The sequence below is a fragment of the Maylandia zebra genome, linkage group LG1 (genome assembly GCF_041146795.1).
Source record: "Maylandia zebra isolate NMK-2024a linkage group LG1, Mzebra_GT3a, whole genome shotgun sequence".
NCBI lineage: Eukaryota > Metazoa > Chordata > Actinopteri > Cichliformes > Cichlidae > Maylandia > Maylandia zebra.
This window is the reverse complement of record NC_135167.1, coordinates 38,991,899-39,113,794: the sequence shown is the minus strand read 5'-3', so window position 1 is coordinate 39,113,794 and position 121,896 is coordinate 38,991,899. Positions and strand designations below refer to the sequence as shown.

The following is a 121,896-nucleotide window of genomic DNA, read 5'->3' as shown; positions in this document are numbered from 1 at the left end:
AAGCCCTAATAGTGTACTGACACCATAGAGGGAATATAACAAAAATATTTATTATAAAGTTGCTGATCAAGTTTATTTCAAATGTTTGAAGTTTAAGTTTGGCATGTTTGCTGAAAATATTTCTTTAACTCTTGACATGAACTGAACATAAACTTGTGGCTCCTCTCATGTCACTGCTACCTTTTCTGCAGGTGTTACCTTATACATCATATTTTTTATGCTCACCTTTCTCACAACCGAGAGCATAAAGAGGAGGTGCTATTGGTAACAGGTTTGGCCAGCTCTTGGTTTCCTCTTTCCAGTGTACTGCTTACTTGATCAGACTTGTTTGCTTTTCAAACGGAGGTGTTTAAGTTTTTGTTCTTCACTAACAGGTAAGTCTTTCATGTTTGATTCAGCTTGTAATTCAGACTAATTAAGAGTTGTGTATTTATGTAAAAAATGTGGTTTAATCTAATCGTTGTTCATTTATCTCCATGTTGTAAGTTTTAACAACATCAGAAAACACATCAAGTTGAAACTGATTTTATGATTTCTGGAAGACAAAAATACAACTTATACAGTAAGAAGTCTAATAATAAATATAAAATATAGTACATATATTTATCGATTGGTACAGGGGTTTCGGGTTATGGGTGGAAAACAACACAAAAACATGACTTCTTTGTTCCTTGAACAAGAGCGTGCAGTAAATAAAGCTGGGGCATAGTGCTGACATCACTATGTGCTGCACATTTATCTGCTAAAACTGTGGATTTAACTACATTTCTGGAGTTTTTGAAATGTGTTGCATTAAATAGAAAAGGTTTCTTTTATTTAGCTTTGTTGATATAAATGTGGCAACGATTATTGAGAAAGAGATTTTTCATGTAACAACTGAGGGAGGAAGTAGAAACAATTCAGCAGAAATGAAAGATTAAAAAATTTATAATGACAACTTTTTGTCATGTGAGGCAGAGGCAGGCAGGAAGGGGATGCAAACACAGGACTCTAGTTTTAGTTCTAGAAAACTAGAACTAAAACTCCAAACCAGAAACACAGGGAGACTTACACACATGAGGAGGTACAACAGGACAAAAGGCAAAGGAACACACAGGGTTTAAATATACAAGGGAATAATGAGGGAATGGGATGTAGGAGGGAAACACAGCTGGGATTAATTAGACATAACAAGACAAGGGGAAGAAAAATTAGACACACTGACATTGGACATGGGACTGTCAAAGTAAAACAGGAAATAACACAAACATCGAACCAGGAAAATAAGACACAACAGAAGGAACACAAGGGAGGCACAGAGACAAAACCTAAAGGAAATCACAGCAGTGCTAAAGAAAAACTAAGGAACAGAAAATACAAAAAACCAAATCATGAAAAACCCAGAACATTGAATAAACAAAAACCGAAACATGGAGTCACCCTACTACAGACCATCACACTTTTATTATGAATATAATTGTTATTATTATTATGCCAGAAATTATCTATAGAGACCAAAGTCATTTTTGTAGCACACGACAAACTTTTTTCTGCTGTGAAGTGAAAATTTTAACATAGAAGTTTATGACACGTGACCTGCTGTTGTAGCTGACACAGTAAAGGGACTGGGTACATCACTGCGGGATTCCATTTTCAGCACCTGGAGGTTGCCTTTCCATGTAAAACATTCTTGTAAACTAGTATCAGCACAGTGTTATCCATATGAAGAACCCGTGTCACCTGTTAAAGCCAACTTGAGAGCGTGCAGTGATGTGACAGCCTCCCAGCATCAAGTCGGTTTAATTAATTAAAAGATTACTTTTAAAATTCTGTTTAAAGCTCCTTTGGTGGAAAGTGAAGGGAAGTGAGGTGTGTGGGTTTAATTGTTTTTCCACTAAGACTTTAATCTGATTCTTATTTCAGTTTTTTCTTGTCTCTCAGTCTCCAGGATCTCAAGACAGGATGTCAGTGACTGTGTCCAAGGCTGATGGGGTCACTGTACTCACTCTGACCACTGACCCCCAAAGTCCTTGGCCTCCTCTGTGTCAGATCTTCAAGAACCTTTGCTACATTCCAGTGTGCTGCACTGTGTCTCAGCACCTGAGAAGTCTCAACAGAGCTTCTCAGACAGTGCTGGGGGTGAGCTACAACCATCTACACATCACATTTTATATTATGCCTATTTTTTAATTTGTAGTTTTTTCTTAAAGTGCACAATGTTCACTGTTCATACTGTACTTCATTTTTCACAGACGCTGCAGATAATGATCGGGCTGCTCAACATTGGATTTGGACTTATACTCTATAACGCTTGGAACTCCCTTTACTTAAACTACTTAGGCTTTCCATTTTGGTTGGGTGCATTGGTAAGGAAATAATGATGGAATGAATGAATATATATATATATATATATATATATATATATATATATATATATATATATACATACATTAGGGGTGCAATGATACACAAAATTCACGGTTCGGTTCGGTTCGATACTTTGGTGTCACAGTTCGATATTTTTTCGATACAAAAAAAATGTTCATGCCTTTTTAATTTGTCATTTATTAAAATTATAAATATATATTTTAACTCAAAAGTACAGTTTTTAAATTTAACCCTAACCCTTGTGCGTGTTTTTTATTTTGACAGCGAATACGCACCTGCGGACCACTTATGTGCAGCCCTGTTTATTTATCTGATCATATTGCAGCCACAGAAATTCTTTTGTCCATGAAACCATAAAGCTGCACTTTATTTTTGCCTTATAGTCTGATTTGTCATAACTTCTCCGTTTTGTGGTAAGCTTTTCTTTGGCTGTCACTTCTTCACCCTGACCTGTCTTATTTGGCTCAGCAGAACTAAAATATATATCTGTCTGTGAAGGTTCTCAGTCATCCAGGTCATAGTCAAATATATATCCTGCTGCTTTTACACGCGCACTCACATAAGCTCAGCGATTCTCTGCGCGATCAACCTCTCACATGTTTAAGCTTGCTGCGGGAGATTTCACTTGTCATGTTTGCATAGTAAGCTAACAATTAATAAGATGATGTCAGAGGAATTGGTGCACAAATTATCATCACTCACAGATCAGTGCTGTCGCTCTCTATACACAGTTCGCGCCATTGCAAAGTGAAAGCAAAAAAACAAGCGCAAATTCAAACGCGACTTCAATATGTCACATATTGACAGTGGCTCACCGATGCCAATGACATAATTACCCAGCTACATTTCCGAAAGAATGCAAAAGCATTGACATATATTTTTCCTTCCTACAATAGCCCGACGGGCAGGGAAGAGAAAGATTTTGGTAGCCCGACTGAAAAAATCGCTAGCTTCGGGACGTCGGGCTAGCGATATTGCAAGCCCTGTATCTGATTGAGGAATCACTCATCTTTGGAAAAGAGAGTTTATTACAGAGAAATGTCTCTTTCCAAAATAAAAGCTATACTATCCGCTTCTTCCGGGCTATATTCTCAGCAGCATATTAAACAGCTGTCTAAATGACTCGGCTAAAGTTAGTAGCATGCTTGCTTGTTTTTTTTCTGCTTCCACTTGTCTTTGCACTAGGATGATGTCGGCGTAAATGTGCAGTCATATTCGTCGTGTTCCCACTAGTGCTGTCAGGTTAATCTCGTTGAAATGACCTTAACGCCACAACACGGCAAATCTCCGTTAACGAGCTACCGCCGATCGCCCCGTGCATGGGGCTAGACGGCCAACACGTTAACGAGCTAACTGCGCTAACACACTAGTTCTCACCCATGTAATTCAGCATTGCATGGCACATCCAACATACTGTTTTACTTTAGTCCATGACTCGCTTACCTTCAGGGTCATACGTCACATTAAAACCAAAATAATTCCAAACGCCAGATCTGAATGAGGGTGGGGGAGGTCCATGTTGTAAGGAGAGCTTAACTTCTGTCTCGCTAGCTTGCCCTGCGCTCTTCCTTCTGACGATGCTGTCTGTGTTGAGCGCTCAGTGAATCTGCGTTCGACTACTCCGCCTAGGCTGCACTGTCGACCCTAGGCGGAGTAGTCGAACGCAGATTCACTGAGCGCTCAACACAGACAGCATCGTCAGAAGGAAAGTTGATAAAATAAATTACAAATTTTGTATTGTTCGATACATATGCGTACCGAACTGAAAGCACTGTATCGAACGGTTCAATATCGATACGAATATCGTTGCAACGATATTCGTATTGATATTGAACCGTATATATATATGTGCATACATACATTGTCTAATAAGCAGCACAGTGGTTGTTATTGTTGCCTGATAGCAACAAGGTTCTGGACTGGGTGTCAGTTGTGTGCGAGTTATTTCTGGGTGATCCGGTTTCCTCCACAGCCCAAAGATGTGTTTCATGTTAACTTGTAATTCTAAATTGTCCTTAGGAGTGGAGATGAGAGTCTGTGGTTGTCTGTTTGTCATAAATGGGTGACCTGTGTTGCTCCCTTGTTAGTGAGATTTGGTTACGAAAAAAAAGATGACCAGATTTGTTTTTCCATTTCACATCAGGTCATACTGGATACACAAGATGAGAAATGAAATGCCAAAAAAGAGCCATGTAAACCAAACCTGTCACAGTAATGGAATAGGAATCAACTGAGTAATCTTTACGAGAAGATCATTTTGGGGGTCAAACATATCTTTCCTAAATATGTGACAGAAAGCTTAATTGCCAAGTTTTGTCCAAGATCTATCTAAGTGTGATGACACCAGTGCACATTTACACGCACCAGTTCATAGTGGCTCAAGAGTTGGGAGTTCGCCTTGTAATCGGAAGGTTGCCGGTTCGAGCCCCGGCTTGGACAGTCTCGGTCGTTGTGTCCTTGGGCAAGACACTTCACCCGTTGTCTACTGGTGGTGGTCAGAGGGCCCGGTGGCGCCAGTGTCCGGCAGCCTCGCCTCTGTCAGTGCGCCCCAGGGTGGCTGTGGCTACAATGTAGCTGCCATCACCAGTGTGTGAATGGGTGGATGACTGGTTGTGTAAAGCGCTTTAGGGTCCTCAGGGACTAGTAAGGCACTATACAAATACAGGTCATTTACCATAGTTTTGCTAGGTTACATAAAAATTGGTTATAGTTCAAAATACCAGTTTACACAAACAAACCATACAATTTGTTTTTGTAAACAAACAAATTATATAGTCTTTCCAACCTCCTTAAACTGTACAATTGTTCTCTCATGGCGAAAAGTTTATTTACAACATATCCTGAGGGGATAAAATGTCCATAAAGACCCCTCTGTTTTCTCTGTTGCACTCAGTAAAAAGATGGATGTGAACTTTATTTATGTATTTATTTATTTTGTCTTTTGTCTAGTTCATCATCTTCGGTATTATGTGCATTTTGTCTGAGAAGTATCCAAGTCCATGTTTGGTGAGTATTTCAGCTGTAAAACATTTTCATATGATCTCTAAAGGACTTTTTGTTGTCATGTCTTATTCTTATTTGCATTCATGATAAATATATTAAACATGTACAGTATGTCCTACAGCATACACACACTTACATAAATACTGGAGGGAAGTTTGCGGAGAGAGGGCTTAACACCCCTCTAGTCTACATATAATTGCTAAATTATTTTTAGCAAATAAAATACTTTGATAAAAATGATTTCCCACTCCTGACCCCACCTCCAACTTTTCGCACTGCATCTTGAAACAGTTTATATTACAAACAACAATCAGGATGTTACATCCTCATCATGGAAAGATTGTCCACTGGCCTGTAGGTGTGAATAGACTGCAGAGTCCTGGCCTGATGAGGTAGCTCTTCTGTGTGGTGCCATCCATTTCTCCAAAGGTTGTTTGGTTTCCCTGATTCCCCAATTTTTGGCGGAGCATGTTCAGGGTTTTAAAAGCCACAGAGACGCGGTGTTTAGAAAAAATGAGTCTTAATTGTTCCGATGCTCATGACACATACAGGAACACAAAGGGTTTTCACTTAGGCAGCACTTGTCCTTCCCTCCTGGATCAGTTGGAGCTTTCTTTAGGAGCCTTCCCAGCTTTGACAAATTGTTATGACCCGGCTCTGCTAGGCGACAGCGGATGTAACATAAATGAGCCCAGAGACCAGGAGGTTAGATAAAAAGAAACACACGAGGTTTATTAACACAACTGAAAACCGTTAGTGAGAGGCACAGAAAAGAAGACCAGACACCAGCGAAGGAGGATAAGAAGGACAGACGCAACAACATTGTCATCCCCTATGTAGCCGGTGTATCAGAAAAACTCAGGAGAGTTTTCTCCAAGCATGACATCCCAGTGTATTTCAGACCCAGCAACACACTCAGACAGAAACTGGTTCACCCGAAAGACAAAACGCCAAAACACAAACTTAACAACGTGGTGTATGCTGTACAGTGCAGCGAGGAATGCTCAGACCTCTACATTGGAGAGACCAAACAGCCACTTCACAAGCGCATGGCACAACACAGAAGAGCCACCTCCACAGGACAAGACTCAGCAGTCCATCTGCATCTTAAGGATAAAGGACACTCTTTCGAGGATGCCAATGTTCACATTTTGGACAGAGAGGACAGATGGTTTGAAAGAGGAGTGAAAGAAGCCATCTATGTCCACTGTGAGCGACCATCTTTGAACAGAGGCGGGGTTTACGACACCAACTCTCTGCCATCTATAATCCAGTTTTGAGATCCCTTCCCAGACGCCTTAACGCCCACTCACATCCTGGGCCATCTGACCTCAGGAATTCGCATGACAAGGTGGGGCCAGGTTTCACAATGAACACACCCGAAACTCTGGCTGATTGGGACCCACACCCAGTTTCACACCTTGGCTCAGGTGATTAGAGGATCATCAGGAGGTCCTTTTGTCCCTCTGTGGGGGTCACTCCCACTAGGTTTATATCTGGGACTCTCCACCATTTGACCTTAGAACTGAAGAAGCTTCTCGGATGAGAGGTGAAACGTCTTCAAGTAACTTAAAGAAGTCCAGACGCTTTTCTTTGCAAGCTCCTTTGACCCGTTAGTGAAACAGCTCACTAGGCAATAGAGGGATTTTAGACAAACATAACAAACAACTCAAGTAACACTACTAACACCAGTAGAACACTATTCATCTAAACATCTCACGGGAGGCAACTCAAAACAAAGGCTCAAATGAAGGCAAAAGGAGGGACAATCTACACAGCCTGTTCGAGTCAACAAGTCCCTCTTCGAATGAAGAATCCTCAGCCTTTTATATTCTCAGGTAATTGCAGGCAGCTGTGTCATAATTGCAAGCAGCTGTGTCATTGGTCTGTCGTACTCAAGGCTCCTGCAGCAGCCAATGGTGTGAGTGGTCTGACACGCTCTGATCTGCATGAAGTTGGGGCGAGCATAGGTCCGGGCCAGCCAATCCCCCGTGAGTCCTGGAGCACTTTGATTTCCATAGAGGAAGGCGGGGCCACCTGAGGCCAGAGGCCGTAACACCCCTCCCCTTAAAATACCAACTATGTTGGGCAGAAGCAGACATTACAGAGTGTGAACAACAACAAAGAACAAACACAGTAAAACATGTTTACAAGCGGGACAGACCATCAGCTAAAACATTTTCAGACCCCTTTTTATGGTGAATACTTAAGTTGTATTCCTGCAACAACAGAACCCAGCGCATAAGGCGCTGGTTATGATTAAACATGCGAGCAAGGAACACGAGTGGGTTGTGGTCGGTGTACACAACAAGAGGTAACATACTGGATCCCAGGTATACGTGAAAGTGCTGAAGAGCCAACAACAAAGCCAGGGTCTCCTTTTCAATGGTGGAGTAGTTTAACTGATTTTTTATTGAACTTGCGGGAAAAGTAACAAACGGGGTGGTTTAATCCCTGCAAGTCTTCTTGCAACAGCACTGCCCCAGCCCCAACAGCACTGGCATCAACCTCAAGTTTGAATGGCCGCGTCAAATCAGGTGCAGCTAACACAGGGGTGTGGCAGAGGAGGGCTTTTGCACTCTCAAAAGCATCTTGACATTCACTTGACCATATAAACTCAACCTTTGGGCTGAGTAGGTCAGTCAATGGCTTCACTACAGTGGAGAAATTTTTACAAAAGTTTCTGTAGTAGCCCACCATCCCCAGAAACCTACGCAACTCACGCCTAAGTACGTCACTGTAGCTTTGGCAAACTCACACTTAGCTAAGTTGAGAGTTAGAGTAGCTTGAGCCAAACGGTGAAATACCTGGTGTAACGTTTCCAAATGATCTTGCCATGTTTCAGTGTAAACTACTAGATCATCTAGGTAGGCACTGCAGTTGGACAGGCCATGGAGGACTTTATTTACTAGCCTCTGGAAGGTGGCAGGAGCGTTAAACATGCCGAAAGCCATGACTGTGTATTGTAGAAAATCATCAGGTGTAACAAAGGTAGAGATGTTAGAGGCACGTTCAGTTAAAGGGACCTGCCAGTAACCTTTAAGAAGATCTAATTTCGTGACATACTGAGCAGTCACAATACTGTCCACACAATCCTCAACTCTTGGGAGAGGATGTGAGTTAGCTACAGTCACAGAGTTCACCTTCCGGAAGTCTGTAATAAAGCGGGGCGAGCCATCTGGCTTAGATTCCACTATACAAGGCGAGCTCCAGGGGCTTTGACTGGGCTTCGCTAAGCCATGTTGCAGCAGATAGTCAGCCTCCTGTTTCATGAGCAAGCGCTTATGGGGGCTGGCTCGATAAGGATGCTGCTTAATAGGTTTAGCTCCCTGGACATCAATGTCATGCTCTTGCACCGTAGTGCAAGTTGGCACATCCCCGAATAAACAGGGGTGTTCCCTAATCAAGGCAGTTATGTCTTCTTGCTGCTCCGAAGACAGATGCTCAAGCCAACTCGGCAATGCATTCAGCATTTCTGAGTTAGACAGACGGGGTCTAGAACAGGTGGGATAACTTATGTTTAAACCATCAACCTCGTCCACCCCTCCTTCCTCTAGGTGGCTTGAGGCTACAATAGGAGCACAGAACCCAGCAGGCTCTGGCGTTGACCGAGGATGGTACAGTTTCAACATGTTTATGTGACAGACGCGTGTTTTGCGTCTGCGGTCGGGAGTGCAAATTACATAATCTGTCTCCCCTCTCCATTCACAAACTTTAAAGGGGCCGCTATACCTAGCAGACAAGGCTGAGCCTGGAACAGGCAAGAGCACAAGAACTTGGTCACCCACCTGAAAGGTTCTTTTAACAGAAGCCTTATCATAATGGCGTTTCATCTTTCCCTGTGAAACGGCAAGGTGCTGTTTAGCCAGAGCGTTGGCTTGATTCAAACGCTCACAGAAGTGCTTTACATAACTGCTGACATTTACTTCGAAAACTCCATGTGGGCTCAAAAATGCCTCTTTCAGAGCTTTGAGGGGTCCCCGTGGCCTATGGCCAAATACCAGTTCAGAAGGACTAAAACCAAGTGACTCCTGCACAGCGTCACGGGCAGCAAATAACACAAATGGAACACCCTCATCCCAGCTCTTTTCAGACTTCAGGCAGTATTGGCGTAGCATCGTCTTTAAGGTCTGGTTCCACCGCTCTAATGCACCTTGCGATTCAGGATGATAAGCAGAGGACACGACATGCTTGACACCTAGAGTGCTAGCCACTTGTTTGAACAACTTAGATTGAAAGTTTGAGCCCTGGTCAGTCTGTATGACCTTTGGCAAGCCAAACACTGAAAAGAATGTTGTCAACGCCTTAACAACAGATTTTGCTGTAACCTTATGTAACGGGACAGCCTCGGGGAAACGGGTAGCTGCACACACGATCGTGAGAAGGTATTGCTTTCCTGATTTTGTTCTAGGTAGTGGACCCACACAGTCTACTATGACATGGTCAAATGGCTGATCCACTACAGGAATGGGACACAACGGAGCCGGGGGTATGACCTGATTAGGTTTACCTGCAATCTGACATACATGGCAACTGTTGCAAAATTTAGAAACATCATGCTTCATACCAGGCCAAAAGAAATGTTTTAATAGTAGCTGGTATGTTTTCGTGATGCCCAAGTGTCCCGACCACTGGCTTTCATTGGCAAGGGCCAGGATTTTCTGTCGGTACACAGAGGGCACGACAATCTGCACCTGGTGGAGACCACTGAAGCAGTAGAACATCATGTTCTACAAAATAGGCTTGTTGCTCTTTTTGCAAGTAACACTACTAGCACCAGTAGAACACTATTCATCTAAACATCTCACTGGAGGCAACTCAAAACAAAGGCTCAAATGGAGGCAGGAGGCAAAAGGCGAGACAATCTTCACAGTCTGTTCGAGTCAACAAGTCCCTCTTCGAATGGAGCATCCTCAGCCTTTTATATTCTCAGGTAATTGCAGGCAGCTGTGTTATAATTGCAAGCAGCTGTGTCATTGGTCTGTCGTACTCAAGACTCCTGCAGCAGCCAATGGTGTGAGTGGTCTGACACGCTCTGATCTGCATGAAGTTGGGGCGAGCATAGGTCTAGGCCAGCCAATCCCCCGTGAGTCCTGGAGCACTTTGATTTCCATAGAGGAAGGCCAGAGGCCGTAACACAAATGTCCAGCTGGGATAACCACATTTACTCAGGGCCTTCTTGAGGTGATGTTTTTCTGCTTCCCTGACCACTTTGTCTGTGGGGATGGTGTTCATTCTGTGTTGTAGCGCACTGGTAACACCCAGATTGTGCTCCACTGGATGGTGAGAGTCAAACCTTAAATACTGATCTGTATGCGTGGTTTTACGGTACACATCAATATTTAAATGTCTCTCGTTACTGATGGAAATCTTACAGTCTAAGAAGGCTAACCTGCAACTTTTCATATTCAATGGTACTCATGGCCACTGATCAATGGTCTTTGATCAGTAGTTGTAGATCAGAGGTCGTGACAATTTGCATACTAATGGTCAAGAAACTGACCTCACAGCCCATTGTTCATCAGTGGTGCTAGTTTCAGTAAGTATGCAAATGAGACTGAAGAGGATGGATGAGTGACCAAACGTTTCTCCCACTGAACCAGCTTTCTGGGATTTCCTTACCTGGATGATTGAGCATTCATGAAGACAACAGTCACAATAGATTTCCTGAGAGATTACACTGAATAGGGGATGTGATCCAGAACTCGTTCTGTTTCTATATTTCATTATGTCAAGAAGAATAAAGGAAGAGGAAAATGAAAAAGAGGCAGATTAGCTGGCTAAGGTTAAAAAACTGCTGCCTAAGTTTAAACGTAACTTCTGTACAATTATAATTCACGTCGAAGAAGCTCTCATTTTTTAGAAATCTGGCCAAATTAGTGAACCCTCCTCCACAAATGTGATTATCTAGACTTGGGACCAGGAAGCAGAGTTGCAGTTTTATTATGTGTCTCTGCAGCTTCTCTCCTCCTGTCACCCCCCTTAAAATGAAAAATCCCATCCTCTGAGAGACTGTGTCAGCTGCCAGACAAAAAAAAAAGAACAAACAATCCAAAAACATTTAAAAAAAATCACAAAGAATAACAGCAAAGTCCACAACTATCCACAACTGCACCAAAGCGTTTTGAAAGCGCTCTCGAAATCGCATATATTTCCAAACAGAGCTGTCCCATTGCAGTGTGGATGTTTGAAAACGCAGACTTTCTAAAACGATGATGCATTTTAGTCATGTGATGCAGTCATGTGACCAATTAAACAAAGATAGCGGAGTGCATTATTCAGCAGCTGTTTTGATTTGTCTCAATTTTGACAGCCCTAAAAAAAGATTAACATCAGTTTGTACGTGCTCCAGATAGCTTTTATTCAAATTCTTTAATTTGCGCAAATTCACTCGCTTTTGCGCAGGACTGGAGCGTAAGCGTTTTGGGCCGTTTCAATGTGGACGCACAATTCTGTGAAAATGACTGAAAGCGCTAGTGTGGACGCAGAGAGTTTTCAGATGAAAACGCCATTTTCAAATCTATCCGGGCTAGTGTGGATGTAGCCTAAGGGGAGACAATGCTAGGGACACAGACATGAGACAAGGGACCGTCAAAGTAAAAAGACATGAACACAAGGGAGCACAGTGAACACCTAAACACTGGAAGAAAATAACAAAAAAATCAGAAAACTAAAAATTGATAAACACAAAACATAAACATGGACTCACCAGATTCCGGACCATGACATCTACGACAGAGATTCCAAATCTGAAGAATCATCAGAATCAGATACTTCATTAATCTGAAGTGAAGAATAACATTAACAAACCAAAAACAGAAACCCCAAACCCAAATTCACAACCATCATATCCTAAAGCAGCAACTAGACAGAAACCAACATTTAGATTAATGAAGAATCCAGACATGACTATGAAAACATGCGTACTCACAGAGGCTATGATACTTTAGTCTAAGAATGCACTAAGTGTCATTTATGGTTTGGATATTTTCTTGTACATTAACTGGTCATTTTTGTTTTTCAGGTCATCCTTACTGTGATTCTGAATCTGGCTGGAGGTGCTTTTGCCATGACAGGCAGTGCATTGTACGGCGTTTATTTAGAAGACATTGGCTTTCGTTGGAACTATGATTGCTACAATGGCTACAATGGCTACAATGGCTACAATGGTTACAATGATTACGGGTATGGAAGGAAAACAATAAGGTCTCCATCTTTGGAGGAAAAACTCCTTCAGGAGAAATGCTTGGAGGGCCAAGCAGTGCTGGTGGTAAGTTAGGGAAAGCAGAAAGAAAAATCGCACATATACACTATATGATACTATCTTATATACTGCAGTATATAACATTTTGAGACTTTAGATGAAACACTGTTGTTTGTGTCCCATCAGATGCTCCTGAGAAGCATCAGTGCTGTGATGATCACCTTGTCTGTTCTGGAGCTCTGTGTTGTGATAAGCTCTGCTGTCCTGGGAATCGAGGCTCTGAGTAACAAAGAAAAAGGACAAAACAAGGTAGATAATGGACAACACAATGGTTCAAGCACATTCTGATAAACATGTTAAATAGTAGAAGATGTTGGCTGAACACATGAAGTGTTCTTGCAGGAATTCTGTTTGTTTTGTCTGAATATCAGTGAAACCAGGTAACAGTGAGTCTGTGCAGTGTTCTCATGCTCTCTACCAGTTTGAGTGAGTCAGTTAAAGTTTATATCTGATGTACAGACAGAGAGCAGGATGACAACATAAAACAAAACAACAGCCCATCATGACTTTAAGGCATGAAGCTCAGTCAGTCCCACGTCTGGCTCCCACATGGACCGGCCCAGGACAGCAAGTCCAGAGTTCAGGCTGCAGATTTTAGGGAGAGACTGTGTGAATCAGAGCTTGGTGGTGGAACTGCTGCAGAGAGAGAGAGAGATCCATGAGGAAGAAGAACTGTTGGGACTAATAAAAAGATAGACCAGAGGAAGTTTGAACAGCTGTGCCCAACTTTATGTTAGTTTGAAAAACAACAGCTTACCAAAATTTGTTTTAATAAGATCCATCCATCCATTCATCTTCATCCGCTTTATCCGAGGCCGTGTCGCAGGGGCTGCAGCCTAAGCAGAGAGACCCAGATCTCCCTCTCCCCAGCCACCTCCTCCACCCAGCCACCTCCTCCAGCTTATCCGGGGGAACACCAAGGCGTTACAAGGCCAGCTGAGAGATATAATCTATCCAGCATTTCCTGGGTCTGCCCCGGGGCCTCCTCCTGGTGGGACATGCCTGAAACACCTCACCCAGGAGGCACCCAGGAGGCATCCTTGTCAGATGCCCGAACCACCTCAGCTGGCTCCTTTCGATGTGGAGCAGCAGCGGCTCTACTCTGGATGGCCGAACGTCTCACCCTATCTCTAAGGGAGAGACCAGCCACCCTTCGGAGGAAGCTCATTTCTGCCGCTTGTATCCGCGATCTCGTTCTTTCGGTCACTGCCCACAGCTCGTGGCCATAGGTGAGGGTAGGGACGTAGATCGACTGGTAAATTGAGAGCTTCGCTTTTACACTCAGCTCCCTCTTCACCACGACGGACCGGTGCAGCATCCGCATCACTGCAGCCGCAGCCCCAATCCGTCTGTCGATCTCCGGCTCCCTTCTCCCATCACTCGCGAACAAGACCCCGAGATACTTGAACTCCTCCATTTGGGGCAGGAACTCATCCCCGACCTGGAGTGGGCACGCCACCCTTTCCCGGCTGAGAACCATAGCCTCAGATTTGGAGGTGCTGCTCCTCATTCCCGCTGCTTCACACTTGGCTGCGAAGCGTTCCAGTGCGAGCTGGAGGCCCTCACCCGATGAAGCCAACAGAACCACATCATCCGCAAAAATCAGAGATGAGTGAAAGCCCTCCGCCACTTGGCTGCGCCTAGAAATTCTGTCCATAAAAATTATGAACAGAACCGGAGACAAAGGGCAGCCCTGGCGGAGCCCATCACCCACCGAGAACGAGTCCGACTTATTGCCGGCAATGCGAACCAAGCTCTTGCAACGGTTGTATAGGGATCGAATGGCCCGTAACAATGGGCCAGACACCCCATACTCCCGCAACACCTCCCACAGAACACCCCGAGGGACATGGTCGAATGCCTTCTCCAAGTCCACAAAACACATGTAGACTGGTTGGGCAAACTCCCATGCACCCTCAAGTATCCTCGAGAGGATAAAGAGCTGGTCCAGTGTTCCGCGACCAGGACGAAAACCACATTGTTCCTCTTGTATCTGAGGTTCGACTAGCGGACGAACTCTCCTTTCCAGCACCCTGGCATAGACTTTCCCAGGGAGGCTGAGGAGCGTGATCCCCCTGTAGTTGGAACACACTCTCCGGTCTCCCTTCTTAAAGATGGGGACCATCACCCCGGTCTGCCAGTCCAGGGGTACTGCCCCTGATCTCCACACAACATTGTAGAGGCGTGTCAACCAGGACAGCCCTACAACGTCCAGAGCCTTCAGGAACTCGGGGCGGACCTCATCAACACCAGGGGCTCTGCCACCAAGGAGCTGTTTAACTGCCTCAGTGACCTCGCCCCCGGAGAGTGGCGGGTCATTCCCCTCATCCCCAGACTCTGCTCCCTCCTCGGAAGCTGTGTCAGTGGGATTAAAGAGGTCCTCGAAGTATTCCTTCCACCGCCTGACAATTTTCTCAGTCGACGTCAGCAGCGCTCTGCCAGCACTATACACAGTGCAGGTAGAGCACCGCTTTCCCCTCCTGAGACGCCTGACGGTTTGCCAGAATCTCTTCGAGGCAGTCCGAAAGTCTTTTTCCATGGCCTCTCCGAACTCCTCCAACACCCGAGTTTTTGCTTCAGCCACTGCCCGATCCGCATTCCGCTTCGCCTGTCGATACCTGTCGGCTGACTCCGGAGCTATAGTTTTAATAACAATAAAATAAATTGTAATTGCACTTTATTTTTAATGTCACCTTAAATGTTGATTCCTTTGTGTATTCCTGCATGAAAATGTCATCAAAGTGTGCACAGTCGTGTTTGTGACTGGAGGGAGTTTACACTTCACAAATATTATTTTTCTCTTTTAGAGCACTGACGACCCAGAGCTCTACAAACCTATGCTGGAGGAAGTCACTGTACAGCCTGTGGCATTAACAGCCTGACTCTGTTCACGAAATATCAGCGATTTACACACATTCTTACTAATAACTTACTGATAATATACGAATTATTACTGTGTTTTGATGTAGTGATGTATATCTTATGTTTAGTTAGATCCCAGCACCTGCGTATGTAAAAAATAATTGTTACAAGTCTTTTCTTTTCTTTCTTTTTTTACAGAAGTGTTTAAACAGGGAATGTCAGGTGGAGGTTGTTACTTTTAAATGAGGTTTGAAATTTTAAGAAACTCAAATTTTTACTTTTCTCAGCCTGTGCTGTAAAGGATTTCTTGGTATGTTCAATAAAACATGAAAAGTTCAGCTGTTGTGCGTTTTTTTTTTAAAATTCAGATTGTTTGCCTGTAATTGTGAATCAGATCGAGACCAAAACACATTCTCATTGCATTTGGAAGAAAAACAATAAAAGGTGAATCAAATAGACCATTACGGTAAGGCTGGGATGGTCAATGTGGTAAAGTAAATCCGTTGGGCATCTTCCCTCGTCTTTAGACAATAATTCTGATGGAAAAAGAGCCAAACGGGACAGGCAAAAAAAAAAAGAGAAAAAAAAAAAGGATGTAAATCCTTAGGTGACGGCCAAGCAAAAAACAAGGTCATAGTCCCCCCGTGAGAGGGGCCAGCGTGTAAGAGTTTGTGGAATGTTCTTTGTCTGTGTCTCTGTATATAAGATGTAAGGGCGATGGCCACAATTTAGAGATGGTCCTGGTGTTTCACTGGGATGCTCTCTCCACATTGCAATGTGTTTATTAAACCCACTTCAACTCAAGCTCACTGGGTGTGTTGAAGGTTATTGTTAAAATTTCCATAACACAAGAAAGGTGTGGTTTGTGTCTATGAACAGTGAACACCCGTGTGTACACCTGTGTGCACACCTGTATGGATGAGCGTGTTATTATTCAAATGGTTTCTCCATATAATCATCTTCTAGGGGGTATGGGGAGCCATAGCCCCGTCCCCCAGGTCATGAAGCAGGCATTGAGGAGATCAGGCCCGAGACATCCAGAGGCCCCAAGAGCCCAAGGAGGACCATCGGAGGGGCATCCTTGCCACCCTCCTGGGAATAACTGAGTAGAGCCCCAGACAAGAGGCCAACCAGCAGCCATGGAGCAGAAACCAGAGGGGGCTGCAGTGGCGTTCCCGCCAGCTGTGCCCAAGTGAACCAAACCGTAGGCCCAGAGGCCTGAGGGCCCTCCATCCCCCGGAGGAGACCTGACCAAGCCCGGCCCCTCCAAGGAGCCACCAGGAGTGAACTGGTACATACCTGAGTGCCCAGCCCAAAAACCACCAACCGACACCTGAGGGCATCAGCAACCAGCAGGGAGTGTAGTGAGAGGAGATAGGCTTCCATACTCTGGAGGGCCTGAGATGTTCCCAGACGTGGAGTCTAAGACCCGACCTGACATATAGACACAGACACAAACATGCATTCCCCCCCCCCCCCCCCCCCCCCTCCCCCCCATGGACGCATATACAAATACTCAGCACTCACCCAATGTAAAGGCAGACACTAATGGACACTGTACACACAATCATACTCCCCAAACATACTCTATACCCCATGTCCAGGTAAACTCACCCCCCGAGGGTGAAACCACACATAGACCCAGGAGATGTTGCCCTCTCCTTTCGGGTGGAGGCAAGCAGACATCCCAGACCCCAGTCGGACAGCCAATATCTCCTCCCAGCCCCTCCGCCCCGATGGCTAACAGAGAACGGGAGTGTGTGAAGACCCCATACCTCCCTCCTCCCGCTCATGTGTAGTGTGCTGCGTGTTGTTCTAAAGTGCATTTAAAACACGGGAGGGCATGGTGCTTCCTGCCAGAGAGCAGCAGGTGTAGCACGAGCCCTCCTCAGAACCCTCAATGTCTACATGCATTTAAAATTGAGAGGAGGTATAGTGCTGGCGGAGCGCTGCTGACGTTGACTGAGAAAATTGTCAGGCGGTGGAAGGAATACTTCGAGGACCTCCTTAATCCCACTGACACGTCTTCCGAGGAGGAAGCAGAGTCTGGGGATGAGGGGAATGACCCGCCAATTTCCGGCGAGGCGAGGCGAGGCTGCCATATCGCCCCTCTGGCCATCACCAGTAGGCAGCAGGTGAAGAGTCTTGACCACGGACACAATACCGAGAGTGTCCGAGCCGGGGCTCGAACCGGCAATCTTCTGATCACAAGCGAACTGCCTACTCTTGAACCACGATCGCCCTAAACAGCAATGATAATAATACTTATGTGAAGTAACACAAGCTTATAGGAATCGTGTTATATACTTTTCCATAGCATTACATTTGAATTCAACAGTTCAATCTTTCAAATAACGGACAGATATTTGTGAAATCACGATACATTTGTGAATGTATTTTAACAATCTAAATATGCATATGTACAGACAGATACATTTAATAATCATGAAAATTATGTTTTATTACATTACAGTGATTTAACGTTAATTTACATTTGAAATGTGGAATCACAGTCTATTTACGTAACTTTAATGATATTCTAGAAGAACAGAACAAAACTGTAAAATGAACAATAAAATACTTTCATATTAGGATTTTTTCCCACAGTGCAGCCATACCCGCGACCTTGTGGTTGTTAGTTCACATCCATTGGCCAATGCTTAGCTTCATGTTATTATGTGTCCCAACATCCAATGGCATGTCACATTGTTTTCATGGCCACACCCTCACCCCAGGTGCAGAGGCCTATTTCTGGTCAGGAATGTTGTGAATACTTTGAGATTTATATTAATTGCAATTCCTACCTCTACATTTATTTTTTTAAATATATAATTAGCACATCATGGCCGTGCAATGTTTTATATGGGTTTTTTTTTGTTTTTATTCCTATTAATTATATTTTTAACTTGTCTCTGAATTATTGAATCAGACCAAGATGACATGAAATTTTCAGCAAAATTAGAATTCAAATATTTTGAGTAGCACAACATTAATCATCTCCGTCCTTTTCTCACCCCACATGTCGCTGCCATTCTTGTCCATAGCCTTGTTACTTCCCGGATTGATTATTGTAATTCACTTCTTTTTGGTCTTACTCAAAAATCCACCCACAAGCTCCAACGTGTCCAGGACTCTGCTGCCCGTATTATCACCAGGACCCCTTCTGTCCACCACATCACTCCTGTCCTGCAGCAGCTTCATTGGCTCCTGGTCAAATATCGCATCAATTTCAAAATACTCTTGCACAAATTTAAGGCTATTCATCATCTCTCTCCTCCATATCTCTCTGATCTGGTTCAGATCACCGCCCCATCTCGGTGTCTTAGATCTTCTTCTTCCCTTTCTCTCTCTGTCCCCTCCCCCCGTCTTGCCACCACGGGTAGCAGGGCTTTCAGCTACTCTGCTCCTCGACTCTGGGATTCCCTTCCTCCTGATTTAAGAAATATCTCTTCCTTCTCTCTCTTTAAGTCATAACTCAAAACTCATTTGTTCAAAATAGCTTATCAAACATAGCTTCTCCACTCGGCTATTTTCAATTTGATTTATGTCTTATGCTTTTATGATTGTGTAAACTGCTTGCTTTTATGTTGCTGTTATTATTCTACCGTGTACAGTGTCCTTGAGTGTTCTGAAAGGTGCGTTCAAATAAAATGTATTATTATTATTTTTCCACCAATACAAAAGGGCTGTTTTTTGTTTTGTTTTTATTTTTTGCTCATAAGCAGAGAGTGCTTGCTAGCGCTGTCTTTAGACAGTAAATGTGACGAAACTATTCAGGAAAAAACGCTGCGTATATATTGTTTATCATGACTCTGGGTTTACGTGGCCTATCAACACCATTTAAAAACTGGTATATATCACCTTGTTGCTTTGTCATCTTGAAGTGGTCATGTGATTGGCTTACCACGACTACTTTATTCTTCCTCAGTCAAACAGCAGCACTCGTGCAATTGTTTTGCCCCCCCCTGAGCTCCAGGTGTTGTGCCAAAAAGTGATCATCTGGTAGAAAGTGATTGCTGTCTGCGGGAGCGCGCGCAGCTGCTTAAAGCTGTAGCGCCCAGATTACTTACATAGAGAGCTAAGTCTGTGCAACTGATGTAAGGTGCAGTAAGCTGAAGACAGCTTCAACCGTTGTTGAAAAATTGTAACGCGACCGCCCCGCATTTTCTTGTTGGTAACGGTAACGACATTGTAACGATAGAAATAGTAATTAGTGTTGAATATCAACACTTCACTGAGTTCTTTTGATTTCTCATAGGCATCCGATGGAAGACAAAACCCTGCTCAGTACACCATTTCACACTTTATTCTGTTACACAATTACTTCTCGAAGGGAGATGCGTCCTGCATGACACGGTGCCGCGGTTCTCAAAATGGTTGTGTGCCCCTAACAGTTTTATTACAGAAGCAGAACGCTGTTATTCATCACTGGTTGCCTGTGGAGAAGTGGACACGGCTCATAACCTTTTTCTTGTAATTGTACAATAAAGGTGTAGTAAGAGTGTTGCTGTGACCACCAGAGAGTGCTGTTGTATTTCTTTCCTGTTTACTTTTTCCAAACTGTGCAGCAAACGCACCAAGTTTGTTAACAGGTGATTCTTTTAATTATGTTTGACTGATTGTCCCAATTAATTGTCAAAGGAGCTTGCAAAGAAAAGCGTCTGGACTTCTTTAAGTTGCTTTCAAGCAACTTAATTAAAGAAGTCCAGACGCTTTTCTTTGCAAGCTCCTTTGACTACGATGACCTGGATGACTGAGAACCTTCACAGACATACGTCCCAATTAATTAATTGTAATAAAAATCTTTATTATAAAGTTGCTGATCAAGTTTATTTGATGAATGTTTGAAGTTTAAGTTTGGCATGTTTGCTGAAAATATTTCTTTAACTCTTGACATGAACTGAACATAAACTTGTGGCTCCTCTCATGTCACTGCTACCTTTTCTGCAGGTGTTACCTTATACATCATATTTTTTATGCTCACCTTTCTCACAACCGAGAGCATAAAGAGGAGGTGCTATTGGTAACAGGTTTGGCCAGCTCTTGGTTTCCTCTTTCCAGTGTACCGCTTACTCGATCAGACTTGTTTGCTTTTCAAACGGAGGTGTTTAAGTTTTTGTTCTTCACTAACAGGTAAGTCTTTCATGTTTGATTCAGCTTGTAATTCAGACTAATTAAGAGTTGTGTATTTATGTAAAAAATGTGGTTTAATCTAATCGTTGTTCATTTATCTCCATGTTGTAAGTTTTAACAACATCAGAAAACACATCAAGTTGAAACTGATTTTATGATTTCTGGAAGACAAAAATACAACTTATACAGTAAGAAGTCTAATAATAAATATAAAATATAGTACATATATTTATTGATTGGTACAGGGGTTTCGGGTTATGGGTGGAAAACAACACAAAAACATGACTTCCTTGTTCCTTGAACAAGAGCGTGCAGTAAATAAAGCTGGGGCATGGTGCTGACATCACTATGTGCTGCACATTTATCTGCTAAAACTGTGGATTTAACTACATTTCTGGAGTTTTTGAAATGTGTTGCATTAAATAGAAAAGGTTTCTTTTATTTAGCTTTGTTGATATAAATGTGGCAACGATTATTGAGAAAGAGATTTTTCATGTAACAACTGAGGGAGGAAGTAGAAACAATTCAGCAGAAATGAAAGATTAAAAAATTTATAATGACAACTTTTTGTCATGTGAGGCAGAGGCAGGCAGGAAGGGGATGCAAACACAGGACTCTAGTTTTAGTTCTAGAAAACTAGAACTAAAACTCCAAACCAGAAACACAGGGAGACTTACACACATGAGGAGGTACAACAGGACAAAAGGCAAAGGAACACACAGGGTTTAAATATACAAGGGAATAATGAGGGAATGGGATGTAGGAGGGAAACACAGCTGGGATTAATTAGACATAACAAGACAAGGGGAAGAAAATTAGACACACTGACATTGGACATGGGACTGTCAAAGTAAAACAGGAAATAACACAAACATCGAACCAGGAAAATAAGACACAACAGAAGGAACACAAGGGAGGCACAGAGACAAAACCTAAAGGAAATCACAGCAGTGCTAAAGAAAAACTAAGGAACAGAAAATACAAAAAACCAAATCATGAAAAACCCAGAACATTGAATAAACAAAAACCGAAACATGGAGTCACCCTACTACAGACCATCACACTTTTATTATGAATATAATTGTTATTATTATTATGCCAGAAATTATCTATAGAGACCAAAGTCATTTTTGTAGCACACGACAAACTTTTTTCTGCTGTGAAGTGAAAATTTTAACATAGAAGTTTATGACAAGTTTGAATTTGAATTTATTTATTTAAAAGGGACAGTGCAGTTTAACATAGTTCAAGTGCAAGACATGAGACTGATGTACTGCACATAGGTTTATAGCTACTGCTAATTTTCAACAATTGTCCCTTGTTGGGCTTACAATCTAAATAAATACATATTACAATAAAACATACAACATACAGTGACCTGCTGTTGTAGCCGACACAGTAAAGGGACTGGGTACATCACTGCGGGATTCCATTTTCAGCACCTGGAGGTTGCCTTTCCATGTAAAACATTCTTGTAAACTAGTATCAGCACAGTGTTATCCATATGAAGAACCAGTGTCACCTGTTAAAGCCAACTTGAGAGCGTGCAGTGATGTGACAGCCTCCCAGCATCAAGTCGGTTTAATTAAATTAACAAATTACTTTTAAAATTCTGTTTAAAGCTCCTTTGGTGGAAAGTGAAGGGAAGTGAGGTGTGTGGATCAAATTGTTTTTGCTGCTAAGACTTTAATCTGATTCTTATTTCAGTTTTTTCTTGTCTCTCAGTCTCCAGGATCTCAAGACAGGATGTCAGTGACTGTGTCCAAGGCTGATGGGGTCACTGTACTCACTCTGACCACTGACCCCCAAAGTCCTTGGCCTCCTCTGTGTCAGATCTTCAAGAACCTTTGCTACAGTCCAGTGTGCTGCACTGTGTCTCAGCACCTGAGAAGTCTCAACAGAGCTTCTCAGACAGTGCTGGGGGTGAGCTACAACCATCTACACATCACATTTTATATTATGCCTATTTTTTAATTTGTAGTTTTTTCTTAAACTGCACAATGTTCACTGTTCATACTGTACTTCATTTTTCACAGACGCTGCAGATAATGATCGGGCTTCTCAACATTGGATTGGGATCTATACTCTATAGCACTTGGAACTCCCTTTACTTAAACTACTTAGGCTTTCCATTTTGGTTGGGTGCATTGGTAAGTAAATAATGATGGAGATATATCTATAATCTATAGATATATAGATATATATAGATATATCTATATATATATATATATATATATATATATATATAGATATATCTATATAGATATATAGATATATCTATATATCTATATATATATATATCTATATATATATCTATATCTATCTATCTATCTATATATATATATATATATATATACACATTGTCTAATAAGCAGCACAGTGGTTGTTATTGTTGCCTGATAGCAACAAGGTTCTGGACTGGGTGTCAGTTGTGTGCGAGTTATTTCTGGGTGATCCGGTTTCCTCCACAGCCCAAAGATGTGTTTCATGTTAACTTGTAATTCTAAATTGTCCTTAGGAGTGGAAATGAGAGTGTGTGGTTGTCTGTTTGTCATAAATTGGTCACCTGTGTTGCTCCCTTGTTAGTGAGATTTGGTTACGAAAAAAAGATGACCAGATTTGTTTTTCCATTTCACATCAGGTCATACTGGATACACAAGATGAGAAATGAAATGCCAAAAAAGAGCCATGTAAACCAAACCTGTCACAGTAATGGAATAGGAATCAACTGAGTAATCTTTACGAGAAGATCATTTTGGGGGTCAAACATATCTTTCCACAGTTAAATATGTGACAGAAAGCTTAATTGCCAAGTTTTGTCCAAGATCTTTTTAAGTGTGATGACACCAGTGCACATTTACAAACACAGATTCATAGTTTTGCTAGGTTACATTAAAAATTAGCTATAGTTCAAAATAGCAGTTCACACAAACAAACAATTGCTCTCTCATGGTGAAAAGTTTTATTTACAACATATCCTGCAAGAAGAGGGGATAAAATGTCCATAAAGACCCCTCTGTTTTCTCTGTTGCACTCAGTAAAAAGATGGACGTGAACTTTATTTATGTATTTATTTATTTTGTCTTTTGTCTAGTTCATCATGTTCGGCACTGTGTGCGTTTTGTCTGAGAAGTATCCAAGTCCATGTTTGGTGAGTATTTCAGCTGTAAAACATTTTCATATGATCTCTAAAGGACTTTTTGTTGTCATGTCTTATTCTTATTTGCATTCATGATAAATATACTAAACATGTACAGTATGTCCTACAGCATACACACACTTGCATAAATACTGGAGGGAAGTTTGCTGAAGGAGGACTTAACACCCCTCTAGTCTACATATAATTGTTAAATTATTTTTAGCAAATAAAATACTTTGATAAAAATTATTTCCCACTCCTGACCCCACCTCCAACTTTTCGCACTGCATCTTGAAACAGTTTATATTACAAACAACAATCAGGATGTTACATCCTCATCATGGAAAGATTGTCCACTGGCCTGTAGGTGTGATTAGTCCTGACCGGATGAGGTAGCTCTTCTGTGTTGTGCCATCCGGCGCAACACAGAAGAGCGGCACATGTTCAGGGTTTTAAAAGCCACAGAGACACGGTGTTCAGAAAAAATGAGTCTTAATTGTTCCGATGCTCATGACACATACAGGATCACAAAGGGTTTTCACTTAGGCAGCACTTGTCCTTCTCTCCTGGATCAGTTGGAGCTTTCTTTAGGAGCCTTCCCAGCTTTGACAAACATCCAGCTGGGATAACCACATTAACTCAGGGCCTTCTTGATGTGATGTTCTTCTGCTTCCCTGACCACTTTGTCTGTGGGGATGGTGTTCATTCTGTGTTGTAGCGCACTGGTGATACCCAGATTGTGCTCCACTGGATGGTGAGAGTCAAACCTTAAATACTGATCTGTATGCGTGGTTTTACGGTACACATCAACATTTAAATGTCTCTCGTTACTGATGGAAATCTTACAGTCTAAGAAGGCTAACCTGCAACTTTTCATATTCAATGGTACTCATGGCCACTGATCAATGGTCTTTGATCAGTAGTTGTAGATCAGCGGTCGTGACAATTTGCATACTAATGGTCAAGAAACTGACCTCACAGCCCATTGTTCATCAGTGGTGCTAGTTTCAGTAAGTATGCAAATGAGACTGAAGAGGATGGATGAGTGACCAAACGTTTCTCCCACTGAACCAGCTTTCTGGGATTTCCTTGCCTGGATGATTGAGCATGCATGAAGACAACAGTCACAATAGATTTCCTGAGAGATTACACTGAATAGGGGATGTGATCCAGAACTTGTTCTGTTTCTATATTTCATTATGTCAAGAAGAATAAAGGAAGAGGAAAATGAAAAAGAGGCAGATTAGCTGGCTAAGGTTAAAAAACTGCTGCCTAAGTTTAAACGTAACTTCCGTAAAATTATAATTCACGTTGAAGAAGCTCAAATTTTTAGAAATCTGGCCAAATTAATGAACCCTCCTCCACAAATGTGATTATCTAGACTTGGGACCAGGAAGCAGAGTTGCAGTTTTATTATGTGTCTCTGCAGCTTCTCTCCTCCTGTCACCCCCCTTAAAATGAAAAATCCCATCCTCTGAGAGACTGTGTCAGCTGCCAGACAAAAAAACAAAACAATCAAAAAACATTAGAAAAAAAAAAATCACAAAGAATAACAGCAAAGTCCACAACTATCCACAACTGCACCAAAGCATTTTGAAAGCGCTCTCGAAATCGCATATATTTCCAAACAGAGCTGTCCCATTGCAGTGTGGATGTTTGAAAACGCAGACTTTCTAAAACGATGATGCATTTTAGTCATGTGATGCAGTCATGTGACCAATTAAACAAAGATAGCGGAGTGCATTATACAGCAGTTGTTTTGATTGCTGTATAAATTTTGACAGCCCTAAAAAAAGATTAACATCAGTTTGTACGTGCTCCAGATAGCTTTTATTTAAGTTCTTTAATTCTCACTCGCTTTTGCGCAGGACTGGAGCGTAAGCGTTTTGGGCCGTTTCAATGTAGACGCACAATTCTGTGAAAATGACTGAAAGCGCTAGTGTGGACGCAGAGAGTTTTCAGATGAAAACGCCATTTTCAAATCTATCCGGGCTAGTGTGGATGTAGCCTAAGGGGAGACAATGCTAGGGACACAGACATGAGACAAGGGACCGTCAAAGTAAAAAGACATGAACACAAGGGAGCACAGTGAACACCTAAACACTGGAAGAAAATAACAAAAAAATCAGAAAACTAAAAATTGATAAACACAAAACATAAACATGGACTCACCAGATTCCGGACCATGACATCTACGACAGAGATTCCAAATCTGAAGAATCATCAGAATCAGATACTTCATTAATCTGAAGTGAAGAATAACATTAACAAACCAAAAACAGAAACCCCAAACTTAACATGAAAATAACAACCATCATATCCTAAAGCAGCAACTAGACAGAAACCAACGTTTAGATTAATGAAGAATCCAGACATGACTATGAAAACATGCGTACTCACAGAGGCTATGATACTTTAGTCTAAGAATGCACTAAGTGTCATTTATGGTTTGGATATTTTCTTGTACATTAACTGGTCATTTTTGTTTTTCAGGTCATCCTTACCGTGATTCTGAATCTGGCTGGAGGTGCTTTTGCCATTACAGCCATTGCACTGTACAGCATTAATTTAGGAGACATTCGTTCTTGGTGGAACTGTTATGAATACTACAATGGCTACAATGGCTACAATGGCTACAATGGTTACGGGTATGGCAGGGAAACAATAAGGCCTCCATCTTTGGAGGAAAAACTCCTTCAGGAGAAATGCTACGAGGGCCGAGCAGTGCTGGTGGTAAGTTAGGGAAAGCAGAAAGAAAAATGGCACATATACACTATATGATACTATCTTATATACTGCAGTATATAACATTTTGAGACTTTAGATGAAACACTGTTGTTTGCGTCCCATCAGATGCTCCTGAGAAGCATCAGTGCTGTGATGATCACCTTGTCTGTTCTGGAGCTCTGTGTTGTGATAAGCTCTGCTGTCCTGGGAATCAAGGCTCTGAGGAACAAAGAAAAAGGACAAAACAAGGTAGATAATGGACAACACAATGGTTCAAACACATTCTGATAAACATGTTAAATAGTAGAAGATGTTGGCTGAACACATGAAGTGTTCTTGCAGGAATTCTGTTTGTTTTGTCTGAATATCAGTGAAACCAGGTAACAGTGAGTCTGTGCAGTGTTCTCATGCTCTCTACCAGTTTGAGTGAGTCAGTTAAAGTTTATATCTGATGTACAGACAGAGAGCAGGATGACAACATAAAACAAAACAACAGCCCATCATGACTTTAAGGCATGAAGCTCAGTCAGTCCCACGTCTGGCTCCCACATGGACCGGCCCAGGACAGCAAGTCCAGAGTTCAGGCTGCAGATTTTAGGGAGAGACTGTGTGAATCAGAGCTTCATGGTGGAACTGCTGCAGAGAGAGAGAGAGATCCATGAGGAAGAAGAGCTGTTGGGACTAATAAAAAAATAGACCAGAGGAAGTTTGAACAGCTGTGCCCAACTTTCTGTTAGTGTGGACAACAACAGCTTACCACAGTTTGTTTTAATAACAATAAAATAAATTGTAATTGCACTTTATTTTTAATGCTGACTTACATTAAATATTTCATTAAACATTGATTCCTTTTTGTATTCCTGCATGAAATTGTCATCAAAGTGTGCGCAGTCATGGTTGTTTGATTGGAGGGAGTCGACACTTCACAAATATTTTTTTCTCTTTTAGAGCACTGACGACCCAGAGCTCCACAAACCTCTGCTGGAGGAAGTCACTGCACAGCCTGTGGCATAAACATCTTGGCTCTGTGATTGGAAATGTCTGCGATTTACACACATTCTTACTAACAGCTAACTGATAATATACAAATGATGACTGTGTGTTAATGTAGTGACATATATCTTATATTTAGTTAGATCCCAGCACCGGGTTGGTAAAAAGTGATTGATAAACAACAAAATTATTGTTATAAGTCAGAGTCCTGAGCTCAGACGCTGTGCAATAACCTGAAGTTTATTCAGTCAAAATACAAACTGGTAACTCTTTTCTTTTCTTTCTTTTTTAATGTGTAAACAGGGAATGTCAGGTGGAGGTTTTTACTTTTAAATGAGGTTTGAAATGTTAAGAAACTCAAGAATTTACTTTTCCCAGCCTGTGCTGTAAATGCTTTCGCTTCAGTCGCACCTAACCTCTGGAACAACCTCCTTCATGCTATTCACGCATCTGACTCAATCCAGACCTTCAAGGCTCGATTGAAATCCCACCTTTTTAGTTTAGCCTTCCCAGCTTCCTAAAGCATGCCTTTTAAGTGTACTTCCTTGCCCTCCCCATTTTCCTCTGTTTTGCTTATATTGTTTTATCAGTTTTATTTTCAAGTCTTACTTGCTTATCTGCGTACTTGTACACTTGGTTAATCAATGCCTCCCACTTGCTAGCGTATCTGCTTTTGTATTTTGCTACTGTTTTAATGGATTTTGTGAAGCACTTTGGTGTATCTCTGGTTTTAAATGTGCTATACAAATAAAGTTGTATTGTATTGTATTTCTTGGCATGTTGAATAAAACATGAAAGGTTCAGCTGTTGTGCGTTGTGTGTTTATTCAGATTTTGTAATTGTGAATCAGATGGAGACCAAACCACATTCTCACTTCTGCCAAATACGAGGAAGAACTAATTGTAACAGGTCTGCATTTAGTTCCTGGTTTCTGTTTTCCAAACTGCACAGCAAGCAACCAGTCTGAGTTTAGGTTTAGTTTAGGACCTTTTTATTAAAAGTTACATGCTGTGTTTAAAGTTCAAACTCATTAGAAGATTCATGGAAACATACAATGTCAGTCAACTGAGATAGTGAGAGGTTCATATTCAGTGGATAGAAACCATTTAAATTTCACTCACATAATTATTTTAATATTTAAATAGTTAACAGCAAAAATTGTGAAATGGAAAAAGCAGGAATGATTAGGTGGATCTCTGATTCTATGCATCAGCTGTGACTGTCCTGCTCACTGTCTGCTCAGTTTAAAACACCACACTTAGTCAGTCTGTGCAGTAGTCGCAGTAGTTAGAGCAGTGGTCACTGCTGTTGTTCATGGTTTGAATGTGTCAGCACCTTTTCATGCACTTTACCCATGCTGTTTTTCACTTTCAGAGTACTGATGATCGACAGCGCTACAAAGACCTGCTGGAGAAAGTCACTGCACAGCTTATAGCCTAAATGTGTTGCCTCTGTCCTTTAACATCACTGAGTTATACAAAGTTTTCTTCTTGAAGTGCTGCTTAAAGACTGCATTCCTGCTGTGTGCTTGTATTTTTCAAACCTTGCATTTACTGATTCTGACAGTCAGTTTTCCACCATTGTTGGTGTTCTTCTTTATTGCTACCAGTGAGGGTTTTTTTTGTTTGTTTATTAAAAATAATTTAATTTTGGAACATGTAGAACAAAAATGATGCCATCTATACATGGCGTTACATGGCGTTATTGTTTGTAAGTATACTGGATAAGTGGTTAAGAAGGAAGAAAACTGAAGTTTGGATTTGATGCTTTTGCACAATTTCTCCACCAAGCAGCACAGATATTCATCCTTTCACTCATCTTAAGTGTGATCAGGGGAATTTAGAAATCAGAACCAAAAAGAAGGTAGGAACGGGTAGAAGACACGGATCTGTGTGGAACTGCCCTAAAATAAAAAACCCTCTATATCACATTCAAAAACTTTTAATGAATTCGTTTCAGTTTATAAAACTATCGTCCAAAACAAAATTATGTTTAAACTCTTCTGAAGCATATTGTGCACAATATTCAGGTTAAATCTTCTGATTTCCTGCCCCTTAAAACAATTTCCCTCAATCAATCAATCAACCTCCCACTTTCACATGGACTGTGGACCACATTTAGACAAGTCCAACTCCAAACATTCCTCCTACATGTAGCTGCCAAGTGGGAGGAGGCACTTCTGCAGCGAAATTGAATAATCTCTGGAACAATTTCAAGGAATCGAAATCCTCAAGTGAAAAAATAAAGTGGTTATATGGAATTTAATCTGCCCTATCCTTGGTTACTGACATGTAGCTCAGACTGGAGCGTGGCGCTGGGCAGAATACCGAGAGCCAGACCTAAAGGGTACACTACGAACCAAGCTCAACACAGCCGGCTTTCTTTGGCTCAGCTGGCTCACTATAGGGAAAAAGGGCTGGTTGGAAGCGCGACCCTCTGCTCCAGGATCCGTTCACGGTCACATAAAAAGGGGCGTTTTATGGGTCATGTGACTCCTCTTCCACATACTCAATTCAGAGGCGTAAAATAATAAAATGGAGATTACAAAACCTGTCTGTACATAACATAAATGATAAAGATCACTTTCACACAAAGTTGTTTCCGTTCTCTGTTGCTGATATAAAAGTGGGCCCATGGATCCAATGACATCCTCCTACTGGAGGATAAATGAATACAGAAAGAACTATTAACTGACTAATAAACAAGCAACATGTGAATATGAAACGATTTAATAAACATTTGGAAGCATGAATTTCATTTGTGTTGGACAGATTTATTTCTAAACAATATCTAAATAAACAGATATTGTTTATTTCTAAACAATATTGCCACATACTTTTCTCCAGCTAACATCCTGCCCTGACTTTTTATGCTCACTTTTAATCAGTGTTTACTCTGTGTTAAGCAAAGGGTAAAGGTCTTTGTATGCTCTGAATGGGAGGAGGCACCTTTGCTAAGAGGTTTGTTTGTACTTCGTGCTTCCTCTAAAGGCTTGTTTCCCGACTTCGCAGCCAATATTCAGACTGATTTTTTTCTCAAGAGGATTTGTTTACATTTTTCTTCTTCTCAGAGAGGTACTTTCAAATGATTCAGTTTATACAGCCTAATTAAATATGAGATATTCATTATGTAACTACAGATTAGGCGATTTAGTACCATGATGTCCATTTTATGATGAATATTCTACGCTTATGCTAAAGTGATTTGCAGAAAGATATGTGAGAAAATAAAAGGTAAAGGTGAAAAGTTTATTTTAAATGTACATGAACCTTGGGTATGACAAATAAATTACATGACAAATGAACTTTCATATTTTTTGGAATGCACTTACATATTAAGCCAGCATAATAAGCTGTAGCTCTTTTGTACACATCTGTTCAAATCTCCATATTTTGTCTCCTTTTCTGTCTTCAGCTATTTATTTGTACTATTTGTATTTATATGTTCTATTACTATTGTATATATTAATCAGCATCTGTGGGTAGACAGCAAAGAAAGAATTTCATTGCACAAAGAAATGCCTTTTCTCTTGTGACACATGACAATAAACACTTTGAATCTTGAGATACACTAGTATACATCATTTGTATTTGCTTTGAGTTTCCTCATGTTTTTGCACTTTGAACACATGTCCAGATAAAATTGACTGTTTTATGTTATTCAGCCTTTACTTCATTCACTCTGACAGCAAAAGGTCACTTTAGATTGCTTCACTTGCTGCAGTAAATACAGTGAGTTAAACCTCAGGATGAATCCAGTTTGGAATGGTATTTGTTTGATTCTTGGAAAACAGAATTCACCTAATTATGAGCTATAACAGTTTATTACTGCTCTGTAGCCTCACCTTGGACATTTTGGAAGCTATCACAACATTCAACTGGATATGAAAACATGTTAATGATCCAGTGATTGAGACCCAGAGATGGGCAGTAATGCGTAATCCGATTACTTTTTTCAAGTAATGAGTAAAGTAAGGGATTACTATTGCAAAAAAGGTAATTAGATTACTGTTACTTTCCCGCAAGCATGCTGCGCTACTGCGTTACTAAAACCGTGAATTTTTTTGCGAGAGCGTCTCATGACAATGACGTAAGCGAGTGCAACAATCATGGCAACAGCTGTGTGCAGATCAACAATGCGGGAGAGAGTATGAGCGTGCAGCATTTAAAGCGTGGAAGTACTGACCTTAGTTTGAGTTTGATGCTGTAAAAAATGACGAAAACGTTAGCGTCCGCTGTTCACTGCGTGGGAAGAAAACTTCTTTTTACAGTGAAAAAAAAAAAGCCCTCTGAATCTCAGCTAAAATGTCACATAAACCATTTCTACAACCACCAAACACACCGAAAACAAGCCATGGTTAAATAAGCAGTTATGTAAATGCACAGAAGACCGCTAAACAAACCAAATGGAACAAGAACTTCTTCAAACTTCATGTAACCGGCTAAAGACAGGCTGGTTAGCTTCCAGAGCTATTACTGACTCCAAACACCAAGTTTCACCACATTCTGACCAAAATTCACTGAATGAGCCGCAAAAGAAGACCCCAAAAACACATAGCAGCGCAGATGCGCTACTGATTACTTTTTTCAAGTAGCTTGACCAACACTGTTGAGACCTATGAAGTCAACATCTGGGTGAGCAAATGTAACCTAAACAACAAAGGTTGCATTTATTTGAATTGTTGAAACAATGTGGAAGTAACTACACACTGTCATGATTCGGCTGTGTGGCAGGCAGGAGAGGACCCAAACGCAAACTCACAGAGACAAAAGGTAAACTCAAAAAACACAGCTTTATTGCTGGCGTGAAGTGGGACACGAAAAACAATACAAAATAAACTAAACTGGGAAAACTAAAGCACAAGGAGCCACAGGGAAAAAAAAATCACACAGCTATGATGGAGACTACGACACTGACAAAGAGAAACACAGAGCTTAAATACACAGAGGGATAAAGAGGGAATGAGACACAGAAGGGGAGCACAGCTGGGAGTAATCAGGCTGGACGAGACAGAGACGCAAAACTAGAAACACTCACATGAGGCATGGACCTACAAAGTAAAACAGGAAACACACTGACTGAATTCTAAACATGCAAACTTAACAGCAACAGGGGAGACATAACATGGAACACAGGGAAGCCATATGACAAAGCCAAAGAGCAAAACCTAAGATAACAATAACTGAGATCTAGGGAAACACGAAACAGTACCACAAAGGACTCAAAACATAATCCATAATATAAAAACACGAGATCTCTCCAAAATGAAACAGGAAACATGAGAGGCAGACATGACAACATAAGACAACAGACATGAAACACACGAAGGGCAAGGGAGACTTCACAGGGGTTGAAAACACAAGGGGGAACTAATAAGCAAATGAACATAGGAGACCTGATGAGCTTAACATACTATAAACATCAAAATGAACTAAAACTCAAAACACTGGGTCCTAAGACCCAGGATCGTGACACACACTGGATAATTCTGGATGGAAAAATGGAGAAATGAGGAATAAATACAGAAATGCAGGAATAAGATCATATTAATTACTTAGTAGTTTGGTTTGTTAATGCATGTGTATATATGACAGCAGCTTTTCTGTGTGAAGTTTGCATGTTCCTTGTCTGTGTGAGTTCTCTCTCTGGCTTCCTCTCACAGTCAAAAGACTGTGGTGTTGGCTTAGCTTAGACTGTTAGTTAGATGAACCTAACCCTCGATGTGAAAGGATGATTGGGTCCAGAATTTCATTTTAATTTCATGCATTCTGTTCTGTCTTTCAGTCTACAGACAGGATGTCTGTCACTGTGTCCAAGGCTGATGGGGTCACTGTATTCACCTTGACCTCTGACCCTGATAGCTCTTGGCCTCCTCTGTGCCAGATCCTCAAGAACCTTTGCTACAGCCCAGTGTGCTGCACTGTGTCTCAGCGCCTGAGGAGCCTCAACAGAACTTCTCAGACAGTGCTGGGGGTGAGCTACAACATTCAAAGATAGAAGATAGATCAAAGATAGAACAGATAGTTTCCATATAATTACTAATACATTAATATACGTATTAGATTTTTTTCAGAACTCTAAACCTAAACTTTGAGTTAATCATTTCTGCTGATGAAATAATTAGTGATTTTTTTTCATATTGCTGTCACTCCTCATGGATGTAATCGCTTCAGGTGTTTATTTAGAAAAGCAAAAAGGCAAAGTGGTCCACTGTACAGCATCACTGCACCACAGATGTTTATCACCAATACTGTCCTTCCTTTTTCACAGACTCTGCAGATTATGATTGGACTGTGCTGTTGGAAAGGTACTATGCAAGTAATCCTAGTGGAAGGGGTTACATAAAAAGGATGAGGGACCTGTGGAATCTTCAATATCAGGGATCCAGACTGACGGCAAAACAAGTAGTGGGGATGTACACCAGCTGAGAATGGGCCTGAAACATTTCTTACAAGACTAACAGAGTTGTAGCTGCCGAAAAATTGCAAAGTCAGTTTTGTTGTGACAGAATGTGAAAAGGTAAAGTTGTATTGTATGTAGGTTATATTCAGAGATATTTTTTTGGTTGTACATCAAGTGATATGTTTCCTATTTCAGCTCATCCTCACTGTGACTCTAAATGTTGCCGGGGTTGCTTTTGCAATCACAGCCATTGTGCTCTACAGCATCCATTTAGCAAACATATACCTGTGGTGGGGATCGCAGTGTGATAATGACTACAATCCATACTGGTACCGGATGCGTACAACAACCGCAGTTGTTCCATCTCCTGAGGAGATGATCATTAAGGAAAGATGCTTAGAGGGCCAAGCAGTGGTGAAGGTAAGTTTGAAAAAGGCCAACAGTTAAAAGGTTTTTTTTCCAACTGTTGGTTGGACAAAACAAGCAGGGAGTCATTCGTTATAGCAAAGAAGATGAATTTGAACTTAATAACCAAATGAACTATTTGGTTGGACCAAATAAGCAAACAAAAAACGTGTAAATATGACATCTAAGAAGACAATTTAAATCATGAAGAACAAATTCTTCATTAAATCGATACAAAGATAAACTATTTTCAGAAGTTTTTGAGGTGACATTGTTGTTTTGAAATGCAGCATTGATGTTTGTCTCACCAGATGCTCTTGAGAAGCATCAGTGTTGTCCTTATTGTCCTGTCAGTCCTCGAGCTCTGCATCACCATCGGCTCTTCCATCCTGGGGATCAAATCTCTGAGGAGGAAGGACAAGGGAAAAAATGAGGTACAAGATATATAGTATGAACTAACACAGTCTGATAAACATCTTAATTAATCTGTAAATGTTGAGTAGACAGTAGTTTTATATGAGTTCTTAAAAGATTACTTTTAAGAATGTGTCATAGTTTTGATTCTGTCTTCATGTAATGAGTAGTGGTGTCCAAACATTTGTCTGGTAACATAAAGGTTTTCTTTTCTTTTCTTTTTTTTCTTTTCTTCTCAAATCGTCAATTTAAATCTCTCTCTCTTTTTTTTTCTTGAAAATGTTGTGTTTCCCCTTTGTGTTATATACATCCAACTCTGATGGTGGATGTTCAATTCAATTCAACTTTATTTATGTAGCGCCAAATCACAACAAAAGTCGCCTCGAAGCGCTTCATAGGTACAGAGAAAAACCCAACAATCATATGACCCCCTATGAGCAAGCACTTTGGCGACAGTGGGAAGGAAAAACTCCCTTTTAACAGGAAGAAACCTCCGACAGAACCAGGCTCAGGGAGGGGCGGCCATCTGCTGGTTGGGGTGAGAGAAGGAAGACAGGATAAAGACATGCTGTGGAAGAGAGACAGAGGTTAATAACAGATATGATTCAATGCAGAGAGGTCTGTTAACACATAGTGAGTGAGAAAGGTGACTGGAAAGGAAAAACTCAATGCATCATGGGAATCCCCCGGCAGCCTACGTCTATTGCAGCATAACTAAGGGAGGATTCAGGGTCACCTGGTCCAGCCCTAACTATATGCTTTAGCAAAAAGGAAAGTTTTAAGTCTAATCTTAAAAGTAGAGATAGTGTCTGTCTCCATGTCCCCATGTTCATATTAGACATGGTTTTAAAACAAATCTCATAATTTCAAACAGAGATTCATATAATGTTTGCTGTTGTTAAAGTAATCCCTGTTGGTCAATAGGTCTGCAAACGGCTCTAAACCTTTTGTTTCATACAGTTTATTTTTCAACTCTTGGCTATTTGTAATGTCATGGAGAGGATACCCTTAGTGACCTAAGTTGTCCCAGGAAAACAGCTTAGTCTAAGAACACTGGACCCACCCACATGCTGTTCAAATCGTCTGCTTATAACAGGCATTCAATTGAATTTAACTTAACTGAGTTCAATTCAGTCAATCAGATTCAATTAAATCAAATTAAATTTGTCTTTAATGATAAGAGGCTAAAACAGCCGGTTCAGACAGGGAATGAACTCAGGGACTGCACCGTGGCACAGTATAACAGAAAGAAGGATTCTTTTGAACTTTTGTTGATGCAAAGTCTGACAGTGTTGAGGCTCATAATTTACCCGAAAAGAAAAGAGTGGTTACAGAAGCGCAGACTAAAACTCCCCGCACGAAGCACAAAAGCACAAAAGCACAGTTCATTCAGTTTTGTGTAATCGTCAGCACATTTCACGTACTTTCCCATTTCTTTCTTCTTCTTGTAGAGCACTGATGACTCAGAGTTGACCAAACCACTGCTGGAGGAAGTCACTGCACAGGCTGTAGCCTAAATGTCTTTGTTCTATCAGTTACCAGGAATCATGTTCCTTTATGACCTACAACTAACTTGATGTCTTGATGATTTATAATAATTAAGACTTTGTCTTCCTAAGTGCTTCTTGAAAGGAAGACATTATACTAAATTGAATCGATTGATAATTTCATTGTTGTGCTAATGATTAAAATTTAAGTTGAGAAAAGTGCCTTAAACTCAATTATGTTTGTTGGTAAAAATGTGTTTATTCTTGTGAAATATGGGGTTATTTTCTTTGCTATTCCACAATGTATGATGACAATATTAAAAAAGTTAGAAAAGAATAAAAATAAAGATAAATACTGACACATACAGTTAAAACCAGATATTACACTTTAAAAACAACAAAAAATTCTTACCATTAAACATCAAATCAGAGTAAACCTTTCTTTTAGATCAATAAATATTAACATATTTTTTGTAGGCTATTTGTGAAATGTCAGAGTAAAGAGAGAACTGTTACGTATTTTTATGGCTTTTATTAAAGTCAGAAGCATACATACACTTCCTTAGTATTTGGTAGAATTGCCCCGACACTGTTTCACTTGGGCCAAATGTTTCAGGTATCCTTCCACCAGCTTTCTACAGTAGTTGATGGGCATCACGGACCAGTCCTCTTGACAGAACTGGTGTACCTGGGTCAGGCTTGCAGGCCTTCTTGCTCCCACTCACCTTTTAGTGCCACCCACATGTTTTCTATCAGATTGAGATCAGGCCTTTGTGATTGAGATCACTCCAATACCTTGACTTTGTTGTATTTAAGCCACTTTGTAAATAATTTGTAAATTCATTTGGAAGAGCCATTTGGGCCCAAGCTTCAATTTCCTGGCTGATGCCTTCAGATGCTGCTTCAATATATCCACATAATTTTCTTTTCTCATGATGTCATCTATTTTGTGAAGTGCATCAGTCCCTCCTGCGGTAAAACAGCCCCACAACATGATGCTGTTACCCCCATACTTCACAGTTGGGATGGTGCTCTGAGGCTTCAAAGCTTCCACCTTTTTCCTCCAAATATACGGTTTATCATGGCCCAACAGTTCAGTTGTTTCGTCAGACCACACGACATGTCTCCAGAAATAGAGATTTTTGTCCCCATGTGCAGTTGTAAACTGTAGTCCAGCTTATTGAGGTTTTAAAGTAATGGCTTTCTCCTCCAGAGTACCCTGTGAGGTCATGGTGCTACAGGACTCATTTTTACTGTGAATAGTCACACTGTCTTACCAGCATCTTCACAAGATCTTATGCTGTTGTCCTTGTTGGTTGATTTACACATTTTACACCAAAAAACATTCCTCTCTGGGGATCTGTCTCCTTCCTGAGCGGCATGATGGTTGCACATCCCCATGTTTTTTATACTTGCATATTGTTGTCTGAATGTGGGACCTTCAGGCATCTGGAAATTGCACCTAAGGATGAGCCACACTTGTGTAGGTCCACAATTCTTTTCCTGATGCCTTCATTGATTTCTTTTGATTTTCTCATGATGTCAAAGAAAGAGGCCCTCCTCCTCCTCCTTCTTCATATTGTTTATTGGCAGTTGGCAAACAACAAATTGGTGCATTACCGCCACCAACTAATGTGGAGTGTAGAAAGAGTCTCTGTGTTTGGGGTGTGCCTTTATTAGCATTCACAGGTGTGCCACCAATTAACTCAAATGGACTCAATTAACCTATAAGAAGCTTCTTAGGCTCAGCATAAAATCGTATGAAGGTTTCTTTTTGTTTAAAGACACAATAAACTTAGTGTATGTATACTTCTGACTTTGATGAAAGTGTTTCACAAATACAAAAAATATGTTAATATTTATTGATCTAAAACCAAAAAGTTTACTCTGATTTGATGTTTGACGAAAAAGAGAAAAAAAGGTATTCGTGTCTTTTTGTATGTAAATATCTGGTTTTAACTGTATGTGTTTTATCGCACGTGTGTCTTCTTATGTATCTGTGTAGGCTACTTTAAATGTAGTTTATAACACTGAAACTCAGTTGTGCTGATTTCAAAGCTAAAGATTTATTCACTGACCAAACACATTATAATAACATCTCAGTTGATGACTCAGTCTACTTTGTCTCCTCCCTGTTTTGGAACAGCCCAGGAGCGGCTGCACTTCCTCCAAGTCCTGAGGAAGAATAAACTGGACCAGAAGCTGCTGCTCCCACACCTCCAGACTCACCGTTCAGACAGCTCTGACGGTGGTGATGGCTGTAGCTCAGGAGGCAGAGCAGGTCGCTTACTTATCAGAAAGTTGGTGGTTCAATCTCTGGCTTTCACAGTCCGCATGCTAAATTTTCTTGGGCAAGTTGCATCCATCAGAGAATCAATTTGTGTGAATGTTTAAATAGAAAGTACTTAAGCAGCATAGAAGAAAATTAATGTAGTATGTTGTCTTAAGTGCTTTGAGTGCTTCAGGAGAGTAGAGAAGCACTATATAAGAATCAGTCCATTTGCAAATAAACACCATTTGTTTGTATAAATTTCTCTTGTTTTCTATATTTCCGTCTTGATTGTATAAACTTGTCCTGTTTGTCATTTATTCCTGCTGTCTACTGTTTATATTTTATTCCGGCAAGGTTGGTCATTGTACAGGGAAAATGATAATAAATGGCTATTCTATTCTATCCTATTCTATTCAGTGACAACAGCAGATAATCAAAGATCCCAATCAGCCATTGATTATTGATTAGAGTTCTCGACAGCTGCACATTACAAAGTGTTCTGCAGTGAATTAGCCCCACACTTTTTCCACAGATTTTACCACACAATTTTTACTTCTCAATTACCTTTGAAAACATTTTTTAAAGGACCTCAAATGCTGATGAAATGTGCAACAGATTTCTTTATTTTTATGTATCATGGCCCAATATTGTCAAAAAAAAAAAAAAAAAAAAAAAAAAAAAAAAAAAGAAAGAAAGAAAGAAAGAAAGAAAAGCAACAACAAAGCATACAAAGCATGTGGCATACTATCTGGAGGAAGGCACACTGAAGAGAAAAAGTAGAGATTTAGAAATACATTCAATTTGCAGTATATAAAAGTGCAAGAGAAGTGCATGATAATGTTGCAGTACAGGGTGAAAGCTATGAAGGCACATGGTTACAATTCCTCACAGCACAATTACATTCAGACTGTAGGCTTAGTGGTCCTCTAGAAGTGGTGTGTAGAGCTCTGGGTCATCAGTGCTCTAAAAAAGAAAAGATTGGTAAAGTAAAATGACACTGAATAAATCGGTTTGGCTTTTGAGCAAGTCACCAAATATTCATAAACTTCCACATAAGAACTCACACAAAACAAAAACAAAAGAAAAAACCCTAAACATATTCGGCCAACATTTTCTGCTTAAGTAACAGTTTCACCTTGAAGCGACGCTAGTCTGTTACCTTGGTTTGTCCCTTTTCTTTGCTCTTCAGACTCTTGATCCCCAAGACGACTGAGCTGATGGTGACGCAGAGCTCCAGGACTGACAGCACAATTAGCACAGCAATGATGCTTCTGTAGAGCATCTGTTGGGATACAAACAACAGTGCTCAATTTTATTGCAGTAATAAAAGGATCAGAGGCTCAGACCCTTTGACCGGAGAGTGGGCGGAGACTTCTGTACAGACGTGACTGTGATCGCAAGATCAAAAACCTATATATAGTGGTCCCTCGTTTATCATGGGAGTAACGTTCTGAAAATGCTCTCAAAGTTCAAACCTTTGTAGAAAAATAATTTCAGCATTATAGAATGAAACCAAAGATCAAACACTGTTTTCAGGTCCAGAACATGAGAATAGAGAAGCTGCCAGAAAATCCAACATCAATGAATCAATGGTGTAGAAATAAAGGAAGCAAGAAGAAGTTGAGTAAAGTTTGACTTATCTGACTGTTTCTGTAAATTCTATGGTAGTGGTACCACAATAGTGGTAATTAACTACGTTAACATCTACCTTCCTTTAGCATGTCCAGAAGTCCAAGTTTTTGTGCAATGGTTAGCATCTTCCTCTGCCTTTTGGGTGCTAGCGCAGGTTCCTTTGATGGTGCCAAACGTTTCATTGACATTGTTGTGTCAGTTGGAGAGAAAACTTACAAACATATAGTACAGCACTTCAGAGTTACACTGCTAGCGATCAAAGATTTATGTAAATTTGACGTTCTGTACAGGAGTCAAATTTTTTTTCTGAAGAGCATGCAAAATTGCACAAAAAAAAATCTGCGGAAAAGTGAGACCACGAAAGGTGAACCGCATTTTAGCGAGGGACCACTGTATACTATTATCTGATTACCAGCTGCAAATCCATAGATTTCAGAAGCAAAAACCTGTGATTATATCTACAAAACAATTTAATAATTATTCGACTTTAAACAGTTATTTTCCACTTGTCAGTTAGGTAATTTAACTTGTATGTAAACTGCTGAACTAACGCTTACCTTAATTAAAGCTTTGGCCTCCAAGCATCTCTCCTGTAGTATCATCTGTTCAGGAGACGAACTTGGTGTTGTATGATGGCCATACCAGTAGTCGGGCTCCCCACAAATGTTCCACAAATATAGATTAAATACACTGATGCTATACAGCACAATGGCTGCAATGGCAAAAGCAACGCCAGTCAGATTCAGAATCACATTGACGATAACCTGAAATACAAGATGGGTCAGTTAGTGTAAAATAAAATTTTAGACATTAGAAGGCTGGTCGGTTAAAAGTTTTACAGTCAGTCAGTGCCGGAAAGCTTGCAATGGTTGGTATTAAAGCTCTGCAGCTCCATCCTACATAAATACATATACATAGATGTGCATACATGAGACCTGGTGTAAACTTGTATATTGAAATAGAATAGTATACTTCTACTTTCATATCTTCAACTTAAACAACAAAATTCAAGTCATCTTTCTAGGATATATCTGGACTACTCACCAGACATGGACTTGGATACTTGTCAGACAAAATGCTGACGATTCCAAACATGATGAACTACACAAGACAAAAAAACAAAGACATTAAAGTTTAATTCCTTCCCATGTGTAATTTAACTGAATGAGGAGACACATCATGTGTTTAAGGTGACAATAAGAAACAGCAGCTTATCAATAAAACCACAGAAGTAAGGGATTAAGATTTCAATTGATAAAACACATTTGATTTCATAAGATTCTCCAGCTTTGTCTTAAGCGCCAACTCTGATACTCTACATACTCTGAACTACAGGCTCAATTCTGAAGAGTTGAAATGGGTTTAAAATGTAAATGAAAACAGAATGCGATGATTGGTAAACTTCATATGCCCTTATGTATTTATTTATTTATTTTACAGTAAAACTGAGAAAATTTGCAATTACAAAAAAGAAAAAGGAGAATTTTTTTTATCTGATGTTGACTACTGTGTAGCTCCCCTCTTTTAACAACAGCCCAAAACATTTGGGAACTGTAGAGAGCAGCCGATGGACTTTTGGAAGAGGAATGTTGTCCCTTTCTTTTCCGACTCAGAGGATTCTAGTTGAGGAAAAAGCTGCTTCGCTTGCTTACCAACCCTCCCATCCAAAAAGGGTAGCCGGTTTCACGTATGGTCCATAATCCAACATATCGGCTTACAAGGATTGTTCCGAGTCCAACACTGAGAAGCCCAATCATAATCTGCAGAGTCTGACAAAGAAGAAGCACAGAATTAACAACTGGTGATGTAGATGTTTAACACCAGTCATAGGATATGCTGTATACTGGAGCACTTTCTCTAAGTCTTTTTCTGTAGTGTGATAAGAAAACTCTTAAACTATCCATCCATTCTCTTCTGCTTATTCAGGGTTGTGGGGGCCTGGAGCCTATCCCAGCTGTCTGAGGGCGAGATGTAGGGTACTCCCTAGACAGATCGCCAGTCTGTCACAGGGCAAACACATCGAGACAGACAAACATTCACAACCACATACACACCTTAGAGCGATTTTAGAGTTACCAATTAACCTGACCTAACCTAACCCCACTAACCGCATGCCTTTGGACTGTGGGAGGAAGCCGAAGAGGACATCGCTAACCATTGTGCTGCCCTGTTTTAAACCACAGTGGATAACTTTTTACTTTTCTTCACTTTTAAGTCCAATAAATTTGTCAGTGAGAGAGTTAGACTCACGTGAGAGTTAGACTCACGTGGGGTAAGGAAACATGACACTGATACAAAGCCGGTGGCATCCCTGACACATAAAATTTACCTTTACTCTGTCTTCTTGGAAGGCTATCTGACATTAATAGGAGGCAACAATAGTTCTGACAGTGTTTTATCTCCTGAATGTTTAAAATGATTTGAATTACTCGACACACACACGCGCACGCGCACACACACACACACACACGCGTAAAGGGGAGTACACAAACTATATTCTGTGTTATAAAAGCTATATATAACTATATATATTCAATTCGACTTATACAGCGCCAAATCACAACAACAGTCGCCTCAAGGCGCTTTATAATGTACAGTAGATCGTACAATAATAGACAAAGAGAAAAGCCCAACAATCATATGACACCCTATGAGCAAGCACTTTGATGACAGTGGGAAGGAAAAACTCCCTTTTAACAGGAAGAAACCTTCAGCAGAACCAGGCTCAGGGAGGGGCGGGGCCATCTGCTGTGATTGGTTGGGGTGAGAAAAGGAAGATAGGATAAAGACATGCTGTGGAAGAGAGAAAGAGATCAATAACAGGTATGATTTGATGCAGAGAGGTCTATTAACACATAGTGAGTGAGAAAGGTGAGAAAATGCTTTAGCAAAAAGGAAAGTTTGAAGCCTAATCTTGAAAGTAGAGATAGTGTCTGTCTCCCGAATCCAAACTGGAAGCTGGTTCCACAGAAGAGGGGCCTGAAAACTGAAGGCTCTGCCTCCCATTCTACTTTTAAATACTCTAGGAACAACAAGTTTTCGAGACCGTCAAAGCGCTTTACAATTCCACTATTAATTCACACACTGGTGGAGGCAAACTACAGGTGTAGCCACAGCTGCCCTGGGGCAGACTGACAGAAGCGAGGTATTTGAATCCTTAAAGGTTGTAGCTCACCCCCAGCACTGTCTGAGAGGTTCTGTTGAGGCGCCTCAGGTGCTGTGACACGGTGCAGCACACTGGACTGTAGCAAAGGTTCTTGAGGATCTGGCACAGAGGAGGCCAAGAGCTATCAGGGTCAGAGGTCAAGGTGAACACAGTGACCCCATCAGCCTTAGACACAGTGACAGACATCCTGTCTGTAGATCCTGGAGACTGAAAGAGAGAAGAGTACATAAAAATGAACATAGTCTGAATCACATTAAGGCCCCAGCTGTGGAGAAATGGCTGAACTCATCGAAGTATTGAAACAAAACATTCATTTAACTTCTGCAACTAACAAAATTAAAAATCCAAATCACTCGATACCTATTATCTTATATTAACTCTTATAACTCACCTTATAATGATGTCGAGCTCCATTAACAGTGACTTACACTGTCTGTTAATTATAATGAAATTTAAAAAAAAAAAAACTTGTATATAAATAAATAACTACATTAAGTGATGCAGTTGTGTTTGCAGTTATAACAAGATGCTATACATTTCAATATTAGATAAAGATGATGATTAACTGAATAACAGTAATGAAGATAAACACTCACAGTCACTTTATTAACCATTAAACTACTTGTTAGTGGAAATATCTAATGAAAGCACTTTAAAGTATTTAAGCATGTGGACATAAGATAAGATAAGATAGAACTTTATTAATCCCTCGGGTGGGTTCCTCTGGGAAATTCGACTTCCAGAAAAAAGCACAGCAACGACCGAAGTTACAGTTACAGAATTGTTTTTATATATATATATATATATATATATATATATATATATACACATACACACACACACACACACACACACACACACATATAGAGACAAATATAAATAAAATATACAAAGGGGATAAATTGTCACGGCTGGCGGAGGGAGCCGTGTGGTGTGGAGGAAAAGGAGGACCCAAGATGCAGCAAACTGATGATACGAGTGATGTTTTATTTACAAAGGTGGTGGTGACAAAAACAGGCAACGAGGTATGAGTACTTTACAAACGGAAACCTAAACTGGGAGAAACTAAGTGACAAACCTGAGACCATACAAAAGGGGTGCGGGGCAGAGAGACGCAGAGACAGGAACACCATAGAACGCAGAGGTAGACGGATGAATGCAGTGATACATGGATGAACGCAGACGAGCCGACAATGAACATAGACCGACACCCACTAAATATACACACGCAAGGTAATCAGGTAATCACACACAGGAGGGAAGAACAGCTGAACCTAATACACATGAGGAGCAGAGGACAAGCTGAACACAATGACAACAGACACAGACTTTCAGAACAAAACAGGAAATCTAGAACCCGAACCGGACACAAGGGGGGAGGACACAGAATAACTAGAACAGAGGAAAATAATCACAAAACACAAAACGCTGGGTCAACGACCCAGGACCATGACATAAATAGAATAAATAGGAATAAAAAATAAAAATACAAGTGAATTGCACATTTCAAGTATTGAGTCTATTGCACTGTTGACTATTTACAAAAAGTATTGCACAAGGTATTGTACAGTGAGGTGAAGAGGCACTACAGCTTAGTTGTTCCCCCCTCCTTTGTCCTCCTTTCTCCTCCCTCTCCCCTCCAGAGAGGAGTTAAACAGTCTGATGGCGTGTGGGACAAAGGAGTTTTTAAGTCTGTTGGTTCTTGTCTTTGGGAGAAGCAACCTGTCACTGAACAGACTCTTCTGGTTGTTTATGGCCGTGTGCAGAGGATGCCCAGCATTGTCCATAATGTCCAGCAGTTTCTTTAATGTCCTTTTCTCTGCCACTGTCACCAGAGTGTCCAGCTTCATGCCGACCACAGAGCCAGCCTTCCTGATCAGTTTCTCCAGCCTGGATGAGTCCTTCTTTGCTGTGCTGCTCCCCCAGCACACCACAGCATAGAAAAGTACTCCAGCAACCACCGACTGGTAAAACATCCTCAGGAGCTTCCTGCAGATGTTAAAAGACCTCAGCCTCCTGAGGAAGTACAGTCGGCTTTGGGCTTTTTTACACAGGTGCTCTGTGTTGCATGACCAGTCCAGTTTATTGTCCACCCACAGCCCGAGGTACTTGTACTTGTTGACCACCTCCACCTCCTCCCCCTCTATCTGAACCGGCAGTGGACCTTCTCTGGACCTCCCGAAGTCCACAACCAGTTCCTTAGTCTTTGAGGTGTTGAGTTGCAGGTGGTTTGTGTGACTCCATGCGACAAAGTTCCTCACCAGACTTCTGTACTCCTCTTCCTGATCATCCCAGATACACCCCATGATGGCCGTGTCATCTGCAAACTTCTGAATATGGCATAATTCAGAGTTGTAGCAGAAGTCAGAGGTGTACAGGGTGAAGAGAAGAGGGGACAGCACAGTTCCCTGTGGTGCTCCTGTGCTGCTGACCACAGTGTCATTGAAAAGATAAAGTGAAGAAAGGTGATTTAAATGACTCTGAATGGGGCGTGGTCTTTGGTGACAGATGGGCTGGTCTGAATATTACAGAAACTGATGATGAGAGAACTATCTCTAAGGTTTACAGAAAAATGTCCATAATAAAGAATTCAGTGACCTGCAGAAAATGCCTTGTTGATTATAGAGGTCAGAGGAAAATGGCCAGACTGCTTTGACAATAAACGAAGCAAGACTAACTCCCATAATCACTCACCGCGACCAACGTATGCAGAGAACGCTCTGAACGCTCAACATGTCGAAGCTTCGTTGCAAATTTTGGACGCAGGTCAGAATTTAGTGTAAACAAAAGCCTGGCTGGACCCAATAAAGTGGCTTTGGATAGTTTTTATGAAACCGAAACTGAGAAATCATGAAACGAATATAAACGAAGTAACAGAGTAAAGCTGGTGTATGAAAAATTCAGAACTTAATTCTCTTTTCATTAGCTTTGTTGACATTTTTGCAATCCTCTAAACTTGTTTTGGGCTCCTCCGCATATTAGGAAAGTGCTGTAACCTACCAGAGAAAAAACTCGACGTACATGTGCTGCAAAGCGGACGAAACTCGACTTTACTCCTGTGAGTGAAAGTCCAAAAAAATTAAGTGACTGCGCCACTACCAGCAGCAGGGAGCGAAACTGCGCCGACTGTTCCGGGAAATCGAGCCACGACCACAAAAACAAACATGTATGTAAAAAAGTCTTTGATCAAAGTCTTTGTTCTCGACAGTAATACGACGTAATTTAACAATTACAGTAATACAGCTCCACCCGTGACTGGCACCACGAAGGGCATTGCAGCTTTCCAAGTTAGTCCTACAGGCCCGCTTTGATCTACAGCCCCTGTTTACCAATGATTACGTCACATTAACCTGAATTACAATACAAAATCAATAAAACAAACAAACTTACTTGTCAGAGGAGAAGAAAAGCAACCAAAAGCCAAATTAATATCTGGTTGTGTGTTTGTTGCGCAGCTATTGCTGGATGAGATTTTCCAGTTGTTCCTCCGCCCATAAGGACAATATAAAAATTAACCCTTTGCTCAACATCCAATTACACACAAAGATAATTGAAAAAAAAATCAAATGTGGAAGAATTACCCTCACTAGCAAAACGGAACAATACAGTGAAAAACGTTAGTGGACTAATTTAACTAAACTAATTTAGGACTAATAACCAGATTATAATAATCAACGCACTGATTTTGATCTATTTATTTAGGCATTAAGTGAATCAGCAAATTGTTGTAGAAATCCAGGTAAATGAATTTTGGATTTCGGTTGTTTCCTAAGTGGACAGTTTGCTTTCACTGGAAGTGTGATTGACTTGGGGTTACTGTGTTAAGTCAGAGGTGGGGGAACTCCAGGCCTCGAGAGCTATGGCGTTATTTTTGTGCCACTATTCTGAGCACACGTAAAAAAAATTTGAGCGCACGTAAAAAAAGTTTGCAGGTGCATGTGTTGAATTTTGAGGAGAAATTTATTTTGAGCGAAGAAAAGCTGAATTTGAGTGAACAAAATTCATTCCTGCGTGCAAAAAATGTATTTCAGTGTTTTTATTATCCACATACAAACACCAGCAGCCCCTCCAGCTCAGTTTTTGCATTTGCGCTCGCTCGCAATGTGTTGCTCGCGCTCTCAACATTTCTGCCCATGCGCGCTCAACTCTTTCTCTACACCGTTATATTTGTGCCACAAAACCAGCCAATCACAGACTTGGATACAAAAAAATCTGATTGGCTGTTCTGCTCTCCAATCAGCTCGAAATGACGAAATGCAATATCCCAGAATCCATTTCGTCCAAAACTCAAAGGAGGCAGTGGCGGAGGAACACAGAGTGGCAGAGTTTGGAATATTACTCTTTCTGGGTCACAAAATAAAATTTAAAGATATTTTCATGCGATAATGGTGCTGTGTAAACTTCAAATACCTGCTCGATTTATCAAGACATCACATATTTGCAAAAGTGCTCTAACGTTTTTGGAGATGCCTGTTGTCAAAGGCTTTATGGCCGTTCCTATAAGACCTGGTGGGCCGGTCTCCAGCCAAAATGCCGGGCCGATTTTTTTTTGTCCCAGTCCAGCACTGGTTCAGCCCTTAGCGCTTTTTTTTCTTGTTTTCAGTGGTAATGCCTATGATTGTGCCAGAGCACATTTCAATCAACCATGGGCATTTCACAGGGCCGGACGGGGACATGTTTCCCTCTCACCACATATCCAAACTGACAGGCTCCAGCAAACATCAGCTGCTAGAAATTAATATTAAATAAATTATAACAACAGCTGATCAAGCTTAAACATGCTGCTGTTGTTTAGCACGACATCCGCCGGTTTCCTCTTTCTGGCGCAAAGTGGGCGATAAACAAACGAGAGAAAAGCCGATCAGCTGATCATTGATCAGTTTCATGATTGAAGTAGGACAGGAGGGGGGCAGAGAATAACAGAAGAAGATGCAGCTGTGCAGCAAAGACACAGAATAACTCCAGCTTTGTGCCTTTTTCCATTCTAGCTGAAGTCCGGGACAAACTGCGTCCCTTCTCAGCTCAATACGAAACACGTAAAAGTAACCATTCCATTTTTTAAGGAGTCGTTGGCAACTCTACTAACTAACCTTATGAATAAAATAAAGTTCACTATCAGTAACATCATAGCACCCACCCAGCTGTATAGAAACTCCATCATGCTAGATAGTACGCAGTACGAGTTATTGTAACTGATTATAAAAAGTTAGCACAACGAAAATAAACTCCACCTAAACTTGGTTTATATCTGACCCAGATAGACTGCAGGTCATAACTTCTTACCTGAAGTTCAGTTCACCTGACACTCAGACCACCACCTGCTGGCCTCTGTGGAAGCTCTGCCACAGCCACCACCAAACAACTGAGTTATTTTTACACATGGCCAGCATCTGGTCAATCCACCACCTTTCATTGTTCATGCGTTACAAAAAAATAAATAAGTCATCCCCACCGGGCAAATGCCTGGTATGCCCGATGGCCAGCCCAGCTATGGCATTTGAGATTTCAACAGGTTTTTGCAAATGGATTGTCTTGTAGCGGACAAATATGTTTTTTAATGGCACAAATAATTTGTGGGGCATCTTATTGTGACACCTGATTGTTCTTTCATTTTAGTTATAGTAGTGTTTTTAAATGGTTGCACAAAATGAAAAAAAAAAAACCCTCCAATGTAATGCCTGCATTTTTAAATATATATTTGTATATGTTTACAGAATTTGTGCACACGTTTTCAAAATTTACAGTTTATATTTTCATTTCATGTTATGAAGTTTTTTTGTAAAAAAAACCCCCAAAAAAACCCAAAACAAAAAACTACCACTAGGATTTTGTGTTTTGTGTAATTTCAGATCAGTTGTGTTAATATGTCAATGAAAAAACAACCAAATTCAGACACGTGAAGTTGAGCTGAAAAGAATAAGTCCAAAATAGCCAATTATACTTTGGACTTTAGAGGGTTAACCCAAAAAATCATGAAAACATGGGTTTAAATTTGTATTCACGACAGGGCAGATTTCTGACGTTTACTTTTAACTTTAAGCAACAATTTGATTTTTTTTCTAACAGAAAAACAGTGTGAAACTTACGTTAGACTTGTGTTTGTAAATGAACCATTCATGTTATTTTCTGGATTTTGTATTTATTGAGCTACATATTTATTTATTTTATAGGCTATACAGTACAAAAAATCCAAATGTGCTTGTTTTATGTAACTGAAATGTTTAAAAGGATTCAAATGCAGTAACCACCTGCATGTGTTTGGAAAAAAGAAAAAGCTTTGATTTTCTTCCATTTGATTTTCATGCCACCCCAAGAATATTTCTCTAGATCCGCTCCTGGTTTGTCCTTGATGTGTGTGTGCTCATGTAAACTGTATTGAGAAAAAAAAGAGTTAATTTTGTAAATTATGGTTATTATAAAAGTTGTTAAGTAGGATGATCCAAGGAGTAATACTTGGCTAACAACCAGGCTTTCCTAATGAGAGTGCAGTGTCTCTGACTTTACTGCTTTCATGTTCTATGGGCTAATAAAATGTATCAACTTCCACATTATCACTTCATGTGGATAGCCCCTTTGGCGCCAGCGGCGGTCTGTGTTTAGTCTGTTCCTTCCCATTCCATGCAAGGCCATCTGGGTTGGCTGGAAGACTGTTTACTTAGCCTAGCAGGGCGAACGACACTGTCTCAGCTGAACTCTGGACACGCACACACATACACTGATATGCACACACTCATCCCCCCTCCATTTCCAAACGCCTTCGACGCTTATTCCCTTCCGATGCTGCACCCTTTACCCACCACTGTTGCTTGTCATGTGTTTCTTTGGTGTATTAAGAGTTTTTCATGTGCAGAGGTGTTTTTTCCAGTCTCAAATTGATCTCCCTGTTGGAGCTCAGTCTGGGGGGAGTTATTTTTTCTCCTTATCTTTCCTCATGTGGTGCATTTTCCATTGTTATACCTCTCTGACCTGTCTTCCCCATGTGATGTTTTTGTGTAATGTATGTATGGTCGGAGGGTAAGATGGCGCCGCCATTGTGTGCAATAGGTCGGCAGCCTTATGAAATTTCCCCTTGTGGGACTAATAAAGGTATATCAAATCATTTTCATGTATCCTTGTATGATAACTGTTGAGAGTATCTTCTCCAGTGAAATTCTTTGGATTTTCCAGGACAGGTGTTGGGTCGCAGGTTTTAAAGCCAACATGATAACCTTATCTAGCCAATGGTTTGGAGATCCAACTTTTTAAATCCAATGAAAATCAAATTACTCAAAAAAACAAAATCCTCTGGAAAGAAGTAGCAGGCATTCTTGAAACACAATTTAATAAGCAGACTCATGTGAACAGCAAGATAGTACATTAAGACAGAATAGAAAAACAACAGATAGAAAGAAGCAAAGCAAACCCTGGGGTGTAGAGCCATAAGCACAGACTGCAGAGTCTCACCAAGAGAGACAGAAAAGAGCCTGGTGGACCGCTGACCCATCTTTTATAGGGGTCAGGAATCACTCCTGCTACTGGGTAACTTTCCACTCGTCCTCCAGCCAAAAACAGCAGATGCAGGATCAGGTGCAGGTCAGGGGTGTGGCCAGGAGCCATCTTCAGATGGATCACGTTTAATGAATACATTTGAATGCTAATCAATAAATTTAAAAAAAGAAACCATTGTTGTGCTTTGTCACAATAGGCCACAACATGTCAAATGTCAGACATTAATCCTGATTATTAAATCACAAAACAAGCAGTATGCATAAATTTATGATGTGGATAATACTTGGCCTAAATATATTGGTTACATACAATTTTTATATTATATATATATATATATATATATATATATATAGGTTAAATGCTTAAAATGCTAATTCTAATATATATACATATATAAACACTTCAGTGTAGGTAAAGTGTGTGTATATATGATTATATAGTACTGTTATGATCCTTAAGGTGATTTTATTGTGATCTGTTCACTATTTTTGCTGCACACTTTCTGTTTTTTTAAGAGACATGTTTTGGTTGTAATCCATTGGAGCAAAACGTCTGGTGACGTTCAGTGCAGGTATATAGGTATCCATCCATCCATCCATCTTCTTCCGCTTATCCGGGGCTGAGTCGCGGGGGCAGCAGCCCATGCAGAGAAGCCAGACCTCCCTCTTTCCAGCCACCTCCTCTAGCTTGTCCGGGGGAACACCCAGGCCAGCAGAGAGATATAATCTCTCCAGTGTGTCCTGGGTCTGCCCTGGAGCCTCCTCTCGGTGGGACATGCCCGGGACCCCTCATCCGGAAGGCAGCCCCTCCCGGATGGCTGAACGTCTCACCTTATCTCTAAGGGAGAGGCCAGCCACCCTACGGAGGAAGCCCATTTCTGCTGCTTGTATCCGCGATCTCGTTCTTTCGGTCACTACCCACAGCTCTTGACCATAGGTGAGGGTAAGGATATAGGTCGAACGGTAAATTTAGAGCTTTCCTTTTACACTCAGCTCTCTCTTCACCACAACAGACCAGTACTGCGGCCGCTTCACCAATCCGTCTGTCGATCTCCTGCTCCCTTCTCCCGTTACTTGTGAACAAGACCCTGAGATACTTAAACTCCTCCACTTGGGGTATAGATATACATGTCATCCAAAAATCCACAGCATGGGAAGTTGTCAAAACCATTCAAAAAGGTTCTAGTATCTGTCCAAACTGCCCTGCAGATCGTCCTCAGTCCAGTCGTACTAGCACTAATAAAGGAGACGAAATTTGAAAACTCTCGAGTCATTTCAAAACACTACGATGACGAAAACACTCAGCCCACAGCTTCACAAAAAGGCTTCATAACCCATCTCTTGACATCATGGATCTATATACAGTATATGCATGATCTCATAAGCTTAGAGATGGCTTCAAATTAGATATCATTATAAAATTTTAAATAAGTTTATTCTAAATATAACTATGCTTAAAAATGTGATCACTTTTTTAAGCATAGTTATAATGTTAGAAGTGATTGCTTTCGCCACTAAAACACATTGCATCCATGATGGTCACAACTAAAATAATAACATCACTGCCAAAAGTATATAGACAGTGTTGCCTCAGTGCCTCAGCTTCAATGACTAAAGACCTACAGCCCTCACGTCTGTAGTCAAATGCTGATGAAACGTGCAACAGATTCCGTTATTTTTATGTAACATGGACCAATATAGTCGTAGTACAGAGTCAAAGCTATGAAGGCACATGCTTACAATTCCTCACAGCACTATTACATTCAGACTGTAGGCTTAGTGGTAACTTCCTCGAGAAGTGGTTTGTAGAGCTCTGGGTCATCAGTGCTCTAAAAAAGAAAAGATCGGTGAAGTAAAATGACACTAAATCTTTTTGGCTTTTGAGCAAGTCACCAAATATTCACAAACTTCCACACAAGAACTCAAAACAAAAACAAAAAAACCCTCCACATTTACAGCCAACATTTTCTGTGATGCTAGTCTGTTACCTTGGTTTGTCCCTTTTCTTTGCTCTTCAGACTCTTGATCCCCAAGACGACTGAGCTGATGGTGACGCAGAGCTCCAGGACTGACAGCACAATTAGCACAGCAATGATGCTTCTGTAGAGCATCTGTTGGGATACAAACAACAGTGCTCAATTTTATTGCAGTAATAAAAGGATCAGAGGCTCAGACCCTTTGACCGGAGAGTGGGCGGAGACTTCTGTACAGACGTGACTGTGATCGCAACATCCTCCTACAGTCAAAAACCTATCTGATTACCAGCTGCAAATCCACAGATTTCAGAAGCAGAAACCTGTGATTATATCTACAAAACAATTAAAACCATATATTTTCCACTTGTCACTTAGGTATTTGAACCTGAACTAACCTTAACTACACTTACCATAATTACTGTTTTGCCGCCGTAGCATTCATAACACATTTCCGGCCAATATAGATTAGATACACTGATGCTATACAGCACAATAGCTGCAATGGCAAAAGCAACGCCAGTCAGATTCAGAATCACATTGACGATAACCTGAAATACAAGATGGGTCAGTTAGTGTAAAATAAAATTTTAGACATTAGAAGGCTGGTCGGTTAAAAGTTTTACAGTCAGTCAGTGCCGGAAAGCTTGCAATGGTTGGTATTAAAGCTCTGCAGCTCCATCCTACATAAATACATATACATAGATGTGCATACATGAGACCTGGTGTAAACTTGTATATTGAAATAGAATAGTATACTTCTACTTTCATATCTTCAACTTAAACAGGAAAAAGAAGACACACGAAATTCAAGTTGTCCTTCTAAGGTACATCTGAACTACTCACCAGACATGGACTTGGATACTTGTCAGACAAAATGCTGACAATTCCAAACATGATGAACTACACAAGACAAAAAAACAAAGACAATAAAGTTACATTCCTCCAACTGAACGAGGACACACATCATGTGTCTAAGGTGACAACAAGAAACTGCAATATATCAATAAAACCATAGAAGTAAGGGATTAAGATTTCCAGTAATAAAACACATTTGATTTCATAAGATCCTCCTGATTTTTCTTAAACACCAAGTCTGATACTCTACATACTCTGAACCCCGGTTTCTCAACCACTGTGCTGTGGCACACAGGTGTGCTGTGAGAAATGGTCAGGTGTGCCGTGGAAGATAATCTGGTTCCACCTAATTCGTACTCTAAGCAACTGGCATGAGTAACGGGCAGAACAATTACATTCTCTTCCACTAGAAGACAGTACAACTACCTGCTCTAATTAAATGGGTTGCCAACTGCCAGTAAAACAGAAGAAGACGAAGGAGATATTACATAATAGTCATGCAGTGAGACGATGCAGCATGTAATACCAATAGATAAATATTTGAAAAGAACCTGACCTGGGTCCTGGAGAAGATTCCTACCCAGATGAAGGAACTAGCATGAGTAGTGGTCATGATCTCTGTCATTCCAGGAAAGGAGCAGATAATGAGGAACAAAGTCGAAATTGACTTTGTTTTGTTTGATAAACAATTAGATGTTTCTGACGATAAATATTAAATTGACATTTATTTTTGTTTGGCAATCACTTAGCATTAACTGGTATTTGTTTTTGCAGTTTGACCTTTCAATTCCACTCAAAGTAAACTTTATTGTCACCTCTGCTATATACAGTTCAGTATATAGAGAGATGAGACGAAGAGGCTCCAGTTCTATACAGTGCAAAAGAACAACAATAAATATAGGAAGAGTAAGAATGAGAAGAATAAATATATGTACAATTTGAGACTGAGGTAAGAGGAGTAAAATATACACTTTGAGGCAAAAATGGTTAATAACAGTCTAAAAATTTACAATTGAAATTTTGAACTGACTTTGAAGCGGTTCAAAATGACCAACGTAGCAGCTTTACAGTTTACAGTGTGAAACAAATGATCTGTCATTAGTTGTTATCAGTAAACTGCTGTAGAGTTAACTGCTATTTGTTTTTGCATCTGGACTTTGTATCTTCATCATTTAATTGAGTTATCAGTTAACACTCTTAGAGTAACTGCTGTTTTTTTCTGATCCTTGGATTTGATCTTGGGATTAATTTCTGTCATCAGTTGATGACAAGTGTTTTTGCATTTGATCCTATAATGGATTTTTGTCAGATATGATTTTCTTGGATTCATATATACAGTTAATTGCGTGAGTCAATTTCTAAATTAATTTTCATTTTTGTTTGTTTTGATTCTGAAGATAATTACTCTTAAGTCGATTGCTAAATTGACTTTTATTTTTGTTTGATTCATTTCTAATCAAGTATTGATACAGATTCTTTTTTAGTTAATTCTTACATTTTGACATTGTTGATTTCATCTTTTATTAGTTTAGTACAGTGTGTTTGTTTTTGAATTTTTTTACCAGCTGGGTTGCACTGCTTTGATTTTCCTTGCGTTAAAATAGAATAATTACATTTGCAGTTTTATTTCAGTATTACTTTCTTTACAGTTGAAGTTTGCAGTTTTGTGAAAAGAGAAAAACATTGCATTGTCATCATTTTCAAATAGAGGTCTAATTCTTAGCAATTGATGAAGAAATTTCAAAGAATAACAGAGAAAAAACATATCAGCAAAGTAAAGGAAATAAATAATAATTAGACCTGCAAGTAAGCGAGTCCTTATTCCTAGATATAGCATCTTGTCTTGGGTGGGGGCAACAGCCAGGAGTGCAACCATATTCCAAATAGAGAAGCAAGCTAATGAAGAATATGAGCAAGCAGTATGGACGAAAAAAGGGAGAAAATCAGGAGGAAGGAAATGGACAAGAAGCGAGAGCACGTGATGACAACCTTAGATATGTGCTAAAGTGGTGTGTCAATCGTGAATGAAACGGCTCTTATGCCGGGCTCACACTGTGCGATTTTTGGCCCATTTTAAGCCGATCTTTGAGTCGTGCGACCGAAAGAGCCGGCTCTTTTTAGTGAGCCGAGCCAAAAGAGTCGGTTCGCTAAAAAGAGCCAGAAATCCCATCACTAATGTGCTATTGGATGCTAAGAGGAAAAGAAAGACAAGTAAGAATCCAAGATCCAGACCACAAATTACAAGTTGAAGCCCAAAAATTACAAACGTCATCACAAAGAACTGGGGTACAAACTACAACACCTGGAGCTTCTGCCTGACTTTTTGAGTTTGCCTAGATCTGACAGCACACCTGGGAACACCGGTTATCCAGTGAAGTGAAAGGTGCTAACCGCTAGGCTAACTGGCAACAAGATGCCTCCCTTCTCCACAGATGACTACCACAGCCTCCTGCAGAAGATTGCAGTACTGGAGACAAAAATTCATCGCTTAGAAGTAAACGTGGAGGTAAATGCACTGTGTAGAAATGAAACAACCTCGCCATTGATTCAAAACAATGGCGATGAGCAAGCTAGCACACAGCTAAGGAGCACAGATAATGTGACCAAGAAATAAAACTCTGACATAAACATGACATAAATCATGTCTCCTGGAAGGGGGAGGACGTATCACAAGCAGGGCACGGCGAGCTGAAATCTCTGAAACCAACTGGCCTTCACTTCAGCTGAACTTCATTCGACCATGGCCTGCAAAGACTTCGCTAAATTCTTCACAGACAAAATCTGTTTTTTGATATTTTTATATACATATCACATGTACTCATAAACTTGTTGGCGCTCTGTGTTTTTGAGGGTCGGGAGCCTCTGTCAGTGCCATGTCTGGACTGAAATATTGAGAATTGGCATAAAGCGCAGAGGGTCTTTCATCACACCAAATAACAGTCAGGATGATATTTTCTGGGCCAAGTGAGTCCGAACAGAATGTCCCAAACTTAGATAATAAATCGGTATCAGGATAATATCAAAGCAAGGCAGGGAGGGTTTTTTTTGTCTGTGTCATTCCAGGAAAGGAGCAGATAATGAGGGATGTGAACAGACGTGAGCGGGGGAAGGAGATTCAAAGGGTGACAACAGGACTGCCACGTCAGTTCCAGAAGAAGAAAGTCATAATAGTAATGTGTTATTGTTGGGATATAAAACTGTATTGCCCAATTCAGGGTCATGTTATTTGTCGAGTCACATGGCTGCTTTCACAGAGGTCCAGCGCTGCCAAAGCAAATGAAATCTTTTCAAAAAACAGATATTTCTCCTGTACTTCCTTCGAAGAAATTAAATGTTTTTGGATATTATTTCCACATTTTGATTCGTCTGACCACAGAACAGTTATACACTTTGCTTTTTAAATTAGCTTTGGCCCAGAGAAGATATTTCTGCCCTGTTACCAGTTAACCTAATACGCTGCAAAATGTTTCTCCAGCAGCTCCTTTGAGTAGTATTTACTTATGTGGATCCAATCTTAGTTCAGAAACATGAGGAAAAAGCTGCTTAGCTTGCTTACCAACCCTCCCATCCAACAAGGATAGCCGGTATAACTCATGGTCCATGATCCATCGTGTTGGCTTATAAGGATTGATCCGAGGACAACATTGAGAAGCCCAATCATAATCTGCAGAGTCTGAGAAAGAAGAAGCACAGAATGAACAACATGTGATCATGTGGTGTTCAACACCAGTCATAGGATATGCTGTATACTGGAGCACTTTCTCTCAGGCTTTTTCTGTAGTGTGATGAGAAAACTCTTAAACCATCTATCCATTCTCTTCTGCTTATCCTTTTACAAGGTTGCGGGGGGGCTGGAGCCTATCCCAACTGTCTTAGGACGAGAGGCAGAGTACACCCTGGACAGACTCGACACGGAAAGACCCCAGCCTGATGGTGGAAGTGAAGTCAGGAGGAGGCAACATCGCTAACCATCGTGCTGCCCTCTTTTAAACCACAGTGGATAAAAGCGTCTCACTTTTAAGTCCAATAAATTTGTCAGTGAGAGAGTTAGACTCACGTGGGGTAAGGAAACATGACACTGATACAAAGCCAGCCCTGACACATAAAATTTACCTTTACTCTGTCTTCTTGGAAGGCTTTCTGACATTAATAGGAGGCAACAAAAGTTCTGACAGTGTTTTATCTCCTGAATGTTTAAATGTACAAGTGGATGAGTGAGTTTGTCTGTAAGCCTTTAAAGAAGTATGTGGTGGGTGCAAAGAAGAAGCTCATTAAAAGAATATTAACTAAACGTGTATCAGACTAAGTTAGCAGTTCATTTGCATTTTTAACTCATTCACTGCCATTGACGTCTACAGCCGTCAATTGCAGTGCATGAGTCAATGGGTTTAACCCATTCACTGCCAATGGCTGGCAGTGAATGAGTTAATAGAACATCTGGAGGCTTATCTGAAGCTTTAAAGGTTGTAGCTCACCCCCAGCACTATCTCAGAAGGTCTTTTGAGGCGCCTCAGGTGCTGAGACACTTTGCAGCACACTGGACTGCTGCAAAGGTTCTTGAGGATCTGGCACAGAGGAGGCCAAGGGCTATTAGGGTCAGAGGTCAAGGTGAGTATAGTGACTCCATCAGCCTTGGACACAGTGACAGACATCCTGCCTGTAGATCCTGGAGACTGAAAGAGAGAAGAGTAGAAAAAAATGAACATAGTCTGAATCACATTAAGGCCCCAGCTGTGGAGAAATGGCTGAACTCATTGAAGTGTTAAGACAAAACATTTATTTAACTTGTGCAAATAACAAAATAAAAAATCTAATTCCCTCAATACCGATTTGTAACCCAAAGGATTTGACACAACGCAGAAGCTTGTGCTTTGTCGTTTTTTTCTTTGTATAATAGCACTTTTTGCACGTTCCAGCGAATTTTGCTCCAGCTCCGGAGCTGCACCGGTGCTCTGCTCCAGCAGCTCTCTTTATCTCCGGCCCTGCCGCTACAGAAATAGGGAGTTGACCGCTCACCAGATGGCCAGGCACTCCTTTTCTAATGTACCGTACCTGGCCTCATGCTCCGAAAATTTTCAGCTGATGTACACAATGGGGCAGTCAATGATGTACACAGGAGCTCGTCGACCTGGGTCATTGGGTAGGCATCAAACGGTGGCACTTCGTTCATCTTGCAATACTTCACACAGAACCACATAGACCTAACTATGGGGCTACACCAAGCACTGTGCGACTCTTCTACTATTTCCAGCTTTAACATTTCTGCCAGTTCGTTTTGCACAATTTGTCTTTCGTGCTCAGGTAACATGTAGTGGTGCGAACACACCATCACACCAGCCTGCGTTTCAAAGTGATGCTTCATGAGATTTGTATGGCAGAACATAACTGCAAAACACTCTCAAAACAGTGCTGCAGCGCCATGCAGCCTCCTGAACGCCAAGGGCCAGTCCTCCCATCCCATCTGGAAGGGGCGCTGATGGTCCTCAGGGGAGGGCCCCAATCAGTCCACGATGGCTCTCCTAACGTCAGAAAGGACACGTACACTGTTGTGAGAAGGCTCAGCGCCGCCACCTGGGCTTCCACTAGTATGCGACCGTGGTTGCCTGGAACACCTCCAGAATTGCTTGGGGGTCATCTGGGGAGCTTGGGTTTCAGCACCACTGTAACCCAAAACACCGACATGATGCAGAAACGTGCGTTTTGCCTTTGTTTATTTGCTACAATATCACTTTTTGCACTTTCCAGCGCACACTTCTTCGGCTCCAGATCTGCACCAGTGCTCTGCTCCAGCAGCTCTTCTCCTCTCCAGCCCGGCCACTACTGAAATAGGGAAGGCATGATTAGATGATGCTCGTCGACTGTAAACACCAGCCTTCCCTGACACCACACCCTGAACCCACTGCTTCACTCCTCCTCTGCAGCTGAGCTACCAACCACACCCTGTCACACTATTGTCTTATATTAATTCTTATAAAATCACCTTATAATGAAGGTGAGCTCCATTAACGGTAACTTATACTGAATGGCTGTTAATTATAATTAAATAAAATAACTTGTATATAAATAAATTACTACATAAAGTGATGCAGTTATGTTTACATTTGCTGTCCATGTGCTATACATTTAAATATTAGATAAAGATGATGATTAACTGAATAACAGTACTAAAGAAAAACACTCACAGTCACTTTATTAACCATTAAACTGCTTGTTAGTGAAATATCTAATGAAAGCACTTTAAAGTATTTAAACATGCAGATATTGGAAAGATGACCTGCTGAGGTTAAAGTGAAGGAAGGTGATTTAAGTGGTCTTCGGTAAGAGATGGGCTGGTCTGAATATTACAGAAACTGATGATCTACTTAGACAATGATTTCTAAGGTTTACAGAAAAATGTCCATAATGACAAATTCAGTGAGGTCTATGAGAGAAAAATACCTTGTTTATTATAGAGGTCAGAGAAGAATGGCCAGACTGCTTTGAGCTTTAACAAAGGTGTTAGGAATAAAATGATTAAATAAGTTGTTTTTATGTGTTTTTTTATACACATTCCAGTTGTGCTCATTAAGAGTTGGCACTCTGTATAATAAAGGTCAAAAGCATCAATTCAGTGCTATGATTGAATTGAATTATTGAGGCTGACGTGCTGAGTTGCAGAAGGATTTGCAAACATGCACATCATAACTAATTAAAATCAGGGTGACATTTCTCTGGGACAAGGCAGTCTGAATAGAACGTCTGAATGAGTAGAAGCAACAGGCTGAGAATCGCAAGCATATCTGTGCCAAGCAGAATTAAACCAGCTCTGAAGGCAAAGGCTCCTATTAGCAGCATGCACTCGATAAAGTGGCATTGGAGAGTATTTCTGAAACCGAGACTGAGAAATCATGAAACAAATATCAGACAGATTGTATTGCAATTCCATCTTCCTGTGAAATTAAGTAACAGCGTAAAGCTGCATGAAAAATTCTGAACTTAATTCTCTTTTCATTAGCTTTGTTGATATTTTTGAAATCGTCTGGCCTTTGTTTTTTGTTTTTTTTATCCTCATATAAGGAAAGTGCTGTTACCTACCAGAGAGAAAACTCGACGTTAATCTGCTGTAAAGCGGAAGAAGCTCGACTTTACTCCTGTAAATGTTTGAAAGTGACTGCCCTGCTACCAGCGGCAGGGAGCGAAACTGCGTCAACTGTTCCGGAAAATCGAGCTATGCTTTTGGTCAGCCTTTTTTCTGGACACTATAATATGGCGCAGTATGACGTAATTCAACTATTACAGTAATACAGCTCCACCCGTGACTGGCACCAGGGAGGGCATTGCAGCTTTCCAAGTTAGTCCTACAGGCCCGCTTTGATCTCCAGCCCCTGTTTACCAATGATTACGTCACATTGACCTAAATTACAATACAAAATAAAACAAAAACCGATTTACTTGTCAGAGCAGAAGAAAAGCAAGCAAGATCAAATTAATATCTGGTTGTATGTTTGTTGCGCAGCTGTTGTTGGATGCGAAATTTTGCCCGTTGTTCTTCCGTCCATGGAAGATATAAACAAATTAACCCTTTGCTCAACGTCCAGTTAAACACACTGATAATTGAAAATAATCCAATATAGAAGAATTACCCTCACTAGCAAAAAGGAACAACACAGTGGAAAACGTTGGTGGACTAATTTAGCAATATTTTAAATGAACTCCGGTTATAACTACAGTGGGGCAAATAAGTATTTAGTCAGCCACCGATTGTGCAAGTTCCCCCACTTAAAATGATGACAGAGGTCAGTAATTTGCACCAGAGGTACACTTCAACTGTGAGAGACAGAATGTGAAAAAAAAATCCATGAATTCACATGGTAGGATTTGTAAAGAATTTATTGGTAAATCAGGGTGGAAAATAAGTATTTGGTCACCTCAAACCAGGAAAATCTCTGGCTCTCACAGACCTGTAACGTCTTCTGTAAGAAGCTTTTCTGTCCCCCACTCGTTACCTGTATGAATGGCACCTGTTTGAACTCATCATCTGTATAAAAGACACCTGTCCACAGCCTCAAACAGTCAGACTCCAAACTCCGCCATGGCCAAGACCAAAGAGCTTTCGAAGGACACCAGGAAAAGTATTGTAGACCTGCACCAGACTGGGAAGAGTGAATCTACAATAGGCAAGCAGCTTGGTGTGAAAAAATCAACTGTGGGAGCAATCATCAGAAAATGGAAGACATACAAGACCACTGATAATCTCCCTCGATCTGGGGCTCCACGCAAGATCTCATCCCGTGGGGTCAAAATGATCATGAGAACGGTGAGCAAAGATCCCAGAACCACACGGGGGGACCTGGTGAATGACCTGCAGAGAGCTGGGACCAAAGTAACAAAGGTCACCATCAGTAACACACTACAACGGCAGGGAATCAAATCCCGCAGTGCCAGACGTGTTCCGCTGCTGAAGCCAGTGCATGTCCAGGCCCGTCTGAAGTTTGCCAGAGAGCACATGGATGATACAGCAGAGGATTGGGAGAATGTCATGTGGTCAGATGAAACCAAAGTAGAACTTTTTGGTATAAACTCAACTCGTCGTGTTTGGAGGACGAAGAATACTGAGTTGCATCCCAAGAACACCATACCTACTGTGAAGCATGGGGGTGGAAACATCATGCTATGGGGCTGTTTTTCTGCCAAGGGGACAGGACGACTGATCCGTGTTAAGGACAGAATGAATGGGGCCATGTATCGTGAGATTTTGAGCCAAAACCTCCTTCCATCAGTGAGAACTTTGAAAATGAAACGAGGCTGGGTCTTCCAACATGACAATGATCCAAAACACACCGCCCGGGCAACAAAGGAGTGGCTCCGTAAGAAGCATTTGAAAGTCCTGGAGTGGCCTAGCCAGTCTCCAGACCTCAACCCCATAGAAAATCTGTGGCGGGAGTTGAAAGTCCGTGTTGCTCGGCGACAGCCCCAAAACATCACTGCTCTCGAGAAGATCTGCATGGAGGAATGGGCCAAAATACCAGCTACTGTGTGTGCAAACCTGGTAAAGACCTATAGTAAACGTTTGACCTCTGTTATTGCCAACAAAGGTTATGTTACAAAGTATTGAGTTATATTTTTGTTATTGACCAAATACTTATTTTCCACCCTGATTTACCAATAAATTCTTTACAAATCCTACCATGTGGATTCATGGATTTTTTTTTCACATTCTGTCTCTCACAGTTGAAGTGTACCTCTGGTGCAAATTACTGACCTCTGTCATCATTTTAGGTGGGGGAACTTGCACAATCGGTGGCTGACTAAATACTTTTTTGCCCCACTGTATATATTATAAATATTTATATAAACATCTGCAAAACTTTTTTATATTACTTTGACATTGTGTTGTTTTTTTTTTCAATTTTTCTAAAAAGTTTAGCTAAAATGATGATAATTTCTGACAATAATCTAGCAAATAAACGTTTTTATGAGGCTTCATCAAATTTGGGACTATTGAAAAGAATTACGCTGCTCTCTGGTGGACACACATATGAAATCAGACGTGTCGCTACATTAACCTAAGGATAAGGAAACAGATTATAATAATCAAAGCGCCGATTTTTATCTATTTATTTAGGCATTAAGTGAAACAGCAAATTGTTGTAGAAATGCACATTAATGACTGTTCGTAGGATTTTAGTGGAAGCACAGCAAACCTCCAAGAAGTGTGTTATATTACAACATAATTATAATTAATTTTGGATGGCATTTAAGTATTAAATAACTACTATTGTTATTAAGCTTGAAACAGCGTTATTGCTAAAAATTTAAGACACAGGTGAACGTGACAGAAAATCGTAACTGCGCCAATCCTCCAAAAGTTTACAAGAAAATGAATCACTGACGGGATTTGCGCTGCGTGTTTTGTGGTGATTGCAGAGGTGGGAAGTAACGAAGTACACATACTTTGTCACTGTACTTAAGTAGAATTTTCAGGCATCTGAAGTTTACTTGAGTGTTTCTTTCTTTCTTTCTTTCTTTCTTTCTTTTTAGTGTGTGTGTGTGTGTGTGGGGGGGGGGGGGATTGTTATTGTTTTTTGGGTCTGTAGGCTACATGTGACATTATATTTCTTCAGATTGTGAAAGGTGCTACAAATCAAACTGAGGCAGACTACCTGTGTCATTTATAGGCTGCTTAAAAATGCTCTGCAGGTTACTGCAGGATGAACAGGTTAGTTTGCTGTCCTGTGATGGATTTAGATCAAAAAGCCTGTACTACTACTCAGTCTACTGGAACTGTTAAAAAGAAACATGTACAAAACTCCACAATGTTAGAATGATTAGAATGATTTCAGGTAGAACTGCTACATTTTATTAAACAGAAGCTGTCAACTCTGCTCTCTTGTGTGGGCAACCATGAGGAAACAGTTCCTTTTAAGTTGTAGATTCAACCTGCTTCATATTTTTGGCCACCAGATGCTACCAAAGAAGATTATGTTGAAAGACTTTGAGTAATGAACCCTTTATGGATACAAGTTCCGATGCTTCAGAAAGCTTCATTTGTCTGTCACTACCACTAAGCTGACACTTAGAAATAAAAAGGAACTAAACAGGAAACTTCTAAATGAACAGGCCAGCCAGGATGAGGGAAAAATTGACGACCATGTAACAAAGAGCAGTGGCAGAAACAGACAATATATACACAATAGGAAAGTAACACATCCACACTGAGACTCAGACACATAAGCTTGACACTGGGAGTGAAGAAAAACAGAAAGACTGGAAAAACAAAAAGATGAAACACAGAGAGGAGAATGTGGGACCAGGAAAGGGAGAAACACAGGATGCAGGGCTACAGATATAATAACAACACAAGAGAGGGAACACAGAGAAACCAGACAAACACAAGGACACAACCAGGGAGACAGGAATCACAAAAGGAAACTAACAGCTAAGGAACATATACATAATCCAAGTAACCATGACAACATTCAAGTTATCTTTTTTATTAGCTGCAACAGAAGAAATGTCACATTTTGACCTTTTCCCCAAGTCCCACTTGAAGCCACCATTGCATCATACAGCACTTAATAATATATACATATCACAGGTGAATGGAAGATTAAAAAAGCAGAAGTATTTAATAAAAATATGTATTATTAAAGAATAAGACAGAAAAGACAGAAACACAACAAGCTTTACTTTGTCCTCTGTTGCATATTTTACAGTTACTAAATAAATAATGGCAGGCAAAGGACACAAGCATTATCTCACTGCCTTAGAGCACACCCACAGCTTTAATACACCTGCATGTTTGGATTTGATAGGTTTGTTGACTGATAATTGTGACTCTGTTTGCTTTAAGCATTGAGAATTTGGCACATTCAAATGTGGGTCCTCTGCAAATACCCACCCCTCACATGCACACATGAACCAAAAATGAGAGACCAACTGCGTGAGCTCCAACCTCTAGTCAGTAGCAAGACGACACATTTCTTTGGTGGGAGGCACATTCCCACTGCTGAACAAAAGGACAGAAACGTCTTTCAAGTTTTAGGTGTCGGTCCATCATCAAAAAAAGGAAGCTGGCAAATAGTGAGAAGATGCTTCCACCAGTGTGTCACATCCTGAAGTTTCTTTGCTGCAGTCCAAAGATTTGCTGCTGTTTGCATCTGCTGCAGGTCTTTGATGCTGCAGCTATTGGGGTGAGAACGTAAAAGAAATGTATCATCCAGCTGTTAAAAGATAATTTTAAGCTTTTACTTTAATCGTTCTGAATCCTTTACAGACTATACAGATCTTAGTGGGCCTGTTTAACATTGGACTTGGGCCGGGACGAACAAGCACACATCCTGGGGACCTCAGCAGCCTGGGAGCTGCTTACTGGCTGGGTGCTGTGGTAAAATAATCTTCTTTTTCCTTTTATTGTTGCATATTTAGCATTTTTTGTGGTAGAAGAGTTTTTTATTTTGACCTGCAGGAAAAAAGAAGGCCTTTCTTAAATTAACGTGTCTTTTATGCACATGTTAGTTATCCTGTCATTTGTAGGTCCAAATATTTAATGTTGGGAGTCATTCTTCAACCTACAACTGTACACTTCGTGGCAGCTCTCAATTGGACTTCACAATAGCTCAGATCAATTACTTCATAACTCATGCTGGGCTTGGTGCTGTAGCTCCTCTCCCTATGTGTCAAATTTCTGCTGATTGATTTTACAGCAGTGAGGTGGGGCTGTTTGCCTGACATGACCAAAGCTGTCCCTTTGTCACAAGGGTCACCAAAGCAGGTAGCTCTGGTGGAGTTTTACACCAGATCTCCTTCCTGATACAATCTCAAAAGAATTTATGTTTCCAGCTGGAACTCACCTGCTAAGCAAAGGTGTAAAATCACCCGAAACTAAAGTCTATAACTTTTCGATAAATACATTAACAATTTGTTAAATGGTCTATTACCTTTTTCTTTTAAAAAAAAAGGACTTTTCTTGAATTTATGATCACCTCTAACATCGTGTCTACTGACCTCTCACCAGTTCATTGTTAGTGGAATTGTGTCCATTTTGGCTGGACAACTCCGTTCATCCTGTTTGGTAAGAAAACTCATGAAGGACTTAAGACTGTACTCTAAATAAGATTGTCAATAAAAAATGTGTTAAACAACTTGTTTCTAAGTTTTAATTTTCTAAATGTCTCCTCTCAGATGGGCTTCTCTGTTTTCATGAATATTGCTGGTGGGATCTTTGCCATTACTGCCATTGTGCTGTATGGCATGGACCTGAGAGACACCTCTCTCCTCTGGATTTGTGACCGCAGCAGCGATGATGCTGTTCTTGATGAAGACAACTGCAGAAATGTAGCGCTTTTTGCCCAAGTAATCCAGCCTAAACACACATTTACAGTGTACCATAACTGCAGCAAAGTTGTCATGTGAGTTGCTCTGACAGTGCTATATGACAATTTTTGAGATAAATTGTGTTTTTTCTTTATTTTACTGTGTTCTAAAATCATCAGAAATTACTGAAATCCTTGGACATCACACTGATCATCCTGGCTCTTCTTCAGCTGGCTGTCAATATTCGTTATGCTATTTGGGGCATCAGAGCTCTGTGTCCACAGGGTGACAAAGATGTCGAGGAACAGTTGCCACAAATCATGGAAGAGATCATCCTGATCCATCCCAGAAATGAAAACTGACCTCGTGAACACATGAATGCATGAGCTGCACATTTACTTCTGTTTCTCTGAACTCCAGCAGAAAGTATTGACAATAATCCCGTCCAGTATCTCTCTGTAAATCCTCATCTGCTTGTAGATGATTTCTTTGATGCTTGAATTTAAAAAAGAAGTAAAACTATTTGTTTTGTTCTTCAGTTTCATAGGATTTCTGGCTTTTTCCACCGTTGGGAAGTACTTGAAATATTTCTTTATGCTAATTTTCTGATGTCATTGTGTAAACAAATGAGAAGACTCTGTTCTACACACACGTACAATAAATGATAAGAATGCACCTGTGCAGATATAAAATTGACAACTCACAGAACAAAAATAACCCATCAGTAAATCATGATGTAATGTTCTTGAAGTGCACTGTGTTTTGTGTCTGCAGGGTGTCAAAGATACTGAGATTTCCCAGCCAATTTTGAAGGAAGTCCTCATGATGAGTCCCGGTGCTGAAAAAGGATTCACTCTAATGTTTGGATCCTTGAAATAAATCCTCAAGATCTACTAGCAGAATCAAATCAAAACTGCATTACAACAGTAATAATGTTTAATGACTGTAACTGCAAAGCTGTTTCTTAACTCAATTAATTCATTCTAATCATTTTCTAACTTGCAGATTTTCTATTCTACAAACATATAATAGTAATTGAATGGCACGGTTGCACATTAGCAAAGCACATCAATGCACGGTATGGAAGTACTAGTTTGTCTGTTTTTTCTCGTATTTTTAGCTCTTTTAATAAACTGTAACTTCACTGAGTGAATGGAGCAAACTGCAAAATGATAATTTTAATTAATAAATATTTTCACTGTTATTTTCACTTATTTTCCCCGTTTTTGTTTGTTTGTTTTGAAAAAGGGCCCAAATGTTGTTTTAGCTTTTGGCTGCATATGACAACAGAAAGAATACACAGTGAATTAGAAATGAAACTGTAAAATGAACCAACCTATAAAAAAAAAAAAAATAATGAGCTTTATGTATTGTTCTTACTCGTTTAATTAAAAAGCATAATGAAAACAATGATGACTCTTCAGTTACAGCACTTATCATTTTTTAATATGATTAATATTAAAACGATAGAAGAAGAGGAAAACAAAACACTAGAACATATTTTTTTCTGGAATACCTTCATCACGTGACAATTTTATTATTTAAAAAAAAATCTAAAAACCTTCGTCACATGTATTTTTATTCACAGACCATATTATATATATATATTTTTTTAGATGTGTCACTTCTCTTTTGTTAACTAATGTTAAGATAAAGTCTGCACATAATATTTTTCATGTGCAGAAAATCGTCCCTTTATATAAAAGACAAAGAACTGTCTCTGTGTTAAACAAACTTTACGTTACCACTGTGTATCGAATCAGCAGGAACAAAATAAAGAGAGCTGGGAGTAATTATTTACAGAGTACCAGGTGGCATCACTGTATTATGTTCCAGAAATGCTGAACTTTAACCTGGTCATAGATTTTGCACATTCAGTTTTAAATGGCTTTTATTTTGAAGAAAAGTGTGACACAGGAAGTTTCACTTTTATTTTTACCTGAGTTTGTCACCAGCGAACGAAACTGTTGGCGTTACAGGGATTGAGGCAGCTCGCCAGGTAAGTCATCTGCACGAAACGCACACTTGCAGTCATTTATAATACTTAACGTGAAGCCGCGGACTGTATGATGCGGATTTTTCTCAATGTTTGCACTGCTTGCAAAAGAAATGAATAGACAAGGAATAATTTAAACTTAAACTTTGAATACATTAATTTATTTATCGTGTAGCCTATTCGTTTTAATTTTGTTCGATTTTGTTTTATTTTAGCTGTTTTGGGTTAATAATTGATTTTCAAGGTCACTTTCAATTACCCTGATTTCTTATTTGAGTACATATCTTTGCTATAATATAGGCTGAAGGAAGTGCAAAGATTTCTCAGAACTTCATCTGCTGAGAGACAAAACCCGTTCGTAAGCATTCAATCACAGTTACCCTTTCAAATACCAAGCAGCGCTTCCTGTTTTGAAATTACGCATGTCAATCACATTAAATTCCAGCGTTTGTAGCTGTGAAGTGTAATATGATAGTGAAAAGGACCACTAACACTTCCCACGGAGCAAACTGACTTCTTCTTCTCTTCAACCAACAATCCAAGCGTTCCTACACTCAACCTGCCATAAACAAAGCAAACAACTTATAATTTGACAGTTCGGGGACTTTGGGTAGTTATGATAACAAACGACAATCAAAAGAAAAACCTACATTAAGGCGATCCAGTGCTTATTATTTTGTTAAAAGAAAAAAAATTTAGATTTTAAAAAATACACATATTTTGTCATTTCAAAATGCGATATGCCAATATGTCGACTTATATATATATATATATATATATATATATATATATATATATATATATATATATATATATATATATATATATATATATATTCTTTAGAAAAATGAGAACAATTTTCCCTTTATTCCCGTTTATTTGTTTGTTTGTGCTCTAAGGTTGCTGGTTATTCTTTTTGTGGCATTCCAACAGCAGCAAACAGCGAAGTTGCAGAGCGCCCTCTGGTGGACAGTCATAGCATGATTGAAGAGTGTTTTTTCCCACCTCTTCTTTACTTTTTAAATTTTGTACTTATAGAGTAGCAATAAAATTGATGATGACATCCATGCATTTTCTTTTCTAATTTTATTTTGAGAACAGTTATTTAAAAACAACAATAACAAACAAAACCAAAAAACAAACTACCTTTACCAATGCATCCACCTTCTCTCAGATGCACTTCTGTCCATAATCATGTTATCAGCCAACCTTTTGCCAATGAATCTAATTAGCAGGGTTTCAGTGATTTAGAAATCATTATATTTTTATTGTTTTTATTTACATCTCTTCTCAATTTCTTTGGAAACAGGTGTTTATAACATAGTTATACATTCCTTTATATGTCACACGTGCAAATGCTTAAGTGTATAGAGACAAGTTATCTGTGAAATATCATTATGTAAAATTATATGACACAGCAGGATTACATTATGCAGCATGTCACTACACACTCTCACTGCATATATTTGAGTCATAGCGATATGTCAGTCTTGTGTTGTTTGAGTTGTGATTTACTGTTTTGGCTTCATAGTGGGATTCATAATTTCAGTGTGTCTGTTGAACCATGCCTCCTAAAATCTCTTTGCCACTTTGCAGATGTGAGAGTTATCCATAGTCACTGTGATGACCACAAAAAAGAGCAGATTTCCACCACTGCATCAAACCCTCAAGGCTTTCACCAGCTGTCCAGTGTTCAGGGGGGCGATGCCTAATGGGGCATTTGCAGTTCTTGGGGTGAGGGGAACTCAAATTCATTTAAAAAATTCATTTTTCATTGGTATGACTGTGTGATTTATTCTTTTACAGACCATACAGATCATGGTGGGGCTGTTTAACATTGGGCTTGGTCCCGGACGCACAAGCACACATCCTGGAGATTTGACCAGCTTGGGAGCTCCTTACTGGCTGGGTGCAGTGGTAAAAAAATAAAACTGTTGATTTAAGAATAAAAACAAAATAAGAAATGATGCATTTAGTATTTCTGACTTTAATGAGTTGTTTAATGAGTCGTTGATCCCCGTTCAGTGCATCGCAGCTGGAATCCTTTCCATTATCATCGGCCAGTGCCCCTGCTTGTGCTTTGTAAGTAAAGACTACTACTACTACTCGAGGGCAGGGATAGCTCAGTAGGTAGAGTGGTGGCCCCATGATCGGACGTCGGGGGTTCGACTCCACTGAACGGCTACCCTGAGGTACCCCTGAGCAAGGTACCGTCCCTACACACTGCTCCCCGGGCGCTGCACTGGTGGCTGCCCACTGCTTCACTGGGTGAATGGGTTAAATGCAGAGGAACTATTTCCCTATGGGGACTAACACGCACACTTTACTTTAAAGACTAAAGTTAAAAGGAAACGTACATTGTTATGGAGCACAGTGAGGTAAATGATTGAATCTCTCCTCTCAGACATGGTATGCTGTGTTTATGAACATAGCTGGCTGCATCTTCGCCATCACTGGTATTGTGCTGTATGCTATAGACCTGGCAGAAGCCTCTGTTGTCTGGATGTGTGACTTGAACTGGTCCACTGCTCAATTCAACGATAACTGCAAATATGTGGCGTTCTTTGCTCAGGTAAATATGCTTTTAAAACATACAGAATAGCATATTTTTGTCATTAATCGTGCACATTGATTGTATTTTGTTAATTATTCCTTTATTTCAGAGTTTGCTGACAGCCATGGACATTACTTTGATCGTGCTCACTGTTCTCCAGCTGTGCGTCTGCATTAGTGCCACGGTTCTGGGAATCAGGGCTCTGGGTAACAGGATGAAGGAAAAAGTATGAACTAAGACAAACACACACACACACACACACACTCTCTCTCTCTTTATGGTATAATGAAAGGAATAACCTTGTGTTGATGGTGTATTTGTAAGACTGTAATTGGCTAAAGTCATCAATTACTGACTTGATTTTCTAAAGCACAAAAACAACGGCACATCGAGGTGTAAGAGTCGAGGTCCTCCTCAGACCATAATATTTATAGTACTATTCTTTGTAACGACCTATCAGGTATCAGTTGCTCTGGGCTGCTGGATGTGCTGATATAGCTTGACTAAAAACTACATGAAGAAAAATAGATACGGCCTGTACAATTATCTGTAATTGACTTTTTACTCTGCTTTGTCTCAGCAGGATCTCAGACATGCTGAGATTTACAAGCCTGTATTGAAGGAAGTCCTCATGACGTGTCCTGGTGCCTGAAATCAACTACCCTAACATGTGGATGCATGAAAAAGCGATATGTCTTTTTAAACCTTGTGTAAATCTATAAGATGCGTTAGTGAAAGGTAATCAAAAGTACAACCCCAACTCTGAAGAAGCTGGGATTCTGTGTAAAGTGTAAAGTTAAAATGCAGTGAAAATGAGTAAATCTCAGAAACCCATATTTTATTCACAGTAGAACAGAAATAGATGTCAAATGTTTGAACTGAGAAAATGTAAATTTCAGGAAAAAAACAAAAAGGTAATTTTAAATTTAATAGCAGCAACAACATGGAGGTCATTGTGAGTTGTGTCCACAGACAGTGATTTGTGAAAGTGTTTCTGAGCCCATGCACGGATTCCATTAAAATGATGCCTGTTTTTATTGGCTCTTGAGGAAGATCACAGGCATCTGGTGTTGATTTTTGGCCTTGTCGGTCGTGCAGAGTCTGAATGTTTTGATGACAGTCTGTACAGTAGATAATTAGATGTTCAACGTTTTTGTAACTTTACATTAAGGAACATTTTTCTGAAATTGTTCCACAATTTGTAGACAGTTTTTGTGGAGTAGAAAACCTCCAACTGTCTCTGTTTCTGAGAAAATCTGCCTGTGTGAGATCCTTTTTATATCCAGTAATCCTACCGACCTGTTGCTCATTAACCTAATTAGCTTGCACCCATACCATTTTTTTGTTTAATTGCTGCCATCAAATTCAAAATAAGCTACTATTTTAAGTGAAACAGTAAAAATCTGAGGTTAAACATTTAAATGTTTTGTTCTACTCGGAATAAAATGTGGGTTTATGAGATTTGCAAATCGTTGTATTCACATTTAACACAGTGTCCCCATGTGTAACTATCATGTAATAGTTACACAGTAAAGACAGTATTTACTCTGATACCCGTTTCAGTATATTTCAAAATGTTAAGTGTGTTTTCTGGCTGCAAATAATCTTCTACATTTATTGAATAAAACCTAAATAAATTGCAAAAGATGTGATATTACGCTGTGGGGTTTTTTCAGTAATAATATTCAGTCAGCTTTTCTGCAGGCGTCTCAGCGTACATGCTGGACACGCTTTGTAAGAAATAAAATGTGAACCAGCGCTATCAGGTTAGCTCAAAGTGGAGCTGATCCTGAACAATTTGGTGAGAACACAGCTGTTATATCTCAAAGTCTTAACTTAGCAAAATGTCAGGAATGTTTGAATATGATTTGTGGAAAGCTGTAACACTGAAAAGCTTTTTTTTTTTTTTTTAAACAAGCAAGTATGCACAGCTGCTTGACCTGTGATTAGCATTTACACATCTATTTTCTTCCGCTTATCTGGGGCCAGGCCACGGGTGTCAGCAACCTAAACATACAAGCCCAGATCTCCCTCTTCCCAGCCACCTACTATTTGAGGGAAGCATTCCCAGGCCAGCTAAGGCCAGACACACCAAGGCCTGGTAGGATATGCCTGGTACATCTTACCCAGGAGGCCTCCTGGTCAGATATCCAAACGCTGCTTGACACTTGACTGCAACTGCTCGAGTGAGAGCTGGACTCTACCACCTGATGAAGACAGCAGAACCGCATCATCCACAAAAAAAGCAGAGATGAGAGTCTGAGGCTACCAAAGTAAAAGCCGTCTGCACCTAGGCTCTGTCTAGAAGGGCGGGCCCATGTTTCCTTCTGTCACTTACCATCACTAGAGGGCTCCTGAAAGCCCATTTGAATAATCAGAATATGTATTCTCTGAATTGATTGATTTAAACTGTTCTCACATTTTAGATTACATGTTGTGTGCTGTGATGCCACCCACTAGGTGACAGTGCATCGCTTTGGTTTGTAAATTCTGTGAAGACTCCTGATCCTCTCTAATCTTCCTCCAGACGCTAAGACCTCGATTTCTAAATTAAATGCAAAATTTGCTTTAATCTGAAAATCAGAACTCGTAGCAAAAAGCAGCAGTTCAGTTCTTACTCCTTAGCCCAGAACACACACACACACACACACACACACAGCTGCAGAACCTGCTGAGGATCTTGGCCAACATACCAAATTTCCTCACCCGCCTCAGAAAATACAGCCGCTGCTGAGCCTTCTTGGCCAACTGTATGGTGTTCAGTGTCCAGGTGAGGTCCTCAGACATGTAGACGCTCAGGTATCTAAAGCAGCTCACCCTCTCCCCTTCAAAGCCCCAGATAAACAGCAGCTGGTGAGGCCTCATGGGCAAATGGTCCTTATCTGAAAGAGACAGGAGGGGAACTTCTCTTCCGGCATGGTAAAACTCGCCAGCAGCAGACCAGGGAGGAGGCTCCTATCGCAGACCTGTCTCCTCCTGACAACATGTCGCCGCACAGTCCCGCCCCACGCCACACCTGAACACGGCCTCCCTCGTCTCACCGTCAGATGCAGGCAGAGGGGCATCCCTGCCCTGTTGTGAATTGCGGCCATCGCCACCCGCTGTTGCTGTTCCTGCCGTTGGGACTGGATCGCCGAACGACTCGCGGCACCCCACAGTCAGGCAGCAGTTCCTTCAACGCACGTGTGGGCTTGCACGCGTTCCTTTTTCTCCTGCTCACCTTTCATGCGTCGCTTCTTTTTCTCTCCGCTCACTATCCCCTTTAACAGGTCAACCTGGCGGCTGATAGGCCACCTTGGGGAACGCCCCCACCTCACAGGTGCCTACAATTGTCTGTTTAGTCCACAGTGGATTAAAGGAATATGGTACAACAACATTAACACACATAATATAAATATGAGGATAAAACCATGCAATATAAATATCAATAAACAAACATGCAATATAAATATCACAATAAAATCAACACTATGTACCAATACACAGATTGATAAAACATAAAAACACAAATTTCCACTGTGTGGCACTAATACACAATCAAACTGTCACAAAAATGAAAAGAAAGAAAGAATTATTCTCTGCTATGATTCCTGCTACAATACTCTTAAACTTATTATTATCATTAAATCACATGTAGATTAAATTAGCATACTCGTGGCTCAAGAGTTGGGAGTTCGCCTTGTAATCGGAAGGTTGCTGGTTCGAGCCCCGGCTTGGACAGTCTCGGTCGTTGTGTCCTTGGGCAAGACGCTTCACCCGTTGCCTACTGGTGGTGGTCAGAGGGCCCGGTGGCGCCAGTGTCCGGCAGCCTCGCCTCTGTCAGTGCGCCCCAGGGTGGCTGTGGCTACAATGTAGCTTCATCACCAGTGTGTGAATGGGTGGATGACTGGATATGTAAAGCGCTTTGGGGTCCTTAGGGACTAGTAAAGCGCTATATAAATACAGGTCATTTACCATTTACTATCTACTGCACAGATACAACTGTATAAAACAAAGGTAGTAATTTACACAGGCTTTCATCACAGGGTCAAATTTGCTTCAGAAGGTTTCTCAACTGACTAACGTCACATTGCCTAGCAGTCATAATATGAGCTGTGTCTTTTCCAGTCCAAGCCATAACCTGCTGATACAGTTGGAAATTTTATAAACAACCCACAGCTGAATCATGAGTTACTGCTATGAACTATGACTGTTTAATTTGGCGTCATTCACAGAAGGCTTTAAGAAACGCAGGAGTTACGCTGGATCATCTTTACAGCTGGAAGATACATGTGATATGTGTGATATATGACATTAATTTGACACAATTTCTTTAAAAGATGTAGTCTGAGCCTTTTACACTGAAGCTGGGGGAACATTTTTTTGTCTGAGTTCTTATTTGATTTCTCAGACTTTTTAAATGTTAAGTTAGTGTTCAGGTCAGATAAAAATAATTATAGTGGTGCTTTTAACTTTAATGCAAAAGCCTAAAAAAGCAAAGTCAGTGCAGCATTTAATTTATTATTAGACACATTTGGTTTCTCTCAAATTGTAAATGAGTGGCAATGATGTTTAAGCAAATACAGGGTGTAATGATGTGGAATGTGAATGGAATAATTGTAATACTTTAGAATCTTTACCTTACAATATGACAAGGTGTTCTGTGGCTTGTCACCAGTCTGCTTGTTCAGTCATTGATTCGGGCAGGACTTCACCGATGGAGCATCTAAAACAGGAAGTTTTCTGGTCCAGTTTAACTTTTACTTTGAAAGCCCGGCCCAGACGAAAGCATGGGCCCTTTTTTCTCTGCTGAACTAACTTAGCCATTTTAATTTTTCTAAACTAACCTCAGATGTGCTGCTGGCACAGTAACGTAAGTATGACAGGTGATTTAATTCACTTCTAAAACATTTAATTCTAAACAATCAAAATTATATGGTCACCCAGTAACTAAAAACACTTAAAAGCGTATCTAAGGCTGTCTTACTCGGCTGCACACACATCACTCAAATACGCAAACATTTTACTCTTTATGTCCAACCTTTTTTAAGCAAGAACTAGAAAGCAATTATGAAAATTGTACACAACTTCAATTACACTGTCTTCTTGCATTGTGGAGCTTACACTTGGCTTATCTTGAAGATCTCATAGTACCAAATCACCCCAAAGGAGCACGTCACTCTGAGGCTGCTGCTACTTCCGTTCCCAGCGTATTTAAAAGTAGAATGGGAGGCAGAGCCTTCAGTTATCAGGCCCCTCTTCTGTGGAACCAGCTTCCAGTTTGGATTCAGGAGACAGACACTATCTCTACTTTCAAGATTAGGCTTCAAACTTTCCTTTTAGGTAAAGCATATAGTTAGGGCTGGACCAGGTGACCCTGAACACACCCTCTGTTACATCTAGGCTGCTGGGGTTTTTCCATGATGCATTGGATGTTTATTCTTTACTCACCTCTTCTCACTCTGTGTTTATACAACACTCTGTATTTAGTCATTAATTACTGTCTCTCATCCATAGTGTCTTTTGTCCTGCCTCCCTCCCTGAGTCTGGTTCAGCTATAGAGGTTAAAAATGAGGTTTTCTCATTTCACTGTCACAAAGTTCTTGCTTGTCAGGGGTTGCCTGATTGTTGGGATTTCTCTCTTATATTGTAGGGCATTTACCTTATAATAAAAAGCACCTTCAGGCAACTATATTTGAAACTGAATAAAACTGAATTGAATTGGTGTGCTGTGTTAAAGGGCTTTTAAGTGTGTTTGCTTACAGAGCGCATGGACGTGAGCTTGAAAGAAAGAAGCAGAGCAGGGCTCACCTCTGAGTGTTTAACAGTGTAGTTATCATCCCTATCGAGGTGTGTTTAGGAACAGAGAAAGAACAAGGTGCAGCTGAGGTTTTGAGGTGGAGTGGGAATTGGTGAAACTAGTGTCAGTTTACACACGCAGGGCGTGAATGTTACTTGAGAGTAAAAGTTCAGATTACAGTACACACATGAATGAAGTCACTGTGCTCTTTTATATTATAGCCAACTGGCAAAACAATTGGAGTGCCTCAGGCTCTTGTGCTGGAGCTGTATGGACTGCAGCAGATTGATGGACAGACTATTTTGCCATCTGCAGTGATGCAAACACTGTATCTGACACTGTTATAGTGAAGGAGAGCAGAGTGTGACAGTAAAGCTGTCAATTTACCAGCTGACCTGTGTTCCTACCCATGTTTATGAATACAAGGTGTAGGTAGTGACTGAAAGAATTAAATCATCGATGCAAGCAGCAGAAATGAGCTTTCTCCTTGATGATCGGGTGTGGAGTCTCAGTCACCTTTTGTTCTGTTTGTTAGCAGAGTTGGCACTCTGTGCTGGCTTGTTTAGTTGTTGTACCTGGTGATGTTGCTAATTTTAACCTTTTCACTTGGTGAGCATCCAGCTATTCAGAAATCTTCTGCAGGCTCCAATTAGAAGACTACTGACTGTCAGCAGGCCTCACCACTGACAGTTTAACTGTGTACTTAATGTACAAAGTAACTTTGGGAAGAGAGTGAGAAAAATGGGCAGCTGAAGTTTGGCTGAACTATAAATGGGGCGGAGCTCCAGCTGACTAACAGTCCAACAGGGAGTATTTGTCATTGGTGGGTGGGCGCGATACACAGAATTTACTTGAGGGAAGAGAAGGAAAAGGGCAAAATAAGTATAGGTAGTTGGAGTATGTGAAGACCAGCGTGATGGAGGAGCCAACAGAGTGCTGTGGACTAAACCTGTTGAAGGAACTGTTCAGATCATTTACCCTGTCCACACGGCCCACATTTCCACAGGTTCACAGTTAGGTCATGATGTACTCATGTTAGTTCTTCACAAGACCTCAAGGCTTTTTTAAATTATTATTATTTAACAGTTCTTTCAGGTTACAATCGTTTCATAGAATTTGATATATTCTGCCATGCAGCTAAGTGTTAATGACCTTTCCATGTGCTTCGTGAAGGAAGGTTCAGTCTGTAGACCTGGAGAAGCTTTCTCGGCTTGCTGGGCAAGCCGTGTAGAATTTAACTAAGGACCCAAGATGTGAATATTGCAGTGAAGAGAGAGGGCTTTATTGAGACTGAGTGATAACAAACCGAAGGTCAGGGCGGTGAGAAACAGAACTTGTAATATGTACAGGAAAAACTAAAACCTAAACAACAAACCTGAACGCGAGGGAAAACACGAGTGGAGACAACGAGCAGGGAGAAATCACAGGATGACGGAGAGAAATGACACAGGTGAACCAGCGACGAGTACAAGATGACACACATAAATACACAGGCAGGCACAAGAGGCAACGAGGAACAGTTGGCAACACAGCTGGGACTGATTGGGGAAGACAAGACCACATGAATCAAAACAGAATACACTCACATGAGACACGAACCTTCACAATAAAACAGGAAATGCACAGAGACATGGAAAAGACACTAAACCGAGGGAACAGAGAAACCAAACTAAGAATTAACAAACGTACATCAGGAAATCAAAGATTAATAATACGAAACAGAACACATACGACCGTGTCAGAAGTCCTGCAGTGCCTCTTAAGCCTTATTTATCTGAAACCCATATTTTTCACAAAATACATGTTTCCCATAGACAATATTATTCGAAAACTCTGTCTTTTGTCCCGACTCCCTCCCCTTACCTACTGCTGGTTCTGCTGGAGGTTTCTTCCTGTTATAAGGGAGTCTTTCTCTCCTACTGTAGCCAAGTACGTGCTAGGAGGGATGTCTGATTGTTAAGGGTTTTTTTTCTGTATTCAGCTGCTGAAGTCTCTTTCAAAAAATATAAAATACAAAATCTCAACAGGGCTTGAGTCAGGAATACAGGAGAGGAAGAGAGGACTCAGACAATAAATACAAACCAGGTAATGAGGAGTGAAGAAACAGGTGGGAGCTCAGCTGGGTCTAAATCACAGAAGATAAGACAAGAGAAGCAGAGCTAAATAAAAAGCACGAGAGACAGAAGACAAAATAAAAACAGGAAATAACTAATATTGAGATACAGACAAAAACAGAAAGAATCACAGAGACAGAACAGGAAACGCACAACGGAAACATGAAGGGGAACTAACAAACCGAAAACAATCCTAAGCAAAGGGCCAGGAGCAGATATACGATGCCCTGCACCTTAAATGGCAAATGGACTCGTTCTTATATAGCGCTGTTCTACTCTACTCGAGCAATCAAAGCACTTTCACAGCCGTTCACACGAACACTTTTCTCTATGTTTTTTCTATCCAAGTAGGAATAGCAGAGGAGGAGGTTAAAAGGTTTTTTTTCTGACCTAATGTTGCCCAGTGCTACTTAAAAGGGGGTGTTTGATTATTGGAGTTTTCTCTGTATTACTGCAGGGTCTTTACCTAACAATATAAAGAGTCTTGAGGTGACTGCAGTTGTAATTTGGCACTATATATAAAAAAAATTAAACTGAACTGAATTAAGTGATTTCTATCCAACACTCTAACACACAGGGACTCTATAGCGAGAGCTCAAATGACCAACCTTCTGATCTACAGCCACCCCTTATATAACAATTTGATCACTGTATAGCTATGGAGATAAACCTTTTCTAAAAAAAAAAAAAGAGACTCTTGTTTGGAAAAGAAACCTGAGTAGAGGAGGAGGTTGAGAAAAGAAAAGGTTGTGAAACATATAACAAAAGAAGAAAATAACACACACGCACAAACGCACAGATAGTCAGTTTGATAAAACATGAACACACATGCGATGAGGATCAGCTTACACTCATCAACACGCCCTTTTCTCAAATTACTGTGAAACTACAAAACCTAACAGACACAGCTATTATTCAGCACGTTAGTAAATGCTGAGTTCATCCACTGCGCACAGATTTGCCACAACTACCTGTCAAGTTTCCAGGGACAACAGGTTAACTTTACAGTAAATACTAGAGCTAACCAGCTCGGTGGCTTGACTCCATAACCAAACTTAGGTAGATGCATAAAATCTGTAGGAGAAGGAGGTTTTCTACTGAGTTAACATATCGAAGAAATTATACTTTAAATCCTGTTTCTCAAGGTTTGCTGTAGCCTGTGCCATAACAAAGGCACAGCATTTATCGGGGGGCACAACATTCGGTGAAGGGTGTGTTTTTTTACATTTGGGTGTTAAACTGAGATAAATGTGTGGCATCAAGAGTCTGGAAGACAACAGTGGGGTGACAAGATCAAAGACTAAGAGATAAACAGGCAACTGCCTTCTGTTTACAGGTATTGTAATCAGAAATAGTTAAAGGCAAAAGATTCAGAGTTTCAATATTCTTTATCAGACTGAACACACACTGAAAATGGACACATCTTGATTAGAATGTGAATGAGCACAATATCACAGATGGATAAATATGAGCCAGATCTGACTGAATGTAGTGTAAAGCGCTTTGGGGTCCTTAGAGACTAAGTAAAGCGCTATACATTTACAGGCCATTTACATGAATGATGACTCACTAAAAGAGCTGCATTTGGGCGATTGGACGTATTTATCGACCATTGACAATAAGCTGAGCCTTTCATTGATCATTTTTGCAAGAGCGATATATTTATTCATTTATTTATTTGCCCATTAGTAAGTTTGCTAATATTGTTAATTGAAGCTAAGAGAAGCAGTCTACGGAAAAAATAATAGTGCCGTTTTAACCGCACCCTCTTCCAGCTGCGAGCAAATCTACCCTCTTCAGAGTGCACCCAAATGCAGCAATTTCATTTACTCAAACTCATAACAGAGAGAAAGAAAGGCAGTAGCCTCTGTTCAGAAAACAAAACAAAACAAAAAAACCCCATTTTATTTAAATTTCTCTTAAAAATTCTCTGACATAATGTTGTCTTTTCTGCGATTTGGCGCATCTCAAATAAATAAATAAATGAATAATCCAAAAAGTAGCTATATTAATACCGAAACAAACAAGAAAAGAAAGTAAGATATTCCCCCCACACAAAGCGTAAATGACATGGTCCTGGGTTTTTTTGACTCAGCGTTTTGTCTTTTCTATTATTGTGATGTATTCTGGTTGTGATTTTCTAGCTTTTTGGTTCTGTTCTTTGTCAGTTTAGTGCTTAGTCATTCCTGCCTGTGTGTTCCCTCTGTGTTTCTTAGTCTTTGTCTTTGCATGTGTGAGTTCCTGTTTTATTTTGAAGGTCAGTGTCTCAGGTTATTGTATTCTGTTTTACTTCCCTCAGTCTCGTCAGCTCTGATTTCCTCCAGCTGTGTCTCTCTCCTGCCTCCCATTACCTGACTGCCCTGTGTGTATTTAAGCCCTGTGTTTTCTGGGGTGCGTTGCTGGTTCATCTGTGTGTTTCCCCTGTATCTGTCTTTGTCTCCCTGCAGCGCCGTTTGTGTCTCAAGGTTTCAGGTTTGTTTTATTCTTTTCCCAGTTTAGGTTTTGTCATTTCTGTTCTTGCTACCCTCGCCTTGTGTTGTATGTCATCCTCCTCAATAAAGCTCACTCACATCAGCATTGCCTGCATCTTGGGTCCTTTAATAATTCCCACACGGCTTGCCTCACAAACTGTGACAGTAAATCAGTCTGTGCATGATTGCATTGCAACGCCCATCAAAAAGTCACCTGTGTGAATATATCGCCTGTCGTCATTTATTAAGCTGATGAATGACGGTTGGAAAAGTTTTCCATATCGCCTAACATTAAAGTGTTTGTGGTAACTTGTCAGTTTTTGTTCCTCATGTGGGGTCAGCTTGCTTTGATGATCTGTTGTCCTTCTAAGCAGGCCTCTGAGACCTACACAAGTGCTGTTGAAATGTCTTTCTGAGAACATCCACAAGGTAAGCCTCTCCCTATGTGGGACACATGATCATGTCAGAAGATAAGTCCCTCTCCAGAGAGGATCGCAGTGAGTCAATCCACTCCAAAATCACAAAGAAATTTCATTAGCATATGGTCATGTTGCTGCCAATAGATCATATTTTACAAGAGGCTACACTGTCAGCAGTAATATAGGGGAGGGGAATGATTGCATAAACAATGGGCTAATGACGCAGACAAAGTTTTCGCAGAAGACTGGTAACACGAACTGCACCCAGTTTAGAATGACCAAATCCTGATTAAGGAACTGCGTGCGAATCTACAGATAGGACAATGACCCTTTCTCTAGTTTGTTGTTACATAAAAAAACAAGGCTTGTGTGATGTTTGTCGATATGTATACATTTATTTTTAACAATAGTGTAGCAGATGAGCTTTACAAAAGCACAACCAATGGCTTCCTTAATCAAATAACAATCTCTCATGAATGTACAACTCAATTTAAATAAACTTGTGGATCTATCTTTACAGTTTGGGACCATTAAAATGCCAACATCCAGCTTACAATTTTGTTAAATCTCTATTCTTTGCAAGTTTTTCAAATACCCTCCAGTGGAAATGCAGCCTAGGCAGCAGCTTGTATTGAAAAGTGTGTTCACACCAACTCCAGAGTACACCTGGAGCTCCTGTCTTCATACTGGGAGATATTAACCACTGTAAAATTGAAGTAACCCTCCCAGGATCTTTTTGTGTGAAGTGTGGCACTCAAGAAAATAGGATTCTATACAAATGCTATGGACATATTTAAAAAAAAAAAAAAAGCAGAAACAGCACAATCAAAGCCCCTTTTGTCAAATTGAGACCATAATAAGAACAGTAAAGCTCAGACTACGACAGTGATTGTCTGGCCATAGTACAGTAATCCTTAAGGGCGCAGTCCCCTACACCACCATGTCTTTTCATGATGTGAGAACTGATGAGGCCAAAGAAACAATCACAGATTATATTGATGTGATTGCTTTGCTGAAGAAGGACATTATACTGTATCCTAACAATGACCAATACATTATAGAAGGCATTAAGAAGAGCATTAATCATAAAAAGACCAATGACATATAAAGATATCTAAATAATTTAATCACAATGGACTCTAAAGCTGCTAAATCCATAAAAGCCACCAGCAAGATGATGACTAATATGAAGTGCATTGTAAACAGAGTAAAACAAATGAACTGAATGAGTTTGTTTTTTTTCCCTCAGGTTAGATACACAGGGCCTTAAAGTGTTGCAGACGATTACAACCACTAATCAGTGTTTAAGCCTTGATGCTGATTTACTTGAAATTCAGCCATTCAGTGATATTTGCGATAATATCTTCAGGCCCTCTAAACTTCTCTTGGAACGAAGTTTACAGTAGAGCTCATTGTCCTATCTGCAGATTCACACGCAGTTCCTTAGAAAAAAATCCACCGTATTTTAAATTCCAAGAGATCATGTCCTGATTATATGATTATAGACCAGTGGCTATAACTATAACTGCTATGACTCCTGTCATTAAATGTTTTGAATTTTAGATTAGATTAGATTAGATTAGATAGAACTTTATTAATCCCTCGGGTGGGTTCCTCTGGGAAATTCGATTTCCAAAAAAGCACAGCACCGACAGAAGTTACAGAGTTACAGAATATTATATATATATATATATATATATATATATATATATATATATATAATACACACACATATATAGATATAGATATAGATAGATATAGATATATATATAAAAATACAGAGACAATATAAATAAAATATACGAAGGGGATAAATAGAATAAATAGGAATAAAAATAAAAATACAAGTGAATTGCACATTTCAAGTATTGAGTCTATTGCACCGTTGACTATTTACAAAAGTATTGCACAAAAGGTATTGCACAGTGAGGTGAAGAGGCACTACAGCTTAGTTGTTCCCCCCTCCTTTGTCCTCCTGTTTCCCCTCCCTCTCCCCTCCAGGGAGGAGTTAAACAGTCTGATGGCGTGTGGGACAAAGGAGTTTTTAAGTCTGTTAGTTCTTGTCTTTGGGAGAAGCAACCTGTCACTGAACAGACTCTTCTGGTTGTTTATGGCCGTGTGCAGAGGATGTCTGGCATTGTCCATAATGTCCATCAGTTTCTTTAATGTCCTTTTCTCTGCCACTGTCACCAGAGTGTCCAGCTTTTATATAGTCTCTATAAGGAAATCAGACCTAAATTTTATTAGATCCTCCGCAGCTTCCTTATAGGCAGGGGAGGAGCCCAGATAACACATTTGGCAGTATCGCTCACCTGATTCTTAAGCACCTGGAAAGTCCCAAGGCCTATGCCCATATTTTGTTTATTGACTTTAGTTCTGCTTTTAACATGTTGGAGCCTCCTCTGTTTTTACAGAAACTGAGTCTTTTCCTATCTTTGCTCTCCAACTATAAATCCATCAGCACTAGCGTACCTCAGGACTGTTACCTCACCACTCCTGTTTCTCTTATAAAATAGATTGTAGCTGTAACCCCAGTAATCTGATTTTCAAATTTCTCAATGACACTGCCATACTTGGCCCGCTATACGAAAACTCGGATCGCTCGCTGTACTTACTGAGGTAAAGACTTTTGTCTTTTATTGTGATGATCACCATCTAGTCATCGATACAAGACAAACTAAGGAGATGCTGCCTGACCCTGAAGCGGTGACAGCTGACACCCCAGTGATTATTCATAATGAAGAAATCGTTTAGGTTAAATCCTATAGGTGTTTTGGTATTCACCTCCATTACCCCTGTAGCTGGAATGGCCACACTGATAATCTATGTTCTCGCTTACAGCAAAAGCTTTGTTTCACAATTTAAAGGGAGGGGTGCTACTAAGTACTGACCATGTTGTGCAGCCAAACCTTTGCTCAATGCTTTGTTTACTTTCCTATTTTTGAAACTGTAAAAAGTGAAATAGAAAGTGGCTTGCCTTAAATAATTTAGCTCATGTTTTTACCTGTTTGGCTATTCAAAGTAGCAAAGATTGTATCCTGTGTGAAACCTCTGCATGCCACAGTTTAAAATAATCAAAAAATATCATAAATATCAGAAGTAGTGTTGAATGTTTAGTGAAAAAATACACCCTAAAGCAAAATCCCCAGATGTTGACCTCACAGGAGTGAGAAAACCCCCCCATGAAAGATGGTGTTGAAAAAGGAAAATGAACTATCCAGTTTTATTCTTCAGAGAAAAGAGACTTATTGTTGCTGATTAGTGAGTTTTACTGCAAATTGGTCCTGAAAATCTAAACCTGAAAGAATACTGCCAAGTCATGATGCAGTCATCAGTTACTGGCCCTCCCAGTTTCATCCCCAGTATTCTAACAACAGCACTGTGTTATTTATGGTCTGTTTTTCCACTGACTGCAGCAATGAGTCATCTGGAAAATAATTTAACTGCAATGCATTTTCTTGTCAAGGTTTTTATAATTGATACGTGCCAGGTCCTTTCTCTTTTCCTTCCCATCTCCCTTTTCCTATTCTATTTTTGTCAAACACCTTGGTATACCCTTGGTTTTTTTAGTGTGCTTTATAAATAAAGTTTATTATTATTGTATTTTTGCTGCTGTGCACTGCTCCACTGACCTGGGGCTGCTGCTCAGGTCTGGTTATAGACAGCTGTGAAGAATTGAAATCCCACTACTCTGGGTTGAGCCCACAAACGGGACCATCTCCCTTCACTGTCACTACAGAGCAATGGCGCTACAGAGTTGGAGAGGATGTCAAAGGTAAGAAGAGAGGAGTAAGTGTGCCACTGGTCCAGGTGTGGGACCATGATCGGTCAAAACAGCACAGACGGTCCAGTTAAATTTGTGCAATTCCTCAAGGCAATGTAAAGTTGAGTAACACAAGAAGAACATAGAATAAACTGTTCAAAGTTTAAATAAATTTTACTTGAATCATTCACTCTCTTTAATCCTTATTACATCCCTCCAGATATTTGCTTTTCTCTTCCTCGCCGTCTGTTTTACCGGCTGCACTGCAGAAGCTCCGCCACGCTCATCTTTTGCTTCACCTGTTTCTAGTTTCTTTATCTTTGTTCTTTCTTGCCTTTTCAGCTTGACTTTTTCGCTTGTATTTGTCAATCTTTATCAACCTGCATGAGCGCAATGGGAAGGTAGCGAAAGACCGAATGCGTTAAGAGATCTGATTGGACAATCCAGTGTCAGTAATAAGAATGTACGAATGAGCGGCTGTCAGTAATTGTAGGGCAGGTGTTCAGGATCCCTTCGAGTCGGTGTTGTGCCGTTGCCTGTACACTGTCGGCCTAAAGGATTGAGCCGTCACTACATAGGAATAAAAAAAAATTAAAACGCATTCGCTCTGGCTCCACCCCTGCTTAGAAGCAACAGGTAAGCCACCTTGGGAAACTCCATGGTGACATGGGTGTTTTGACCCACACTTTGAAGCAGAGTTCCTGAAACATCTGCGCTTCTTAAGCTCGACACACTGTCGAAACAGAAGTATCCCTATTCAATAGCTATTGCACCTGCAGTGCTCCACCCTATACATCAGTAGTACGTGGTACTCGATGTTTTTCACTGACTGCAGTAACGAGTCGCCTGGAAAATAATGGATCTTCTTGTATTGCTGCTGTTGTGCAGTGCTCCACTCATCCGAGGACACAGCTCAGGTCTGGTTATAGACAGTTGTGAAGAATTGAAATCCCATCAATCAGGGCTGAGCCCACAAACGGCACCATCGCCCTTCATAGTCACCACAGAGCAAAGGCGCTACAGAGTTGGAGAGGATGTCAAAGGTAAGAAGAGAGGAGTAAGAGGGTGCCGACTAGATGGACTGGTGTTCTAGTACCGTCAGTATCGAACAAATAAATCCGATGTATAGATTTAACATCATTAAAGTCCTGGTTAAGGTCAGGAATAAGGTTATGGTCAGGACTAAGGATAAGGTTAGGTTTAGGGCTGGAACGTCTATTACCGCGGGAGCGTCATTGCACTGGATTCCAGCCATAGCCCGCCGCGTACCATAAGAACGCTGAAGGTCTCCTTTCGTGTTCCTCAGGAACGCCGCGGGACGCCTCGGGAGTGAGAACGGGTGATTTTACGATCGATCAGCAGTTCACTCATTGCCATTGATATGTTTGTGATTTCAGCCATGCAACTAAATCAACAAAGAGCATTAAACCCCAAAGCAGCAGGATCTCAGCCTGTACAGAGAAAAATCATAATAGAAATTATGTATTATTATCTAAGAATGCCGTGTTTTTAAGGGCTAACACCAAAATAGGGAAACATTTATATATTTTCAGGCAATTTAAGAAGCATCTCTGTTTTAAATCAGACTCTGACATATCTGCTTGTAATACAGTAAAACTTTGTTTTCATCACATGACTGAGAACACCGGTGCCGGTGCCATTTCTGCTGTTTTCTTGGCCAACTTACTCTTACAAAAGACATTTTTAATGTTAATTATTATTTTTTTAACTGCATAAATAAAGGTTATATAAAAGTCACTGCCACAAACTGATTGCGGCTTCTACCTTGTTACACGAATGTTGTTTGTGGCTCAAGATGACTTTATGGCATCCATGAGGGATGCATTTGACATATGTTTCACATATTATAGCCCAACAAGTTACTTATAGCAGTTTAAATACGAGCAATCACTTTATGGCACAACACCGGCTGGGGCAAGGAGGGGCAACTCTCCCTTAAGCAAACATCCTTAAATCAAACTTTTAGAAGTTGAGAAAGAAAATAATAATTACCCAAAAACTGAAAATGGGCATGATTTGCTACAGTAGCTGGAAAATCCGCTGGAAAAGGCACACATGAGATGATAGGTTTCACCTCTGGTTGGCTCGTTCCTCGTTGTTTTTGTGCAGGCTCGCACAGCCTAGGCAGATAACCCCCACTCACCCTCCCGCCAGCTGAACAGCCAGTCACTGTTTGCAATGAGCTGGTGTCAGGTTTCTCAGTAGGCAGGGCTGAGCAAAACGAAGCAACACATCTCTGTCGTTAAAATCATAGCGAATCTTAAGATAATTAACAGCTAAACATACATCTATCTTTCTACACTCAATGGGAGACTAGTCCATTGTTCTTCTCACAGTTTCAGTCCGGTAGAGAAGAGTTTTTTTCTGTGAGCCTGTCTGCTGCATAGAGCAGACTGGAGGATCTGCGTCTGTCAGACACCACATGTAACAAAAATGAACAAGCAGTTTCCTCGTTTCATATACTGATGTAATCACAGCGATTTTAGCAAAGCTTGTTCATTTCTGTTACATAGAAGAAAGAGGAATTTAGTGATTTTGGCTCATGAGAAGTCCATAAGAAATAACTTGGAGATATCTATATCCAGATAGATGTCAGGGACCAAGCAGTAAAGCATAAAGGACACAGGTGGTTTTAATTTAAAAAAGGGGTTTTATTGACCCAAAAATATGAAAATATATTTAACAAAGACAAAACTTAAACAGGCAAACCAATAAAAGAGGTCAACTCAATAGACTAAACTAAAGCTTCAAACAAACATATGACAAACTGACCTCCTGAAATGACACACAGGGGAACTTAAATACCGGTTTAGCTAAACCAAATGACACACACGGGCGAAAACAAGATGGCTGCCATATAACCAACTAATGCAAAACAATGAAACATCCCCCAGGCAATGAAGCATGTGGTGCAATCCAATTAGGCTTTATATATAGATATATATCTATATAGGTATATATATATATATATATATATATATATATATATAGATAGATATAGATATATATACACTCAACAAAAATATAAACGCAACACCTTTGTTACTGCTCCCATTCCCCATGGGATGGACGTAGAGACCTAAAATTCAGTCCAGATACACAATATAACCATCCCTCCCAAACAGTGGTCACAAATCAGTCCAAATGTGTGGTAGTGGGCACATCTGCCATATTGAGATAATCCATCCCACCTCACAGGTGTGCCACATCAGGATGCTGATCTGACATCATGAGTAGTGCACAGGTGTACCTCAGACTGCCCACAACAAAAGGCCACCCTGGAATGTGCAGTTTTGTCTAACAGCAAAATGCCACAGATGCCACAAGCAATGAGGGAGCGTGCAATTGGCATGCTGACAGCAGGAATGTCAACCAGATCTGTCGCCCGTGCATTGAATGTTCATTTCTCAACCATAAGCCGTCTCCACAGGCGTTTCAGAGAATATGCCAGCACATCCAACCGGCCTCACAACCGCAGACCTCGTGTAACCACACCAGCCCAGGACCTCCACATCCAGCAGGTTCACCTCCAAGATCGTCTGAGACCAGCCACCCAGACAGCTGCTGGAACAATTGGTTTGCACAACCAAACAATTTCTGCACAAACTGTCAGAAACCGTCTCAGGGACGCTCAACTGCATGCCCGTCGTCCTCATCGGGGTCTTGACCTGACTCCAGCTCGTCGCCGTAACAGACTTGTGTGGGCAAATGCTCACATTCGATGGCGTCTGGCACGTTGGAGAGGTGTGCGCTTCACGGATGAATCATGGTTCACATTGTTCAGGGCAGATGGCAGCTGAGAATGTCCCAGTTCTTGCATGGCCAGCATACTCACCGGACATGTCACCCATTGAGCATGTTCGGGATGTGCTTGACCGGCGTATACGACAGCGTGTACCAGTTCCCACGAATATCCAACAACCTCGCACAGCCATTGAAGTGGAGTGGACCAACATTCCACAGGCCACAATTGACAATCTGATAGACTCCATGCGACGATGTGTTGCACTGCATGAGGCAAATGGTGGTCACACCAGATACTGACCGGTTCTGGGTCCCCAGACCCCCAATAGCGCAAAAAACTGCACATTCCAGGGTGGCCTTTTGTTGTGGGCAGTCTGAGGTACACCTGTGCACTACTCATGATGTCAGATCAGCATCCTGATGTGGCACACCTGTGAGGTGGGATGGATTATCTCAATATGGCAGATGTGCCCACTACCACACATTTGGACTGATTTGTGACCACTGTTTGGGAGGGATGGTTATATTGTGTATCTGGAATGAATTTTAGGTCTCTACGTCCATCCCATGGGGAATGGGAGCAGTAACAAAGGTGTTGCGTTTATATTTTTGTTGAGTGTATATCTCTCTCTCTCTCTCTCTCTCTCTCTCTCTATATATATATATATATATATATATATATATACAGATATATATACAGATATATCTATATATTAGGGGTGCAACGATATTCGTATTGATATTGAACCGTTCGATACAGTGCTTTCGGTTCGGTACGCATATGTATCGAACAATACAACATTTGTAATTTATTTTATCAATTTTCCTTCTGACGATGCTGTCTGTGTTGAGCGCTCAGTGAATCTGTGTTCGACTACTCCGCCTAGGCTGCACTGTCCAGCGCAGATCCACTGAGCGCTCAACACAGACAGCATAGTCAGAAGGAAGAGCGCAGGGCAAGCTAGCGAGACAGAAGTTAAGCTCTCCTTGCAACAGGCAAATTGAACTTCATTCAGATCTGGCGTTTGGAATTATTTTGGTTTTCATGTGACGTATGACCCTGAAGGTAAGCGAGTCATGGACTAAAGTAAAACAGTATGTTGGATGTGCCATGCAATGCTCAATGGACTACTTGCACTAACACTTCCGCGTTCTATGTAGTCCTGCTCCAGTGCTTCCGGTGCGGTTAAACCATGGCGACGTTCTACACTCGATGCCTACAAGAGCTCCCAAAATTGAACATCACCGATGTTCAACGGATTTGCAGAGTGACGACTACCCCCGCCAGCAAATTAGATAAAGGATTTAAGTTATATGCTGCATCATATATACACAACTACGAAGGTAAGAAAACGTAAATTAACCGACAAAGAAACGCTAGCTAACGTCAAATGCAAACACTACGTTACTCCGCTATGTCCTTCATTTGATGTCAGTTCTCTACATTACATGTTTTCTTAAACGGTGTTTTATGTCGTCCTAAACTATAGTTGAGGTTTTCTTAACTAATGTCACTTTTGTTGTTAGACACTGTTATATTAGCGTTAGGTAGTTGGCTAACTATGGAGGTAGTTAACTACCTAATGCTACTCTTGCTAAGTGTAAAATATATATGTTTAAGACATGCTGAAATGAGTAATACAGAAATAATGCTAATGGTACTTGTATCTTTATTCAGTGTCCAATAAAGACAGGTTGTCAGGGGAGGTCGGTGTGAGAGCCCTGTGCTACAGGTCGATGAGGAAGAGTGAGGCACCACACAGACTAAGTGTAGGCAGGAAGCTGTGTAAAGTTGTTAATCCCCGTTCAGTGGGGTTCAGTTCATTTAAGCATTAGTTAAGTTCATTCCTAAAGGCCCATCAACTTGAATGTTTTCCTTGTCTCCCTGCTTTATCACTCCTAATTTGACTAGTCAGATAGTTAAATCAACGTGTGTTTGGGTGATCAGAAACATTTGACAACAAGTTAATACTGCAAATATACACAATCTAAGTTATTACAGTTATCAAGCATGGTTAAGTTGTTTTAATAGGGAGAGAAGGAAACACTATGGTAAATGGCCTGCATTTGTATAGCGCTTTTCTAGTCCCTAAGGACCCCAAAGCGCTTCACACTACATTCAGTCATTCACCCATTCACACACACATTCACACACTGGCGATGGCAAGCTACATTATAGCCACAGCTGCCCTGGGGCGCACTGACATTGACTAAGCATTCAGGAGGGTACGTAACCATAACACTGAACTATGTTCCTGTTCAGCTCTTCCATGAAGATGTTACATTTTTAATTTTCGTTCTTTCTTCTTAGATTAAGCTTCTGGATTCATCGCCGGTGATACTGACACATAGCCAGTGCTCCTGTGTGGCAGGCGCTGTTATGTGCAATCACACAGTGGCACTGCTCTTCCAAACAGCACACTACTCACAACTCAGAGTGCCGGTTGTCCCCCCTGTGCATAGCTGCACGGAATCTGAACAGCAATGGCACAAGCCACGGACAGTGGTAATTTAAATGAGGTTAAAGTTTTTGAATTAGTCCATGTTTACATATGAACAGCAACACCATCCATAGTAAATGTGTCTTCTGTTAGGGTGTGAGGCCAGGACCCATCAACTCCATGATCTTCACTAAGCCAGTACCAAATAGGATGGCCCAGACTGGAGTACGGTAATTACATTTGTAAAATTTGGTTTCATGTGTTACAAATATATGTTGCTATTTTTTTCATACATACATGTGTCAGAATAGGTATTAATTTACATACAACATTACACTTTCTGAAGACGGCTAACTCAGTCATGTACATATACATCCCAGTCTCTAACTTATGCACCACTGTTTTACACCTTTTGGTTTTTAGTTTAGTTGTTGTTCAGTATAACAACCTTCTTCCTTACATTATTGTCATTGATGTTTTCTTTAGGAGTGGCTTCTACAGAGGCATGGTGGGTCCGTTACCAGATCCCTGCTTGTTCAGAATAACGGAGGCATATGCAAAATTTAATATTGAGGACAGGCCACTTGTGACCACAATGAACATGAGACCTGACAAGCCCCTTGTGGAAAGTGCCTTTGGGCTGGTGCAGGAGGGCAGTGTTCTGTCATATCAGCAGCCGGTTTTGACAACCCGGTACATCACACTACACCGCGATGCACCACCAACACCGCACTTGCCTCTGGAGGGGTATGACATCTTGCCATCAGATTGTGTGTTTGTGTGCTCAGAAGAAGAGCTTCTGCATCTGAAAAGCTTGTCTGTAACTCTGGAAATGGCTCACAAAATAGAGGAAGCTACACGTGAGCAAAGCTCTTCGTCTGAGTGGCATCAGCTCCGAAGGCCCAGAGTGACTGCCTCTAGGTTTCGGGAGGTGTGTCACGTCAGAGGCCAGAGCTCGGCCGAGTCACTAGCAGAGCGTATATTGAAGGGAACAAGGCAGACAGCAGACATGAGGAGAGGAACTCAGATGGAGCCTGCAATAGCAGCAGAGTATAGTAGGCTAATGAATGTTAACTACTCACCCTGTGGTCTGGTCATTCACCCCATTGCCCCCTGGCTTGCTGCATCTCCTGATGGTGTTGTTTTTGACCCCAATGAATACCCCCAGTTTGGCTTCGTCGAATTCAAATGTCCCAATGTACAAAACTTTATTGACTGCAAATATGTGCAGATGGAATGTGGTACCCCTAAACTAAAAAAGAGCCACGCATATTACTGGCAAGTGCAAGGACAACTGCTCATCAGTGGGATGCAGTGGTGTGACTTTGTTGTGTGGGCACAAGAGGACTACCTAGTGCAAAGAATATACATGGATATAGATGTGCACAATGCAATCAGAGAAAAGGCAGACTATTTCTTTTTTTACATATATATGCCAAGATACCTGTGTTTGAAAAAATGAACAGTGAAAACAGCAAAAAGAAAAACAGATCCTTCAGGCTGGCTGGAACAAAATAACTGATGTTTTATTTTCAATATATTTCATGAATTCTTTTGTTGTTACATGTTACTTTTATGTGACATCAATAAACTGTTATTTAAGCAATGGCATCAAATTAATTTTTAAAAACACACATTAAAACGTTGAATTTGTGCAGAACTTATTTACATGGTAAGTATTTAAAACTCCATGCCTAGCATACTGATATACATTTAGACAATAACTGAACTGTAGAAAATGACAAATGGTATTTTTGATGTTACAAAAGTTCAATGTCACTTATGGTTTTAAAACGATTTAGTGATTTACTTTATAATTTTGATAAATAGTTTTGTTGAATCTGAATAGTAATATAGTAGTATAATTAAACAGTATTATTAACATTAAACATTTGCAATGAATTTGAATTATCAATAACTGAAACTCAACTATCGGCACTCAAGTACCAGTTCTGTAATCAAGTATTGTCAGCTGAGAAGGAAGAAATTCAACTGTAGTGGCCTCAGCTGCAGGTCATTTTCCATAAGTTACTTGTACTGGCACTGGTGTCTTGGGAAAAATCCATCTTGTCTCACTTAACCCATTTTTTAACTAATGCTGTGTTCTGGTAATTTGACAGCATACATGCCACTGCAAACAGTTGGTTGATATTATAAACATGTGACATGGTAATGATGCTATCAAAAAGTTTGTTCTGTTTGATCCTCCTAATGACTCGCTCCACATGTACCCTGAGTCTGGCTATGGCCTGCGTCTCCTTAACCTGGTATGCTGGCATCTGCTTCTGCTTAGATAGAAAAGGTGGGCAGTACACTTTGCATTTACAACAATCAGTGATTAGGAAGCCCTTATCTACCATCACTGCCATGTCTTCAGTCAACTTCTCAGCAATGCCTGATTGTTTGAATAGTTCCTTGTCACTAACCGAACCAGCATACAGATTAGAGATGAATGTCACTGGACCATGTGGAGCTATGCCAACCAGGGCTTTCATCGTACAGTGGGATTTGTACGAAGAGTACATTTCACTTTGGAGAAGTGGTGAGGATGGTGTCTGACACCTCAGCTCTGTACAGTCAAGGATCATCTGGGTGTCTGAGAAATCTTTGAATTCCTCAGGGAGGTAAGCTTGCACTTCTTCACGTGTAAGCCAGATGCACTGAGACCCCAGTGCAGTGGCAAGAAAATTTGTCCATGTTGCAATAATGCGGCTCACTGTGGACTGGTGTATGTTAAATCGGTGTGCCAGGTCCCTCTCCTTCAAACCAACTGACAGGAAAACCAGGAAAAGAAAAAACTCATCAATTGGCTGTAGCAGCTGCCTCTGGAAGGTGAAAACAAAAGGGAAAATGTTACTCCTTAAGCTATGAACTAGTAAAATTATTCTTTTCTTGGCTAAATGTTTTGTAATGGTTAGGCATACCATACTGTACCATGGGGTAAACAATGAGGTGCTGTAGTGCACAGGTGTATGTATGTAAAGGATACTGAGTCTAGCATACATACACCTGTGTATGTATGCTACTGTACATAAAGTAATGTTATTGTACATAAATACAATAACATTACACCTCTAGTTCTAACTACCAACAAACCCATAACCTACTGTTGATGTGCGTGCAGGTGTCAACACTTCTTCGTTCCGATTGGCAGCTGACTTGGCTCTTGAAACCCGGATCATTTTATAGATGCAAGGCTCAATCAAAACCCAGAATGCCATCAAATGATCATAGCTTGGAAATCTATTCACGAGAGAGACATACATCATGTCAATCATTAATTAACATTACACACTGACATAAAAATAATGTGAACTGTGACAAATATGCTAATGGTATGCTGTATAAAATAGTCTGATTAAGAGTATTTGGTGTTGTATTTTACCTGTAGCATTAGGATATTGTTTAAATACTAAAGCATCTACATAAAACATACAATCAGCAGAGAAAAAGTAAATTTCTATTTTGTTTTCATTAAGACTGGAAAAACTTTCTAAATTTAACTGATGGTGACCTTGGTATATTTTAAACAGTTAGCTTGAATAGAACTTAGATGTACCTGGTATAGAATCGGATGTCAGTGTCGGAGCCAGCAAAACGCTGTAACCCAAATTCTCGCTGGACACGTAACTCCTGTATTTCCTTCCTCAGAGTCTCCACGTCTTTGGACAGGTCTTCTGCAGCTGATGCAGATATGTCCAATGCAGATGGCTCAGGGACTGAGCAGTAGTCATGATCTCTTGTAAGACTGTGCTCTTCTTGATCGTCAGGAGGAACTAGTTCAGGGCGTCGCTCCGTTCTCTCCCAAACACTACGCCGCGGTGGTTCAACTTTATAGCCATTCCACTCAAAAAGTGTTGGTACAGCACCTTTAATAAGCCGCCTTCGACCATCGAGGGTTGTTGGCTCTATGAGTTGATCACTGGCAAAGTGTCTGCAGCAGACCCTGGTGTGAGAGGTAATCGTGAAATGATCCCGGCGTATGTTTAACAGCCATTGTCTTCTCAAGTCGGAATGGGTCGGAAAGGCATGAAAACTTAGTATGCCGTTAAATTTGGCTGAAGCTGAACAAAGTGGGACACAGCAATGCTCGGAGTATTTCTTCTCCTGTTTTTGAAAATGTTCTGTTTTAAATACTTTCCTTTTTATACTCATTCTGAAGCGACATTAGCATAGCTACCGATAGATAAGCAAACGTACCGGAAACGCACAAGCGGTACTATTTGGAAACGGAAATACGTCACATGCCCTAGTGCAAGTAGTCTATTACATTGGTGTGAACTAGTGTGTTAGCGCAGTTAGCTCGTTAACATGTTGGCCGTCTAGCCCCATGCACGGAGCGATCGGCGGTAGCTCGTTAACGGAGATTTGCCGTGTTGTGGCGTTAAGGTCATTTCAACGAGATTAACCTGAAAGCACTAGTGGGAACACAACGAATATGACTGCACATTTACTCCGACATCATCCTAGTGCAAAGACAAGTGAAAGCAGACAAAAAAAAAGCAAGCATGCTACTAACTTTAGCCGAGTCATTTAGACAGCTGTTAGCACTTGATTCTCCTTATGCTGCTGAGAATATAGCCCGGAAGAAGCGGATAGTATAGCTTTTATTTTGGAAAGAGCCATTTCTCTGTAATAAACTCTCTTTTCCAAAGATGAGTGATTCCTCAATCAGATACAGGGCTTGCAATATCGCTAGCCCGACGTCCCGAAGCTAGCGATTTTTTCAGTCGGGCTACCAAAATCTATCTCTTCCCTGCCCGTCGGGCTATTGTAGGAAGGAAAATATATGTCAATGCTTTTGCATTCTTTCAGAAATGTAGCTGGGTAATTATGTCATTGGCATCGGTGAGCCACTGTCAATATGTGACATATTGAAGTCGCGTTTGAATTTGCGCTTGTTTTTTTGCTTTCACTTTGCAATCGTGCGAACTGTGTATAGAGAGCGACAGCACTGATCTGTGAGTGATGATAATTTGCGCACCAATTCCTCTGACATCGTCTTATTAATCGTTAGCTTACTATGCAAACATGACAAGTGAAATCTCCCGCAGCAAGCTTAAACATGTGAGAGGTTGATCGCGCAGAGAATCGCTGAGCTTATGTGAGTGCCTGTGTAAAAGCATTTCAGTTCTGCTGAGCCAAAAACAGAGAAGTTATGACAAATCAGACTATAAGGCAAAAAGAAAGTGCAGCTTTATGGTTTCATGGACAAAATAATTTCTGTGGCTGCGATATGATGAGCTAAATAACCAGGGCTGCACATAAGTGGTCCGCAGGTGCGCTGTCAAAATAAAAAACACGCACAAGGGTTAGGGTTAAATTTAAAAACTGTACTTTTGAGTTAAAATATATATTTATAATTTTAATAAATGACAAATTAAAAATGCATGAACATTTTTTTGTATCAAAAAAATATCGAACCGTGACACCAAAGTATCGAACCGAACCGAACCGTGAATTTTGTGTATCGTTGCACCCCTACTATATATCTATATCGATATCTATAGATCTATATCTATAGATCTATATCTATATAGATATATCTATAGATATATATCTATATCTATATATATATATCTCTAAGTTTTTGGAAAGGGAAGCAGGAGACTGTCTGCAACTGAACAGCTCCACTCTCCTCAATCCACTCTATAACAACAGAGTTCAGTTACTTGCAAAACAAACAAGCTTAAAACGAGAACAAAAAGTTAAAATGCTCTGTTCTAAATCTGTGTTCTACAAATTAGTTTGAGAATTGTAGGAAAAGACATGGTGAATCGTTTTCTTTTTTCTTTTTTCTTTTTTATTACTATGCCAACCCCTTTTAAGTTTTGTAAATATTCGCTATAGTGAGAGGTCTTATTTTATTCTTGCTTTATTTTGCAAATTTATTTGAGAATCAGGTCATTCAATTAAGATACATTCCATGTTGGCTGTAAAGAGTTGGACGGATACTTAATTTTATTCTTTTAATTTTTATTCTATTTTTTGGTTTTATTTCTTAAGATTTGGTGAACTCTCTTTTTTTTTTTTTTTTTTTTCTTTTTTAAATAATAATTTGGCCACCACTTTCCTGCCTCCGTTGCCACCATTTGCCCCCTTTACATTTCTGTCTGGCCCCTCATATATGCCTGTCTAGAAGCGGCCCAGTTGAGAACTGTCCAACTGACTGAATAAAATGTTTTTCTGTGATTCCAAGTTGAGCTACAGGGTCCGGCCTCCACACCATTCACAGGTTTCCTGTTGGAGGCTATAGAAGTGGGAAGTGAGACTCCTGTAGGTTCCTTTGCCACACCAGCAGGGGCTGCTAAAGTCCTCACCTGCAGCCAAAGACCTGTGAGTTTCCTTTCATGTTAATGTGAGCATCATGCATGATCATATGTTATACCTTAAGTCTACTGAAGGGCATATCAATCAATGAAGTAAAATGAAAACATTTAATGTATTCAGTACATTACTGAAAAAGACAGTCAGGTTTTTTTCTGACGCAAATACTAAAGAAAACAATGTGAACATGTGCAATAGAGCAAATCTTAGACCTACCTATACAAAGTTAATACATAGTTTTAGTGACAAGCTGCAAGGTGCATAATTAAAATTATATTGCAATATTGTTTCACAGCACATCATTTGATTTGCTTTCCTTTGGTAACTTTAACTATGTATAACAGTGACTGAAACAGTATAAACATGTCAAATAACGAAAACAGATGATATACAGTACATTCAAACAACATAATGATGTCATAGTCTCTCTCTCATGTGTGTGTGTCCAGAGCTCGGCTGTGTCCCACACATCAGGCTTTAATAGCAGCTACATTCAGGTGACATGGAGATCAGAACCATCAGGAGACATCAAAGCTGTTCAGTTCCGGTAAAGTTCATTCATTCTAGCAAAGCACTTTGACTAAGTGTTTATACCCCAGTTCACACTGGTTTTGGTGTCGCTGCAGTGCATCCTTTGTGCAGAATTCTACAACATTTTGGGTTAATGTGATGAGCTCTGTCCTGACCTTCACTAATGGCAGAGCTGCTAGATCTGCAGGTGCCCTCACTGGGAATGGCAGTACAGACCCTGCACCACTTGTTGTAAGTAACAATGTCTGTTTTGAACACAATATGAAATTCACTACCAAACAAGCTGGTTGAATCATTGGCCAGTTTAACTGATTTGAAAGTATCCGTTGGTTTTGAGGCTGATGGCAGTCTACCATCTTTTATATTCTGTGGCACATCTTATACTGGGGCTGACTGTGGATCAGGAGATGGGTGTACACTGCTCTATCTAGCACAGACACACTAAATGGAAAGCAATAAATATTCTGGCCTTGATGGACAAATATGAAAGATGAAAAAGTCAGTCTAGCAACACTGCTGTTTATGTAGTTTATGCGTAAACCTGAATTTTTAGAAATCTGCTTCACGTTTGTTATACACTCTTGAATTTCTAGAGCTTTTCTTGAGAGCCCAGAGTTAGCATGGCCCATTGAGCTTGGGCGCTTTCATACAATAGGTGTTTTCTCAAAATCAGAATTTTCTTTTTTGTTTAAGATTTGACTGTTTTTGTTAACTCTTAATATCTATCACGTTAGTGTTTGGTTTTCTCTCAACTGTGAGAGAGATTTTTCAAGCGAAGTCTCACACATGCATTTTGGTCTTGCACAAAATTTCCCAATTGGGAAAATAGGCAAAAACCTCAGAGGTTGATGTTAGGGCCAACATAGTGGTTAACGGTTAGTACTGTCATTGACACAGGAACTCTGCGTGTTCTAACTGTGCCTCTGTGGATGATATACTTGTTAGATTAGTTGGTGATTGTAAACAGTATGGATGTACTTATGTACTCAAGCCATTTATACCTAGTTTCTAAATAGCTTGTTAGCAGAACTATAGAACAGTAATGTGCAGTACTGAGCTTGGCTTAATGTTAATATATATGCAAACTGAGAAAAGAAAATGCTAAATGGTATATTCAAGTACAACATGATGATGTCATGGTTTCTTTCTCTCTCTTCCTCTGTGTATGTCCAGAAATCAGCTGCATCCATCTCTAGCGCTAACTGTGGCGTCACCAAAGTGTGCTTCAGTCAGCCTTCAAACTGTGACCCAGCAGTCAGTGCTAGCTGTTATTTCATGTCAGCCATGATGTTAGCCGGTGGTACAGCTGTCCAGTATGAGATGACTGGTCCTTATGAAGGCTACATCGCTTTTGGATTCTCTGATGATCAGAAGATGGTAGTGTAATGAAAATGTTCTTGATTCTATGACTGTTACATTTTTTTTAAGAGATAACAATAGTAAGGCTCTTGGCATACTTGTACATGAGCAGCACCTGTGGGTGAACAGCTGCTGTTACAACTTCAGTTTGTTTTTGAAAGTTCACAACTTTTAGAAAACATCTGGGGCCTGTTCTTCGTACGTCGCTTACTACATCCAAGATCAAATGACACATCCAAGACCAAATCATCGCGCTAACCGTGAGCTCGCTAATCCGGTTCCCCGAACACACCTGCTGTTGACGATTAGTACAGCTGGACGCAGTAATGTGACATCACTGGGTGTCGTAAAAGGGGCTACGCATCGATAGTAGAAACGTTGATCGGCAACCCGCTGATTGGTCGGCGAAAATGTCGAAGGGGCGTGCTCGGTATTTTCCGGCAGCAGAGCCGGAAAATACCTCATGAGTGAGGGATTTCAGGAGTTTCAGAGTTTAATTAAAACGCAAGAGAACACTGCAAAGGCTGCAAAAGCAAGGAGAGAGGGCTGGCAGAAAGTTGCTGACAAATCAAACTCGTAGGTAATTTAATAATAATAATAATAATGGATTGGGTTTATATAGCGCTTTCCAAGGCACCCAAAGCGCTTTACCATACCACTATTCATTCACTCCCACATTCACACACTGGTGGAGGCAGCTACAGTTGTAGCAACAGCTGCCATATCGCGCCATCGGCCCCTCTGGCCAACACCAGTAGGCGGTAGGGTAGATCTATCATATGACACTATATTGTCCAATATCATATGGCATTATATTATATTATAATATGTTATATTATATCCCCTTTCACATTAGAGCCACAACAGGACCCACAAGAACATGGGAACAAGTAAAAGTGGAATACAGGAGTATTCTACAGAATGGTAATATTTATCTCTTAGATTGCTTTTCGTCTCTTGGCAAGGTAATACTGGCCTGTAATACTCTGTTAGTTTGTTCATAACAGCAACCAAGAAAAGGGCAGAGGAAAAAAAGACAGGTGGTGGTCCTGCACCCCCTCGTCAACAAGTTGGTTAAGTAAATAATACCCTCACGGGAATATCGATATCTCTCTATGAGCACACTGTCGCGCTGAGCTAAAGGATCCTGTCTATCCCGCAATATACGCTGAATTCTGAGGACTCTCCTTATCAATCTTGCACCTTCCGCAATGGGTTGGTCGCGTATACGGACAGGACATGGCTGCGACAGACTTCCCAAATCCACCTTCGCTTTTATAGCCGTGGTCTCTCATCTTGATTACACGAAGTAATTTACAATTACTACTCTGAAATATGAATTACATCTGTAATAATCACATACATGTAATAGAATGTTAATAGTACATTTCCCTTTTTTAGGAAATGACCTGTATGTATCTGTGTGAAATCAATAAAAGGATCAGGTGCTGCATTATCTTTAGTTACATTGATGTTATTTATTTATGGTGAAACAGTGGTGGAATATCGCTGTTGCTTTCGTATAAATGACGCGGACATACCTGCGTGGCCGCGATCTAATCCTGTTTACATAAAGTAAACCTGCTCCCGAGCAGGTTTACGCTTACGGCTCTGTTGCTATGACAGCAAGTCCCGGATGAGCTTCGGGGAACCGACTGATCCAGGATCACGCGAAATCGTCAACAATCTAATCCGGCTAACCTACTTAGCGAGGTACGAAGAACGGGCCCCTGGTTGCCTTGTTTTCCCAAACAATATCAACAAGTTTGGATTTTTTCCCCCCACAAGAATTAATCATTAAATAATAAGCATGCTAATTCCTTACTATATTTGTCTTTCCTCAGGGAAACGATGATATTTATGTTTGTGGAATGAACAGTAATGGACAAGTTGGTGTGCAACATATGTATTCAACAGGACGAACAACTCCACAAGTTGTTGCTCTGGTACTGAAGTTTTTCTGATATCAGTGATTTATATAAGGCTAGAATGTTTAGATATAATGCTTTGTTTCTGCTCTTAAAAATTGTGAAATTTCTTATGTGTCCTACAGGGGAACGTTTATAATATAACAACGTCATTGCAGAACAATGTCATCAGTTGTTCCTTCACTACTACGGAGATAATTTCTATACAGGGGACTTCAGGTTTCAGCCAATCCTACTACTTCATGTTTGTCTGCGGACCCAGCAGCAATGGTAACTACATGTGCCAGACTGTTTCTTACACCACAGCAGTGTAGTTTATATAACTTAACCTATCATATCAATAAATTGAAGATAGCATGCGATGAAGAAGACTATGGACTTCACAATATACTTAGAGAAAATAGCACATATGTCTCAAGACATGCATGCAGGTGATTGGATGAAAAAGAGTGTCCAAACTCTTCATGTCAAGGCTACATGGTGGTGAGGGTTTGTCGCCCATAAGAAAGATCTGTTCCATCACTCTTAAAATTTAGGCGATTATTTAAATGTGCAATCTTTAAGCACTTCACTCTGAAAAAACGTACTAATAACAAAATTATACTCAAGTAAATACTTTTATTTTGAACAGTTAAGCAGGGCCTTTGATTGTACTTCCTTTTCCAATCGTGTGAACATTTTAAAAGAAGTCACATGTTTAACAACCCTGGTCAGTTTATGAAAAAAAAATATAAAAGAATATTTTTCATGTCTATGTTAAAGTTTCTTTCTAAAGTGTTTTTCTTTTGTAAAACAACAAAAAAATTTAATAAAAATAAAAATATCATAAAGGAATCATACACCAGCATGTATCTAAATTTTCGATTACAGATTCAAACTTACTCAGCCATTGTTGTTGTTGTTGTTGTTGTTGCCATGGTTGTTGATCAATGGTCATGAGAATTTGCATAATTATGATTAAGGAACTGACCTCCCAGTCCTTTGTTCCTTCAATGGGCTGGTTTCAGTCATTATGCAAATGTACTGTTTATAAGATTGGGGAAACCTGCAGTCAGCTGAGACTGAAGACGTCACCTGGATGATGACGAAACGTTTCTCCCACAAAACGCTACGTCCAGATGAACAGAATCAACTTTTGGAAATACTCAGCCATTAGCATTAAAATAATATGTTTCATGCTTTGGCCATGTAATCACTTTCATCACCTTTCAATACTTCACTTATGGATGTGTTTTTTTCAGTAACTGCAGCTAATTTTTCGTCTCGACTGAGAGAGCAGATGGTTATTTTCCTTCATTCGTCCTGGCCGTGTTACTCTTTTTTTGATTCAGCTTATTCTGTGTACACACACACAGCTATACATATACAAACAGTTGTGTATAAGCTTTGCGATATCTTTGCTACAGGACAAATCCAATTCCATAAGCACGACTTCGTCAGCACTACTAAGATGGCCATTTCTACTCCTGTTGTAAGTGAAAGGGGATTTCCTGATATCATCAAAGCTCATGGTAAGATCCTGCACAGAGAGGTCTCTGTGTGAAAGAGTCACTATGTAAAGTCCTTTCTCACTTACTTTGGCCAACCAGTTGACAGTTAGTACACTGTGTTAACCGGTGAATAGTCGAGGATACATGCTACTGGGAACATGGGAAGACATTGAATTTTTTCTTCCATTAAGATTAAACTATTTTATCTATAATACCAAGTAGACTTACATTTCTGTTGCATTTCACAGCGTTTAATGACTAGACTACATTAGATTAGATGAAACTCTATTAATTCCTTGGATTGGTTCCGCCGGGAAATTCAGTTTAATCCCTCGACGTGACAAAATAGACCAAAAACGTGGATTGGGTTTTACAAGTTAGATGCATATTTCTTGGCAGTAACTCTTGCCTCTTTCATGACACAGTGACTTATCATCATGCAAAACAATCATTTGTAACATATTGTACGAATGTACACCATCAAAATCGATTGTTTGTATACAGTTTGAAAGCTATAAAAATATTTCTGTGTTGTACTCCTAATGGCTTGCCTCAGTTGGTTTAATTCTTTTTATAGTAAACCGATATATAGACTAAAGACATGTTGGGACCAGGGAAAGAAACTCATCTTAACTCATAAAACAAAGAGAAGTGGAGAGAACTCCAAAACTAAACTGTTTTTCAGGGTCACTAATGCTGATTGCCTGGATGACCACGGGAACACTGGGAATGATGGTTGCCCGGTATCTGAAAACAATGGCCAAGGGAACAACAATGTGCAACAAAGATCTCTGGTTTGTGGTGAGTCATCATAGAAAAAAAACATACTAAGAAAATATTAAGTATTATATGTCAGATATGTTAGACTTTTAAGACAGTTGGTCCAAGCTTAATCTTATTTGGGAACTGTTGATTTTGTATATGTTTGGCTTGCTTAATATCATGTTGTATTCTTTGTGTTCCTCCAGGTCCATGTTGGAGTAATGCTTCTGACGGTAGCAGCCACAATCATTGCTTTCATCCTCATTTTCGCTCATACTCGGGACTGGTCTGGGGTTGGTACACTAACTCTGCTAGTATCAGAATTATTACAGTTTTATATTTTTAAATTACAGATCAATCAAACAACAAAACTGGCTTTACCTATGTAACACACTATTATTTGCCAGTAAATAACGATTTTTATGATATGAACTTGGTCCTAGTGTCGAAGTTCACAAAGGTTTTGGTTGGAATTACTGAATACAAATTATTGTTTATTTGATACATGAATCCAAATATCCTTCAGATTTTATTGTACCACATTTGAGTCTCCTTTAATACCAGCTTTAAAATGTTCTGCAATTAGTAAATCTACGGACAAGATACTGAGCCTTGAGATGCACCGTGTGTGTGTGTATGTGTGTGTTTGTGAATGTTACAAAAGCACTTAGGCATAGATAAAAGTGCTAAATTAAGTGTATAAGCCGTGAGACCAGTTTTCCCGTGCTTCACTCAGGAACGTCAGTTTGAAGAGGAGAAAGAACTTTACGGGACTCCGATGTGAAAAGATGTAACAAAAAATTTATTCTACAGTTTGCATCTTACAGGAGTGGTCAGGTTTAACTTATCCTCAACAAAATAACCTACTACGGTAGGAAAACCGTGTGGCTCTGTTCTACCCTGCTGCCGTATAGCTTATGCCGTGTTAACTCTTTTTCTCTCTCCCCCCTCCCGCACCGCATGCGCTAATTTGCATACATCCGTGATGCCCGGATTTTACTATAAACACGAGTCTTTAAGGCACATATATTCATGGTGCTACGTAACCAAACCAATACAGCAATAAAATAATTTTAGTTCCACCATAAACATGCATTTACTTCTTAAATTATTAATTACACAACCACGCTTAACAACAGCGAAATATAAATACTAAAACATATGAACTATCTTAACTTGGCTCCCACATTAAGTGTGTTTGTGCATGGATAACCAACGGTAGTACTAGGAAATGCTCAACCCAAGGATATATATGACTGGCTATTAGGATTGATAAAGTCCAAAATAGCACTATTTTTGTGTACCCTCATGTAGGATCTATTCAATTCATTTCAACTTTATTTATATAGCGCCAAATCACAACAACAGTCACCTTAAGGCACTTTATATTGTACAGTAGATCCTACAATGATAGATACAGAGAAAAACCGAACAATCATATCTCAGAATCTTCGTTCCACACTTGCTTGTGGAGTCTATCGGAAGCACTTTCCTTAGCAATGCTGTTGGATACCTCGATACTTTGTAAGCTAACTAAGTTCGGTTATGGAGTTAAAATTTCCAAGGACCTTATTGTTGATCTTTATTTCAGGCATGCTTGCTGTTGACTATAGAACAGTAATCAGGATCGAGGAAGTCATGAAAAAGTGATCTAGTGACTTTTGTCTTTGCCTTTAGGCGCTGAGCATTAATTTTACCTCCATCTGTCTTGTGTGTGATCTGGATGGCTGTATTTAAGTCTTTGAAAGCAGAGAGAAGCAACATCTAAAACGGAAGCTGAAGAGTGTTGGAGCATCCTTGCTTGACTTGAGTGATGGGAAACTCATCATCATCTCAGCCAATGACCAGTCTTGTGTTTACACCATCATGAAAGAATCTGATTACTTTTTCCATCTTGGGAGGGATTCCTGTTCAGAAAATAGCGTCATACCCAAGATTGTGGGCATGACGCTAATGTTGAACACCTTAACAAAGAGGTTTTACAGATGCATATTGTGTTTCTTACATTTCTTTTGGATCTATCTTGCGGCGAGCATTATGTCAACGGTGCCTCTGCTCTGGGGGAAACTGCACTGGCTTTCTGGTAGTGTCCCTTCTGAAGATAGGTATTCAACCTTTTTAAAATCACCTTATAGAGGATCTTGCCTGCTTGATAGTTGACACAACAGGACTTTTCACCTTTGCCTTTGTGCAGCTGCACTATTCTGGCATCTTTCAGATCTTGGGGTAAATAGTCATCCTCAAACCACATAAAAGGAAGTGAGTAGGAAGGTGCTTTATAAGTACCGATCCATTTACCGTTTAAGACCCACAGACTTGTGTCCTCTGAGTTATCATGCAGTTTGTCACTGTGTTTTTAATTTCATTAAAAAATTTGCTTATCATTAAAAACTCCTTTGCAACCAGAGATAATTACACCTTACAGTAATTTAAGCGATGTAAATTAAACATTAAACAATACTATACAACACAGATCAAAAGCACAGCCAACATACTGGAAGATATTATTAAGTAACTCTTCTTAATAGTAATGGTAATTATTAAAAACAGCATCTCTATAAAATCAAAGTATCATTTAAATTTTTTATTTGTCTTGACATTCTTTAAACACTCTCTGTAGTTACGTGTTTCCACTGTCAGACTGATATTTACATCATCATGATTACCAGTGTTAATGCTGTTGGTTTCCAGGGAGCACATCCAGTGTTGGGTTGTCTGGTTATGATCCTCTCCTTCTTCCAGCCTATAGTGGCTATGCTGCGCTGCGGACCACAGCATCACCTGTATGTATCAATCTGTGTGTGCTTCTAATTTAATTTACTATGGCATGCCAACACACATTTTAGAGTTCAATGACTGTTTTACACACATTATTGTTTTTTAGTACACTTATTTGACAAATTTTGGAAACACCATCAGCCAAAAGCATGGGGCAGCACCTGCTTAATGACTGCATTCACTGTTCACTCGTTTCAGTGTAGTTGATAACCTCTGATAGCTCTGTTCATATTTCTTCCATAAATATCATTACAATTTCAAATCTTTTCCATCTTTTCTCACTGCCACTTTACTGTTCAGTGTACCAAATGTTTAGTTATTTCACTGAATGGCTGTAGCTTTGGAGGCCATGCTCCATGCTTAGCCCCAGTTAAGTGACTGTGAAGAAGGAGCCACCATCATGGATTGAACACTGAACAGTTCAGCCAATCTCCCAGTGTCACCAATATAACCATCCGCCCAAAATACTAAATAAGCATACATATCCATGAATGAAGTCATTTCTCCAAAGGGAAACAAAACTTTTTTCTCAATGGAAACACTCATATCTCATATCTACAAGACCTCGCAGTACCTTATTATCCTAACAGAACACTTTGCTGTCAGACTGGCTGTTTTTCCTAGAGTTTCAAAAGTAGGTATAGGAGGCTGCTGCTTTCAGCCCCCTCTACCATGAAACCAGCTCTCAGAAACAGCAACCCTCTCTACTTTTAATTTTAGGCCTAAAATTTTCCGTTTTGTTATAGCTTTTACTTGGGGCTTAATCAGGTGACCCAGAACCATCCGCTGGTTATGATGCAATAAGCTTAGGATGCCGGGTGATGCACTGAATCTTCTTCACAGATCTCTTTTCACTGTGTGTTTGTCCACCACTGCTGCTTCTGTCAAGCAAATGATATGTGCTGTCCTTTCTTTCTTACACTGACTTCAGCGGTTTATGTTTTCATATTTATTCTCTTTTGTTTGACAGGCGGTATCTATTCAACACATCACATTTTTTGAATGCAGTGATAATAAAATCTTTAGCCGGTAAGCCTTTGTTTTACTTCATGCTGTTCTGCACTCTTTTATAAATTCTAATTTATTTTCCAAAGCAGACACACCGTCACCCGTGCTGTTGGTCTTAAATATGTGTTTCTTTGTGTTACACAGTGGGAGCCATATTTACAGGCCTGAACTTGATTGACAGCAGTGATGGATGGTTAATGAAAGTCATGGGTGGCTTTCTTGCCTGGGAAGCTCTCTTTTACATCATGTTGGAGGTTCATAATGGGAAATCTAAGGAGAAAGGTAAATCTTTGTTTTTCCTCATTATAAGTAATCATCACTTAGAAAAGTGCATGTAAAGGTTAAAGGTTTTTTCTCCTCCTCATCTCATCATTCTAGTACAAAAAAATCTTTTTTCTCTTTTTTTTCAGAACTTTTCCTGAAAAGTTTTCTGACAAAGTCTAATCAACCTTACTGTTCTATAGTGTAACCCCTCTCAAAACATGCTCCTCTGAGGGACATTCATTCTTTCTAGGAGTATTCCAGATTTGCCTCCTCTCTTAAGTCTTTTCTATTTTAGTTTTCAGTCCAATATTGGCCTCCCTCCCTTTTTCAGTCATATTTAAAACTACACTTAAAAAGCTTCATTATTTCATGACATGAAAAGGGAACAGGCCTTTACTTGGCCATTGAACTGTTTCTTAGTCTAGTATAGGCCAAAAGAAACTGGGAGTGTGTATATGGCTAAATGGTTAATGTAATTGTTAATGCATTATTATTATTATTATTATTATTATTATTATTATTATTATTATTAAAAGAAATGTAATCACATATTTTATGATTTTAAACTGTTTAAATCATATGTAAATGAATATGTAAACAAATTTAAAATGAAATGAAAGCTGAAATCAAATAACTTAATCTACCGGTATAAATCAAATAATTAAAAACAAGCCAGAACTAATCTGAAGTAAACTGAAAAATAAGATTCAGATGAGGAAACACTCTGGGGGTTGGTTGTGCCCTTTTTAACTGTTGTTTCTTCTCTGGATTTCAGGCAGTGCTACTGTAGACGTGGAATCAGAATCGGTAAGTTGAAAGAAATATAAAAGCAATTAACAATTAATCACCATAACACTGCAATGATCTTTTAATTGAATTACATTGTTTTGTTAGGTAAAAATTGATGGTCTGCTGATCGGTCTGTTCTTTCTGGGAAACATTTGCTTTTTGGTGGCACTTTTGGTTGGAATTGGGGTGAAATAAGAGCCCCAAAAGAATTGTCTGAAGAATTGTTTTTTTTCTTTTGGTATTTTATCCAAATACACCTGATGGGATATTGTGCACTGAAAGTTTGGACCCATTGAGATTGTTTTCTCTTTTTTTTTTTCTTTTTTTTTTTTTTTAGTGGATGTTTTTGTTCGATATTTTCCTTAAGCTTTCAGTTTCATGGCTAACCTTAAGTTCAGTTACTGAAGTAAATTGGCAATCAGCATCTAACCAAACTCCATTTGGTCAGAACTGATTGTCCATTATAGAGTGCAATGATGTTTTTCCACGAGCATTATAAAATTTTTAGTTGTTGATTTTTAGGAATCCTAGTTCCTGTTAGAGGTAAAGACCTTATATTTGATTCCATGTGAGCTGATTTCTGCTATCCAATGTTTTCTTGTATTTTGTTGTTAAGTCTTTGTTTCCTGTTATGTTGCTTCCTGTTTTATTTTGTGAGTCTCTTGTCTCTTATGTTTTGTCCTTGGTAAGTTTAAGGTGTGCTTCATACACCCATGTGTTTCTAATGCATGTATAGTCTTAGATTCTCTTTGTCATTGTGTTGGCTTACTTACATGTGTTTCTGTGGTTTTCGTTTCTGGACTTTGACATGCTAATAAAAGGTCATTTTATGAGTTTTACCTTAAGCCTGTCTCTGACTGCTGTATTTAAGTCCTGTGTCTTCCTCAGCCTTTGATAAATATAAAGTAAAGTAATGAATTTTTCTGTAGGCAAGCCAATTTAGCTACCTAACCCCCCCCCCCACCCCCAAAAAAAGGCATTTGATTAAAAAACAAAACAAAGTTATTTTACACAATGTGAAAGCTCAGAACCCTGAGCACAACAAAGGTTTGTTTTAAAAAAGGTTGGACATCAAAATGTTGTGAAAAAAGACCAACGTACTGCTAGAAAAAGAATAAAATGAGTGGGAGACAAAGAGCATGTCATCTGTCAAGATGCTTATTTACCATTCGTGGTGCCAAGAATTTAAATTATAGGTGATGACAGTCAGCAATTTCATTTTTAATAAAAGATGAGATGAAACCTGAAATATTTTTAAATTAAAAGATTAAAGCCTTCCCTTTAATTTTCAATTTTGTTTTCATTTTTTTCAATTAACGGTAAGTAATTTGTGGTTTTCCTTTTCTTTATGAATGGAATTGACCTTTTAAAAAAATGATGATGATAATAATAATAATAATAATTATTATTACTACAACAGTGCGGGATAATAATTATTTTATCCCCAAGCAAAGCATCACTTATTGTTTGGTGGAGAAACCTTTGATGGGTATGTACATGGTAAGCTTCTTAGTTTTATCTTTATATTAATATAATTGTTGTTGTTGTTTTCATAACTGTAACGGGTTTGAAAAACGAATGGAAATTGTTATGAAATCCTCGAAATATTGGTTTCACTTTCATATGTTGAATAACATTCACCATAAAGTCATATTTACTATTGTTCATAATGAATCTGTAAATAATGTCCTTTTTAATGATGGCTTCAATAGGAGAAGCCAGTCATGTACCTTATAGGTTCTACATACATACATTTGAAAAATAAGTGAGCAGAAGTTTCAGTCTGTTCAAAAAAGTCACTGCGAGGATACGTGCCAATTAAAAATTTCAAGTGCATTTCTTTGGCTTTAGAAGTCATGAGGAAATGTAGTTATTTTGTACATATACCTGTTCAGAGATCTTTGGATCTAATTAAATTACTCTCAGTCTCCCATGATGTTTAATGTGCATTTATCAAAATGCCTTTGATTAAGCATAAAAGAGATTCAGTTTGATGCAAAGTGATTGCTTAATTTGGCCTACGTTATCTACACTGTAGCAGTCCTTGTCACAGTCTTTGCTAGTGTGCTAATTTCCACACAATGCATTTTCAGCAAACAAAAGACAATGCTGTTTCTGAAACAAGTGAAAAACGTAGCTTTTATTCAAATACATTCTCTAACTTTTATCAAAGTAGGATTCTTTAGTTACATTCATGCCGCTGCATAATAATAGTCTTGAAATTTAATATTGTTAACAAGAATATAATTTTACCCTTTCCACATGATCACGTAGCAGCCAAACATATAGAAATAAATATATTTCTTGGCCCTTAGAGGGCACCCACATGTCAGCTAGTCTGCTCAAATGAAACTTCAGTGTATAACTATGACTGGGCAATAGATATCCTTTTTACTGGAGAACTCTATATGCTGAGGTAACCCTTTTGTGTGTGTGTTACGCCTGTCGATGCGTTGTGTTCTGGCATATAAATAAGAGGCAGGAGACAGCACTGGATCTCTGGGCTCTTTACTGTAAGTCGCTGCAACATCTGCAATAAATTGAAATACAGAGCTGTGAGCTGTGTGTGTTGCGCGCCTGCTAGATCACCTCTCCTCTGACCATGCTGAAAGAGCTGTGACCAGGGCACACATGCATGCGCCTACGTCATCACGGCATAGAGGATCGCACTGGCCACAACAGACTCATAGAAAATCCTTAGCATTGTCCAGCAGATATTGAAGAACCTCAGTCGCCTCAAAAAATAGAGACAACTCTGGCCCTTCCTGTAAAATGCTGTGGTGTTTTTAGCCCAGTCCAGTTTATTGTCAATGTGTACTCCAAGGTATTTATAGTCCTCCACAATGTCAACATTGAGCCCCTGGATTGAAACAGAGGTCAAGTGTTTCCTGGTCTTCCTGAAGTCCACAACCAATTTCTTGGTCTTTGCCATGTTAAGCTGCGGATGATTCTTCTCACACCACGTAACAAAGGAGTCGACCACAACCCAGTACGGTTTCATCATCCCTGATGATGCATCCAACCACCGCAGAGCCATCAAAACTTCTGAAGATGCAGGTCTCTGTGCAGTGGCTGAAGTCTATGGCGTAGAGGGTGAAGAGGAAGGGGGAGAGGATGGTCCCTTATGGTGCTCCTGTGTTGCCGATTACCTTGTCAGACACACAATGTGGAAGACGTACATATTGTGGTCTTCCTGTCAGGTAATCAACAATCCAGGACACCAGAGAAGCATCCCCCTGCATCGCTGTTAGCTTATCACCAAGCACTGGAAAAGTAAAAAAAACATGAACCTCACAGTGCTCGCCGGCTGGTCCGGATGGATGTAGACACGATTGAGCAGATAGATGATGGCGTCCTGTGAGACGGGGCTGGTAAGCAAATTGAATGGGATCCTGATGTGGTCTGACAATGGGTGAGAGCTGGTCCAGGATGAGCCTTTCCAGGGTCTTCATGATGTGGGAGGTCAGTGTCACAGGCCTGTAATCCTGGGGGCCACTGGGACGTGGCGTCTTTGGTACAGGGACGAGGCATGATGTCTTCCACAGCACTGGGACCCTCTTCAGACTCAGCATGAACAGTTTATGGAAGACTCCAGAAAGCTGGGGGGCACAGGCCTTGAGGGGACTCACTCCATCTGGTCAAGCAGAGTGGAGTTTCCTCATTTGCATCTGAACCTGGTAAGCATTTAACACTACTACACTGACATACATAATTTTCAATTTAATGAAGTTAAAAATTTGTTGTCTTATTGTCAGTTGTTATTGATTATTAGAAATATATGAAAAAAATGTAACATCTTTACTGCCAGTGAACAATACATATATGTGAATTTGAACATTTTGTCTGTAATTGAATACACCTGGCACACTTTCTACAATAACTGCACTCCTTTCCACTCTTTACTTGAAAGAGCTAAAGTTTTTTTCTTCTTTACGTCTTCTGAGTTAGCCCAGTGAACATCTTTATCTTTAATTAATGCTTTGAAATAGAACCTTTGAATGAGAGAGGAGAGTTGGCAGGCAGATGAGGTTCCTGAGGTCAGGCTAACTGAACCTAGAACACAGGGATATCAAAGGTAAGCAGAAGGCAGTCTGCGTATAATATTACTGTAAATGTTTTGCTGAAAGTGAGTGGAAGAAGCAAAGAATAGAATAGAATAAACCTTTATTATACCACAAATGAGAAATGTGGGTGTTACACAGCTCTAATGGCAATAGGAACAAATACAAAGGCAGGCATTGTTTTTTTTTTTTTTTCTAAATGACATCAGAAACAGCAGTATGCGACATTACGTGATGGCAGAGCTTCAGTTCATCCTTTGTCATTTTTTTTTTTTTTTTTTTTTTTTTTAATAAATAGGACCGGGGAAATGAATGAGAGAGAGAGGGGGAGAGAAAGAAAGAAAACCAAAGGGGAGAAGAGACGGTGAGAAGGGGGGGGAAGAGAGAGAGAAAAAAAAAAACAAACTCCTGGGTCACCTGTATGGAGAAAAAAAAACAAACAAACAAACAAACAAAAACAAACAGAGGAGACAGCAAACAACAAAGAGCAACATAATAATAGAGAAAACAAAGCACCATCACAATAAACTAGCTAGTCATAGATATCAGTATTTACTAAGTAATAAACGATATTGTGCAGCACGCAAGATAGACAGCGCACAGTGTGCTTTGAGGCAGCAGCCAAGAAAGCTTTAGTCCGCGTCTGTGAATACCCATGTGTGCATACCTGTGTGGATCAGCATGCTTGCATTCCAAAGGTTTCTCCATGTAATGATCTGCTAGGGAGTGTGGGGGGGCCACAGCCCCGTCCTCCAGGGTGTGAAGCGGGTATGGAGGAGATCAAAACTCCAGACATCCAGAGGCCCCCAGAACACAAGAGACCATGGAAGACCAACAGAGGGGCAGCCGCGCCACTGTCCCAGTAAGAGCTGAGGAGAGTCCCAGATGAGGGCTCGCCCAGCAGCCGCGGAGCAGAAGTCAGGGGGAGTTGCAGTGACGCGGCCGTGAGCTCCGCCGGCCCCCAGCTGCGCCTGAGTGACCGAGCCCTAGGCCGAGAGGCCGGGGGCACCCCACCTCCAAAGGGGCCCGAGCGAGCCCCAGGCCCCAGGCCCCGACAAGCGGCCGCCAAGGAGTGAGCCGGTGTGTACCCGGACGCCCACCCCCAGACACAAAGAACCACCAACACACCGACACCTGAGGGAGTCCGCCACCGGCAGGGGAAGTGGTGGTGGGTGGAGATAGGCCTCCAAACCTTGGAGGGCCTGAGGTGTCCCCAGAGAGGTGGCGTCTGATACCCAACCTGACATATAGACACAGACATACAGGCACACACAGACACAAACATCCATTCCCACCCTCATGCTCTCATATGCACTCACTCCACACTCAACCAACGTGGAGACAGACATAAAGAGACGCTGTACACACAATCACACTCCCCAAGCGTACTCTACAAACCGGGTCTAGGTACCCTTGCCCCTGGAGGGGGGAATTGCACCCAGACCCAGGTGGTGTTACCCTTTTCCCTGCGGTGGGGAGAGGCAGACCACCCCGACTCCGCAGCAGCAGGGAGGCCCCACACCCCAGACCGCAGTCGGACGGCCAACTCCTCCTACTAGCCCTCCCGCTCCAGCAGGCCGCAGAGAATGGGGGTGGGAGAAGACTCCAAACCTCCCTCCACCCGCTCATTGTAGTGTTGATGCATATGTGTTCTAAGGTGCAATTAAAACCCAGGAGGGCATGGAGCTACCTGCCAAGGAGCAGCAGGTAAGCGCATAGTCCCTCCTGCTAACCCTCAATGACTAAGTGTATTTAAAATTGAGAGGTGGGCAACGATGTCAGGGGTGAGGTATACACCCTGATGGTGATTTGGACTCCGTGATTGTGCCCACCCCCAAGATCCTATATGTATGTGTAATGAGAGTGTGAATAATGTGAATGTCTAAGTTGTGGGATAAAATTGAGGCAGAGGCAGCCAGAAGGGGACGGGGGGGGGGGGGGTAGCCTCCTCTGCACCCTGGTGACATACCCCCACTCCAAGGCCCTGCATGTGTGGGTGGTTGTGGAGGAGCGGGAAGAGGGAGGCAGCTGGAGATGGGGAGGGAAGGAAGGGAGGGGCAGGTAACCCCTCCCTGGGGCCAGCTCCCCCGCTGACCCCAGTAGGCACTCCCACCCTTCGCGACCCGCCAGGGAAGGGGGGCCCAGGCCCATCAGACCGGGGCCCAGTGCAGTAGCGCCCCCCGGCTCCACAGAGCCCTGGACAGTCCACCCAACCCCACCACAGAGAAAACTGCACCCACCCCACCAACCACACATCTTCCAGACTACATAAGACGGTAAACGCCCAGGCTGAGATCTTCCTCCACCTCTCCTGTATCTCCCCCTCCTGCAGAGAGTTCCTGAGAGAAGAAAGCTCCTGCAAGATGTGACCATCCCCCCCACCAGTTGAAGAGCCCCCCAGGCGGCTCGATGCACCGGCGGCACCCTGCTCCAGGGCCGGGCCCCCATGCACCCACCCGCCCACAACCCCGGCAACACACCAACCAGGACCCGAGCCCCCGAGGCCCGGCCCGGGCCCCAGCCCAGAGACGGAGCGCCCCCAGAACCTCACGCCCATCCCGGACCCACCCAGGGGCAGCCAGGTTGCCAGGTCAGTAACCCACGTCCGTCAGCACAGACCCTCCCCTAGCCCCGCTGCACGCAGCCGCGAGGAAACAGTCACCTGAGAGCCAACAGAGCCCTCAACCGGACGTGACCGCTACCCCGGGTTGAGCCCCCCAAGGAAGATGCCTCCGGGGAACCCCCCGACGCCCTAAGCCTGTCCCTACCCCCTCACCAATCACAACAGTGAAGGCGGGACCAAACTATGACCCCCCACCCCCACTAGGTGATGGAGCTGATAAAAGGGGCCCAGAGCAATTGATCTGATGTGGTGGCAGAGGCTGTGTCAAGACTAATGTAATCTAATAGATAATTTCTATATTGGTTAGAATTAAGATTATTTTTATTTTTCCAGTTCATGAGGACTGTTTTCTTGGCTATGCATAGGGCAGTGAAGATCATATGGGCTATATTCTTTTCTGAAGTGACATTATCTAAGCTGCCCAACAAACACACTAAGGGGGAGGTTGGAATGTTACATTTCAGACATTTTGATAAGTCTTCACATATCTCTCGCCAAAACTTTTGCACTGGTGGACAGAACCAAAGAGCGTGGATGTAATTGTCTGGTGTATTGCCTTGACAGTGTGAGCAGTTGTTGGAAGATGTAAAGCCCATCTTGAACATCCGATGACCTGTATAGTGCACTCTATGAAGTATTTTGTATTGTATTAATTGCAGACTGGGATTTTTAATTAATTTAAAAGTTTTTAAGCAAATCTGAGACCAGAAGTTTTGGTCTAGGTTGACTGATAAATCTGCTTCCCACTTTGCAGTAGGAAGGGATATTGATTCATCTAATTTAGAAAGTGTTCTGTATATTTTAGATAATAATTTGGGGGATTTAAGAGTAAGAAAATGTGCCGCACTTAGTGGTGTTTGTAATTCAACTTGACTGAGGTTAAATTTCTTTTTTACTATGGATTTAATTTGTTGATATTCTAAAAACCTTGTCTTGTTGATCCCATATTGTTCAACTAGTCTGTCAAATGGAATAAATTCTGTTCCCTCTAATATATGTTCTAAGTATTTAATTCCTTTACAACTCCATTCTGGGAAATTAATCATATTATTGTTTTGTAATATGTCAGGGTTATTCCAGATAGGTGTACGTTTGCATGGGATTAATGAAGACTCCGTTATTTTTAGAAACTCCCACCATGCTGTTAGAGAAAAGCTGATGTTGATACTTTTAAAGCATTCATGTCTTTTGATGTTTGAGCTAATAAATGGTAGGTCTGAAATCTCTAGATCCTTGCATAGTGCCTGTTCAACATCTAGCCAGGGCTCAACTAAGAAGGTATGTTTTAACCATTCTGAGATGAACTGAAGCCTGTTGGCTAAGAAGTATTGGTGAAAATTAGGCAGATCTAATCCTCCTCTATCCTTGGTTCTTTGTAGCGTTTTTAAGCTAATACGCGGGGGTTTATCTTTCCAAAGGAATTTGGAAATATATGAATCCAGAGATCTGAACCAATCTTGTGATGGTTTGTTAGGGATCATCAAAAATAAGTAATTTATTTTTGGCAAGATCATCATTTTTATAGTGGCGACCCTTCCCATGAGTGATATGGGTAAAGATTTCCATCTAGTCAGATCGCCTTCTACTTTCTTTAGAAGTGGGATGTGGTTTAGTTTAGTTAAGTCTGAAAGCTTAGGAGAGATATTAATACCTAAATATTTAATATTTCCGGATTGCAGTGGGGCAGAGGAAGAATTATGGAAGGAGCAGTTAATGGGGAGAACTGTAGATTTTGGCCAGTTAATTGAATAATCTGAAACTCTTGAAAACCAGTTTATTAAAGTAATTACCTCAGAGAGGTTGGTTTGTGTGTTTTGCAGAAAAAGCAACACATCATCCGCATAGAGACTGATTTTATGTTCTATGTTCTTACATTTTATGCCCTTAATTGTTGTAGCCTGTCTAAATGCTGCTGCTAGAGGTTCGATAAAAATTGCAAAAAGTGAGGGGGAGAGTGGGCATCCCTGTCTGGTGCCCCTCAGGAGACAGAAGCTGGAGGATGTCTGGTCATTTGTTCTGATACGAGCCGTTGGGGAATTGTATAATATTCTTATCCAGTTTATGAAAGAGTTTCCAAAACCAAATTTGTGTAAAGTTGCGAATAAAAATTTCCAATTAACTCTGTCAAATGCTTTTTCTGCATCTAGAGATAATATTATGGCTTCGATGTTTTTATCGTATGAGTAGTCTATTAAATTAAGTAATCTACGAGTGTTTGTTGAGGAGTGCCGACCTTTTATGAAACCAGTTTGGTCAGGATGAATTAAGAGGGGGGTCATTTTCTCTAATCTCTTTGAGAGAGCTTTGCAGATTATTTTAAGGTCTACATTTAAAAGAGAAATTGGACGATAGCTTGAGGGAAATAAAGGGTCTTTGCCTGGTTTTAGCAGGAGACTAATGTTGGCAGAATTCATATTTGGTGGTAGTCTGCCCTTTTCCTCGATTTCCTGCAACATGCTGTGGAATACTGGTGCCAAAATTGTCCAGAATTCTTTGTAGAATTCTGCAGGGAAGCCGTCTGGACCTGGAGCCTTATTATTGGGCATACTTATCAGGGCTTCCTGGAGTTCACTTGGCGTCAGTGGCGAATCCAGTTCCATTGCTTGACTGTCTAGTAATTTTGGAAGAGTTACGTTGTCAAGAAACAGATCAATTTCATTTTTAGATGGGTTTATTTGTGGTGAGTATAAAGTTTCATAGAAATCCCTAAAAATGTTGTTTATTCTTCCGCATACAGGACTTACTTGACAACCTGGGTGGTAACACATGGTTCTCGATATTAGATCAAGGAAGCGCATATCACCAAGGGTTTGTAAGTGAGGAATCCAGACACCTTACAGCTTTCAGCACACCGTGGGGGCTTTATGAATGGATTCGAATCCCATTTGGTTTGACAAATGCACCTGCAGCATTCCAAAGGTGTATGGAGGGAGTGCTGGACGGAATTAGAGATGAGTGCTGTGCTCCATATCTTGATGATGTGTTGTGTTATTCTACATCCTTTGAGGCACATGTCAACCACCTCAGACAAGTTCTGGGCCGCATGAGAGAACACGGAATCAAACTGAGACCTGCGAAGTGTGAGTTGTTCAAAAGAGAGGTTCGTTATCTTGGACGTTTAGTATCAGCAGATGGAGTTAAGATTGATCCAAAGGACTTGGAGGCCGTCATGGCTCTGAAAGATAAAGTGCCTCACACTGTTGGAGATGTTAAGTCCTTGCTGGGATTCCTGGGGTACTATCGCTCCTTCATTCAAGACTTTTCCCGGTTGGCCAAGCCGCTGTTTGAACTTCTCCAGAAACCTAGCAATCCTGACAAAGGTAAAAACAACAATCAACATGAGACAAATGGAAACAAAAGCAGAGCTAAGAAGGAAGAAAAAGGACAGCTGCCATCAAAAACACCCATCAGATGGGCAGCAGAGCACCAGGCTGTTTTGGCTAAACTTGTGGATGTGCTGACGACTCCACCCACCCTAGCATACCCAAACTTCAACCTTCCATTCATTCTACACACAGACGCATCAGGTGACGGATTAGGTGCAGTGCTGTACCAGAGTCAGGAAAACAAGTTACGTGTCATCGGATATGGCTCAAGAACACTGACATCGGCTGAGAGAAACTATCACCTTCACTCTGGTAAGCTCGAGTTCTTAGCACTCAAGTGGGCCATCTGTGATAAGTTTCGAGACTACTTGTATTATGCCCCGACATTCACAGTCTACACTGATAACAACCCCTTAACATACGTTCTGAGCACTGCCAGACTAAACGCCGTTGGACATAGGTGGGTTGGTGAGCTAGCTGACTTCCACTTTGACATCAAATACAGACCAGGGAAGCTGAATATAGATGCAGACACCCTGTCAAGGTACCCAGTAAAACTCCAAGACAGAATGGCAGATCACACAGAGACTATGTCATCAGAGGTTGTGTCCACAGCATGGCAAAGAAGCAAAGCAAGGCAGGGAGATGAGGTGCCCGGGGCAGCAGCCTTACAGGTGAATAGGGGAAATGCAGACACTGTGCCACCTGAGAGTATTTCCAATATTACATCTGCAGATATTCAGGCAGCACAGCAGGATGATACAGCCATAAAGGAGGTGCTTTCGCTAAAGCTCAGAAACTGGACTCCTAATGAAAGGGATAAGACAAAAATGAGCAAACAAACGAAAAGACTGCTTTACGAATGGAAGAAGCTAGTGGTGGAGGAAGCAATACTGTATCGACTGAATCGTCAGCATCAACAACTTGTGCTTCCTGAAAAGCTAAAGCCCCTGGTGCTGAAAGCACTTCACAATGACATGGGTCATGTTGGCGCCGATAAAGTAACACACCTTGCCCGGGAACGGTTTTACTGGCCCAACATGCAGGATGACATAGAGGACTATGTAAACAAAAGGTGTGTCTGTATTAAACAGAAACGTCCTAATCTTCCCCAAAGAGCTCCGATGGAACATATAACCACCAGCAGTCCTCTCGAGTTGCTTTGTATTGACTACCTACACCTAGAGCAAAGTCAGGGCTATGAGTACATTCTTGTTCTTGTCGACCACTTTACACGCTTTGCCCAGGCGTATCCAACAAGGAATAAATCTGGGAAAACCGCAGCTGACAAAATATTCCATGACTTTATCCCTCGCTTTGGATACCCAGAGAAACTCCACCACGATCAGGGGAGGGAGTTTGAGAATACCTTGTTCAGCAGGTTAGAACGGCTGGCTGGTATTGGTCATTCACGAACAACGCCATATCACCCGCAAAGCAATCCAGTAGAGAGACTTAACCGGACCCTCCTTCAAATGTTGCGTACTCTGGAGGAGGAGAAAAAGATTCAGTGGAAAGACCATCTGGCTCATGTTATACATGCCTATAATTGTACAAGGCATGAGGCCACTGGGTTCTCCCCATTTTTTCTTCTATATGGCCGATCTCCACGTTTGCCTGTGGACTTGTTGTTTCCGCCCAAAAGAAATCCTGAAACATCGGATCGACAGTCATATGCACAGAAATGGGAAAAGAAGATGCGTTTTGCATATGAAATGGCAGCAAAAAACAGTGAGAAATCCTCTGCTAAGGGCAAGAGACAATATGACCGTGCAGTGAGAGGTGTTGTTCTCTGTCCAGGCGACCGAGTGCTCGTGAGAAACCTGTCAGAACGTGGTGGACCCGGCAAGCTGCGGGCTTACTGGGAGCAGGTAGTGCACCGTGTGGTGGAAAGAGTCGACAATGGACCGGTTTACCGAGTACAGCCTGAAAAGGGTCCCAAAACAGTGCGAGTACTCCACAGGAACCTACTGCTTCCAGTAAATGAACTGCCCCTGGAGGAAACTCCTCTTTCACAACCTGAAGAGAGACCGTACAAGGTAACAAAACAGAAAACGGCAGTTGTTGACACACATGACCAAAACACAGACAGTTCTGATGAAGAATACTCTTACCAAAAGATTCCATGTTACAGGCTGCGATTTAGAGAGAAAGAACAACCACCGACAGTACACCATCCTCAGGTTGAGCAAAGACTAAGAGCCACAGCTCATGAATTCCACCCTTCCGTCGTGGAGGAAACTAACATCCCAGAACTGGGCGATAATGTACCACAGAGACACTACAGAGCTTTGGAGGACGCCGCCCTGGAAGACGAACATCACACTGAGCCAGACCTGTGTACCAAGCCACCAGTTAACCCAACAGTTGATGGGAATAAACCACCGGAAGAAATAGAGATTTCGAGGAGAACGCAGCGGACTGCCAGGCCGAGAGAGATGTTCACCTATAACACCCTGGGACAACCATCATACCAGCAATGGAATGCAGGGGTGAACTCTCTCCTGCCCACATACCCTCTCCAGGGTATTCCCAGTACTCTTCCACTCCCATACTTCACATACCCACATCCATACCTGGACACCTGTTACCTTCAACCACAGTAACTAGAAACATACATCCCTTAACATGACAAAAGTCAGGAGACCTATATAAAAAAAAAAAGGGGAGAGTGTAAAAGGTTAACATATGTGTTAAGTTGAAATGTGTGGCTGGTAAATCTGGATTACACTAATAGTTAAAAAATTAAGAGATAAAAAGACTTATGGGGATGTTAGTTCAGTTTATGTCTTCATACAAGGAAATAAAGGGAACACCCCAGTTATATTTTGGTCTTTGTTATATCGTTCAGTGTTAAATCAGTATTTTCTAATTACACTTTACATCTTCCATGGCATTACTTAAAAAATACCACTAGGTGGCGCATAGCGGCCAGGAGGAGCGTAAACCCCCCTGGGAGGCAAATCTGC

At 40.7% G+C, this 121,896-nt stretch overlaps 8 protein-coding genes and 1 long non-coding RNA gene across 10 annotated transcripts; 6 read left to right on the top strand and 3 right to left on the bottom strand.

The window, feature by feature from the left end:
• The first annotated feature begins 270 nt into the window (after positions 1 to 270).
• LOC143419400 (uncharacterized) lies at positions 271 to 15,834 on the top strand. Its single transcript, XM_076885938.1, has 7 exons — positions 271 to 374; positions 1,921 to 2,118; positions 2,232 to 2,345; positions 5,317 to 5,373; positions 12,395 to 12,640; positions 12,761 to 12,883; positions 15,442 to 15,834. Exons 2-7 carry the CDS (start codon positions 1,942 to 1,944, stop codon positions 15,514 to 15,516), a joined length of 792 nt encoding a protein of 263 aa, XP_076742053.1. The 5' UTR covers positions 271 to 374; positions 1,921 to 1,941; the 3' UTR covers positions 15,517 to 15,834.
• A 4,709-nt stretch (positions 15,835 to 20,543) lies between these two features.
• On the top strand, positions 20,544 to 28,291 carry LOC106676332 (uncharacterized). The gene is made up of 7 exons (XM_024804112.2): positions 20,544 to 20,629; positions 22,355 to 22,552; positions 22,666 to 22,779; positions 23,724 to 23,780; positions 26,262 to 26,501; positions 26,622 to 26,744; positions 27,444 to 28,291. The coding sequence occupies exons 2-7, from the start codon at positions 22,376 to 22,378 to the stop codon at positions 27,507 to 27,509; spliced, it is 777 nt and encodes a 258-aa protein (XP_024659880.1). The 5' UTR covers positions 20,544 to 20,629; positions 22,355 to 22,375; the 3' UTR covers positions 27,510 to 28,291.
• A 4,993-nt stretch (positions 28,292 to 33,284) lies between these two features.
• On the top strand, positions 33,285 to 72,579 carry LOC101474568 (uncharacterized). Its single transcript, XM_014412719.3, has 11 exons — positions 33,285 to 33,461; positions 65,340 to 65,450; positions 66,081 to 66,137; positions 66,248 to 66,418; positions 66,559 to 66,723; positions 69,981 to 70,109; positions 70,182 to 70,292; positions 70,401 to 70,457; positions 70,780 to 70,947; positions 71,039 to 71,155; positions 71,510 to 72,579. The coding sequence occupies exons 1-11, from the start codon at positions 33,285 to 33,287 to the stop codon at positions 71,579 to 71,581; spliced, it is 1,335 nt and encodes a 444-aa protein (XP_014268205.1). The 3' UTR covers positions 71,582 to 72,579.
• On the bottom strand, positions 39,151 to 46,777 carry LOC143419398 (membrane-spanning 4-domains subfamily A member 5-like). Its single transcript, XM_076885934.1, has 7 exons — positions 46,657 to 46,777; positions 43,276 to 43,473; positions 41,753 to 41,869; positions 41,145 to 41,201; positions 40,658 to 40,864; positions 39,628 to 39,750; positions 39,151 to 39,431 (listed from the first exon to the last, which is right to left on the bottom strand). The coding sequence occupies exons 2-7, from the start codon at positions 43,450 to 43,452 to the stop codon at positions 39,384 to 39,386; spliced, it is 729 nt and encodes a 242-aa protein (XP_076742049.1). The 5' UTR covers positions 43,453 to 43,473; positions 46,657 to 46,777; the 3' UTR covers positions 39,151 to 39,383.
• Positions 52,510 to 61,058, bottom strand: LOC143419395 (membrane-spanning 4-domains subfamily A member 8-like). Of its 2 annotated transcripts, XM_076885921.1 has the most exons (8): positions 60,659 to 61,058; positions 58,637 to 59,404; positions 58,060 to 58,257; positions 57,141 to 57,257; positions 53,573 to 53,629; positions 53,140 to 53,277; positions 52,742 to 52,864; positions 52,510 to 52,582 (listed from the first exon to the last, which is right to left on the bottom strand). In XM_076885921.1, the coding sequence occupies exons 3-8, from the start codon at positions 58,234 to 58,236 to the stop codon at positions 52,517 to 52,519; spliced, it is 678 nt and encodes a 225-aa protein (XP_076742036.1). In that variant the 5' UTR covers positions 58,237 to 58,257; positions 58,637 to 59,404; positions 60,659 to 61,058; the 3' UTR covers positions 52,510 to 52,516. The 2 variants fall into 2 exon arrangements, with proteins under 2 accessions (XP_076742036.1, XP_076742045.1); XM_076885930.1 differs by lacking the exon at positions 58,637 to 59,404.
• On the top strand, positions 55,682 to 57,879 carry LOC143419397 (uncharacterized). The gene is made up of 2 exons (XR_013099358.1): positions 55,682 to 56,090; positions 57,424 to 57,879. It is a non-coding gene; the product is annotated as an uncharacterized LOC143419397 (long non-coding RNA).
• Positions 72,580 to 86,219: 13,640 nt separating the features above from the next.
• On the top strand, positions 86,220 to 109,762 carry LOC101474291 (putative ferric-chelate reductase 1). Its single transcript, XM_076887587.1, has 15 exons — positions 86,220 to 86,518; positions 97,881 to 98,017; positions 98,458 to 98,555; positions 98,635 to 98,770; positions 99,713 to 99,916; positions 101,743 to 101,844; positions 101,952 to 102,096; positions 103,233 to 103,337; positions 104,002 to 104,117; positions 104,285 to 104,371; positions 106,770 to 106,861; positions 107,827 to 107,885; positions 108,009 to 108,146; positions 108,904 to 108,935; positions 109,023 to 109,762. Exons 1-15 carry the CDS (start codon positions 86,332 to 86,334, stop codon positions 109,110 to 109,112), a joined length of 1,728 nt encoding a protein of 575 aa, XP_076743702.1. The 5' UTR covers positions 86,220 to 86,331; the 3' UTR covers positions 109,113 to 109,762.
• On the top strand, positions 91,491 to 93,418 carry LOC143419393 (uncharacterized). Its single transcript, XM_076885917.1, has 3 exons — positions 91,491 to 91,746; positions 91,835 to 91,911; positions 92,168 to 93,418. The coding sequence occupies exons 1-3, from the start codon at positions 91,621 to 91,623 to the stop codon at positions 93,141 to 93,143; spliced, it is 1,179 nt and encodes a 392-aa protein (XP_076742032.1). The 5' UTR covers positions 91,491 to 91,620; the 3' UTR covers positions 93,144 to 93,418.
• LOC143419391 (uncharacterized) lies at positions 93,321 to 95,934 on the bottom strand. Its single transcript, XM_076885916.1, has 3 exons — positions 95,241 to 95,934; positions 94,789 to 94,924; positions 93,321 to 94,506 (listed from the first exon to the last, which is right to left on the bottom strand). The coding sequence occupies exons 1-3, from the start codon at positions 95,834 to 95,836 to the stop codon at positions 93,754 to 93,756; spliced, it is 1,485 nt and encodes a 494-aa protein (XP_076742031.1). The 5' UTR covers positions 95,837 to 95,934; the 3' UTR covers positions 93,321 to 93,753.
• Positions 109,763 to 121,896: the final 12,134 nt, after the last annotated feature.

Coding starts and splice junctions, on each gene's coding strand:
- LOC143419400 (XM_076885938.1), top strand. CDS start 1,942: ATGTCAGTGACTGTGTCCAAGGCTGATGGGGTCACTGTACTCACTCTG. Junction 2,119..2,231: donor CTTCTCAGACAGTGCTGGGG/GTGAGCTACAAC, acceptor CATTTTTCACAG/ACGCTGCAGATAATGATCGG. Junction 2,346..5,316: donor CATTTTGGTTGGGTGCATTG/GTAAGGAAATAA, acceptor TCTTTTGTCTAG/TTCATCATCTTCGGTATTAT.
- LOC106676332 (XM_024804112.2), top strand. CDS start 22,376: ATGTCAGTGACTGTGTCCAAGGCTGATGGGGTCACTGTACTCACTCTG. Junction 22,553..22,665: donor CTTCTCAGACAGTGCTGGGG/GTGAGCTACAAC, acceptor CATTTTTCACAG/ACGCTGCAGATAATGATCGG. Junction 26,745..27,443: donor AAGAAAAAGGACAAAACAAG/GTAGATAATGGA, acceptor TTTCTCTTTTAG/AGCACTGACGACCCAGAGCT.
- LOC101474568 (XM_014412719.3), top strand. CDS start 33,285: ATGTCTGTCACTGTGTCCAAGGCTGATGGGGTCACTGTATTCACCTTG. Junction 66,724..69,980: donor AAGAGATCATCCTGATCCAT/CCCAGAAATGAA, acceptor CAGATGTGAGAG/TTATCCATAGTCACTGTGAT. Junction 71,156..71,509: donor GTAACAGGATGAAGGAAAAA/GTATGAACTAAG, acceptor GCTTTGTCTCAG/CAGGATCTCAGACATGCTGA.
- LOC143419398 (XM_076885934.1), bottom strand. CDS start 43,452: ATGTCTGTCACTGTGTCTAAGGCTGATGGGGTCACTGTGTTCACCTTG. Junction 41,202..41,752: donor CTTTTTGGATGGGAGGGTTG/GTAAGCAAGCGA, acceptor TGTCTTGTGTAG/TTCATCATGTTTGGAATCGT. Junction 39,432..39,627: donor AAGAAAAGGGACAAACCAAG/GTAACAGACTAG, acceptor TTTCTTTTTTAG/AGCACTGATGACCCAGAGCT.
- LOC143419395 (XM_076885921.1), bottom strand. CDS start 58,236: ATGTCTGTCACTGTGTCCAAGGCTGATGGAGTCACTATACTCACCTTG. Junction 53,630..57,140: donor CTTGTTGGATGGGAGGGTTG/GTAAGCAAGCTA, acceptor TGTCTTGTGTAG/TTCATCATGTTTGGAATTGT. Junction 52,865..53,139: donor GCGGCAAAACAGTAATTATG/GTAAGTGTAGTT, acceptor GTATCCCAACAG/ATGCTCTACAGAAGCATCAT.
- LOC101474291 (XM_076887587.1), top strand. CDS start 86,332: ATGGATCTTCTTGTATTGCTGCTGTTGTGCAGTGCTCCACTCATCCGA. Junction 103,338..104,001: donor TGATATCATCAAAGCTCATG/GTAAGATCCTGC, acceptor ACTGTTTTTCAG/GGTCACTAATGCTGATTGCC. Junction 108,936..109,022: donor TAGACGTGGAATCAGAATCG/GTAAGTTGAAAG, acceptor TTGTTTTGTTAG/GTAAAAATTGATGGTCTGCT.
- LOC143419393 (XM_076885917.1), top strand. CDS start 91,621: ATGTGCAATCACACAGTGGCACTGCTCTTCCAAACAGCACACTACTCA. Junction 91,747..91,834: donor GGCACAAGCCACGGACAGTG/GTAATTTAAATG, acceptor GTCTTCTGTTAG/GGTGTGAGGCCAGGACCCAT. Junction 91,912..92,167: donor ATGGCCCAGACTGGAGTACG/GTAATTACATTT, acceptor TGTTTTCTTTAG/GAGTGGCTTCTACAGAGGCA.
- LOC143419391 (XM_076885916.1), bottom strand. CDS start 95,836: ATGAGTATAAAAAGGAAAGTATTTAAAACAGAACATTTTCAAAAACAG. Junction 94,925..95,240: donor GACATCCGATTCTATACCAG/GTACATCTAAGT, acceptor TCTCGTGAATAG/ATTTCCAAGCTATGATCATT. Junction 94,507..94,788: donor CACCTGCACGCACATCAACA/GTAGGTTATGGG, acceptor TTCACCTTCCAG/AGGCAGCTGCTACAGCCAAT.